The sequence below is a fragment of the Entelurus aequoreus genome, linkage group LG08 (assembly GCF_033978785.1).
Source record: "Entelurus aequoreus isolate RoL-2023_Sb linkage group LG08, RoL_Eaeq_v1.1, whole genome shotgun sequence".
NCBI lineage: Eukaryota > Metazoa > Chordata > Actinopteri > Syngnathiformes > Syngnathidae > Entelurus > Entelurus aequoreus.
This window is the reverse complement of record NC_084738.1, coordinates 561501-704000: the sequence shown is the minus strand read 5'-3', so window position 1 is coordinate 704000 and position 142500 is coordinate 561501. Positions and strand designations below refer to the sequence as shown.

The 142500-nt window shown below is 38.8% G+C and overlaps 1 protein-coding gene across 10 annotated transcripts; it reads left to right on the top strand.

Annotated features, from left to right (window-relative positions):
• Window positions 1–41730: 41730 nt before the first annotated feature.
• On the top strand, window positions 41731–132282 carry LOC133655278 (zinc finger protein 618-like). Of its 10 annotated transcripts, none has more exons than XM_062055268.1 (17): window positions 41731–41818; window positions 41909–42040; window positions 56582–56660; window positions 62258–62326; window positions 94266–94675; window positions 99473–99550; window positions 99631–99672; window positions 104638–104727; window positions 104867–104947; window positions 106336–106425; window positions 109147–109236; window positions 113017–113094; window positions 113411–113455; window positions 120223–120300; window positions 120797–120958; window positions 125669–126768; window positions 126925–132282. In XM_062055268.1, coding segments are annotated over exons 4-17 (2880 nt in total). In that variant the 5' UTR covers window positions 41731–41818; window positions 41909–42040; window positions 56582–56660; window positions 62258–62324; the 3' UTR covers window positions 127459–132282. The 10 variants fall into 10 exon arrangements, with proteins under 10 accessions (XP_061911252.1, XP_061911257.1, XP_061911253.1 ...); XM_062055269.1 differs by having other exon boundaries at window positions 41806–41827; XM_062055270.1 differs by lacking the exons at window positions 41731–41818; window positions 41909–42040; window positions 62258–62326 and adding exons at window positions 52210–52335; window positions 52427–52543.
• Window positions 132283–142500: the final 10218 nt, after the last annotated feature.

The window sequence follows — 142500 nt, the reverse complement described above, 5'->3', positions numbered from 1 at the left end:
TGGTACTATACTTATACCGGTGTACCGTACAACACTAATATATATATATATATATATATATATATATATATATATATATATATATATATATATATATATATATATATATATATATATTTATTTTTTATTTTATTTTTTATTTTTTGGTATGGAATGTATTTTAATACTTTTTGATACTTTTCCCCCAAAAAAATAATTGGCTTTATTTTAACAGAAAATCTTGTAAAACATTTAACATACGTTTCTTATTGCGATAAAAGAAGAATTTGGGGATTTAATAAGCTAGTGAACATACGAGACAACTTCTCTTTTTGTCGTAAGTAAGCAAACTGATTACAAAGGCTCCTAATTTGGCTTCTGACGTATGCAGTAACATGTTGAGTCATTTCCCATATTATTAGTTTGTCAAAACTATGCGGGACAAGCGGTAGAAAATGGATAATTAATGTAGTTCTTTATTTACTGTTAATATCTGCTTACTTGAAATTTTTTTACATTCTATCTACACTTCTGTTCAATTGTAATAATCACTTATTCTTCTGTTGTTTGATACTTTACATTAGTTTTGGGTTATTGTACAAATGTTGGTATCTACCAATACCAAGTAGTCATACGTTGGTCATAAATAAAGTTCTCCTGTGTCCAGAAACTTATTTCATGGGTTAATAAACAATTGTGTGATAATAAAAAATATCAACGTAATCATTGTAGTATCGACTATGTACGGCTCTTGTATTTGCTATTGTAACAGTCGAAGTTTGCGTGCACCCACCCATGGCATTTGTTTACATTTAGGAGCGCTAGCTTGCTGTTAGCGGTTAGCTATTGTATCCTCTCACGGTGTGTAGTGAAGCATGTTAAGCTATTCCTCGTCCTGCAGGGATGATACGTGTAAGAAACATACTTTTTTTTGTCGCTATGGCGGCAAGGATTAGTTATTTAGAAGTAGCTAAAACACTAACAACTGCGGATGGACATTAGCCGTGGGGAAACCAGTTCTATTGGGCATTGTACTTGTTTTAAAATGTTTTTTTTTTAATGAAACATTGTAAGTAATTTGTACTTGTAACTGCTCCTGTTTTTGTTGTTGTCCTATGTACAAAACCCAAAACCAGTGAAGTTGGCACGTTGTGCAAATCGTAAATAAAAACAGGATACAATGATTTGCAGTACTGCATCAAAAAGCGACATCAATGTGTAAGGGATATCACCACATGGGCTCAGGAACACATCAGAAAAAAACACTGTTAGTAACTACAGTCCATCGCTACATCTGTAAGTGCAAGTTAAAACACTACTATGCCATTTATCAACAACACCCAGAAACTGGGTGTTGGGCCGAGTTTATCTAAGAAGGAAAAGTGTTGTGGAAAAGTGTTCTGTGGTCTGAAAAGTCCACATTTCAAATTGTTTTTGGAATCTGTGGACGTCGTGTCCTCCGGACCAAAGAGGAAAAGAACTATCCGGATTGTTATAGGCGCAAAGTTCAAAAGCCAGCATCTGTGATGGTATGGGGGTGTATTAGTGCCCAAGGCATGGGTAACTTACACATCTGTGAAGGCACCATTAATGCTGAAAGGTACATACAGGTTTTGGAGCAACATATGTTGCCATCCAAGCAACGTTATCATGGACGCCCCTGCTTATTTCAGCAAGACAATGCCAAGCCACGTGTTACAACAGCGTGGCTTCATAGTAAAAGAGTGCGGGTACTAGACTGGCCTGCCTGTAGTCCCGACCTGTCTCCCATTGAAAATGTGTGCAGCATTATGAAGCCTAAAATATGACAACTGTTGAACAACTTAAGCTGTACATCAAGCAAGAATGGGAAATAATTCCACCTGAAAAGCTTCAAAAATTAGTTTCCTCAGTTCCCAAACGTTTACTGAGTGTTTTTAAAAGGAAATGCCATGTAACACAGTGGTAAAAATGCCCCTGTGCCAACTTTTTTGCAATGTGTCGCTGCCATTAAATTCTAAGTTAATGATTATTTGCAAAAAAAATCATGTTTCTTAGTTCTAACATTACGTATCTTGTCTTTGCAGTCTATTCAATTGAATGTAGGTTGAAAGGGATTTGCAAATCATTGTATTCTGTTTTTATTTACGAATTACACAACGTGCCAACTTCACTGGTTGGGGGTTTTGTATTTATGAAACCGGTTTTTGCTACCCTCTTGGCCAGGTCAAAAAAAAAAAAAAAGCCTTACCGAATCCAGCACCACAAATGACATCACGCACAAGTCAAAACTACTCAAAGCTGTTTGGGTGTTAAGAGTGTTGATTTTGGTGTATGGCATCCATAGCCAAGTGACAACAAGGTCCTAACCAGAGACAGGATAAGAAGCCATCTGTCCTCTGCCTCACTTCTCCATCTGTAGTTTCTGGCAAAATCTTTTCTGTTTTTTCTCCTTCATACTTAGAATGCCTTGCGATCAGACTTGTTTCCTGGCTTTTGTCCCGACACGTCATCCTTCAAATAATTTCGGAGGTTTGAGACTTGAATGAGGCTCGACGCAGCCTGGGTGTCATTGAACTTACAGTATGGCCCTTTTGACAAAAGTGTCACAAACACATCCGTGCAAATCGAGCCTTCACCTGTGTTTCTCCAGAAAGGTTAACATTCTATTTATAACCGGAGGGAGGAGAGGAAAAGGGGAGGCCTGTGTCCAGATGAGTCTCATGTGACCCCAATGACCGAAAGAATGACAGCAAGGGGGAAAAAAACTCCTTGAAAACCGAAAGTCAGATAAATGAGATCATTGGAATAGATGTTGTACTCACAGTGAGTTGCTGATACTGACCGCCACATGTTGATAAGAAAGAGACTGTTCGGAACAAAACATCTTGTCTCCACATGACTTCTTTGCACAGCAGAGAATAGTTGGAATACATTTCATGATTCACAACAAACTCGTGAAATACAGTTGGTCTTATCAGATTTGGAAAGGGACAATTTCCAGAGTGGACAATTTTAGTCTAAATTAAGGCCATGTCCACACGAACTCGGATGCTTAAATGGTAAATGGTAGGGGTGTGGGAAAAAAACGATTCAGAATCGATTCTCTTTTTTTTTTTTAAATCTTTTTTTTTTTTTTTTTTTTTTTTTTTTTTTTTTTTTTTTTTTAAATTAATCAATCCAACAAAACAAGACACAGCAATACCATAACAATGCAATCCAATTCCGAAACCAAACCCGACCCAGCAACACTCAGAACTGCAATAAACAGAGCAATTGAGAGGAGACACAAACACGACACAGAACAAACCAAAAGTAGTGAAACAAAAATGAATATTATCAACAACAGTATCAATATTAGTTACAATTTCAACACAGCAGTGATTAAAAATCCCTCATTGACATTATCATTAGACATTTATAAAAAAAAAAAAAAAAGAACAATAGTTTCACAGTGGCTTACACTTGCATCGCATCTCATAAGCTTGACAACACACTGTGTCCAATAATTTCACAAAGATAAAATAAGGCATATTTTTGGTTCATTTAATAGTTAAAACAAATTTACATTATTGCAATCAGTTAATAAAACATTGTCCTTTACAATTATAAAAGCTTTTTACAAAAATCTACTACTCTGCTTGCATGTCAGCAGACTGGGGTAGATCCTGCTGAAATCCTATGAATTGAATGAATAGAGAATCCTTTTGAATCGGGAAAAAATAATTTTCAAACGAGAATGGTGTTGAATTGAAAAAAAAAAATCGATTTTGAATCGAATCGTGACCCCAAGAATCGATATTGAATCGAATCGTGAGACACCCAAAGATTCACAGCCCTAGTAAATGGGTTATACTTGTATAGCGCTTTTCTACCGTCAAGGTACTCAAAGCGCTTTGACACTATTTCCACATTCACCCATTCACACACACGTTCACACACTGATGGCGGGAGCTGCCATGCAAGGCCCTAACCCTAATCAGGAGCAAGGGTGAAGTGTCTTGCTCAAGGAAACAACGAACGTGACGAGGTTGGTAGTAGGCGGGGATCAAACCAGGAACCCTCAGGTTGCTGGCACGGACACTCTCCCAACCGCGCCACGCCGCCCCCACTTAATAAACGCATACCGTATTTTCCGGACCATAAGGCGCACTTTAAAATCTTTTTTTCTCCCTCAAAACTCAACAGTGCACCTTATAACCGCCTAATGCAGTGTTTTTCAACCTTTTTCGAGCCAAGGCACATTTTTTGCGCTGAAAAAATCCGGAGGCACGCCACCAGCAGAAATCATTAAAAAACTAAACTCAGTTGACAGTAAAAAGTCGTTGTCGAAATTGTTGGATACGACTTTAAACCATAACCAAGCATGCATCGATATAGCTCTTGTCTAAAAGTAGGTGTACTGTCACGACCTGTCACATCACACCGTGACTTATTTGGAGTTTTTTGCTGTTTTCCTGTGTGTAGTGTTTTAGTTTTTGTCTTGCGTTCCTATTTTGGTGTTTTTTTCTCTTTTTTTGGTATTTTCCTGTAGCAGTTTCATGTCTTATATTTCCCGCATCTACTTTGTTTTAGCAATCAAGAATATTTCAGTTGTTTTTCTTTTTCTTTGTGGGGACATTGTTGATTGTCACGTCATGTTCGGATGTACATTGTGGACGCCGTCTTTGCTCCACAGTAAGTCTTTGCTGTCGTCCAGCATTCTGTTTTTGTTTACTTTGAAGCCAGTTCAGTTTTAGTTTCGTTCTGCATAGCCTTCCCTAAGCTTCAATGCACTTTGTGTTTTGAGTATGTTAAACACTTCTTACCTGCTCTCCGGTCTCCTGGTTCCTGCATCTCGGGGTCACTAATCCGGCAGCCATGCGAGTTGATTGATTGATTGATTGATTGATTGAGACTTTTATTAGTAGATTGCACAGTACAGTACATATTCCGTACAATTGACCACTCAATGGTAACACCCGAATAAGTTTTTCAACTTGTTTAAGTCGGGGTCCACGTTAATCAATTCATGGTACAAATATATACTATCAGCATAATACAGTCATCACACAAGTTAATCATCAGAGTATATACATAGAATTATTTACATTATTTACAATCCGGGGGGTGTGATGTGGAGGGGGTTTGGGCGGGGGGGTTAGGTTTGTTGATATCACAGTGTTTCCCATAAACTGCCAAGAAACCTGTGGTGGTGGGGGCGTGGCTATGGGCGTGGTCACCATGACATCATCGAGTAATTTGCATAATTTACTACAATGATATGATTTTCTCTAAAAAGGCTAAAAAAATGTGGACTTACTAATTAATAATAACAGTTTTGTTTTAAACGTCCATCCATCCATCCATCCATCCATTTTACAATAATTACAACACTTTTATGTACATATTTATATACAGATTTGAACAATAAGTTACTAACTGAAATATATTTATTAATTGTGGTTCTTACAAAAAATATATCTTATAAAAGATAAAAGCTAAAATGTCTCTTAAAGCTCTGCCCCTTTAATTAGTGCATACTAAATAATTTAACTTTAGCCTACTGCTACAACCATATTATTTACCAGCAACATAAAGTGAAACAGAGGCAGAGGTGTCCTGCCACAGTCAGTAACAAATAAACAGAAAACAGTAGTGGTCAAATACAAATAAGGCAACAAGAGAAGTATCCTACACTTCTCTTTTGTAAAGTAAATCTGAACAGCCTATATGGGCATCTACATCAACTATATGATTTGCCTGAGAAGCTGGACAGGCCAAAAAATATATATATATATTTTTTTTAATTTTTTTATTATTTATTTGTGGCGGACGTAATTCTTTCGTGGCGGGCCGCCACAAATAAATGAATGTGTGGGAAACACTGTATCAACACTTCAGTCATCAACAATAATATAATCTGAGAAATGGACATTAAACAGTGTAGGTCTGACTTGGTAGGATACGTACAGCGAGCAGTGAACATAGTGAGCTCAGAAAGCACAAGAACAAGTATATACTGTACATTTGATTATTTACATTTGATTTATTACAATCCGGGGAGGTGGGATGTGGTGAGGGGAGGGTGTTAGTCTAGGGTTGTGGTTGCCTGAAGGTGTTCTTTTAGTGCGGTTTTGAAGGAGGATAGAGATGCACTTTCTTTTACACCTGTTAGGAATGCATTCCATATTGATGTGGCATAGAAGGAGAATGAGTTAAGAGTTCATCACAGGTTTGGCTACATTGTAACCTCAAATAGTACCGTTGTTTTAGAAATACGGTCGTAAAACGGTCACGACGGCAGCTTTCGAAGCAATGCTAAATTAGGAATTATCTCTATGGGCTTTTGAATGGATGCTGCTAAACTGAATTAAACTACTACAAAGGACATGTTGACTCACTGCTGAATAAAAGTGTATCAGAAAGAAAGTATAATTATATGTATGAGGCAATTCAGTCCATCAAAGTAGAACAAGCAAAAGCCTGCAGAGCCTGATGACTTTGGTGATGAGCAGCTACGGACTTGACCGATCGCCATGATCATTTGAGCCAACCCTAATGGCTCTAAACGACCACATTGAGTTTTTAAGACAGGGACCGGCCTTGTTTCCATTTAGTTAAAGCATAAAAACCTATATACAAACCTTTTAAATAAATGTTTGACAATTATTAGAGCTCTCTAGACATGAATCCACACCCATAGTTTACACTCGTTTTACCCAATTTAGTAGCCTTGTGTGCGTTCTATCCGCCAATGTCAATGTCGAGGCCTTCTTCGGGGAAATACTTTGTCACATTCTCTGTAATTCCTCTCAGTGGGAAACTGATCTTGGACTGTGCATGTCGAGACCACGGGCGTTAGTTGTTCTGCCAAAAGTCGGTCAACCTGATGGTGTTGACATTAGCCGTGTCGTTGCTGGTCTGTCAAGTAGGGGAAGCTCATTTCCAGCTAGTCTTTAAACATGAGCCTCCAATAATAGACAAAAGTTATATAAAGTTGCTAGATTTTAAAAATATAAAAATAACGTCAATTAAAGGATCGGACGATTCTCCATAGCAGCACGGAAAAACGGAATTACATTTGAAAAATGCTCTGGCAGAGGTTTATATTTCAAGACTGCTGATTTGCTCTCGTTGTTGTCAGTCAAAAAGGGATTCAGCCTCAGATAGATCATCCGATAATCATGCGGAAGCTCGGCGTCCAGGCCGAACATTTATCCAATGTCTGTTTAGTTTAGTTTAGTCCCCTATTGAAGTCAATGGACGCTCAGCTTCAACACTGTATAACGCACTGTGACGCTACCACAATGAATGAGAAGGAAGTACCGTATTTTCCGGACTATAAAGCGCACTTAAAATCATTTTATTTCCCTCAAAACTCAATAGTACGCCTTATAACCCGGTGCGCCTAATGTACGGAATAATTCTGGTTTTGCTTACCGACCTCGAAGCAATTTTATTTGGTACATGGTGTAATGACAAGTGTGGCCAGTAGATGGCAGTCAAACATAAGAGATACGTGTAGACGGCAATATGATGGCAATATGACTCAAGTAAACAACACCAACATTTTATATGTTCCATTGAAAATATAGAACATTACACACATCGCTCAAAAAATCTATCAAACTGTTTTAGTACGACTTTGGTAAGCTATGAAGCCGCACCGCTTGGTGGGTTGTCGGCGCATTAAACATACAAGTATTATTATGGTGTGTGTATAAGGTAAGACATATTATCTGGTGTTTTGTTTCGCAATATTATGCAAAAGCAACTTTTCTTACCTTCTGGTACCTGCTGATCTGTATTTGGGATCTGCATAAATCCTGAAAATTTGCATGCTTCCGCCTTTGTAGTCGGTGCCGACACCGTAGTCGATAAGCTTCTTCTTTTTCTCTATCTTCTTGTTTTGGGACATTCATCCTCCGCTGTTGCCTTTTCTAATATAAAGTAGTGTAAAGTTCTTACTTATATCTGTCAGTAAACTCGCCATGAAAGCGCTAAAACATACCGGTATAGTGAGTTTGAATTATTCACCCAAGGAACTTTAGTTATTAGAGAGTTCCGGTCGGAGGGTTTTTCACGGGACACATTTCCTGTTTCTGGATGAGGAGATGCTGCTCCGTTATTGATTTAAGTAAAGTCTGAATGTCATTAAAACAGTTAGCGCCATCTTTTGACGCTTCTTCCACTCCCGTCCTTGCACGCTACACCGCTACAACAAAGATGACGGGGAGAAGAGGGTGAGCCACGTAAATAAGACCGCCCACAAAACGGCGCATCCTGAAGCGACTGTCAGAAAGCGGCTTGAAGATGATCTGTAAAACATAATCTATGCAACATTTTGACCAAAGAACCACCATTACATGTTATGTAGACCACAAGGAAGTGTTTTCAATTTCGAAAAAATAATAATAATATGACTCCCATAATGTGCCCTATAATCCGGTGCGCCTTATATATGAAAAACGTTTTTTTTTTTAAATAGACCATTCATCGGCAGGGCGCCTTATGGTCCGGAAAATACGGTAGCTGGTCCAAAACAAAAGTTAAATTCTAGCGCATATTTAGTCAATGAAATGTAAACACAAAAGTAAATAGTTAACCACTTATTTAGTTTTATTTTTTGAAAACGATCGTTAGCATTAAGTGGCGCAAGTCCTGCCACGTTACTCCCACTGAGATGTGTTGTTGATGAGGCAAGTGTTGATAATGAAATGCAGCAACAGTTTTACTCTCCACTTAACATGAAAAACCGGCATGTAAACTATGGGTCCATCGTCATGGAAACAGTACTCCCTCTTAGTAAATATCTATTGTGATCACGACAAAATAATAAGAGGGATTAAGACAAATACTGTACTCTAAAACAGTGGTCCGTGGATAGATTGGTCGCACAAGAAAAAAAAAAAGAAAACAATTTATTTTTTATTTTTTATTAAATCAACATAAAAAACAAAAGACACACTTACAATTAGTGCACCTACATTATATATCAAAATACATCAATACAGTCTGCAGGGATACAGTCCATAAGCATACGTGATTGTATTTTTTTATGACAAAAAAATTAAGCGTTGACCAAAAAGGTTGGGGACCACTGCTCTAAAACATGTATCATATTTAAGCCATGATCATAACACATTACATGAAAACTATTGCATCATCGATGCTTGTCAATAGTTTATGTGGTTTACATTTTTATATAAAAACAGAAACCTAAATCAGTTTCAAAAGGGCAGTATTGCAATGAGGCTATTCTTAGAATAGAAAGCAAAATGTACTACTAATTACTTACGTGAGTCACAGCTTCCTCATTAAATGGGATGATAGCACAATTATTTGTTTCATAATTCGTTTTTTGTTTCGTATTGACTTGCGTTTGCGGCCTTAAATACCTCTGAACGTTTTCATAGTCAAACATTTGAAGAGCCGATGGTTGTGTGTCCATGCAAGTCGCAGAAGAAGTAGGAATAGAAGCATTGGGCCCCATTCAGCAATAAGTTCCAAACGTTTCCTCTTATCTTTCTTCCTAAGTGATTTCCTAAGAGGAGTCCATTCAAATTCATGACGTGTTCTTAAACAACCAAATTGTTCCCACCTGCTGTTCTTAATTTGCTGAATGCCAAATGATTAGCATGTGCGTGTCTATCATAATTTGCACATAAACACGCCCTTATTTCCACAATATGCATATGTAAACACCCTTAATTCCGTAATTTGCATAGGTGTGCCGATTGTTGTGTGTCCATGCAAGTCGCAGAAGAAGTAGGAATAGAAGCATTGGGCCCCATACAGCAATAAGTTCCAAACGTTTCCTCTTATCTTTCTTCCTAAGTGATTTCCTAAGAGGAGTCCATTCAAATTCATGACGTGTTCTTAAACGGCCAAATTGTTCCCACCTGCTGTTCTTAATTTGCTGAATGCCAAATGGTTAGCGTGTGCGTGTCTATCATAATTTGCACATGAACACGCCCTTATTTCCACAATATGCATATGTAAACACCCTTAATTCCGTAATTTGCATAGGTGTGCCGATTGTTGTGTGTCCATGCAAGTCGCAGAAGAAGTAGGAATAGAAGCATTGGGCCCCATTCAGCAATAAGTTCCAAACGTTTCCTCTTATCTTTCTTCCTAAGTGATTTCCTAAGAGGAGTCCATTCAAATTCATGACGTGTTCTTAAACGACCAAATTGTTCCCACCTGCTGTTCTTAATTTGCTGAATGCCAAATGATTAGCATGTGCGTGTCTATCATAATTTGCACATAAACACGCCCTTATTTCCACAATATGCATATGTAAACACCCTTAATTCCGTAATTTGCATAGGTGTGCCGATTGTTGTGTGTCCATGCAAGTCGCAGAAGAAGTAGGAATAGAAGCATTGGGCCCCATACAGCAATAAGTTCCAAACGTTTCCTCTTATCTTTCTTCCTAAGTGATTTCCTAAGAGGAGTCCATTCAAATTCATGACGTGTTCTTAAACGGCCAAATTGTTCCCACCTGCTGTTCTTAATTTGCTGAATGCCAAATGGTTAGCGTGTGCGTGTCTATCATAATTTGCACATGAACACGCCCTTATTTCCACAATATGCATATGTAAACACCCTTAATTCCGTAATTTGCATAGGTGTGCCGATTGTTGTGTGTCCATGCAAGTCGCAGAAGAAGTAGGAATAGAAGCATTGGGCCCCATTCAGCAATAAGTTCCAAACGTTTCCTCTTATCTTTCTTCCTAAGTGATTTCCTAAGAGGAGTCCATTCAAATTCATGACGTGTTCTTAAACGACCAAATTGTTCCCACCTGCTGTTCTTAATTTGCTGAATGCCAAATGATTAGCGTGTGCGTGTCTATCATAATTTGCACATAAACACGCCCTTATTTCCACAATATGCATGTGTAAACACCCTTAATTCCGTAATTTGCATAGGTGAACGTCCTTAATTCCCCAATTAAGGCGGAAAAGCCGAACATCAAACACACGGAGAAAACACAAACAGATTACAGAAGAGAAATTCGTATTATCACGCGGGGGGAATACAACAATGTCAAAACGTAAGTTTAAGAAAGGGGGGAAAGCTGAGGTAGCCTAAAGCGTTCAGATATTCAATATTCGTCACTTCAAGCAAATAGGTCTACATGGTCGGGAAATATGCGCTCCCTCCCCAGCGTAGGATCTGCGGCATCTTGCAGCAGCAGCAAAAGCATTGCCATTGTGTGAGTTGAGTTGCAACAGGGTGTGAGAGCCCTGTTGGTCTTTTAAAGAGTCACCAATCACTAAATCAACGCCCCGGTAATTGACGATTGTGTGTGTGTGTACGGTATTTACGAAATGTCTATATATTGCTCATTTTGCTATATGTCTGTCTGTCTGTCTTTCTTATCTATATCTAACCATCCATCTATCCAGCCATCCATCTATCCATCTATCCATCTATCCATCCATCTATCTATCTATGATATTCATTTAACATTAGACAATAGAAGTAAGGGAACTTGTCACACTTAAGAACAAATAGGCCACACTAAGAGTGCTCTGGAGCACTCGTAGATTTTGTTCTTACCTACGAACAAATCCCAGCTAAGAAAACATTGGTGAATAAAAAAATCTCCTTAAAAACTTCGTAAGTGGGCCTAAGAACAAAATGTTTTCTGAAGAACGGTTGCTGAATGGGGCCCATTGTTGTTTGGCCTTCCCACTCGGTTATTTTGCCTCTTGACGCACTCGTAGTTTGCAAGCGGGTCATAGCAACCTTGGCTTGTAAAACATGAATAATGCATTTGTGGCACAGAGGACACTGGGTTTGACACGGACAAAAGTAATGCGACATCTCTCGTGTAGTATTTTTGCTGTCAGCCTCATCAGAGATTATCAGTGTATTGTGTTCTTTATGAATTAGTACATCCAGGGGATTCATGTCTATCTTTCAATAACTACAATGCATGCTTATTGCAAGTTTTCCTTAAATGTTTCTGGGACTAACAGTCACGCTGCTAAATATTATATATTGCCTTTTGTGGAAAATAAGTGCATTGGGTCTTAACAAGGCTTTATTTGAGTCAAAATTGGGTATTTTGAACATGGTTTATGTAGAGTGTATTTCATTTGATTTACAGTAATTTACACATTAGTCAGTGTGCAAAACTGACTGCCTATTCCTAAGTGTTTGGTTCCCTCTGCTGGTTAAACAAAATAAATGCAACAAAGGTGGACAGAAGTATTCAGTACCATTTTCCTTTTAATATTAATAGATTCCAATCATCAATTGATATTTCTATTACACACATTGGATGTTAAATATAACACAAAAATAAGACAAATTGAACATCATGCATTCACCTGTATTTTATCTCATTGGGAACCACTCAGTTATTTTCAATTTGAGTGAAATGCTTTTATGTTTGCTCATATTGAAATTGAACTCAAATGAAATGTACAGTGGTATCACATATTTCCTTCCAAAGGGTCTTACAATGAGTTGACATCTGAACCTTTTGTGTGTAAAGTGCTCACCATTGCCGGAACTTGCGACTTGCCTGCTAAAGCATTGGTCCTTAATTCAGTGCAATACAATGGGAAATTTGGATGTCATAAATGCGAACAGCCGGGAAAGACTGTGAAAACCGGGGAAAGAGGACACACCCATGTATTTCTATTCCAACATAGAGATCCAAAGGGGCCACTGCGCACCAATGAAAAGTTTGTACTGGATATGAAAATCGCAAATGAAACCAAAACCATTGTCAAAGGGGTAAAGGGTCCCTGGTGCCTGAGCAAACTTAAAATGTATAACCTTATCAAAGGCACTGCCGTAGATTACATGCACTCAGTCCTCCTCGGAGTATTGCGCCTTTTGATGGTGTTGTGGTTTTCTACAGAGTTTTCCCGTTAGCCCTTCAAACGTGGCAAAGAATCCCAAAGAAATTGACAGGCGATTTCAGGAAGTCTGTCCTCCATCCTCAACTAGATATCCTCGATCAGTGGCATCTCACAGAATGTGTTTTAAAGCATCAGAATACCGGGTTCTTTTGCTGTTCCATGGACCGGTTATTTTCCGTGGAATTCTTGCAACAATGCACTACAACCACTTCCTTCTACTAAGTGAAGCCATTTTCATTTTGTTAATGGAATCTATATCGGTTGAACAGACCCATCATGCGGAAAAACCATTGTGGAATTTTTGTTCTCAAATGGCTACACTCTATGGTGAGCAGTACGAAACTGCAAATGTACACCTTCTCGTGCACCTGGCAGACAGTGTCAGGGCCCTTGGTCCATTATGGACTCATTCATGTTTCCACTTTGAAGACAAAAATGGATATTTGTTAAGGCTCATACATGATACTCAGAATATACCTATGCAGATGGTAAATTTAGTCAAACTTGTGCAGTCTATTCCTGTTATCTCACAAACTATTAAACCAGGGAATGTCATAGCTGAATTTTACAGACATATGACTAAAGATGATAGTTTCTGTCAGGAAAACAAAAATTTGTCTAGGATTAAACTATATGGAGCATCTAGTGAACTTCTATTGGACACAGTTCACCTCTCTGCATTGCAAATACATGCTGGTCACTGCATCAATTCTGGAACAGTAAGCATCTTTCACAGGGCACAAGTTACGAGAAATTATCTCACATCAAAACACTATGGTAAAGATAATAGAAAAAACAATTTTACATTTTTTTTTTTTTCAAATGGCGGACAAACAAAGTATGGACAGATTGATTTCTTCTTTACAATAGCACAATCACGGGCCAAATGGGCCCTCATTCGTGAATGTAAACATGCAGGTTTTTCTTTGCTGCAAGATAGTGTAACAAAGGGTACATGGAGTCATGTTATTCCCCTATTGGAAACCTCTGCCAGTACAGTGGTATCTTTGGATGACATATTTATTTATTTATTTTTCCTAAGATAGAAAAGAGGCATATCTGACAACTCAAATAGTGAGCAGTGAGACACAAAACCAAGTATATCTCTCACTGAGACATCATTGAGACATATTGAAACCAAAACTCATCAATTTTCTTTTTGCCGAAATAGAAAAGAGACATCTGAGAACTCAAACAGTGAGTAATGAGAAACAAAACCATGTATATCTCTCACTGAGACATATTGGAGATCAGCTCATTCATCTCTCATTTTGGTCTTAGTTGAAATCGGGAAAAGAGATAACTGTTGGACAACTTTGAGATCTCTCACTGAGTCTTATTTCTCAGGAGATACATTTGAGAAGAATGAGAAAACTACTTTTGTCTCGATTAGTGCTCTTTTATGTCTAGGAGATATGTATAAGACATACATGAGATCTCATCTTCAATTTTGCTTTGCTATGGGTACTTTCAATTCATTGGAACGTTTTACTGACAAAAACATTATTATGCCATGAGATCACCTGTATCGCATTCACCAATAGTAGCAAATCTTTACATGAAGGACATAGAGAAGAGAGTTCTAAGCTCTTTTAAAGGCCTACTGAAACCCACTACTACAGACCACGCAGTCTGATAGTTTATATATCAATGATGAAATCTTAACATTGCAACACATGCCAATACGGCCGGTTTAACTTATAAAGTGCAATTTTAAATTTCCCGGGAAACTACCGGCTGAAAACGTCTAGGTATGATGACGTTTGCACGTGACGTCAAGGGTTGAAGGAGACATTTTGGAATAGCACGGTCGCCAGCTTAAATCGTCTGTTTTCATCGCTAAATTCCACAGTATTCTGGACATCTGTGTTGGTGAATCTTTTGCAATTTGTTCAATTAACAATGGAGACTGCAAAGAAGAAAGCTGTAGGTGGGATCGGTGTATTAGCGGCTGGCTACAGCAACACAACCAGGAGGACTTTGAGTTGGATAGCAGACACGCTACCGTGAGTACAGCTTTGGCTTCCAAACATTTGATCCTTTGCCCGTACGTGCGTGGCGCTATGTGCATGTCACGTACGTAACTTTGGGGAAATATATGTTTCTTGCCGACTCTGATGGCGGCCGGGGTGTCGTCTACGGGCCGCTGACCGCATCGATGATCGGGTGAAGTCCTTCGTCGCGCCGTCGATCGCTGGAACGCAGGTGAGCACGGGTCGTGATGAGCAGATGAGAGCTGGCGTAGGTGGAGAGCTAATGTTTTTAGCATAGCTCTGTCGAGGTCCTGTAGCTAAGTTAGCTTCAATGGCGTCGTTAGCAACAGCATTGCTAGGCTTCACCAGGCGGTACAGCATTAACCGTGTGGTTACAGGTCCAGGGTTTAATAGTAATAGTAGTATATTTGATCTTCTGTCTATCCTTCCAGTCAGGGGCTTATTTCGTCTGTTTGAATGAATGAATTATCTTTATTGTCATTGTGAATGTACAGGTACAGGTCCAACGAAATTTAGGTTGCTTCCCTAAGGTGCTTTACATTTTTTTTAAAAAAAGAAGAAACCACACAATATACAAAAACAACACAATATACACAATATGCAATATGGCCTAAGACCACTCTAAGAGGCAATGTAAAAAAAACGAGACAGTAAAAAGTATAAAGTGACTAGTGAACTGACTAGAGAGGAGTAATGCTGGTTCCCAGTGTGCTGAGGGGGTGGGAGTAAGCATTTCCTACCTCCTATGCTGTGCAGGCATTTTATTTTGGATTAAAATATGTAAATAAATATGATAAATATTGTCCAGTTGGCGTGTAATCGCTGATTGCACAGTCCCGGATCGTGATTGACCGGTGGCATGAGTTTTTTATTTTTATTTATTTTTTTAATTTTTAATTTTTTTTACATTCCAGCTGCGTTTAGTGCAGTTATGGCCCGGGGGTAGAAACTGTTCTTGAGTCTATTTGTGCGGGTTCGCATGGTTCTGAAACGTCTGCCGGAAGGCAGCCGATCGAAGTGGCTGTTGCTGGGGTGGGATGGGTCCTTGAGTATGTTGGCTGCCTTCTTCAGGCAGTGGGAGTTGTACAGTTCTTCCAGGGAGGGGAGGGGGCACCCGATGATTTTTTGGGCCGATTTGCCGACCCTCTGGAGAGCTTTCCTCTCTGCTGCTGTGCAGCTGCAGAACCTTTCGCAGATGCAGTATGTGAGGATGCTCTCCACAGAACAGCGGTAGAAGGACACCAGTAGATCCTGTCTCAGGTGGAGATTCCTGAGTACTCTCAAGAAGAAGAGCCTCTGCTGTGCCCTCTTGACGATAGCCGTGGTGTTGGTCCTCCAGGACAGGTCCTCCTCCAGGTGAACTCCCAGGAAGCGTAGGGATAAGACTCTTTCCACACAGCCCCCGTCGATGTACAGGGTATGGTAGTTTTTCTCCTCCTGCTGTCCAAGATCACTTCCTGGGTCTTGAGCTGGTTCAGCTTCAGGTTGTTCGCCCTGCTCAACACTGGCAGCTGCTCCACCTCGTCCCGGTATGCCGTCTCGTCGACCCCAGAGATGCAGCCCACCACCGTTGTGTCATCGGCAAACTTTATGATGCGATTGCCGGGGTGGGTGGCTGTGAAGTCGTGGGTGTAGAGTGAGTAGAGCAGGGGGCTCAGCACGCAGCCCTGAGATGAGCCGGTGCTGAGGCTGAGGGCTGTGGAGGTGTGGGTACCCATCCTCACCCTCTGACGGCGGTCAGTCAGGAAGTCTTTAATCCAGAGACAGGTGGGGTTGGATATTCCGAGGTCTGCTAGCTTGGTCACCAGTCTGTCAGGTAAGATGGTATTAAATGCAGAGCTGAAGTCTGAGCAGCCGTACATAGCTCCCCCCCCCTCTATGTGGGACATGGCGGAGTGGAGAGCCGTAGCGATGGCGTCCTCCGTAGACCTGTTGGCTCGGTAGGCAAACTGATGGGGGTCCAATGCGGACGGTAGGGATGAGAGGATGTGGGTCCGGACCAGTTTCTCGAAACACTTCATTGTGATAGAAGTGAGTGCCACTGGCCGGTAGTCGTTCAGACAGCTGACAGTGTTTTTCTTTTTGGGGACCGGGATGATGGTGGAGGTTTCCAGGCAGGACGGGACGGTGGCCTGGGACAGGGACTGGTTGAAGATGTCGGTGAGGACACCAGCCAGCTGATCAGCGCAGTCTCTCAGCACCTGTCCGGAGACGCCGTCCGGTCCCGCAGCCTTCCTCGGGTTCACGGCTTTCAGTGTGCGTCTGACCTTGTGCTCCGTCACTGAAAGGGTGAGGCTGCTGTGGTCTGTCGAGTGAGGTGTGACTGCTGATTGAGGTGTGGCTGTTGGGTGAGGTGTTGCTCCTGAGTGAGGTGTGACTGCTTCCGATGGTGTTACCTCAAAGCGGGCGTAGAAGGAGTTCAGCTCCTCTGCCAGCCGGGGGTCTCCCCTGCCGGCCGGGGGGTTGCTGGGTCTGTAGTTGGTCATGTGCTGGACCCCCTGCCATACCCTCCTGGAGTCGTTGCTTTGGAAGCAGTCCTCAATCTTTGTTTGGAAGCAGTTCTCAATCTTTTAGCCTCCCTGATACCACGCTTCAGGCTGGCTCTGGCAGTGCTGTAGAGCTCCCCGTCGCCAGATCTGAACGCGGTGTCCCTCTCCCTCAGCAGCCTCTGCACCTCTCTCGTCATCCACGGCTTTGTGTTGGAATAGACTCGGACGCGCTTATCCACAGTAACAGAGTCTGTGCAGTGTTTTATGTTTCTATATGTAGTTAAGCACAATGCTCTCACATTAGCTCCGTAGCTAAAGTGCTTCGCCGATGTATTGTCGTGGAGATAAAAGTCACTGTGAATGTCCATTTCGCGTTCTCGACTCTCATTTTCAAGAGGATATGGTATCCGAGGTGGTTTAAAATACAAATCCGTGATCCACAATAGAAAAAGGAGAGAGTGTGGAATCCAATGAGCCCTTGTACCTAAGTTACGGTCAGAGCGAAAAAAGATACGTCCTGCACTGCACTCTAATCCTTCACTCTCACTTACCTCATCCACAAATCTTTCATCCTGGCTCAAATTAATGGGGTAATCGTCGCTTTCTTGGTCCGAATCGCTCTCGCTGCTGGTGTAAACAATGTGCAAATGTTAGGAGCCCTTCAACCTGTGACGTCACGCTACTTCCGGTACAGGCAAGGCTATTTTATCAGCGACCAAAACTTTATTGTCGATGTTCTGTACTAAATCCTTTCAGCAAAAATATGGCAATATCGCGAAATGATCAAGTATGACACATAGAATGGATCTGCTATCCCCGTTTGTATAAGAACATTTCATTTCAGTAGGCCTTTAAGGGAACAGCACCAAGTCATTGGTACAGATATGTGGATGACACATGAGTGAAAAACAGAAACCAAGAAGTACAAGCCTTCATCGAGCACATTAACTCAGTGGACAAAAACATCAAGTTCACATGTAAGGATTTCAAAGACAGTAAGTTGCCTTTTTGGACTCTGATGTCCACATTGGAGAAAACAGGGGCCTTCATGTCGGGGTTTACCGAAAACCCACACATACCGATTAATACGTAGTTTTTGACTCATACCACCCACTGGAACACACAGTGGGAGTTATCAGAACCCTACAACACAGAGCTGATAATGCTCCTACCAACCCACAGGCCAAAGAGAAAAAACAAAGGCATTTGAGGGAAGCTCTCAAAGCCTGTGGTTACCCTAGCTGGTCGTTTGTGAAAAGTACATCCAGTTCCAGAAATAACAAGAACAGAGTGGATGAGGAGGAAAAAGGTAAAAAATATATAGTCATTCCATATTTTTCAGGGCTATCTGAGAAACTCAGAAGAATTTTTAACCAACACAACATCCCAGTACACTTCAAACCAGGTGACACCCTGAGACAGAGACTGGTGCATCCTGAAGACCGGACACTCCACACCCACAAAAACAATCTGGTGTGTGCTATCCAGTGTAATGATGAATGCACTGATTCATATGTTGGGGAAACAAAACAACCACTAAGCCGATGATTAGCACAGCATAGACGGGCAAACTCTTCAGGCCAAGACTTAGCTGTCTACCTGCACCTCAGGGAGAAACAGCACTCCTTTGAGAACAAAAATGTACAGATTCTGGACAGGGAGGACGATCGTACGAAAGAGGAGTGAGGGAAGCCATCTATGTAAAGGTTGACAAATCATCCCTGAACAGAGGAGCTGGTCTGTGACACCACCCGTCTCCCACTTACAACACTGTCCTTTCAACCATTCCTAAAAGACTCAGCAATTTAGCCTCCAACAAATAACAGGAGCTAGAAACATTCTTGTCACAGAATGTTGGCACAATAAATCTTCTAGCTAATAAAGTAGTAAATGCTACAAATTCTTTTTGGATTTGTTGGAAGAAGATGACAGAGGGGCTATCCCAAAAAGTCCGCTTTGAGGATTCGGTTCGATCTTTTTGCCAATTACCAAGGACAAAGTATTACAAATTTCAATCCAATAACTGCATGGATGGGCAGAGCCAAACCATATGTATTAAGTTAGCTGGAGACTGTTGACACTGATCACATATTACCTTACCATAATACATTTTAACCAGTCGTGGCAGACTTTTCAGAGGCGGTATAGTACCAAATATGATTCATTAGTATCGCGGTACTATACTAATACCGATATACCGTACAACCTTACTCCAAAGTGACATAATTGAATTCAGGGACACACGGTGTGAACAATTTGATTGTAAATACGTGTAGTTGATCATTTTAAAGTTGGAAGTGGTGTCAAACGCATTTAAATCTGTGTCAGTCTGTAAATTTGGGAACCCGGGGAAGGAATTACGTGCAAAACTGCGGATATGTAGATATCTAAAAAAACATGTTGCTTAGGGAGTGACCATTTATTGCAAAAATGGTGTCAATGTATAAATCTTTAATGTTGTTGATTCCCAGACTTGGCCACCTTAAAAAGGCACTATCGACAAGAGAGGGAGAGAAAGCATGATTAGCAGTGATGGTTGCAATACTAGAAATAGTCTGTAGACTTAAATAGCCCTTAAACTGAACCCAAATCCTGAATAATGTCTTTACAGTTGAGTTTTTCAATTGGAGGAGGTAGATGAGTGAATAGGAGAGTAAACTAAAGCTCTAAGAGGAACTGGTTTGGTTGAGTTTACTTCCATAATCAGCCATAACGGAGGAGGATCAAATGCTTCATATTGAAGCCAATACCTAAGAATTCTAATGTAGGTGGCCCATTAATAAAACCCAAAGTTTGGTAGTGCTAATCCTCCCAACAATTTGGGTTTTTGCAAATACTTTTTACATTACCTGTGAGTCTTTTTAATCCAAATGAAATCCAAAATTTTAATCTAATTTACGAAAGAAGGACTGAGGGAGGAAAAAAACGTTATGCACTGGAACAGATTATAAAAACGTGGTTGTATATTCATTTTAATAGAGTTGACACGTGCAACTGTGGATAAGTTAAGTAGGGACCAACAATCAAAGTCTCCCTAGATTCTGGACAGCAGTGATTTTTGATTGATTGATTGAGACTTTTATTAGTAGGTTGCACAGTGAAGTACATATTCCGTACAATTGACCACTAAATGGTAACACCCGAATAAGTTTTTCAACTTGTTTAAGTCGGGGTCCACTTAAATTGACTCATGATACAGATATATACTATCAGATATATACTATCATCATAATACAGTCATCACACAAGATAATCACATTGAATTATTTACATTATTTACAATCCGGGGTGTGGAGGGGGGGAGGGGGGGGTGGGTAGGTTTGGTTGTTATCATCAGTCATCAACAATTGAGAACAGAGAAATGGATATTGGAACAGTGTAGGTCTGACTTGGTAGGATATGGACAGCAAGTAGTGGGCATAGAGAGAGAGAGAGAGAGAGAGAGAGAGAGAGAGAGAGAGAGAGAGAGAGAGAGAGAGAGAGAGAGAGAGAGAGAGAGAGAGAGAGAGAGAGAGAGAGAGAGAGATCAGAAGGCATAAGAAAAAGTATCTGTATTTGATTGTTTACATTTGATTATTAACAATCCGGGGAGGGTGTTAGTTTAGGGTTGTAGCTGCCTGGAGGTGAACTTTTATTGCGGTTTTGAAGGAGGACAAAGTTAGCTTCGTAAAGTTCTGCAAACATGGGACCTGGATGCCCAAGCATGTGAAATTTTGCGAGGCAACTTTAAAGGGGAAACTGTCAAGAGGATATTTCTTAGCAGCAGAATTTATAGGCAATATTTAACTTTTACCCAAGGTTAATTTGTAACCGGACACATGTCTAAATACTTGGAGAGTACTCAAGGCAGCTGGGACCGAAACAGAGACGTCTAGGACATACAGAAGGAGTTCATCCACATAGAGACATACTTTTACCTGCACATTGTGTCTACATATGCCCGTAATAAGCGGATTAGTACGAAACACTTTTGGCAGAGGCTCAATGGCAAGCGCAAAAAGCAATGGACTCAGAGGACAACCTTGCCGTGTAGAGAAATAGGGGTGAAAATATTCGGATTGAATATAATTTGTCCTGACCAACACCTCAGGAGATGAATAAAAGAGCTTAATTCATGAAATAAAACAGTTACCAAACTGAATCTCTCCAGGACATAAAATAGATAATCCCACTCCACTCTGCATCCATGGATATCCCTGCTTCTTCAGTGTACACTGTACAATATATTGAAAAGACATGAACAATTCGAAAAGGAGTGCCTATTCCGAATGAACCCTGTTTGATTAGTAATAGAATGATGAATAGTGTCCAGAAATAAAGCCAGAAAAACAGTTTGAAGTCCACATTTAAAAGGCTATTAGGACGATACGAGGTGCATTATTAGGGATCTTTGCCTTTTTTCAAGAGGAGAGAAAATTAAGCTAGGTTAAGTGCTTGCGGAAGGCGGACGGATTTAAACGATTCATTGTACATGTTAATAATATGGGTGCTAGCTTATGCCAAAATGTTTTGAACATTTTGAGAGGATATCCATCTGATCCCAGGGATTCACCATTTTGTAATGATGACGTTGCAACATTTAATTCAGTAATACAGTAACTGGTCTCTGTAATTCTACTGCAGCAGACTGGTCAACCGAGGAGATGTCTAGATCGGCAAAAAAAGTTATTAAAGGCCTACTGAAATGAATTTTTTTTATTTAAACGGGGATAGCAGATCCATTCTATGTGTCATATTTGATCATTTTGCGATATTGCCATATTTTTGCTGAAAGGATTTAGTAGAGAACAACGACGATAAAGGTCGCAACTTTTGGTCGCTGATAAAAAAAAGCCTTGCCTATACCGGAAGTAGCGTGACGTCACCGGAGGAAGAACTCCTCACATTTTCCCATTGTTTACAATGCAGCGAGAGAGATTCGGACCGAGAAAGCGACGATTACCCCATTAATTTGAGCGAGGATGAAAGATTCGTGGATGAGGAAAGTTAGAGTGAAGGACTACAGTGCAGTGCAGGACGTATCTTTTTTCGCTCTGACCGTAACTTAGGTACAAGGGTTCATTGGATTCCACACTTTCTCCTTTTTCTATTGTGGATCACGGATTTCTATTTTAAACCACCTCGGATACTATATCCTCTTGAAAATGAGAGTCGAGAACGCGAAATGGACATTCACAGTGACTTTTATCTCCACGACAATACATCGGCGAAGCTCTTTAGCTACTGAGCTAACGTGATAGCATCGGGCTCAAATGCAGATAGAAACAAAATAAATAAATCCCTGACTGGAAGGATGGACAGAAGATCAACAATACTATTAAACCATGGATATGTAAATACACGGTTAATAATTCCCAGCTTGGCAAAGCTTAACAATGCTGTTGCTAACGACGCCATTGAAGTTAACTTAGCAACGGGACGCGCGGTCGCCGGCTAGCGTCGGCTAGCGCGTCTGCTATCCAAGTCAAAGTCCTCCTGGTTGTGTTGCTACAGCCAGCCGCTAATACACCGATCCCACCTACAACTTTCTTCTTTGCAGTCTTCATTGTTCATTAAACAAATTGCAAAAGATTCACCAACACAGATGTCCAGAATACTGTGGAATTTTGAGATGAAAACCGAGCTTTTTGTAATTGGATACAATGTGTCCGAATACTTCCGTTTCAACGATTGACGTCATGCGCATACGTCATCATACATAGACGTTTTCAACCGGAAGTTTAGCGGGAAATTTAAAATTGCATGTGTTGGCATGTGTTGCAATGTTAAGATTTCATCATTGATATATAAACTATCAGACTGCGTGGTCGGTAGTAGTGGGTTTCAGTAGGCCTTTAAGCTAAGAAGTAGTACATTAAGCAGATGAGTAGAGGGACACATAGAAATTCTTAAATACATTATTAAAATAAAATCGAGACCATCAGTGGTTATACCTTAATCAGTTTGAATCTTTATCGCCATGTTCAAAGAACTTGAACAGAGCATTTCTTCAGTAGAATGGTCTGTCGTAAGAACATCAAGCGCTGCCTGTAGAGAGCGCCTTTCCTTATAAACATCTGGATTTGGGGAGCTAGAGTACAATTTGTCCAGAAACAATATGTGTTGTGTCAGCCTAGTCCATTTATTCTTCCTGAGTTTTTTCTCATAATTTGTATAGGAGATTATCTTCCCCCCAATGTCTGCCTTCAGCGCCTCCCAGAGTACAGAGGCCAACACCCCGGAGGTCTTGTTTAAGAGTGCAAAGAAATCTACTTGACGTGAGACCAAATCCACAAGGTCCTCATTTAAAAATAATTGTGTGTTAAAACGCCACGGCGCATATGTAGTTGTTAGGTTTCCATTGAAATTTGAGCATGATCAGAGATAACAATTGCGTCGTTTATAGAGGAAAGTAATTTGTTGTCCACTAAAAAGTAATCAATACGGGTGAAAGTGTGAGAGAAGAAAGAATATTGCCTTTTGGAGGGATTCAAAAAGTGTCAGACATCTGACACCAACAATTCCGCCATAAAAAACTGGACTACCTTGGCAGACCTTAATGGTGCACAAGTTTTGGTCGATGAGCAGTCAAGCTGAGGATCAAGCCAACAGTCCAAGTCCCCTCCTAATATCAAATAGTACCGTGAAAAATTGGGGAGATTCAGAAAAAGACGTTTGAAGACAGTGTCCTCATCATAGTTGGGAGAGTAAACATTAACAAGGGCTACTGGAGTGTCGGAAATCTGACCAGTAACGACAATAAACCTCCCATTGGGATCAGAAATACTGTCTGAGTGCCCAAAACCCATTGGGTTGAGTTTTTTCTTGCCCTGATGTGGGATCTGAGCCGAGGATGTCGTTGTGGCTTGTGCAGCCCCTTGAGACACTTGTGATTAAGGGCTATATTAATAAACTTTGATTGTAAAGGAACAGATGTATGTATCAGAATAGCAGCAACCCTCGATTTACCCGAAAATGAAGAATGAAAAATCTGTCCTACCCGTCCTCTCTTCAATTTCAAGTGATCAGTCGGTTTAAGATGAGTCTCCTGCAGAAAGAGGATATGGGCGCTCAAATGACAAAGATGGTGTAGTTACTCGTTTTGTTTTATAGAATTATTAAGCCCTTTACAGTTAAAACTAGTAAACCTATTACCACACCCACCGGGTGTTGCTGTTAGATTAAGATGGGTCACTGCAAAATGCGAGCATCAAATAAACAGTTCACACACATGCAAATCTGTGGCAGAACTAAAAAAAATGATAAACTTGACTGATGCAAGGAAAAGAAAAACATACAGATAAACCCCAACCCCCCCAAAACTCTTGCAGAAGCATCCTTCTGAACAGTTTGCATGCATCATCCCCGCATTACAAAAACAAACCTTCACGCCTCTTCTGCTCTACAACTGTGACGAAACAAACTGCACAGTCGGCGCCGAAAATGTGACATCTCGTTAACATATAAAATGCACTAAGGTAAATCCATCCATCCATCCATTTTCTACCGCTTGTCATGTTAAAAAAAAATGTATACAAATCAATCCTAAATAGAAAAGAGAATAAAAGGCTGTATAGTTACAGCTTACTAACAGAGAGAAAAAACACTATATTAAAGTGCAAAAAAAGATACAAAGCAGACCGATTAAAAACTACTGTACATCTATGGTATTTAAAGGCCTACTGAAATGAATTTTTTTTATGTAAACGGGTATAGCAGATCCATTCTATGTGTCATACTTGATCATTTCGCGATATTGCCATATTTTTGCTGAAAGGATTTAGTAGAGAACATCGACGATAAAGTTCGCAACTTTTGGTCGCTGATAAAAAAAAAGCCTTGCCTGTACCGGAAGTAGCGTGACGTCGCAGGTTGAAAGGCTCCTCGCATTTCCCCATTGTTTACACCAGCAGCGAGAGCGATTCAGACCGAGAAAGTGACGATTACCCCATTAATTTGAGCCAGGATGAAAGATTCGTGGATGAGGAACGTAAGAGTGAAGGACTAGAGTGCAGTGCAGGACGCATCTTTTTTCGCTCTGAGCGTCACTTAGGTACAAGCTGGCTCATTGGATTCCACACTCTCTCCTTTTTCTATTGTGGATCACGGATTTGTATTTTAAACCACCTCGGATACTATATCCTCTTGAAAATGAGAGTCGAGAACGCAAAATGGACATTCACAGTGACTTTTATCCCCACGACAATACATCGGCGAACCACTTTAGCTTCGGAGCTAACGTGATAGCATCGGGCTTAAATGCAGATAGAAACAAAAGAAATAAGCCCCTGACTGGAAGGATAGACAGAAGATCAACAATACTATTAAACCATGGACCTGTAAATACACGGTTAATGCTTTCCAGCCTGGCGAAGCTTAACAATGCTGTTGCTAACGACGCCATTGAAGCTAACTTAGCAATGGGACATCACTGAGCTATGATAAAAACATTAGCGCTCCACCTACGCCAGCCAGCTCTCATCTGCTCATCAACACCCGTGCTCACCTGCGTTCCAGCGATCGACGGAAGGACGAAGGACATCACCCGATCATCCGTGCCGTAGGCGGCTAGCGTCGGATAGCGCGTTTGCTATCCAAGTCAAAGTCCTCCTGGTTGTGTTGCTGCAGCCAGCCGCTAATACACCGATCCCACCTACAGCTTTCTTCTTTGCAGTCTCCATTGTTCATTAAACAAATTGCAAAAGATTCACCAACACAGATGTCCAGAATACTGTGGAATTTTGAGATGAAAACAGAGCTTTTTTGTATTGGATTCAATGGTGTCCGAATACTTCCGTTTAACTAGTGATGTCACGCGCATACGTCATCATACATAGACTTTTCAACTGGAGGTTTAGCGGGAAATTTAAAATTGCACTTTATAAGTTAACCCGGCCGTATTGGCATGTGTTGCAATGTTAAGATTTCGTCATTGATATATAAACTATCAGACTGCGTGGTCGGTAGTAGTGGGTTTCAGTAGAACTTTTTTATATACATATATCAACATAAGTTGTATTGTCTATGTGTGACGATGTAAATGAGGTGTGGTTGTAGTGTATAAGTATGTGTCAATGAAAGGGCATTTCATGAATTTTCTTAATTTGATTACATAAGCGGTAGAAAATGGATGGATGGATGGATTACATGCTATAGTATAATTTTATTGTTATAATTGTATTGCATGTTTTTTATCTCTTTAATTTAGGTAACCAGGGTGGAAATAAGCTATTTAGCTATAATCTGGTGCAGAACATACACTATATTGCCAAAAGTATTTGGCCACCTGCCTTGACTCACATATGAACTTGAAGTGCCATCCCATTCCTAACTCATAGGGTTTAATATGATGCCGGTCCCTCTTTTGCAGCTATTACAGCTTCATCTCTTCTGGGAAGGCTGTCCACAAGGTTGTGAAGTGTGTTTATAGGAATTTTCGACCATTCTTCCAAAAGCGCATTGGTGAGGTTCGAGAAGGCCTGGCTCTCAGTCTCCGTTCTAATTAATTCCAAAGGTGTTCTATCGGGTTCAGGTCAGGACTCTGTGCAGGCCAGTCAAGTTCATCCACACCAGACTCCGTCATCCATGTCTTTATGGACCTTGCTTTGTGCACTGGTGCACAGTCAAGTTGGAAGAGGAAGGGGCCCGCTCCGAACTGTTCCCACAAGGTTGGGAGCATGGAATTGTCCAAAATGTTTTGGTATCCCGGAGCATTGAAAGTTCCTTTCACTGGAACTAAGGGGCCAAGCCCAACTCCTGAAAAATAAAGACTAAACTAAACTAAACTAAAATATATATACACATAAATACACTCAAATAGTAGTCGTTCTAAACAAACAGCATTAAAAAAACGCAAATCATATTTAAGTTAGTCTTGCGCCTGAGATCCCACACTCAGAAAACACAAAGATAATGAGCAAGACAGCGAAAAGGGTTCACCGACCAGCAGTTGGAGGTGCTTCTTGCTGAAGGGCAGCTGCTCCAAAATATACGTTTTGGCACGCTGTCCTCTGGCCTTTCCAGCAAACGAAAGAGGGTAAAGTGTGTGAAGCTGTCAAAGCTGTGAAGTCAGAGAACCACACACAGAAACAAATAAGAAATAATTGGTACTACACAAGAAATAAGGTGAAGAAAAATATGGATGTGGCCAAAACAAGCGTGTGGACTGGATATAAATGGTAAATGGGTCGTACTTGTATAGCGCTTTTCTACCTTTTTAAGGAACTCAAAGTGCTTTGACACTATTTTCCACATTCACCCATTCACACACACACATTCACACACTGATATAAGTGCTCCCCCCCATTTGAAAAGGTAGTCTCTGCTTCCCGGGCGCGGCCACCGCTGCTGCCCACTGCTCCCCTCACCTCCCAAGGGGTGAACAAGGGGATGGGTCAAATGCAGAGGACACATTTCACCACACCGAGTGTGTGTGACAATCATTGGTACTTTAACTTTAACTTTTCACTTTTAACTTCATCCATCCATCCATCTTCTTCCGCTTATCCGAGGTCGGGTCGCGGGGGCAGCAGCCTAAGCAGGGAAGCCCAGACTTTCCTCTCCCCAGCCACTTCGTCCAGCTCTTCCCGGGGGATCCCGAGGCGTTCCCAGGCCAGCCGGGAGACATAGTCTTCCCAACGTGTCCTGGGTCTTCCCTGTGGCCTCCTACCGGTCCAACGTGCCCTAAACACCTCCCTAGGGAGGCGTTCGGGTGGCATCCTGACCAGATGCCCGAACCACCTCATCTGGCTCCTCTCGATGTGGAGGAGCAGCGGCTTTACTTTGAGCTCCCCCCGGATGAGGTGGCGACCTGTCCAGGGTGCAAAGTCAAATTGTGAAACAAAAATTAAAGTTGAATCAAGTGGAAATTGACAGAGTATATGAACTACATTCTTGAGAATAGTAATTGATCATTAATATGTTGGAAGCCGCATATTGAACATATTAAAGAAAAATATCCAAATTCATTGCTATTCGGTATAAAGTTAAACACATGCTGAATAAGAAATGTCTGCACATGTTATATTATTCATTTATTTTTCCATATGTAATATTGTTTTGAAGTTTGGGGAAATGTTTATAGAAGAAATATAGACCCAATACTTAAAATTAAAAGGCTCATTTCAATATTACATAAAGCATTATTATTATGATCATACCAATCCATTTTTATAAGTCATAATGTGTTAAATGTTCAGATAATTTAATTTTAAAACAATGGCAATTATGTTTCCGAGTAAAGAACAACAGCCTTCCAGTTTGTATTCTTAGCTTATTTACATTATGAGGAGAAAACTATCATTTACGGGGGATATTGATTTTTGAAATAGGTCAAGTAAAATAAAATAAAAACACAAATGTATTTCAGTTTTAGGAGTTAAATGATGTACCATCCTCAGTGATGAGCTGAACACATGTAGTTTTTTGCTATGGTTTTGGAGACCCTTGAAAAGTAAAGTTTTTTGAACATTATAAAATATAGTAACAATGACTTTCATCTTTTAACGTTGATGTTCCAGGTAATTTAATGTTCAGTAATTGTATATCATAGGCCAATATAAGCTTTGGCTTCCGCCTATTCTTTTTTCGGTCATTCTTTTTTCTTTTCTTTTCTGTGTGTAAATGTGTATGATTGTTAATATGTCTAATTTACTGTTAAACTGCTCACACAAATTGGTTGATGGTTGATTATATGACCAAAATAAACTTATTTCATTTATTCATTCATTATCTATCGCACTCATAGTTTTATTCAATTTTGCATGTAATTATTACTATTGATTTCTTACCCTTTCACTCAAACAACTAAACAAACAAACAAATAAACAAACTTGCAGCTAACCACAATCAACAGCATACCATTTACGAATACCTTCATTTGTCACTTTCTCATCTTTTCTTCACTTTCGTTTTCCTTTACAAACAACATCCTGTATCCATCTCTTCCTTACACTTCACACAATGTTTCTATTTTCTGTTCTCCTAGAAACCATTCACATAACGTAAGGTTATAAACATCCTTTTCCCATATTTTCTCAAACCATCCTCTTCACCCTCATTCTGTTTTTTCACCTGCTCTCTCTTCCTCTCTCTCTCTCACTTTCTCTCCTTCTCTCACAATACAAACACAATAATCCAAAATAATCAGTCTTATAAAATAATTTTAGCTTTAGATATGATTTAGGGCAGTGGTTTTCAACCTTTTTTTCCCAGTAAAATAAAGAAATAAAATACAGCATAATGTCATCGTTTTCTGATTTATTAAATTGTATAACAGTGCACCATATTGCTCATTTGTTGTGGTTTTACTTGACTTATTTGGACAAAAAATTTAAGAATAACTAAAACGTTTTAAAAATTAAACAAGTGATTCAATTATAATAAAGATTTCTATACATATAATCAATCATCAACCTTCTTTGGATATTGTAATAAAGATCCATCTGGGCTCGTGAACTTAATTCTAAATATTTATTTTGTTGAAGAATTATTCTGCTATAATTATATTTATAAAGGATTTTGAATTGTTGCTATTTTAAAATATTTAAAATCTCAGGTACCCCTTGGCATACCTTCAAGTACCCCCCTTTTTTTGTCCGGGCGGAAACACCATACCCTCCTTTGAGAACTACTGGTTTAGCCTATAAAAAATCCTTTGTCTCATACATCATTACACTGTACAACTCCTCTTTGGGGGGGCTAGGATGACAGGGAATGCAAAACAATAACAGTGCAATACTTTTTTATATCATGGTCGTTAATGCCTAGTTTCTCTTATTTTACTGTTCTATTTTTATTCTCCTTGTAATATTTTTCTATTCTGTTTCCATTTATACCCTTATTAGTTACTTTTTACTTTTTACTTCTTCTTCCTGAGGGAACTCTCCTGAAGGAATCAATAACGTTTTATCTGTCTATCTATCTATCTATTACTAACCCGAGCACAATTCATGACGTCATGCTCATCTTGCAGACAGTTATTTCCATTTAGTTTTATTCTCTATTTGTAATTCTACATGCACCAATGTCACATAGAAGTTTGCTTTCTTTGTTATTTATTTACATTATTATTTCTGGTTTACTTGCTGTCTGTTTACTTAAGTTCCCATATTTTGGTCTGTCTTCCTTCTGATTAGAATTTGTTTAACGCTTCTCTACGTTTTGTTTTGACAATGGCGCTGAGTGGCTCTTATCTGTACTTCTTCAGACTCTATGTTTCACAGATGCCTTTAGATGTATTAGAATATAAATTTAACTTTTATTTTATTGTGTGTTTATTCCTAAAAAAATTAAAATGTCAATGTATGATCAATTTATCTTTATCAAATTTAAATTCAATATTATTAATTTATTTGTTGTATAAGTATTAATTCAAAGTTACAATGTGTCCTAATCTATGATGTTCGTGCGTGTGTGTTTGTCTCAACTTCCACACAGAAACTGGATGGATCAGATAAGCAACAAGGCTGTACCAAAAAAAGTATACTAGACATATAAATGAATGATGAATTAAACAATGTTTCAATGTCCCACAATCCGTATTTATTTATTGATATTTAAACGTGTAATTTTCCATATATCTATTATTTTACTGGACTTAGCAAGCACCTACTACTAGCACACTCTACAGACCGAGAATAACTGTTCAACCACACTTAGTAATGCCAAGCTAGATGCTAACTTAGCCTTACTATGCCTCAGTAAGCAAACTTTTGCTAACCTAGCCCAATGCTATGCTAACACAATGCTAACCTAGCTCAATGCTATCCTAGCTCAATGCTATCCTAACATTGTCACACCTCTTCGGCCCACGCCTCGTACAGCTGACACTCACACAGCCTCGCCACACGCACACAATCTTATCTCAAAATGTCTTCCAGCTTAGACTCCTTTTTTTTTTTTTTTTCTTTATATGCGTCACACAGTCACTCACACAGAGAATTTACCAGCACAGTTAAAAGTAAATGCAATAGACAACTATTTTTCTCATCCAGAAGCACAGCTGTATCATATCAGAACCTTAATAATAAGAACAACATTTATCATTCACTCTTAGATGGACAAATAGTCAAGTTTAAGGAGGGTATTCTGGACTTCCCTGCTTAGGCTGCTGCCCCCGCGATCCAACCTCCGAGAGCGGAATAAGATAATTAAATGGATAGATCATACACTCATATGTTTTCTGTACATAAACTTTGTCTACTTTCTCACACGCACACACATTTTAGACAATTTCCAAACTTTTACAGATAGCGGGGCTGTGAGAAAAAGCGTGAAGGGGGGAGGTTGCGAGAGGGGGGGAGGAAAAGGAAGGGGGGAATTAAACCAGATAAGAAACCAGGTGCTACACAAATGTTATTACAATACGCAGATTTATATATATATACATTTAAAAAACACACATTTTTATCCCACAACCCACGCCCCCCTGGTCCGGACCAATATAAACAACTAATACACGCGTGCTTTTGTGGAATCGGCCGTCTCATAACACAAAAACCAGGTTCCATCATTGCTCATAAAACGGCGATTAACCCGTTTCATTGGAACAACACCTGCGTTATCCCTGACCAACACGGAAAAACCTGGCCTAACGCCCAATAGGACCACTGGAAATCACCCAGCATCCTACAGACTCGTGTCTGGTCAGTCCATACAGTTTCACCAAGTTTCACCAAAGCTCTACCATATGCAGCCCGATCAATACCTGTCTATTTGCAGCAAATTTCCAAATTTGTCGTGACAGCTATACGCTCAGTTGATCTCCTTTACCGGAGTCAATGAGCGATCACCTATAAGAGGCTTTTCCCACCGCTGCAGTTTCCACATAAACAGATATGTCGCACCTTCATAGACGTCATCAATTTGTATGGGCCAAATGTCACACCAGTTTAGCAACTCTTGCCTATCATTTAGCTGTATCCAACTCCGGCTAACCTAATGTACTTGCAGAAAGAAGCATCCTCTGCCAACAGCGACAGAGGATGAAGAGGTTAAAAGAAATTTTTCGTCTATGCTTCTACACTCCAAACCACCAAAATTCTATCAACAATCCCCTTATGTTAAAAACAAGAAATCACAAGTTTTCAACAAACACACAGACAAATGATCACATATAAAACAACTCAATCCAACCATAATTTACCCCAGTCCAGGTTGTTTTTGGAGAACCTGACTAAACCTATCTTTTATCAAAAATAGATTCAGCAATTAGTCTTATCGATCCGGCTCTCTCCCGGCAGAAAATGTTTACACTTTAAGCAAAACGCTTACCTTGTTATGCGCGCGTGCAGCACATTGTCTGCCTGACTGAGAGAGCGGAGCGGCTGTCGACCTGTAGCTTCTAAACCATCCTGTTCGTGACGCCAATTTGTGTAGTGGATTGTCCGAAGCTTAAGCAGGCAACAAAAGTAGTTTAGTACAACAAATGTATTTACCCATTATCAGAAGTGCAGGTTGAATTGAGTTGGCCGTGCAGACAAACCACAAGTTACTCCGGAGCAAACAAGACACACACAAGCCAAAATCACCCTCGAGTTCCGGTCTTCTGCCATTTTTTATATGTCTGTTGTGCGTCATCGTTCCTTATCGAGTGCGTCAATGTCTTGTTTTGCTTTTCCTATCTGTTCCATAACAACTCGAATCCTTTAGACAGTCAACACATTCTGTAGACAGGTTGGCACGACTTAATATTCACTTTTGTCCCACAACTGGTCCATTCAATGGCACAAAAATACAAGAGTATTGAAAATGAGCGGACATTCTTAAAAGACAAGAAATATAGGTCAAAAGGTCAGAAATTCTACTACAGCTTCTCACCCTATCTCTAAGGGAGAGCCCCGCCACCCGGCGGAGGAAACTCCTTTCGGCCGCTTGTCCTTTCGGTCACAACCCAAAGCTCATGACCATAGGTGAGGACGGGAACGTAGATCGACCGGTAAATTGAGAGCTTTGCCTTCTGGCTCAGCTCCTTCTTCACCACAACGGATCGATACAGCGTCCGCATTACTGAAGACGCCACACCGATCCACCTGTCGATCTCACGATCCACTTTTCCCTCACTCGTGAACAAAACTCCGAGGTACTTGAACTCCTCCACTTGGAGCAGGGTCTCCTCCGCAACCCGGAGATGGCACTCCACCCTTTTCCGAGCGAGAACCATGGACTCGGACTTGGAGGTGCTGATTCTCATCCCAGTCGCTTCACACTCAGCTGCGAACCGATCCAGTGAGAGCTGAAGATCCTGGCCAGATGAAGCCATCAGGACCACATCATCTGCAAAAAGCAGAGACCTAATCCTGCAGCCACCAAACCGGATCCCCTCAACGCCTTGACTGCGCCTAGAAATTCTTTCCATAAAAGTTATGAACAGAATCGGTGACAAAGGGCAGCCTTGGCGGAGTCCAACCCTCACTGGAAACGGGTCCGACTTACTGCCGGCAATGCGGACCAAGCTCTGACACTGATCGTACATGGAGCGGACCGCCACAATCAGACAGTACGATTTTTAACTTAAGTCTAAAAAAACATTTAAATAAATGTCGTGTTAAAAACTATCATTAGCATAAAAAACACATTCATAGTCCAGTTGCATGAATTTGAACGTGAAAATAATGTAAACAACACCCAACAAAAGCATCCAACACTGGCACATCGCCTCATTCACAACTTGGGTTACCTTTTCCACTGTGTTCCTGTTAACAATATACATTATCTCAAATAACCGAAGTATCAAAAGTATTGATCTTTTGATTTGAGGGTCAATGTTACATCATTAATATCTGGTCTCGGCGGTATCAATATTTCAGTGTCGGTACACATCACTAATTATTACTCGACAGCAAAGTCAGGATATTCCTCCACCGTCTCCGGTGCCATTATTGTGCCGCAACCACCGGCTGTTGCAGCTGTCAGCCCAACTGGCCACAAGCTGTGCTGGAGTCACAGGAACACATTGTGACAGCAATAGGTGGCAAAAAGATTGCCTAGACAAATTATTAGGCCTCCTCCCTAATATGAATATGAAGCATTAAAGGCCTACTGAAATGAAATTTTGTTATTTAAACGGGGATAGCAGGTCCATTCTATGTGTCATACTTGATCATTTCGCGATATTGTCATATTTTTGCTGAAAGGATTTAGTAGAGAACATCGACGATAAAGTTTGCAACTTTTGCTCGCTGATAAAAAAAGCCTTGCCTGTACCGGAAGTAGCGTGACGTCACCGGTTGTGGAGCGCCTCACATCTGTATTGTTTACAATCATTCCCACCAGCAGCGAGAGCGATTCGGACCGAGAAAGCGACGATTACCCCATTAATTTGAGCGAGGATGAAAGATTTGTGGATGAGGAAAGTGAGAGTGAAGGATTAGAGTGCAGTGCAGGACGCCAGGATGTATCTTTTTTCGCTCTGACCGTAACTTAGGTACAAGCTGGCTCATTGGATTCCACACTCTCTCCTTTTTCTATTGTGGATCACGGATTTGTATTTTAAACCACCTCGGATACTATATCCTCTTGAAAATGAAGTGAAGTGAAGTGAATTATATTTATATAGCGCTTTTTCTCTAGTGACTCAAAGCGCTTTACATAGTGAAACCCAATATCTAAGTTCCATTTAAACCAGTGTGGGTGGCACTGGGAGCAGGTGGGTAAAGTGTCTTGCCCAAGGACACAACAGCAGTGACTAGGATGGCGGAAGCGGGGATCGAACCTGCAACCCTCAAGTTGCTGGCACGGCCACTCTACCAACCGAGCTATACCGCCCCAAAATGAGAGTCGAGAACGCGAAATGGACATTCACAGTGACTTTTATCTCCACGACAATACATCGGCGAAGCACTTTAGCTTCGGAGCTAACGTGATAGCGTCGTGCTTAACTGCGGATAGAAACAGAAGAAATAAGCCCCTGACAGGAAGGATAGACCGAAGATCAACAATACTACTATTACTTCTACTATCAGGAGACACTGAACTAAACACTGGACCTGTAACCACACGGTTAATGCTGTCCCGCCTGGCGAAGCCTAGCAATGCTGTTGCTAACGACGCCATTGAAGCTAACTTAGCTACGGGACCTCGACAGACCTATGCTAAAAACATTAGCTCTCCACCTACGCCAGCCCTCATCTGCTCATCACCACCCGTGCTCACCTGCGTTCCAGCGATCGACGGCGCGACGGAGGACTTCACCACGATCATCGGTGCGGTCGGCGGCCCGGAGTCGGAGGAAGTCAACCAGGACACTGGTGAGGACAGCGGCGCGGTGGCGGACGGCGTTGTGTTGCTGTAGCCAGCCGCTAATACACCGATCCCACCTACAGCTTTCTTCTTTGCAGTCTTCATTGTTCATTAAACAAATTGGAAAAGATTCACCAACACAGATGTCCAGAATACTGTGGAATTTTGCGATGAAAACAGACGACTTAAGCTGGCCACCGTGCTGTTCCAAAATGTCTGCTACAATCCGTGACGTCACTCGCAAACGTCATCATACCGAGACGTTTTCAGCCGGATATTTCCCGGGAAATTTAAAATTGCACTTTATAAGTTAACCCGGCCGTATTGGCATGTGTTGCAATGTTAAGATTTCATCATTGATATATAAACTATCAGACTGGGTGGTTGGTAGTAGTGGGTTTCAGTAGGCCTTTAAATGCATGTTATGTCCAGTCTTTTTTTGCATGTAGAAATGTGGGTACGCCAGTCATGAAGTCGGTGTGAGGCACCGCACTTTTCCGAGTTCAGTTCACTCTCGATCAATTTGGGACTAATGCGTTACAAAGTAACGCGTTACTGTAACGCCGTTAGTTTCGGCGGTAACTAGTAATCTAACGCGTTATTTTTTTATATTCAGTAACTCAGTTACTGTTACTACATGATGCGTTACTGCGTTATTTTACGTTATTTTTTATGTAGTATCGGCTAGAAACAGATGCGCTGCGGTGTCGTTCTTCTAAATCTTCCCCTGTCACAAGGTGGAGAGAAGAAAAGAGCCGTGTGTGTGTGTCTGGGTGTGGGTGTGGGAAGGGGAGGCACACACGTGATCCGCGGTTTGATATATAAAACAAAACAAAAAGGTTGTTCGCATGCACGTTCAGTCCACACACAGCGTGGTCATGGCGAGCGGAGTAACGGAGGAGCTTGAACACCCCGCGCCATTTAATCGGTGTGTTTATAGATGCAGACTCCGTTGTGCAAAACGAGGGTTTTAAACACATGCTGAACGTGCTTGAGCCACGTTACGACATCCCGTCGCGCACCCACTTCAGCGATAAGATTGTGCCAGATCTTTATGAACAGGAGAAGAAAAAAGTTGTGGATGAACTATCCCGAGCATCATCTGTTGCGCTCATGACAGACTGGTGCACGTCCAGGGAAACAATGTGACGATAAGCGCTCACTTCATCACAGCAGGCTGGCAGATGAGAAGACACGCCCCCTCTACGAGAGTCACCTTGCGCAGGTACTGACACAAGCAGTGGAGGAATGGAAGATAAAGATATCCCAGTCACAAGTGATAATGCCAAAAATCAAATAATTGCAGTGAATGAGGCAGGACTGGGACCACAGATAGGTGCTTTGCACATGTAGTGAATTTGGCATCACAGAAGGGAATCTCAGTCAATAGGATGGATCAGGAAGGAGGTTTCCTAGCACAACAGCTGCTCATGTACTTAAGACAAAGCAAAAACTAACGGCGTTAAAGTAACGCCGTTAGTTTCGGCGGTAACTAGTAATCTAACGCGTTATTTTTTTATATTCTGTAACTCAGTTACCGTTACTACATGATGCGTTACTGCAAGAAATGCTAAAGCTGCCTACTCATAAAACTCATACATGATGTCCCAACGAAGTGGAACTCCACTTATGATATGTTGGAGCAGCAGGCAGCTATATACTCTGCATTGACCCACAAGACCCTGAAGAAAAATGTCAAAGACATCCTCAACCTGTCTGATGATGATGTGAGAGTGGCAGAGGAGGTCCTCCAGGTGCTTAAACCCCTCAAAAGTGTTACATCTCCACTGAGCACTGAAACTTCACCATCTGTGTCAATGATCCTGCCACTGAAAACAAGGATTCTACAACCCATGACTCCAAGTGTGGAAGACAGCAGCATCACTCGAGATGTCAGGCTTTATTTCACTACCTATGTTTCAAGGAAGATGATGTGCCTTCTTATGTTGCACTTTAAGTTGTTTTTTATTAATGGTCATTGGTCCAAGTTTAAAGAAAGGAGAAATGCCTTTTTATGTTGCACTGTTTTTCATTAATTATGTTAAAATTAAAATTAAAATGCATGTCAAGTTGATCAACAGATTGTATTATTCTCCAGTGCAATAACAGTACTGAAATGAAGGCTAAAAGGGCATTAATGGGAGCTTTAAAAAAAAGAAGAAAAAAAGAAGTAACTAAATAGTTACTTTTCACAGTAACGTATTACTTTTTGATGTAAGTAACTGAGTTACTTTTGAAATTAAGTAACTAGTAATTGTAACTAGTTACTGGTTTTCAGTAACTAACCCAACACTGCTCTCGATACATCTCAACTTTGCTGTGAAAAAGGGTTTTTTTGTGCGGTGAGGTCCCCGGTGAACAAGATAGAGGAGCCAGTGTGGTCAACGGCCCAGATTACAGCGGAAGCACAGTGGGTGGCACACTCGAGCATTGTCTTGGCAAGAAAAAGACAATTGGTCGAGCATCTCAAAAAGGACAGGGACCCTACTGGGTGATTTCCCACAGCTAGTCATGAGTGTAAGCAGGAAAGCATTGAGTAGAAAGAACCATGCTGGGCCCCTTTGCAGCAAAGTCCTCTGTCAATAGCATCAGGGCGAGGGACTTCCAGGTGGGAAGAGTTCTAATGATACTAGAGGAAACAGACCAGCATTGGAAACCATGATGTAACTCATCTGAATACCAGGGGGGAAATATTTCAGGTTGGAACCCTGGAATGTAAGAACATTACATGAACCTGGAAAATAAATCTAATAAAACAATTGCCGGACTGAACATTGACTCAATGGGAATAAGTGAATAAAGATAGAAGTAGAATGTAAGTTATGTTGGAATTATGATGAACGAGTTCAGTTCAGTTCATTTATTTATCTCATCTATAAAGAATCAAACAAGGGAATACAAATCAAAGAATCAACATAACATTAAAGTAAATTATGAATGAAAAGGAGCAGAAAGAAGTTAAAAACGTATAATATATGCACCCTATTTTCACAAATACAACAACTGATTTTCAATGTTGGCGACTAAAACGCCATATTTTCATTTTAGAAATAATTGTACGTAATCATATCTTTTCATCATCATCATGATTTTTACATTGTTTTAAACATAAATAGATTTACATTGTTTTATTCCACTATCAAGTTTGTTCCATAAACTAATACCTCTGATTGAAATAATTATTACCGTTATCACTGTTCTAAAAGTAGATTTATTAAAGATCTCAGTGACTTCCGTGACTCTTGGACTTGGTCTTTTTGTTTTCTGGGGACATCTGGAAACTGTCCTTAAGGGGGGAGGTATTGTCATGATCCGCTGCCCGGATCATGTTAGTTTAGTTTTTGACTCCCTCAGCACCCCTGGGTTTGTGTTTTTAGTTGCCATGACTGCAGATTGTTTTCACCTGCCTCTGATTAGTGTTCGGGATGCTCACTTGCTCATGGGCACTAATCAGAGAGATACATATTGCCGTTTTTCGCCACACTCAGTCTGGTTTGTTTTTTTATTTGCTTCCATGCAATTACTTCTGGATTCCTGAGCTACACTTAGCCATTTGTTTTCTTGTTAGCTATTCCATTAGCTCCCCGTGCTATAGTGCTTGGCACTCAGCATCAAGGGTTGGAATTGGGGGTTAAATCACCAAAAATGATTCCAGCGCGGCTACCGCTGCTGCTCACTGCTCCCCTCACCAACCAAGGGGGTGATCAAGGGTGATGGGTCAAATGCAGAGAATAATTTCGGCACACCTAGTGTGTGTGTGACAATCATTGGTACTTAACTATGGTCCGAAAAATACGGTACTTGTAGATGATGCAAGTTTACATGACAACTACAGACCATAGTGAGGATAAAGTAGGACAAATCGATGAAGACAAACAAATGCCTACAACATGCAAAGAAAAAAAAAATGTGTCAGTGTCCGCCCTGAGTTTGGTAGGTCGTGAGTTCAAACCCCGGCCGAGTCATACCAAAGACTATAAAAACGGGACTCGTTGCCTCCTTGCTTGGCACTCAGCATCAAGAGTTGGAATTGGGGGTTAAATCACCAAAAATGATTCCCGAGCGCAGCCACCGCTGCTGCTCACTGCTCCTCTCACCTTCCAGGGGGTGGAACAAGGGGATGGGTCAAATGCAGAGTGAGACTTTAACTGAAATCATAACCAAGGTGACTTCATTGTGTAGATGCCCAGAAGCATTCACCCTAATGTTATTCTGTTATTCTGATTGCAGACATTATTTTTGGCTGGCTTCTCCTCGCATATTTGTCCACCGATTTGCACCGATCAAAGACCAAAATGTTCAGCTCGTTCGGGACACGTGAGAAACAAAAAAATTATTTTCGAAAAATGCCCGCGTTTTTTCGCAAATTGCCATTTTCTGCTATTAATTTCCCCATAGAATTGAATGATGATCTCTTCACAGCCTCTTCAAAGCTCCTCACTCGCTCCCTCCCTCGGGAAAACATTAGCTTGTCATTTGTTGATTGGATACACTCTGACCCACCCCTAGGGAAGAATTTTGCAGAGGTGATTGGTTTCTTTTGCCTCTTTGATCTCCTCTTGACCAATGACTATGAGCTAATTATAAGGCTTTTCAAAGGGGCAGCTGAGTAGGCTGCTTTCAAGCTAGCGAGGGTCCTTCAGGCATTAGCAGGGAAGCTCATCGTGGTGGTCATCTTGGGTGGAGGCAACATGCCTGAATTAAATTAATTTCTCATAGGGGCAGCCTTTCTATTAAAGGCAATGCATGTAGTTAACACGTGCTAACATTTTTTGTTGTTGCTTTTTTTTGCTACCGTACACCTCAGAGTTGTTTACCTGGGTACCTGAGGCATACTAACTGTTAAAATGCTATCATTAACATGTTTTTTTGGTACCTGCTACCTGTTAGCATGCTAACATTAGCGCCAATGTTGCCCTCCATACACTTCAGTCGTATGACTTGGCACATGGCACATGCTAAATGTAAACATGCTAACGTTAGCATGCTATTTTTTCCTACTTGTTTTTCCGCTGTATACATCTGTGTCATAAAACATGGCACTTGACAGATGCTGCCTGTTAGCATGTTAACTTTTTTATCTGATTCCACACACGTACACCTCAGAGTGTCACGGTGCATGCGCAATCCCTCATGCCTTCTGCTGCAAGCCCGGCTGGCACCTCCGCTGGAAGCGCGCCGGAACACGCCGCTGTTCGCTCTGGCCGCATCACTGCCACGCGCCGGCAAAGCTGCAGGCAATCAGTAATCAGCGCACCTGGGACTAATGAAGACAGACAGCATAAAGACCAGCGGACCCGAAGATCCAGTGCCGGAACGTAGTTCACTCCTCCTCGTAAGCATCCCGTCTCTGGCTTCCCTCCTGCGTACATGCTCTCTCTCTGTGATTTATCCTCCTTCAAAACTGCAATAAAAGTTCACCTCCAGGCAGCTACAACCCTAAACTAACACCCTCCTCGGATTGCTAATAATCAAATGTAAACAATCAAATGCAGATACTTTTTCTTTTTCTTATGCCTTCTGATCTCTCTCTCTCTATGTCCACTACTTGATGTCCATATCCTCCCCCCCCTCCACACCCCTGATTGTAAATAATGTAAATAATTCAATGTGATTATCTTATGTGATGACTGTATTATGATGATAGTATATACGATAGTATATATCTGTATCATGAATCAATTTAAGTGGACCCCGACTTAAACAAGTTGAAAAACTTATTCGGGTGTTACCATTTAGTGGTCAATTGTACGGAATATGTACTTCACTGTGCAACCTACTTATAAAAGTCTCAATCAATCAATTCCCCGTTCCCGTGTCTTATGCCCTTCGTGTTCCCCGCAGTGCTTCTCCTGTTTCCCGTGATCGAGCTGTATGCCTCGATTTCCTTCTGGATTCCGGACTGCGTCCCTCGATCCTCGAACCCCTGTCTCAGAATAATTGTATCTAAGTTATCACAAAACTTTGTGTTTCACTGTGAGTTCCCGGCTAGCAGACAAAAGCTGTCTTTGATCTTACCAATCAAAAGGCTTGTAAAACTCCACTGTGTACGATGGGAAGCGACATGAAGGTGTCGGTTTCTTTGATCTATTGTAATCCACAGGAAGATTTTGTCTTGACCTGGGATCTACAAAGCGGAGAGGAAGCAGGACCTGACCCCCCTCCAGGGACCTTTTCTTTGAACTGTTTTGCAACCAAAGGCGACGGCTGTTTACCCTTCCTGCCATGTAATCAGGGAAAGTCCCAAATAAAAGAGGATGCGTGCAACCTTTCGTCAGAGCGTGGTGGAAGACGGTACAAAGAGTACAGCCCAGATGTTTCTCCTCAATAAGCTAAATTGAATTATGTCTCTGTTTAATTCCTTGCTTCTTGTCTGTTTAATAGATGTCATCAGTGTTTGAACCTGACACCCTGTTTGAACACGGACCTCATTGCTTCTCTCCACGGACTTTCTTCTCGCCTTGCCCCTTCGGTCGGACGAAGGATTCATCCAACACGCACATACAACAAACTCTGGTAACATTTACATGTGTCGTCTCCTTCCCCCGCCGCACGTAACACAGAGTAATATACCTTGGTTAACACATACTACCTGTTAGCATGTTAGCATGCAGCATTTCAGTTCGGCTTCAGCAGGCGTATAGGCTCAGCGTCATATAAGTTGGTACTCGACGCGTGCTGACGCAAGCTATTTCGTCGGCATTTCGGTTCGGGTTCGCCCCGTGCTCTGGGCGCTTGACTTGACGCCATTGCAGTTCGGCCTCAGCGTTGACAGCATTCACACGTAGTTTCCTCAGGAATTGTCATATCTATTTGTTAATATCGTGCTTTTGTGCTTTGCTATAGTTTTTTGATTAAGAGATGACTCTTAAAAGCTGACAGTTTATATTGTCTTCACACAAGAATTGTTTTACCTTTATTTAAAGAAAGCATGAAGGCAATCTCTAACACTTACTTTCAACACCCAAAACAACACATCAATCAATCATCAATAAATCAATGTTGCTCTTTCAAGTTAGAGCTTTTATCCAATCAGAATTCAGCTAGCTTGTTGCCAGCACTGTATGAATTCTGCCGAGGCCTTCTGAACTGTGCTATGCAGTTTAACGAACAGAGGACATTCAGTTAACAGACAGTTGTGATAGCTGATCAGATCACAAGTTGTTGACAGTAGCCTTACGTTGAACGTGACTGTGATTGGATACTCATTTGTCATTCCCAAGTATCCAATCACAAGTTGTGATTTACGAAATCAGAAAGTAGCACTGTAGCCGTACCCGGCCAGCGGAGAAATCAGCAGTACTCACTTTTTTAACCAACAAAGACTTACTTACTTACTTACTTAATCCTCTTCTTCCCGGATGGGAAATAAGGCTTCGACGACTCGACGCCATTCATCTCGCTGCTGTGCTAGTCTATGTGCCTCGCCCCATGTAAGCTTCATCTCTTTCAGCTCCCCTTCAACTGTTCTTCGCCAGGTGTTCTTTGGCCGCCCTGTCTTACGTTTTCCCGGTGGTGTCCATCTTAACGCTGCCTTTGGTATCCTCTCGTTGTCCATTCTTAGAACATGGCCTAGCCATCTGAGTCGCCTAAGTTTTATTTCACGGACCACATCTCTGCATCCTGTTTTGGTGTACAGCTCCTTGTTTGTTATTTTGTTGGGCCAGAAGATTCGGCAGATTTTTCTAAGGCTCCCATTGTGGAAGGCACTGATTTTATTCATGTCTCCTTTAACCACTCGCCAGCATTCTGAGCCGTGCATGAGGACTGATTTCACACAGCTGTTGTAGAGTTGAATCTTTGTCCTAAGATGGTACTGTCGGGACTTCCAGATTGGCTGCAATCTTGCGAAAGCCCCACGATCTTTGGAGAGCCTTGCTTGGATATCTTTTTTCGCTCCATTGTCCTTGCTGATGAGGCTCCCCAGGTATGTGAAGTCCTCTGCAAAATCAAGTGGCACGCCATTGATGGTGATAGGTGTAGGGTTGGTGGTGTTTATGCACATGACTTGTGTCTTTGCGGTGTTGATATTCAGAAGCAGAGCAAAACGTTGATTAGGTGGCAGATATATATTTGCAAGGGCATTTTCAAGAAGGATATTTCAAGAAAGACTAGATCTTGTGAGACGAGGTCGGCCGATCCTGGAAACGAGTTAAGCTGTCCTGGTGGTGAAATGGTTTGCCTGCCAATTCCACTCGAATCAACCAACTACGAGCGATACCAATGGCTATACAAATTGTGAGTTGAAATATATGTTTGCATATTCAATATGTTTTTTACAATTATTTTAATTCTGACAGTACCACATCCGATTCGGGTTTATTGATTTTTAAATGCGCCGAAAAATAGCCCGTTTTGTACACTGGTGACAAATTGAGGTGATTCAATGCCCAGTCATGCGCAAGTGTGTTTCTGCATAGTATTTTTCAAGCCGTGGTCATGCGGCGACATAAATTATGGTATTTTGAGAGGTAATCGGACATCACTGAAGGCCTAGATGGGAAACGCACGACCCGCCGCTGACAAAAATCAGATTAGTCACGTTAATCATAAATCACATGATGGTGAATGAACATGTTAAAAACATTGTACAGTAGGTACAGTAATATTGTATCCAGGGGCAGACATTGGATCGCAGTCCAGTAATTTGTAACATTAAATAGAAAGAAGGTCAGTAGAGCCAGGGCCGGGTACCGCAACTCGGTTCCATAATGGTACTGGTGATATTGTGCAAGTAACGTCTTGTAAATAGAAGGCACACTGAGTCTGGTGCTCTTTTGAAACTTTATTGCCGACCTTAACACCAGCACTTGGATACAACAACTATAGTGCTGTAGCGCTGGCTACAATATCAACAACAACACCTACTCAATGGCCTAGTGGTTAGAGTGTCCGCCCTGAGATCGGTACGTTGTGAGTTCAAACACCGGCCGAATCATACCAAAGACTTAGCATCAGGGGTTGGAATTGGGGGTTAAGTCACCAAAAATGATTCCCGGGCGCAGAACAGCTGCTGCCCACTGCTCCCCTCACCTCCCAGGGGGTGAACAAGGGAATGGGTCAAATGCAGAGGACACATTTCACCACACCCAGTGTGTGTGTGACAATCATGAGTACTTTAACTTTAACTTAACACACCACTTCCTGGTTACGCACCAATCAACCAAGGTGCGTTCACATATTCCAGAATTATGATCACCAACATTACATTTCATTACAAGCAAGTCGTTTTTTTGGTTTTTTGCATTGCTGTTGTTTTTTCTACCATAATTGGGATTATGACAAATTGATGTGGGTTTTATTTCTCGTTTTTCAATGCATTATTTATTTATCATTTCATTTACATTATTGAAATATTAAAGTTACAATAGTAAACCCTTGTTAACCGCTATTCCTTGTTTATGGGTTCTAGGCCTAGCCGTGCTAAAAGAATATCCGCGAAGTAGGAATTATTAATTATGAATCGCATATTTTCATAGCTAGAGCATCAAAAACCTGCTCACTACCATCTAAATGCGTGTTTTAACATTCTGAGAGCCCTCCAGATATAAAATAACACCATGTAGTCACCTTTACACTATTTTTACCCAATATAGTTAAGCTACCTGAGGCTGAACCAATCAGTGGCAACGATACTGAACAGCATGCTCTGATTGGTTTGGTCTCATTTGGTGGCCAATACTACTGTAGTATTGTTATTTTTAAGTTATGGAGGAAAATCTGTGCACACGCGGGCCGGAATATTAAAATCATGGCATTAAAACTAAAAAATAAAGACAACTTCAGATTGTTTTCTTTGTCTTACTTTGGCCAAAAATAGAACAAACACATTCTGAAAATTACAATAAAGATATAGGAAAAAATACCGGCAGCGGTAAAGTTTAGATCTATGAAGGAAAGAAGAAAGTGAATGAAGGTTTATAACTGAATAAATGTACATACAGTCGCGATCAAAAGTTTACATACACTTGTACAGAACATAATGTCATGGCTGTCTTGAGTTTCCAATAATTTCTACAACTCTTATTTTTTTGTGGTAGAGTGATTGGAGCACATACTTGTTGGTCACAAAAAACATTCATGAAGTTTGGTTCTTTTATGAATTTATTATGGGTCTACTGAAAATGTGACCAAATCTGCTGGGTCAAAAGTATACATACAGCAATGTTAATATTTGGTTACATGTCCCTTGGCAAGTTTCACTGCAATAAGGCGCTTTTGGTAGCCATCCACATGCTTCTGGTTGAATTTTTGACCACTCCTCTTGACAAAATTGGTGCAGTTCAGCTAAATTTGTTGGTTTTCTGACATGGACTTGTTTCTTCAGCATTGTCCACACGTTTAAGTCAGGACTTTGGGAAGGACATTTTAAAACCTTAATTCTAGCCTGATTTAGCCATTCCTATACCACTTTTGACGTGTGTTTGGGGTCATTGTCCTGTTGGAACACCCAACTGCGCCCAAGACCCAACCTCCGGGCTGATGATTTTAGGTTGTCCTGAAGAATTTGGAGGTAATCCTCATTTTTCATTGTCCCATTTACTCTCTGTAAAGCACCAGTTCTATTGGCCGCAAAACAGGCCAAGAGCATAATACTACCACCACCATGATTGACGGTAGGTGTGGTGTTCCTGGGATTAAAGGCCTCACCTTTTCTCCTCCAAACATATTGCTGGGTATTGTGGCTCAAAAATACATAAAATATGTTTAAAAAAAAAAAATCTATGACAGATTGAAGCTGTAAACGTCAGAGCGCATCAACTTGACTGTAACAAAATTTGTAAAAATAAAAGGAGCATCATTTTTTTTAACAGAAATGTGGATGTTTTAAATACACCATTTAAGCATTGGCCCTGTTTCAAAAGTAATGAGTTTGTACTATCCATCCATCCATTTTCTACCGCTTGTTCCTTTCGGGGTGGCGAGGGGTACTGTTGGTTAAAATGTAAACAATACCCCTTCCTAGCGAGAAACAATGAAACATTGAATACAGGTAGGAATGAAGAATTGATAAAAGATCTGCAGTTGACTGTTAAAAATACCATTCAAACTAGAAGATGAAATTGTGCAAAAATGGAATCAAATCAATAAATGTATTTGACTGATGGAAGACAGGAAAAATATAATCAACTCAACACATAAATAAAAAAAATATCGTAAAGAAGCCAAAGACAAATAGTGGGCAAGGCAAGGCAAGGCAAGGCAACTTTATTTGTATAGCGCTTTTCATACACAAGGCAGACTCAAAGTGCTTCACAGACAACAAAGTGAAATGAAAGAAAATAAAAGCAAAATTAAAATGCAGACAATAAAAATAAAAACAGTGCAGACGTTAAAAGTTAAAAGATTAAAAGATTTAGCTGAAAGCTAAGGTGAACATAAAAGTCTTCAGTCTAGTTTTAAAAGTAGTGAGAGTTGGGGAGAGTCTGACATCTTCAGGAAGTTTATTCCAGCTATGTGTTGCATAGTGACTGAATGATGCTCTCCCTTGATTTGAGTTTACTCTTGGAACCGCTAACAGATTGGTCTCAGAAGATCTTAGTGATCTAGAGGGCGTATATAGTGGGATGAGAAGAAGTGCGTTTGAGAAACTCTATAAACATGGCAGCAAAGAATTGCAACAGAAAGTCAAAGCTGTGACAGATAATATAAAAAATGAAAATACCCAAATGGCAAAATGCCCTTTGAAGATGAATATAATGCAGAAAGTTGGATGCAATAGATCCAGGATCTGTATGATGATCAAAGAGGATTATTTAAATATGCAGTCAAGAGAATGAAACATGGCTTGACATGACTATACAACAAAAATGCTGAAAGCTTTAAGCATTCCTCATATCTTAAATCTAATTAACTTAATATCGAATAAAGGTTACATACACCCAGTGGTATGCCATCAGGGTCAGCAAGGCTTTCTCTGCTGGTCTAACATAACCAGAAATCATGATCATAATTAAAGATACAATATTTTTTAATTTACTTTCCCTAAATATCAAAAAGTATTCATATTCTCTTCATGTCATATTATGCTCCTTCCAGTGCTGTTGTTTTTAGTTTTAGTTTGTATCCCATCAGAATTCAGCTAGCTTATGTTGCCATGCTGTACGAAATCTGCCAGAGGCGATACCTAGATACCTAGAAGAGTTTACATGTTGTGTTTTGGTTCAATCCAAGAAAGACTGTGACTTAAAGTTTAATCCTGGCTTTGTAGATACACTGAGACGAAGTCTAAGCTCATTGTGTTTTTGAAGCTGCACCAATTTCCTCAGAACTTTCAACAAACTTGAAGTGTTTTGTCCAGAGGATTATTTGTGATTTGTACGTTTTCAGAATGTGCTTGTTCTATTTTTGGCCAAAGTAAAACAAAGTAAACAACCTGGAGTTGTCTTTATTTTTAAGTTATCATGCCATGATTTTACAATTCCGGCCCACTTGGGAATAGATTTTCCTCCACACGGTGTTATGTTTACTGGATGGAGTTGACGGCACAGACACAAGGGGGCAGTAAAGCTCTATGGTTTATTATATATATATATAATAATCAAACAATGCTAACAAATAAACTATAGAATGGTGTGTGTGACAGAACCCAAGAGTGTGTGTGTGAGGCTATGTGTGTGGTTATCTGTAGTGTGTCTTACCAAGTGTTGTGTTGAGCGAGAGGAGGGACAAAGCAGTCAAGCGAGAGGTCGAGATCCAAGGGAGGCAGTCCAGAATCCAGAGGGGAACGACAGGGGATCACAACAGGTGAACTCGGGAAAGCACTACGTTTTTTCTGGCGCTGGTTGAGTAAATTCACTAGAACACGTGTCAAATTCAAGGTCCGGTGACCAGATCTGGTTGCCACATCAATTTATGTGGCCAGCGAAAGCCTGGAAATAGTGTGCATCAATAAAGTACTTAATCTTTCTTACTAAACTTATTAATTGTTTCAGTTTTGACAGAACAATTGCATGTACTGCATACATGTATTTCACGCTTGAGAATTATCTGACAATGTAAAAAACATTACGTTAACACGGTAATGTCCAGCAACTCCAGTTTTGTTGGACCGAAGCATATTTTTGGATAAGAAAACAAAAGTCAGAATTTAAAAAAAAGAGTAAAAACTTGTGATGTGCTAAGAAAAAGCTAACAATTTAATACTAACAACTCAGTGGGGTCCAAACTTGTTTTTTATATTATTCACATGTGAATAATGCTGTATAATAGACTGTATTTACTGTATTTATTTTTTTCACATGTGAATAATGCTGTATAATAGACTGTATTTATATTATTCACATGTAAATAATGCTGTATAATAGACTGTATTTATACTATTCACATGTGAATACTGCTGTATAATAGACTGTATTTATACTATTCACATGTGAATAATGCTGTATAATAGACTGTATTTATATTATTTACATGTGAATAATGCTGTATTATAGACTGTATTTATATTATTCACATGTAAAAAATACCTAAGTGTTTATTGTTTATTGTGAGCGAACTGTGGTGCTGAATTTCCCCCCAGGGATCAATAAAGTACTTTCTATTCTGTTATATTCTATTCTATATTCAACAAGGGTTGCATACTGAAAAGTCAAATTATGTGGGGGCCATTTTGAAAAAGGTTGTTTTTGTAAAATCCAAATAAAAACTGACATAAAAAGACAAAAGTTAGTGTTAGCTTTATAACATGTAGTATTATGATTTATTAGAATCCAAATGTAAGCTTTTTCTCCTTAGATTCATTATTTTTACACATTTTTTTTACATTTTTCTCGGTTGGAAGAGTGGCCGTGCCAGCAACTTGAAGGTTGCAGGTTCGATTCCTGCTTCCGCCGTCCTAGTCACTGTCGTTGTGTCCTTGGGCCAGACACTTTACCCACCTGCTACCAGTGCCACCCACACTGGTTTAAATGTAACTTAGATATTGGGTTTCACTATGTAAAGTGCTTTGAGTCACTAGAGAAAAAGCGCTACGGTATATATAAATATAATTCACTGTTAGCTTTCTAACATGTTGTATTATTATTTATTAGAATCCAAATTTCAGCTTTTTTTCATTCCCTTCATTCTTTTTACAATTTTTTTTTTTTTTTACTGTTATTTTTTTACCACTGTTATAAGTAATAATAGTACACTTTGCCACCTTTAACACTACGCTAACACTACGTTTTGTCTTTAAATATTTAATATAATAATAGTATTTTTTTTACAAAAAAAAAAAAATCAAAATGATCCGTGCATACTTTGACTTTTTGGTAAAAGGCCTTAAGTAAAGTATTAACCAATAATACCGGCATTTTTTTTATTTGAAAAAAATACTTATACTTATACTGACTTATAATTTTAAAAACAAAGTACATTATCGACCAATTTGTACGTTAAAAAAACCCTAATATTCAAATGCATAGGGAATTGTGTACTACTGTAATATCATGAGGAGATTATACATCAAAACTCATAAATATTTAACTGTAACAAGAGCAGCCAACAATATGATGTGGCCCTCAATGAAAACGAGTTTGACCAGGTAAGATCCTTAGAAACGGCCCAAATTCTTCCATGCAAAGCAAAAACGGCCGACGGGATCTGCATTTTACAGCATGAGTTCTGCATTGTTTTTTGTGTGGTGTAAATTATTTACAACAAGGGACACACTCAGGCTGTATTTCTACCAGGAATATTTTGAATATGTCAAAGCTCTCAAAAATGAGATTTGGTCAAAAATAATAGGAATAAACAAAGCCATTTGTCAGATCTCAGAATTTTAAGAGGTTTCTTTGACCATAACGCGCAGGCCCTAAAATGTCGGAATTGGGCTTTTTGAAATGAAAATGTTGGCCAACTAAAACGTTACCTTCGAAAAGCGTGCAAAGTATATCGGACGCGGCCATAGTTTGTGCTTGGTATCGCAAACCGTTAATATTCAGTCAATCATTTTTAAATGTGACGTAAAACTGAACATGCCTCGAAGACAAAACGCCAGGTGAGATCCTTAGAAATGGTCCACTGCAAAAACTGAAATCTAAGTAAGATTAAATATCTCAAATAAGGGTGATATTTGCTTATTTTCTGTCTGATAAGATAATTCTTCTCACTAAGCAAATGTTATGTTATAGTGTTTTACATGTTTTAAGTCAGTGGTTCTTAACCTTGTTGGAGGTACCAAACCCCACCAGTTTCATATGAAAAATAAAATGTTTTTTTTTTTTTCAAATTCAAGACAAAGTTATATGTTTTTGGTAACACTTTAGTATGGGGAACATATTCTAAGTAACAAAGACTTAATTTAGAGTTATTTGGACACTAGGGGAACATATTCTAAGTAATAAAGACTTAATTTAGAGTTATTTGATTAGGGTTAGGGTCAGGGTTAGAGGGTTAGGGTTGTAATAAGGCCATGCCGAATAAGGCATTAGTAAGTACTTAATAATGACTAGTTAAGAGCCAATATGTTACTAATTTGCATGTTAATAAGCAACTAATTAATGGTGAATATGTTCCCCATACTAAAGTGTTACCATGTTTTTTTACTGGTGCATAAAATGAACCGTGCATGAACATCACCTTGTTCAAACAACAAAACCAACACAGTGCATAAACTCACAACAAACTACACACCTGCAAATCAGTCAGCTGTTGCCGTATCCGTAATATGCAGATAGGGAGAAGTTTGTATTTACACGATGAGTTGGGTGTGTTTTGACCTCTGCCGAACCCCTGAGGCCGACTCACCGAACCCCTAGGGTTCAATCGAACCCAGGTTAAGAACCACTGTTTTAAGTGTTTTGGTCCTAAATTATCTCAGTAAGATATTACAGCTTGTTGCTGAGATTTTATGACCTATATTGAGTAAAACATGCTTGAAACTAGAATATCAACTGTTGCAAAGCTGTCATCAACACTCACAAGTATAAAACTACTTTTTTAAAGTAATCATTTCTTACTTCAAGCATGTAAAAATAATCATGATGCCGAGCGCATATCATTATGTAAAGATAATGGCACTAGCATTTACTTAATTTAAGAATATTTTTCAACATATTGCGCAAAAAAGTCTTTTTTTTCCTACCAAGAAAAGTGCACTTGTTATTAGTGAGAATATACTTATTTTAAGGTATTTTTGGGTTCATTAAGGTTAGCTAATTTGACTTGTTTTGGAAAGTCTTGACAAGCCGAATTTTCTTGTTCTATTGGCAGATAATTTTGCTTAGTTCAAAGAAAATACCCCTAATTTTTGTAATTTTTTTGTTCTTCTTTTTGAACACTGACTTTTTGCAGTGTCCAAATTCTTACATGCAAAACAAAACAAAGAAAGAAGAACTACGAGAAATACTTTCAACCTTATTAAAAATAAGATATTCTTCATCTCAGTATGTTTATAATGACTGACTTAAAGGCCTACTGAAAGCCACTACTACCGACCACGCAGTCTGATACAGTAGTTTATATATCAATGATGAAATCTTAACATTGCAACACATGCCAATACGGCCGGGTTAACTTATAAAGTGCAATTTTAAATTTCCCGGGAAACTTCCGGTTGAAAACGTCTATGTATGATGACGTTTGCGCGTGACGTCAAGGGTTGAAGCGGAAGTATTCGGACACCATTGTATCCCAATGCAAACAGCTCTGTTTTCATCTCAAAATTTCACAGTATTCTGGACATCTGTGTTGGTGAATCTTTTGCAATTTGTTCAATTAACAATGGAGACTGCAAAGAAGAAAGCTGTAGGTGGGATCGGTGTATTAGCGGCTGGCTGCAGCAACACAACCAGGAGGACTTTGAGTTGGATAGCAGACGCGCTACCGTGAGTACAGCTTTCTTCCAAACATTTGATCGCTTGCCCGTACGTAACTTTGGGGAAATATATGTTTCTTGCCGACTCTGATCGTCGAAAGCTACAACGCCCGCCGCCGCACCGCTGTCCTCACCTTAACTTCCTCCGTCTCCGGGCCGCCGACTGCATCGATGATCGGGTGAAGTCCTTCATCGCGCCGTCGATCGCTGGAACGCAGGTGAGCACGGGTCGTGATGAGCAGATGAGAGCTGGCGTAGGTGGAGAGCTAATGTTTTTAGCATAGCTCTGTCGAGGTCCCGTAGCTAAATTAGCTTCAATGGCGTCGTTAGCAACAGCATTGCTAGGCTTCGCCAGGCGGTACAGCATTAACCGTGTGGTTACAGGTCCAGAGTTTGGTAGTATTGTTGATCTTCTGTCTATCCTTCCAGTCAGGGGCTTATTTATTTTGTTTCTATCTGCATTTAAGCACGATGCTATCACGTTAGCTCCGTAGCTAAAGTGCTTCGCCGATGTATTGTCGTGGAAATAAAAGTCACTGTGAATGTCCATGTCGCATTCTCGACTCTGATTTTCAAGAGGATATAGTATCTGAGGTGGTTTAAAATACAAATCCGTGATCCACAATAGAAAAAGGAGAGAGCGTGGAATCCAATGAGCCCTTGTACCTAAGTTACGGTCAGAGCGAAAAAAGATACGTCCTGCACTGCACTCTAGTCCTTCACTCTGACGTTCCTCATCCACAAATCTTTCATCCTGGCTCAAATTAATGGGGAAAACGTCGCTTTCTCGGTCCGAATCGCTCTCGCTGCTGGTCTAAACAATGTGCAAATGTGAGGAGCCCTTCAACCTGCGAGGTCACGCTACTTCCGGTACAGGCAAGGCTTTTTTTATCAGCGACCAAAACTTTATCGTCGATGTTCTCTACTAAATCCTTTCAGCAAAAATATGGCAATATCGCGAAATGATCAAGTATGACACATAGAATGGATCTGCTATCCCCGTTTAAATAAGAAAATTTCATTTTAGTACGCTTTTAACTACTTACATATTACAAAACTGTTGTATTGCTTATTCACGGGTGTCATTTTACTATGAAAACGTCAGTAAATGAATGAATATATTTGTAAACGCTCTGAAGTGGGAAAGGGGTAGGATTAAACAAGCTTTGCTTCTTCCTACTCCTTTTCGGACCTGATGTAAACAGAAATGATAAGAAATTATGTGATGTATTATGCTGTAAGTGTGTTCATGTTGGAAATAAGCCAAAAGAAAAAAAAAAAAAAAAAAAAAAAAAAAAATGGCCGACGGGATCTGCATTTTGCAGCATGAGTTCTGCATTGATTTTTGTGTGGTGTTAATTATTAACAACAAGGGACACGCTCAGGCTGTATTTCTACCAGGAATATTTTTAACATGTCAAAGCTCTCAAAAATGAGATTTGGTCAAAAATAATAGGAATAAACAAAGCCATTTGTCAGATCTCAGAATTTTTTAAGAGGTTTCTTTGACCATAACGTGCAGGCCCCAAAATGTCAGAATTGGGCTTTTTGAAATTAAAATGTTGGCCAACTAAAACGTTACCTTCGAAAAGCGTGCAAAGTACATCAAACGCTGCCATAGTGCGTGCTTGGTATCGCAAACCGTTAATATTCAGTCAATCCTTTTTAAATGTGACGTAAAACTGAACATACCTCGAAAACAAAACATCAGTTGAGATCCTTAGAAATGGTCCAAATTCTTACATGCAAAACAAAACAAAGAAAGAACTATGAGAAATACTTTCAACCTTATTAAAAATAAGATATTCTTCATCTCAGTATGTTTATAATGACTGACTTAACTAATTACATATTACAAAACTGTTGTATTGCTCATTCACGGATGTCATTTTACTATGAAAAGGTCAGTAAATGAATGTACTGTATTTTCCACACTATAAGGCGCACCTAAAAACCTCCAATTTTCTCAAAAGCTGACAGTGCGCCTTATAATCTGGTGCGACTTATATATGGACCAATATTGAGCCACAACAGGTCTCGCAACTACGGGATGCATAACGTAACCCCGGCCTCTACTGTAGCGTCTATTCTATGCGCCTTATATATGAACAAAGTTTTAAAATAGGCCATTCATTGAAGGTGCGCCTTACAATCCGGTGCGCCTTATAGTGCGGAAAATACGGTATATATTTGTAAACGCTCTGAAGTGGGAAAAGGGTTGGATTAAATAAGCTTTGCTTCTTCCTACTCCTTTTCGGACCTGATGTAAACAGAAATGATATGAAATTGTGTGATGTATTATGCTGTAAGTGTGTTCATGTTCGAAATAAGCTAAAAGAAAAAAAAAAGAAAAAAAAAGAAAACAAATGGCCGACGGGATATGCATTTTGCAGCATGAGTTCTGCATTGTTTTTTGTGTGGTGTTAATTATTAACAACAAGGGACACGCTCAGGCTGTATTTCCACCAGGAATATTTTTAACATGTCAAAGCTCTCAAAAATGAGATTTAGTTAAAAAAGAATAGGAATAAACAAAGCCATTTGTCAGATCTCAGAATTTTAAGAGGTTTCTCTGACCATAACGTGTAGGCCCCAAAATGTCAGAATTGGGCTTTTTGAAATTAAAATGTTGGCCAACTAAAACGTTACCTTCGAAAAGCGTGCAAAGTACATCAAACGCTGCCATAGTGCGTGCTTGGTATCGCAAACCGTTAATATTCAGTCAATCCTTTTTAAATGTGACGTAAAACTGAACATACCTCGAAAACAAAACATCAGTTGAGATCCTTAGAAATGGTCCAAATTCTTACATGCAAAACAAAAGAAAGAAAGAAGAACTATGAGAAATACTTTCAACCTTATTAAAAATAAGATATTCTTCATCTCAGTATGTTTATAATGACTGACTTAACTAATTACGTATTGCAAAACTGTTATATTGCTCATTCACGGATGTCATTTTACTATGAAAAGGTCAGTAAATGAATCTACTGTATTTTCCACACTATAAGGCGCACCTAAAAACCTCCAATTTTCTCAAAAGCTGACAGTGCGCCTTATAATCTGGTGCGACTTATATATGGACCAATATTGAGCCACAACAGGTCTCGCAACTACGGGATGCATAACGTAACCCCAGCCTCTACTGTAGCGTCTATTCTATGCGCCTTATATATGAACAAAGTTTTAAAATAGGCCATTCATTGAAGTTGCGCCTTATAATCCGGTGCGCCTTATAGTGCGGAAAATACGGTATATATTTGTAAACGCTCTGAAGTGGGAAAAGGGTTGGATTAAATAAGCTTTGCTTCTTCCTACTCCTTTTCGGACCTGATGTAAACAGAAATGATATGAAATTGTGTGATGTATTATGCTGTAAGTGTGTTCATGTTCGAAATAAGCTAAAAGAAAAAAAAAGAAAAAAAAAAGAAAACAAATGGCCGACGGGATATGCATTTTGCAGCATGAGTTCTGCATTGTTTTTTGTGTGGTGTTAATTATTAACAACAAGGGACACGCTCAGGCTGTATTTCCACCAGGAATATTTTTAACATGTCAAAGCTCTCAAAAATGAGATTTAGTTAAAAAAGAATAGGAATAAACAAAGCCATTTGTCAGATCTCAGAATTTTAAGAGGTTTCTCTGACCATAACGTGTAGGCCCCAAAATGTCAGAATTGGGCTTTTTGAAATTAAAATGTTGGCCAACTAAAACGTTACCTTCGAAAAGCGTGCAAAGTACATCAAACGCTGCCATAGTGCGTGCTTGGTATCGCAAACCGTTAATATTCAGTCAATCCTTTTTAAATGTGACGTAAAACTGAACATGCCTCGAAAACAAAACACCCGGTACTTGAAATGTGACAAGTAAATCTTTGCCGTGTACGTTTTTAGTCGGCCAACCTATTCTAACCCCCCCCCGCCTCACTCCTCTTCTTCCCAGAGTTTTTTTTTTTCCCACCATTTTTTTCCTTTTTTAATGTAGGCTATTGCAGGCCGGCGCTGTAATTTTGGAATCTGCCCTTGTGCATGGCGGACGAAAAAATTCCGCACAGAGTGCAGCGACATAGCCCCCTTTTTTTTTATTACGAGGCCCGATCGGACTTCTCTATTTGGCGCTATTTGCTAGGAAATGTAATGTAAGGTAGAAGAAGCGTTGGAGGGGGGAAACAAAAAAAAACACTGGAGGGAAATTTCTCACATTTTGGAATTTCCTCATAACTAATTCACATTTTTTTTCTTCCTCCGGGGAGGAAGCCGTTGTTGCAGTCACCTCTGGCCGGGGAGGGAGGATTTTCCTTGGACTGTTTTCGCATGAGCTACATCGCTTTTGGAGGTATGTCAAATCGCAAATATTTCTCTTTTTGGTTGGAGAAAAATAACAAAATGATCGCTAAGTTGTGTCTTTTTCCCCCCCCGCTTGCTAAATGAGCGCAGCGGCAGTCGGTGTCTGCCTTGCTAACCAAGTGCAGCCATCATGAGCGAACACAATTTAGCTTCCCCTTCATGTTTGAAATTTATTTAGGATTTTTTGTAAATGTTTTGTATGGATTAGGCGGGTGAACGCAACACTCGTAGGGCAAGCAAACCGAGCTACGGTGACGGCGAGGAGGAACACAATCTAAACACAAAAACCTCTTGCAGCCATGTTTTTTGGGCAATTTTCTTTCAAATTTGTGCAGAGTTGCCCCCCTCCTACTTCAATAGTCAGGCTACAATAAGGTCGTTTTTCGTGTTTTTGACCGTCTAACAAGCTACAGAGGTGAATACAAACACCGCCTAAGTGCCCCAATATCTTTAAAATACATGTTCAGTGTTACTTTTAGGAAAGCTATATGGTTTTTAAGTCTGCATCTCAACAGCGCCTCCTATGGGCAGCCACGAGAAATCAGAATTCTAGTAAATATCAACGTTACTCCTACCATTAAATGTATTATTTAAAAAATAAAATACTTCACGGGTGGATGTAAACACTGCCATAGTGTACTGATGCCCAAAACATGCATGTTGACTTGTATTATTTCAGAAAAAAATAATACAATAATTAGTAAGTCAGGCGTTTATGATAAGTCCAAATATTACTAAATACACTCCTATAAGTCATTTGGTGCACAAACTACGGTTAAGTCAGAATTAGAAAAATAATAGATATAAATAGGTTTTCGGGCTTGAGAAGCAGGAGTTCTCTGCATCGGTACAACATATTGTAAGTCATGACTGTAATGTCAAATGAAAGCCAGTTGTAAGTGTTGATACACAATAATCTAAACACAAACATTTTCTTTCAAATTTGTGCAGGGTTGCCCCCCTCCTACTTCAATAGTCAGGCTACAATAAGGTCGTTTTTCGTGTTTTTGACCGTCTAACAAGCTACAGAGGTGAATACAAACACCGCCTAAGTGCCCCAATATCTTTAAAATACATGTTCAGTGTTACTTTTAGGAAAGCTATATGGTTTTTAAGTCTGCATCTCAACAGCGCCTCCTATGGGCAGCCAGGAGAAATCAGAATTCTAGTAAATATCAACGTTACTCCTACCATTAAATGTATTATTTAAAAAATAAAATACTTCACTGGTGGATGTAAACACTGCCATAGTGTACTGATGCCCAAAACATGCATGTTGACTTGTATTATTTCAGAAAAAAATAATACAATAATTAGTAAGTCAGGCGTTTATGATAAGTCCAAATATTACTAAATACACTCCTATAAGTCATTTGGTGCACAAACTACGGTTAAGTCAGAATTAGAAAAATAATAGATATAAATAGGTTTTCGGGCTTGAGAAGCAGGAGTTCTCTGCATCGGTACAACATATTGTAAGTCATGACTGTAATGTCAAATGAAAGCCAGTTCTAAGTGTTGATACACAATAATCTAAACACAAACATTTTCTTTCAAATTTGGGCAGTTGCCCCACTCCTACTTCAATATTCAGGCTACAATAAGGTCGTTTTTCGTGTTTTTGACCGTCTAACAAGCTTCAGAGGTGAATACAAACACGGCCTAACTGCCCCTATATCTTTAAAATACATGTTCAGTGTTACTTTTAGGAAAGCTATATGGTTTTTAAGTCTGCATCTCAACAGCGCCTCCTATGGGCAGCCACGAGAAATCAGAATTCTAGTAAATATCAACGTTACTCCTACCATTAAATGTATATATTTTAAAAAAATATGACTTCACGGGTGGATGTAAACACTGCTAAAGTGCACTGATGCCCAAAACATGCATGTTGACTTGTTTTATTTCAGAATTTATTTTTATTTTTAGTAAGTCATGTGTTTATGATAAGTCCAAATATTACTAAATACACTCCTGAACAACAACTGGAATAAAGTGACGCCAGTGGATCGCATAAATCATTGAAATGCAAAAAGGAGGAAACAATATATTTTTTTAAAGTGTGTTGACTCTTAAAAGTTTAAGACCATATCCTTAAAATTGCAAAAATCTTCTGTATTTTCGTTGATTAGTCTCACTGTAATGAGTCCTCCTGATGACAAAGGTAAACAAGCGTTCTGTCTTTGCAAGTGATACAATTGTTTAACTATACAATAAATAATAATAAATAAAAATAAAAAAAATATATATATTAAGGACTAAAAGTCAATTGGTGCACAAACTACGGTTAAGTCAGAATTAGAAAAATAATAGATATAAATAGGTTTTCAGGCTTGAGAAGCAGGAGTTCTCTGCATCGGTACAACATATTGTAGGTCATGACTGTAATGTCAAATGAAAGCCAGTTCTAAGTGTTGATACACAATCTAAACACAAAAACCTCTTGCAGCCATGTTTTTTGGGCAGAGTTGCCCCTCCTCCTACGCCGATAGTCAGGCTATAAGGTGGTTTCTCCATGTTTTTGACCGTCTAACAAGCTTCAGAGGTGAATACAAACACCGCCTAAGTGCCCCTATATCTTTAAAATACATGTTCAGTGTTACTTTTAGGAAAACTATATGGTTTTTAAAGACCTACTGAAACCCACTACTACCGACCACGCAGTCTGATAGTTTATACATCAATGATGAAATCTTAACATTGCAACACATGCCAATACGGCCGGGTTAACTTTAAAGTGCAATTTTAAATTTCCCGCTAAACTTCCGGTTGAAAACGCCTTTGGATGTTGACGTATGCACGTGACGTAGCCAGTGAAACAGAAGTATCGGTACCCCATTGAATCCAATACAAAATAGCTTTGTTTTCATCTCATAATTCCACAGTATTCTGGACATCTGTGTTGGTGAATCTTTTGCAATTTGTTTAATGCACAATCGAGACTGCAAAGAAGAAAGTTGTAGGTGGGATCGGTGTATTAGCGGCAGACTACAGCAACACAACCAGGAAGACAGAGATTGATAGCAGACGCGTTAGCCGCCGAACTCACCTTAACTTCCTCCGTCTCGCCGACCGCATCTGTGATCGGGTGAAGTCCTTCGTCGCACCGTCGATCGCTGGAACGCAGGTGAGAATGGGTGTTGATGAGCAGATGAGGGCTGGCTGGCGTAGGTGGATAGCTAATGTTTTTAGCATAGCTCTGTGAGGTACGGTTGCTAAGTTAGCTTCAATGGCGTCGTTAGCAACAACATTGTTAACCTTCGCCAGGCTGGAAAGCATTAACCGTGTATTTACATGTCCCTGGTTTAATAGTATTGTTGATCTTCTGTCTATCCTTCCAGTGAGGGATTTATTTATTTTGTTTCTATATGCAGTTAAGCACGATGCTATCACGTTAGCTCCGTAGCTAAAGTGTTTCGTCGATGTATTGTCGTGGAGATAAAAGTCACTGTGAATGTCCATTTCGAGTTCTCGACTCTCATTTTCAAGAGGATCCGAGGTGGTTTAAAATACAAATCCGTGATCCACAATAGAAAAAGGAGAGAGTGTGGAATCCAATGAGCCAGCTTGTACCTAAGTTATGGTCAGAGCGAAAAAAGATATGTCTTGCACTGCATTCTAGTCATTCACTCTAACGTTCCTCATCCACAAATCTTTCATCCTCGCTCAAATTAATGGGGTAATCGTTGCTTTCTCGGTCCGAATCGCTCTAGCTGCATTGTAAACAATAGGAAAATGTGAGGAGGTGTTCAATTGACTACGTCACGCTACTTCCGGTAGGGGCAAGGCTTTTTTTTATCAGATACCAAAAGTTGCGATCTTTATCGTCGTTGTTCTCTACTAAATCCTTTCAGCAAAAATATGGCAATATCGCGAAATGATCAAGTATGACACATAGAATGGATCTGCTATCCCCGTTTAAATAAAAAAAATTCATTTCAGTAGGCCTTTAAGTCTGCGTCTCAACAGCGCCCCCATGGGTAGCCACGAGAAATCAGAAATCTAGTAAATATCAACGTTACTCCTACCATTAAATGTATATATTTTTATTAAAATATGACTTCACGGGTGGATGTAAACACTGCTAAAGTGCACTGATGCCCAAAACATGCATGTTGACTTGTATTATTTCAGAAAAATAAAAATTTTTAGTAAGGCGTTTATGATAAGTCCAAATATTAATAAATACACTCCTGAACAAGAACTTAAACTCGAAAAAATGACAAATATTTGGAGTATGCGCCAGTGGATCGCAAATGCATGAATCATTGAAATGTAAAAAGGAGGAAGCAATATTTTTAAAAAGTGTGCTGAAACTAAAAATTTTAAGACCATCCGAATAACAAATTGCAAAAATCTTCTGTATTTTCGTTAATTAGTCCCCCTGTAATGAGTCCTCATGATGACAAAGGCAAACATGAAATCTGTCTTTGCAAGTGGTAAAATTGTTGAACTATACAATAAATATATTAAGGACTAAAAGTCAATTGGTGCACAAACTGCGGTTAATTCTGAATTAGAAAAATATTAGATATAAATAGGTTTTTGGGCTTGAGAAGCAGGAGTTCTCTGCATCGGTACAACATATTGTGCATCCCAGTCGTAGGTCATGACTATAATGTCAAAAGAAAGCCGGTTCTAAGTGTTTTTTGCCTTTGTAAACCAAGTTCTCACATATCTTTGGAAAGCTCAGCATGTCCTCTTCAGACAACAGTCGTCATTTTTCTTGTTGAATGTTTTGCATTCGAAATAAGAATGTGAAACACACACAGAAAGGACACAAGTACATTGCTAGGTTTCAGGAGGTTAAATTCCCATAGTTTATTTTGAATACACTTTGGATTTGAACAATGTCCGAATTTGTATTTTCATTTTTCTTACAAAAAATGATAAAAGTACTTCTCACAGTAATGAATTCAAAATGACCTTAAAAACTGCATCCATCAGCAGGCTCTAAGTCAGCCTTTTCCCTTCGGCCTCGAATGCTTTTGCTTACGAGTGAATTTTTGTGAATCTTGTAAACTGAAGAATGTTTAAAAAAAAAATAGTCTACTAACCCTGCCTTTGGACAGTGCAATCATGGCATTTGGTATTTTCAGATTTCTGGTCTCCTTGTTTTTTGTTTTGTACTGGATTCATTACTTCTTCCCAGATTTTTGATCAAAAATGTTGTTTGCACAAAACAGCAAACTGGAGAGAACTGAAGAAAAAAAGAACATGCCAGCAAAAAAATGCAGTGCAGGAAAAAACAATCCCATGCAGCGTTTATTTTATTAATCCTGCGGACGGCAAACACTTTTCCTATTTTCCTCGGATTGCTTTTATTTGGGTCCGAGGCAAAGCGGTTGCCATTTTGCTGTGAGGGTGTAATTTGAATGCTGACCTTCAAGTCCTCATAATAAATTCAGTGAGCTGCTGAAAAATTATGATAATAAATCTTGCTGGACAATTCTACCTTTTGTTTGTTGAGTTGAAATTTCATCTCCTCTAAGGTAATTGTTGCATGGGAGACCTCCCCCAAGGCTTCTTAAACATTTGTCATCTGCAAAAATCAATGATTGATTGAGGGGCTACTATCTTCTCCAGATCTTGACAGCTGAAAAGGAGATAGCGTTTCATCAAAAGGATTTTCTTCCGGATCTGAAAGAAGAAAATGTAAGAACGTCCGACTAGAGCACAACAAATTACAAGGCGATCTGATGAGATCTGACAGAGGTAGAGGCCTCTGAACATGTTAAGTAGGATTTTGCATGTTGTTTCAATTGCTTCCATGTGTTTTTTTTGTGCAGTCCGGATCAAATCTACACACAGCAAATGTTGTAATTTAAATTGTATGAGAAATTATTCATAATATATTTGCCGAAATGATTTATTTTCAAGTAAAATGTGTGTCTTGAAAAGCCAAAGAATTAGCAAAACATTCAAGATTCTTTGATACCCGCTGAATTTAGCTCTTATTTTATCTTGCAAAGCGGTGTGTTGAATAGGAACGAGTACTTAATTCTGTACTTTTTTGTAGATACCAACCGAAGTCCGTCGTAAAATCAAATTATGCCATATTTCTATACTTTGCGTCCGGTTGCAGCTAAATCACCGCCTTAAGCACTTGGCTCGGAAACAAGCAATCACTTAGATAATGTTACGGTTTTTCATCCCAACAAAGAAAGAATAAGGTGTACAAAAGTAAAGTAAAGCTCCACTTTTCAAAATGCACAAGCTCAATGCTGCTTTAAAATGGATTTGCCGTAGACATGCTTCCAGTTTGCATTTGTGATTTTCCTGGGGATAGGTTGATTGGCAACACTAAATTGGCCCTAGTGTGTGAATGTGAGTGTGAATGTTGTCTGTCTATCTGTGTTGGCCCTGCGATGAGGTGGCGACTTGTCCAGGGTGTACCCCGCCTTCCGCCCGTTTGTAGCTGAGATAGGCTCCAGCGCCCCCCGCGACCCCGAAGGGAATAAGCGGTTGAAAATGGATGGATGGATGGATTTTAACACTTCTAAATTTTGTAATACCAACTACAACAAAGATGTACGTTCTAATCAAAAAGCTGGTGTGTGATAAGTAAAATATTTACCGGTGCACTTCTTAATGCTCCACAAAAGAAAAGACTAGCATATTCAACTCAATGGCAAAGACTACCTCCTGGCTCAGGCAACACACTGTAGTCTATACACTGCTGCCAACTAACATCTTGGAATTGAAACTCCTATACAGATGTAACTCTAAAAATTTGAGGATCGTGCAAAGGTTTGTTTCTTCGAACTTATACATAAGATGCAACTCAAGATATTTCAAGCCTCTTATATCATTTTGACGATTATGGCTTACAGGTTTCGAAAACCTCAAATTGAAAATCTCATTCAACATTTTGGGTTTGATTTAATATATTTATCATCAAAATGATAACAAAAGCTTGACATATCTCACTTTGCTTGTAATGAGTTTATATCACATATTAATTAGACATTTGCACGGTATTCAAATGTTTTGAGTTTCCTCTGAATAATGCAGTAGAATACAGCACTTGCAAATGGGCCTCAGAAGTGTAAGAAAACAAGATTACTTGACAGCACAGTTAGTCTGTGTTAAATGTTAAATAAAATGAATTGAGATTTCTTTAAAAAACAATTAACATTTATTAACACATTTGAACGTACTCAAAATTATCAGTACCGGTATCAATTTCCAGGTCTTGAGAATTGGTACCATACTGATTCAAATGTAAAAGGTACCCTGTAGAATGTGGACGTTTTGTGTGACTTAAGCAAAATACAGTACCAGTCAAAATAATGGAGACACTTGATCATGCAATATAATGCAAACGTCTGTTCAAACCTTTCACTGGTACTGTAACTTTCACTAAAATGCCTGTGCTAATTATACATTTTGGCAGTTTGGACTAAAGACACCATCAATTTCTATAACATTTTGGTCGTATTCCGATTTGGATTTCCTACCGGGCATTTGACTTTAGAAATTAATCTTTTAGAGCATCGCAAAAAGCAACAACTGTTAACCATTTGATGCTCCGAAGGTCATGACAGTTCAAGCTCTAAATTTTCATGCGACATCAGAGGAATATTTTTCCCTGGAAATGTTTGCCCATTGTGTCGATTGCGGAGGGTATGTCGCTTGATCGCCAGGCATTAAAAAACAGACCTAAAAATTACTTATCACATTTGTCACTTGATTGACATACACAACAAGCAAGGGTCTTAAGAGGGGATGCTAGCTGGTGTGAGTTCAGTATGAAGAAACAATGACTGGCAGGAACGTGAGAAACCCATTTTATTTCAACACATATATGTGTACATGTGTGTGTGTGTATATATATATATATATATATATACATGTATATATGTATGTGTGTATATATATGTATGTATGTGCAAATGTGTATATGGATATACAGTATATATATATATATGTGTATGTATATATATATGAGGTAGATCAACTTGACTTGGTCATTTAGTAAGTAGCTTGCCTGCTGAAAAAGTGTGGTCACCCCTGGTTTAGAATAAGTGTGGCAGAAACGCCAAAGAAAAATCATAAAGCTGTTTATCCTTTGGTGTTGCTAAGGGAGGTTAATTTGTGATGATTTATTATGAAATGTATTTTTTTGACACTGAATTTATGCAACTGATTTTTTTACATCAAATTTAGCTGACAATTTCATTAATATTCAGTTTGTTAAAATACAGTGTTAAAAAAATTCAGTGTGAAAAAATTCTGCGTAAAAAATTCAGTGCAAAAAAATTCAGTGCAGAAATATTCGTTGCTTCAAGACTCAATACCCGCTTCTGGTAAATTAAGACTGAAGCAATCCATCCTGTCTCAGAACCAGCCAATGATGTGTCAAGTTTGCAGTCACGTGACACAGGTCTTACAAGGAGGCAGGTTATGCAGCACTATATGCTACAGGCCATGCAATCTGTTGTATGTGCTTGGATCTTCTTTATATAAACACAAAAAAACTGTCAGTGTAGTTGATACTGTTACGTGATTGGCTGGTAGCGTGTCCCTCCCATTGCTCAGTGACACTTTCTGTTTCCTGTATTCCCAAAGCGCGAGTGACTTCATGAAACAAATCTTGCTTCATAATTTCTGGTTTCTTCCGACCAAAAAATATAAATATATATCGAATGTTTTATCGAACACATTTTATATTGATATCGATTAAGTGTCTGTCGCGATATACATTCTTATCGTATTATCGGCCATGCCCTACATACATTTAAAAACAAATCTGTTTCAAATATATATATTTTTTTATCATTTTGCCATATTTTCAATTGTTGCTGCTTATTGTACAATGTACTTGGTGAGATTTTTTCAAGTGTCGAGAGACTTTTTAATAACTTTTTTCATCAAAAACAACTAGAAATAAACAGAGCATCTTCTTCTGGTGTTATTATAGAATGTACTCGTGTTTTAGAGACTCTACTTCTGTCCCTCGACGCCCCTGACGAAAGAGGCTAGCTGCGGCGAGCATGACGTCACACTTGCTCAGGTTTGACTTTCGCTCTTTAAAAGTCGCCACTGTCCTCTTAATATTTGCACACTTTGTAGATGCTTGTATATCTGGGATATATTAAAATTATGTCCACATTGCAGACATGCTGACAACGCTTCAGACAATGGTGTGCGTTTTGTTTACATCCGGTTTCGGCAGCACGGTTTTCAGTAATCAAAAGTCTTTTTTCAGTGGTCGAGTTTTCGGTACAGCACTTGTCAGTAGTGCGCAAATAATAGGCTATATATATCAATTTATGCTGTAACGACCAGTTGGTGTTAATGTTTTATGGTGGTTTGGATTTGATGGCAGTTTTTCCCATGTTTGCAAACACACCATCCGTGCCTGAAAGTGTTTTCACTAGAGGTAACACCTGTCGGAATTGTGCCGTTTGTTATCATAAGATTGGCAATAGACTTTGCGTAATTTCTTCTGGGGCTGCAATATATTATATTATTTTAATTTGTTTTCAATTAAAAAAAAAACACCTATATTTTCATGGTGTGGCAGTAATGAAAATGCCATGGGGGCGCGCCACATTCAATGACATTAAGGGGAAACCCTGGTTACATCCCATCTCTGAACAAAACAGCAGTTCAAGCTCTGCGGTTTGTGTGGTTAAAATATGATTTGTACACCCCCAGGGTATTAAATTTTTTTAAATGGATGAAGGCAGTCCATTAAAATAAAAACCGCAAAAAAATCCTTACAAAAAGCAAAACATCAGAGTTCACCCAATTGATGCTCCGGTCTTACGTCTCGGGCAATACACTATCTTGCATCATGGCTGTTCAAGTTTTGTGCAACTTTAGAGGCATGCTTTTCGCGAAATATGGTTTTAACTTTAGAATTTCCTGACAGTGGTCCACAGGGACGTTCCAATCAGGGTTTTATGCTGCCATTTCTGATGCATGATTCATCGGCTGATACTGGTCACATGTATTAACTGTATATGTTAGTAGTCAAGGAGGCTGGTAACAGATATTTGGAGCCGATATTCATTTACAGTTTAAGTTATTTAAATAAGAATAGTATGTGCCAGTTAACAGCTGGACAAAGCTTTAAAGTACCAGTAGAATGGAAAAACAAGTTGACTTTATATGCATATTCGTGTTGGCCATGCGATAAGGTGGAGACTTGTCCAAGGTGTACCCCGCCTTCCGCCCGAATGCAGCTGGAATAGGCTCCAGCAAAGTATGTGAAAATATCATCTAAACATCACAAAATACCACAAATTCAGTCAGCCATTTTGAATATTCTGCAATTTCCTTACATTCTACGTCACTGTAGTAACGCTTCTGCACCCTGACCATATTATCAGATCAGTAATACTGGAAATACGCAAACATTGGAAAGAGATGTGCTTTTTATCATTCACAATCCTTATGTAAGACAAGATCACATATGTTAAGCTATTTTTATGCATTCAAAATCATAAATAAATAGCTAACAATTGAGTCAACAACTCGAGGGTGCTCTATTGTGCCCTATATACCCTCTAAAAACATCCAGAAAGCTCTAACAATACTCCATTTACATGTCATGACCTAAAAATTAACCAAGTATGAGTGATATTATTATAAGCGCCAACGCAGACGGCTTATTTTAACGGCACATTGATAGCAGTGAGCTAATGCTATCTTACGCTGCTAAGCCGGCAGCTGTTTCTGCTTTGTTTCATACTTGCTAAAAGTAAATTGTAGATTATAATTAATGCATCTCTCACCTGGTAGTAGACAAATGTGGTCGTAGACCGAGAAGCTGGTCGACTCTAATATCCCCCGAGATGGCAAAAAAGACACACAAAGACGCTATTTGCAGCAACATTTTTTTTTACCCTTCGTGAGGATTGTGATTGAATCTTCGTCTAAACGGAAATATGTGAGCTTCCCATCGGTTGGCATCCCAGCGAGAGTGAAAATAATATAGTAAGTAGGGCTGGGCGATATGGCGCTTTTATTAATATCTCAATATTTTTAGGCCATGTCACGATACACGATATATATCTCGATATTTTGCCTTAGCCTTGAATTAACACTTGCTGCATACAATCACAGCAGTATGATGATTCTATGTGTCTACATTACAACATTCTTGTTCATACTGCATTGATATATGCTCATTTAAAACTTTCATGCAGAGAGGGAAAGCACAACTAAGTCAATTTACCAAAACTGTATTTATTAAACAGTTATTATGCAGTGGCACAAACATTCCGGTAATTTCAAAACAGACAGTGCAAGATTGTCAGAGACATTTTAAAACAAACTATTAGTGCACTTTTGTGCATGATGTCACTAAGATGACATATCAAAACCACACTAAATTAAAGTGCACTTTTTGTACAGAACGCCACGACAGTAGTTTAAAACAAATAAAGTGCAATTTTGTGCATGATGTCACACAAGATATTTCAAAAACTGTCAAATAAAAATTAGCTGCATAATAGGAAATCAAATAGTGTATGTCCTTCGCTATGTGGTAGTTTACTGCGGTCGTTATCTCCTTCTGTTGTTGACTATTTTTTTCATACGGTGTTGATCTGGAAATGGTTGCTTCGGCATTTTGTGGGTGTGGCACCGAACGGAGATGTTGACATGCAGAGTTTCAAGCACTCTTCATTCTCTAGCGGGTGACTTTTCAAATGATGCTACAAATTAGTAGAGCTGCTACTTTTTGTAGCAACACTTTTGCCGCATACTTGACATATTACAACATCAGGGGATTTCACAAACACCTTTACTATGTGTTTAAGAGGAGCATCAACATTTGCATTTGAAAATATGGTAAATCTCCTGGGAAAATTTGTGAAAATATGGGATTTTTCTACATCACAAAAAATAGACATCTCCATTTTATACATCGTAAGATTTTCTCGTGAGGAACCCTGAAATATTGGTTGGTTGGTTGATGTTTATTCAGAACAAGAATACCGTTTCAATATGATACATCACATATTTTACATATTTCCATTGCTCTATTCAACATGTTGGGGGAAAAAAGTAGGAAGAAGCAAAGCTGATCTAATCCACCCTTTTTCCATTTCATCGCAATTACTAACATATGTTAACTTTCTGTTCTGAATTTGTAAAACAATGATTTCTCAACATGGTGTTATCGATATGAAATATATGATTTGTAAATATGGCACATATTTAATAGTATGTAATAGTATTGTAGATACCGCGGTATTGCGGTTTCAAAATGTTATCAATAATGCCACGACGGGTGGCGGTATCAAACGAAAACGAGGTGAGTGTAGTTGTTTTCTGGCACTTTTGTTTTGTCGGGTGTGAAAATAATCTGCATCTCCCAGAATTGTCTGCGCAGCGCGGGACTGCAACGTGAGGGTGTGGGAGGCAGTAAAGGAGAGAGAAAACAGGAAGTGAAGTGTGTTCCAATTCGTAGTACCGAAGATAAGAGGAGTGGTTTCTTTTCAAAATCCTAATAACTGTTTGAGTTATGTTGCTGACAAACAAACCCTGGCGAAAACATAATGAAGCACGCCATGGTCGTCTCAAGTGTTCCAAGCTAAAATAACTCGGTCAAGGTGCCAACGTGGCGAGAGAAAGCATCTGCTGCACACCGAAGCTACTGGATAAGCTACCATCACCCGGAAAAAATTAAACTAGCGAAGCTAAACCAGGGCTGTACACTGCGAGCATTTAAAAAATAGGTGGTGCGATTTATTGAAAAAAAACGAGTAGCACTACTGCGAATACAGATTTGACCCTTTAATTAGCATTTTGCATCTAAAAAAATGCATTCAAATTTGATCAAACGAGAGTAACCTTTTCGCCCATCTGTATAACATCTTTGCAAGCCATATTGGAAATTATAACCAAATGGAAAAGTGATTGACTTGGAAGTGTCACTGATCACTCTGTGCATGCTGACAGCTGTGTGTCCCCCCCCCCCCCCTCCTTCTCTTCCACGCACAGAGGGGAGCGGGGTTTTAAAAGTTATGGTTAAAGTCCCAGCAATAGTCACACACACACACTAGGTGTGGTGAAATTATCCTCTGCATTTGACCCACCCCCATGATCACCCCCTGGGAGGTGAGGGGAGCAGTGAGCAGCAGCAGTGACCAGTTCCAACCCTTGATGATGAGTGCCAAGCAGGAAGGCAATAGGTCCCATTTTTTAGTCTTTGGTATGACTCGGCCGGGGATTGAACTCACAACCTTCCAGTCTTAGGGTGGACACTCTAACCACAAGGCCACTGAGCAGTAACAGGGCTGCGTGTGAGCTCCAAGTAGACTTCCAACACGGAAGAAACAAGGTCAACAAAGACAACATTAAGTACTTTTTTGGTAAAGTAACAAGAAACTATAATTAATTACTTTTGAAAAGTAATTTTCAGAAGACGGCCTGTCACACAGCATCATAAAGCAGTTGGCGGGTTGGTGTTTTTGGCTCACATCTTTGTGTGTATGTCCTATAATAATGTTTACCTATAAAAACACCATTGTTAAAGGTCAATTATTTTCATGTTGCTGCTGACGTTTAAACATGTCCTTTTAAACCAGGGCACTTTGTTTTACATTTAGTTATTTTGTGTTTTTGTTTGCTGAAGAATTCAGCATAGCTAACTATTTTTTTAAAGAAGATTGGAGATGGTTGGCTGTTAGTTGGCTGGCTCTCTGTGTGTAACATTTCTAGCCTCGTCCTCCAGTAATAATGATACTTGATAATTATACTTAAAATACTAAGAAATGCAGTTAATTTGCGGTAATGGAGGTGATTTATTATTAGCTCAGGTGAGCGGCTATGAAGTCACATAATTAGCTGTTAACCGCTTGTCAGCTGGGGGACTAAAAATAAATAGTGTCAGCCAGAGGGGATTGGCATTTGTAATCAGAAATAAAAGGCAATTAATCAACACTTAATACTTTATCACAAAAAACATTCAATCCCATTTGGTCCCTTGTTTTTAAATAAATACAGTGTTTCCCCTTGATTGCCACTATATATGTGGTGGTGAGGGTGTGGCTTGGTGTCCAAACAGATGTTCAAAGACGCACACGGCGTAAAGTTAGACACTGTTGTCGGTACTAATGTCAAAAGACTGGCTTGAACAAGAAATGCATTAATTAGCTTAAAATACCTTTCTCCTCAACTTTTTCCCTCACTTTTGCTGGCTGTCAAGTGTCAACTCGTTTAGGTGCGCGACCAGCTGACACGCTTCTGACAGCCGATTTAGATGCACTTTTTTTTAATTTCAAATTAAAGCAATGAGGAACGTTTATGAAATTTGAGCTGTTTTTCAAACTAATTATGGCCAATAGTACGTAAATAATATACTATATACGGTGTATTCAGTCATATAATACATCACTTAAATATGTTTTCATGTTAAAAAAAAAAATTTAATGAGGGAAAAAAAGAAAGAAACATTTTGTTTTTAAGGTGTGGCGGCAGTAATCTTGCCTTGGCGTTGCGCCATGATCCTTTACATGTAGGGGAAACCTGAAATAGCACAATGAAGTGAAAGAAAACGTGAAACAACTGGTTGACTTCCGATTTATACAATCTTAGGGACATTAGACTTCAAAGGTTGTGCTGCCATATTTTAATTAGAAAAACACTTCACTGGTGCCAGACATAGTGAGGAATATTTTTTAGCTATTATCATCTTAGTATTCTTGGTTTTCTTTCTATTTTGTAAAATGAAGCGATTTGCTTTTTGGATTTTTTGCCATTTATTGTGCACCATTCTTCTTGGTGAGTTGTGTGGGGTTAAAATGCAGCTTTTAGAATCCATTTTGGGCGTAGCAAGCATCCACTGTTCTACTCTTTTTTTTTTTCTTTTTTTTTTACTGGCTGTGCTGAAAATGTCCGAAAATTGCTTAATTTATATTAGTCCCAGGAAACTTGCTTTTCAGGGGTTAGAGCCGCCGCATAAAATCGTGTGATTTTGCTCCTATTTCTTCCTCTCCCTTCCCTTGTAAAACTGAACCTTATTGGTTTGATGAATAATGCATAGGGACATTCATTTGCTGCAGTAGTGAAAATTAGGCCTGTTTACATGCAGTGGTTATGTATACAAAATGGTCTTTTTTGTGTCCATTTTGTGCAGGTAGAGCCTGTGTAGCTTTTCCTGGGGGGTGAAAAATTCTGCAAAGCAAATCTAATTTCCGCGAGTGGAAAAAAAAGGGTTTGGTGGGGGGAAGTCCTGAAACCCGCGGGGGTTTAATGAATCCATAAATCACAATAGTGCATGGTTTGCCGCACCCGTGTGTGTTTGCAGTGTAATTTTGATTTCCATCAAAAATTTAATCTTCCAGTCTACGAGGGTTTTAGCCGCAGCTCGTATGCCGTCTTGAATTTCTAATTTTAGGGCCCTGATCTTTCTGGATTTATTTCCGCATGATTCAGATCTGCTGTTATTAAAATTTAATTCACAGCATTAACATATAGATGGAAAATGTTTTTATGGGGGGGATTGTGGAGTATACAGTATACTGCTGGAATTTTACTAGACCGTCAGTTTGTAGCAGTCTCTGGTGTGTACACAGTATATATTCGGGTGGGGATGCGGCGCTGTGGGTGGGGTGAGGGGGGATTTATGTATTTCTTTGCGTTATTACTTTTTGAAATTATTGGTCAAGCCCCTTACTGGAAGACGTTTATTACGAGACGACAGGAAAATGTGCATTTGATTAAGGAAAAGATTACTTTCCGGTCTCGGCTCAGCATAATACAAACCAGTGCAGTGATTGAAGTGACCCGTCCGTCCTCCATTTTTAACTGGCTCCTATTTTTACTCCCCTCCCTCTCTCTCTCCGTCCTCTCCAGAGAGCAAACATTTTCCACAGCCTTAAGCAAATTTGGATTTTATATTTGGATTTTCTTTTCCAGTGTATTTGAATTGCAAAGCAGAGGTTTCTTTCCCTCATTTTTGGCAAAGTAAAAACCTCAACCTCTGTTAGTGCTGAATTAAAATGGTTTAGCGTGAAGAGTGATTATGTCCTTTATTTTTGTGTACATGTACTGTAGCTGCATTATGATCTAATACAGGGCAATTATTTCTGGAGTCTAAAAAAAGTGGTAGACTCTTGACAGAGGAAGTAAAATGTCTCAAAACAAATGAAGTACAATTCAAATAGTGCATTTAGAAAGTCACTACTGATTTAAAAAAACATATTTTGGCCTCAGCAAAGAACATTCCATAAATTAGCTGCATCATCTTATAAACCGTAGGGTTCAAATTGTAGAAACAATTTAGTAGCTTATCGTCTGGAATTCACGGTACATATGTAATGTAAAAATTGACGACACATACAGTTTTATAATTAAAAAAAATAAAACATGGGCTTTTTATTTTTTGGGAGTTGTTACATTCAAGTTGAACAGACTAGTAATTTAAATACTTAAGATATGCAAATTCAATGTTGACGAAGTAAAACATTAAAAAATAAGAAGTACAATCGACAACATATTATTGCAGCAATACAGAACATAGAGAACGTGCAAAAAAGGACTTGCTTGAGTTTTAATATTTGATGCTCAAAATTCTGTTTTTTCCTGAATGCAACTTCGTTCGTGGAAGTAGTGTGTTTTTGTGGCTACTAGCTAGGCTAACGCTGCGATGCTAACGTTTAACGAGGGCCGCAAATAGTGTTGAAGTCGCAAATGAAGTTAAATAAAGAGCGTTGACTGTGTGTTTCTGCCAGGATGTTACAGGTGAATGCAATTTTACCGGTTTTTACCGGTTTGCATTGCACTCGCACCGGAATAAGGCACTGATACAGTCTTTAATTGTACGGCGTGGATACTAACTAATAGAGGTAGGGAAAATTATCTATTTATAGATGCATCGCAATTCGGACATGGACCGGTATAGAATCGATTAGTTAACGTTAATATCCGATAATCGATTTATTTAAATTTAAATAATGCAATGCGGACAGTTCTAAAATTCGACCAGCTCCTTTATAATCGGGCCTCCTTGGTCCAGTTTTGCACACATTTTCATTAATTTAATAAATGTGGGAATTAATTGAACTGTTTCTCATTACAAATTAATTTTTTTTTTTTAGAGTTGCAAGTGATAAACGCGTATTAAGTGAAACAAAAAAAAATGGAAAACTGCATCCATATACATAAATTAAAGATGCATCAAAATCGATTTTTAATCGATTCATAGCTCCTGAATCGTAATTGAATCGTGAGGTGCCCAAAGATTCCCACCTCTACTGGGTGGTTGTTGAGGTTTGATGTGTCAAACCCAGGTGTTTTTTTTTCCTTTAATCGCAGAGTTTGGTTTGGACAACACGCGGGAAGTCTTCTTCTGATAAGTAAAGAAGTCCGACCAAAGCCATGTTTGTACAACCCCTATCAAAAATAATGAAATCATCAAACTTTGGGGCTGTTCATTAATGCTTTTGTAGGAAACCGCAAATAACAGATAATGCAAATTTATAGTCATGTCAAGTCAGTCAAAAAATGTTTAAATAGGGATTTTTGTTTTTGATAAAATGATGCATTTAAAATATTTTCTGTTACAGACTAAATGTTAAAGTTATTTGTAGTAAGGTGATCTATATTTCATTGGTCCTTTTTTTCTTTAATGTTAAGGGTCCAATGTTATTCAGACGTATGCTTCTAACAATTTCTTTGACAAATGATGCTATTCATGGTCGCTGCGGAGAGTGGGGGTCGGGGGGATGCAAAATGTATTCTTAATTAAGAGGCACAGATAGGCTCCAGCAGCCCCCGCGACCCAGAAACGGACAAGCGGTAGAAAATGGATGGATGGATGGATGGATGTATTATATGAAGGATAAAAAGTGTACTGTAAGTACCTTGGATATAGTCATTGCGTCTACTCTGTCAACAAATACTGTACAGTACAGCGTCGTCTTTTGTGTTTTATGTTGCACGATTGCACCAGGTAAAATTCCTAGTTTGTGAACCCGTTCTCAAACAATGGCAATAAAAACTCTTCTGAATTCTGAGTCTTTAGCTAGCTATAATGTCGAGGAGAAGCTGGACCGATGAACTGAAGCTTTGTACTGAACCAGGATTATAACTTACGATTACAGTTTTATTCACTCTCTATGCATATCGACTGTTTACTGTTGTGAAGGCAGTGAGGTTTTCTAACATACTTGGCGTAAAATTGTTTTGAAAAATGTCTCACAATTGGACATAAATCCTAATGTTATTCATCTGTGCTTACCAATTACTGTCACTCTTATCTTATTTTCGCCTCCTTGATATGCAAAGCCCATTTAATTCCAAACCATTTGGTGTTCTTGTGGGCTCATTACCTTCACTTTTATCTATTTGTGTTGGGGTTGTACCTTTTTTCAATTCTGCTTTGTTGTATCTTGCTTGTTTTCAAATACATAACAGATGGTCAAAGAACGACAGGACACAATAGGTATTAAATTATATGGATAAGTAGGAATGTAGGTTTGCTTTCTTTATTCAAGGGCCAGTTGCTGATATTATGTACTGATGTTGTCAGAGGGGGATGCAAATAGTGTGTCTGCTGGACGGACACCAGTCATGTGACCACTGTGTTAAAAGGGTTTTTCCAATGGCCCAAAAAATACAGCTAAAATACACCCTGCTGAGTCTGCGTTTTTTCCCTTCTAAACAATGGGTGTGCAATATCAATAGGTGTGTTTCAGTCTCTAGGCATAAAATGAAATACGAAATAATGTTTTGCTTTCAGTCTTGGGAAATTGATACTTGTAAACATTTAATATTTCCATATTCCATATTTCTTTACAGCCAACATGTAAAAAAAAAAAAATACAGACGGAGATAATTTATTGTGTAATATATCAATGTAAATTCTGTTTTTTTACACGGACGCCTTGCTTTTATGTGTGAGAGACCGACGTAACCCTTAGACTCTTAATTGTCTCATGTTGTCATGGAAAGAAAACCTCAGCGATGAAACTGAAATAAAAAAAAAATGGTATGCACATTCTGGCATTTAGAAGTAGAAAGAAAATAAAAAGAGATTATAAATGAAAATGTTGCAGTGGGTATGGTTAAATTTACCTAAATAGGAATCTCTCCCAGCCCCCTTTGCATTCAACCTTAACTATTTGGCATTTCAAGTTGTATATTCTCCATTTGACATTTAAATGTCATGGTTTCCATTTTCCCTTTAAAGCCGCATGTAAACGAGCATATGCTGCCCAAATTGCCTAAAAAAGGGATTCTAGAACGGCTCAGGTTGTTGTTCTTGTTCTTTGTTAGTGTTGACTGAGCTATATTGTTCTGAACAGCCATGGTAACAATGCATAGCTTTCATTGCTAGGCTATTGCCACATTGTATTCTATGGTCATCATCACACTTCTTTCTCCTTTTCGCTATGGTACCTCCCTGTAGTGACAGTAAACAAAGCCAAACAAAAAGCAAAACACACTATGGAGTAAGGATGTAAACATTACTGGTATTAATGATAAACAGTGGTAAAACTCGCCAACCGTTAGTTTTACCGTTTCAAATTCAAATCCTCGTGAAATTATGATTAACCTCTCTGACAATCTCACAGACCGGTGACATTGCCCATTTCATGGAGAAGCAAGCCAGCCTGCTAAGCGCTAGTTTTTTTAAATGCTAACATGAATACAATACACGTCAAAATCTTTCCCTGTTACAAACGTCATACTTATATATACACATTTCTGTCTGAACTACTAAGCTATTTAATTGTGCACATTGCTTTGTTAGTACTGAGAATCTAAGGATTAACTCTATTAATAATAAACGACAAACAGCATTACTGTTTCAGATTAAGATTAACGTAAAGTTGTGATTGATAACCAAACATAGTAAAACTCACAGACTGGTGACGCTGCTCATTTCCTGGAGAATTAAGCCAGCTAGTGCGCAGCGCGACAGCTGCTAGAGCTAATGCAGCTAATCACTAGCTATCAGATAGCGAGTTAATCGCTAGCTTTTATAGAAGCTAATTTGAGTTCAAAACAAATTGTCTTTCCCCGTTTCAAACGTCCCCGATCTAAACTTGTATAAACACATTGCTGTCTGAGCAACTAAACTGTTCAATCGTGCACATCGAACCCACTGACTGCACTTTTATTTTTGTGTTCTTCAATATGTATACGTACTTTTTGGGCACATTCAACAATATTGTGATAATAATGATAACGTCATATAAAATGTTTTTATCAATACATCCCTACCAAGATAGATTGATAGCTGTGAAGACCCATTAAATACAGTCGTGTCTAAAACAGGAAGTGAACCCGGTTGGACTTGCAACAAGAAACACTCTAAATACTTTTGGACAGGTTGGAAAACTGGGTGGGGATCTCAGGCACAGTTTTAAGCTGGTTCAAGTCATATCTACAAGATAGGAACTATTTTGTTTCCATTGGTGACTTTGTATCAGAACCAACCAACGTAACGTGTGGAGTCCCCCAAGGTTCAATCTTGGGGCCGACTTTATTTAACATCTATATGCTCCCACTAGGACAAATCATGCAAAATAATAACATTGACCATCATTGCTATGCCGATGACACCCAAATCTATGTAGCGCTATCACCAAATGACTATCGCCCCATAGATCTTCTGTGCCAGTGCATTGAGCAAGTCAAACACTGGATGTGCCAAAATTTCCTACAACTAAATGAAGATAAAACTGAGATAATTGTTTTTGGTGCTAAAAAAGAAAGGTTTAAAGTCATCCAACACCTTCAATCACTGTCCCTGAAAACCTCAAATAAAGCCAGAAATCTTGGGGTTATTTTAGATTCTGATTTACATTTCGACAGTCACATCAAATCAGTAACAAAATCGGCCTACTATCACCTCAAAAATGTAAAAAGACTTAGAGGGCTCATGTCAGCTCAAGACTTAGAAAAACTTGTACATGCCTTTATTACCAGTAGGCTAGACTATTGTAATGGTCTCCTTGCAGGTCTTCCCAAAAAAACTGTCAGGCAGCTACAGCTTGTTCAGAACGCTGCTGCTAGAGTTCTAACAAAGACCAAAAAATGTGAGCACATTACACCAATTCTTAAATCCTTACATTGGCTCCCTGTACATCAGAGAATAGATTTCAAAATCCTCCTGCTCACATATAAATCACTACATGGTCTAGGGCCCAAGTATATCACTGATATGCTCCCACTATATACGCCCTCTAGATCACTAAGATCTTCTGAGACCAATCTGTTAGCGGTTCCAAGAGTAAACTCAAATCAAGGGAGATCATCATTCAGTCACTATGCAACACATAGCTGGAATAAACTTCCTGAAGATGTCAGACTCTCCCCAACTCTCACTACTTTTAAAACTAGACTGAAGACTTTTATGTTCACCTTAGCTTTCAGCTAAATCTTTTAATCTTTTAACTTTTAACGTCTGCACTGTTTTTATTTTTATTGTCTGCATTTTAATTTTGCTTTTATTTTCTTTCATTTCACTTTGTTGTCTGTGAAGCACTTTGAGTCTGCCTTGTGTATGAAAAGCGCTATACAAATAAAGTTGCCTTGCCTTGCCTTGCCTTGCCTAAAATCTTAAAAAATTAAAATGGAAGAACGTAAACATTTAAACACCTAGGTAACAATAATATGCCCAAGCAGTATTTAATGTTTGTTCTGCCAAGGAAAGTATCTTGTGTTTATTTATTTGAAAAACAACAATTGGTTAAAAGATTCCAATGTTTATATAAGTACTTTTTTTTTTTTTTAGCACATTCAGCAATACTGTGATAATAATGGTAACCAAGATCATTTTGATCACAATAAGTATGATATAACATTTTCATATAATCACATCCCTTTGAGTGACGCACAAAGGCCATCCCTAGGTACATTTTAAGCAATTGAACTCTTAATTTGGTAAGTCATGATGAAGCTTGTCTCTTCAAAGTATTGTCTTAGGTATTTGCGTGACTCTTTCATACTCTTCCTGATATCTTCCCTTTATTCAGATTTAATTATATTCAGAATTTTATTTAGAAACCCCTCTAATATTCCCCAAAAATAATAAGGCCCATAATTATGTACTATTATTACAAGACCTATTTTCCACTCCTTCCATGTTATCAGTCATACAGGTTTCTTCCAGTTTTGCTTGGTTGCATTCTGAGCACATTCTCCTTGCAGTACCTTTTATAGTCGTGTGCTGAAGTATCAAGCTATGTAAATTTGTGATCGTTCTGAGAATTTCCTGAGAAGGTCCTGTAAGAACAAGTCAAGTCAACCTTTTCATTATGGCTATCTGCTATTTTTGTCAGTGTTTTTGTAGACTGACTCATTCTATTAGGGATATGACCAAAGTCTTAATGTTCTGAACTCATGCTTGTGTTGTTTTGCATAGAAAAATTCTGCCCCAAGGAGTTGTACCTTTTAATAGAGGTCTTAAAGGCCTACTGAAATGAATTTTTTTTATTTAAACGGGGATAGCAGATCTATTCTATGTGTCATACTTGATCATTTCGCGATATTGCCATATTTTTGCTGAAAGGATTTAGTATAGAACAACGACGATAAAGATTGCAACTTTTGGTATCTGATAAAAAAAAGGCTTGCACCTACCGGAAGTAGCGTGACGTAGTCAGTTGAACATATACGCAAAGTTCCCTATTGTTTACAATGATGGCCGCATGAAGTGAGAGAGATTCGGACCGAGAAAGCGACAATTTCCCCATTAATTTGAGCGAGGATGAAAGATTTGTGGATGAGTAAAGTGCAAGTGAAGGACTAGTGGGGAGTTGAAGCTATTCAGATAGGGAAGATGCTGTGAGAGCCGGGGGTGACCTGATATTCAGCTGGGAATGACTACAACAGTAAATAAACACAAGACATATATATACTCTATTAGCCACAACACAACCAGGCTTATATTTAATATGCCACAAATTAATCCTGCATAAAAACACCTGCGTGTTTGTTATGCTAGCTCCTAGCTCCTCTGCTAGCTCCTAGCTCCATAGAACACGCCAATACAATTCAAACACCTGATCAACACACACAATCACTCAGCCCAAAAGACCGTTTACCTAACCCAAGGTTCATAAAGCTTATATATTTTTAAAAAGTTACGTACGTGACGCGCACATACGGTCAAGTTATCGAATGTTTAGCAGCCAAGGCTGCATACTCACGGTACCTGATATTCAGCTGGGAATGACTACAACAGTAAATAAACACAAGACATATATATACTCTATTAGCCACAACACAACCAGGCTTATATTTAATATGCCACAAATTAATCCTGCATAATAACACCTGCGTGTTTGTTATGCTAGCTCCTAGCTCCTCTGCTAGCTCCTAGCTCCATAGAACACGCCAATACAATTCAAACACCTGATCAACACACACAATCACTCAGCCCAAAAGACCGTTCACCTAACCCAAGGTTCATAAAGCTTATATATTTTTAAAAAGTTACGTACGTGACGCGCACTTACGGTACGGTACGTGTTATGCTAGCTCCTAGCTCCTCTGCTAGCTCCTAGCTCCATAGAACACGCCAATACAATTCAAACACATGATCAACACACACAATCACTCAGCCCAAAAGACCGTTCACCTAACCCAAGGTTCATAAAGCTTATATATTTTAAAAAAGTTACGTACATACGCAAAAAAAAGCCAAAGCTGCATACTCACAGTAGCACGTCTGCGTCTTTGTCATCCAAATCAAAGTAATCCCGGTAAGAGTCTGTGTTGTCCCAGTTCTCTACAGGCGTCTGTGTATCCAAATCAAAAGTCCTCCTGGTTAGAGTCTCTGTTATCCGAGTTCTTCCATCTTGACTGCATCTTTCGGGAATGTAAACAAAGAAGCGCCGGCTGTGTACTGTTGTGGCTGACTACGTTCGAAAAATACGTCCATTTCGCACCGACAACTTTCTTCTTTGCTTGCTTGGCTTCCTTCTCCATAATGCAATGAACATGATTGAAACAGATTCACGAACACAGATGTCCAGAATACTGTGGAATTATGAAATGAAAAAGAGCTTTTTCGTATCGGCTTCAATGTGGAAGGCATACCCGTGTTCGCCGGGCTACGTCACGCGCATACGTCATCCGCAGAGGCGTTTCGAACCGGAAGTTTAGCGGCAAATTTAAAATGTCACTTTATAAGTTAACCCGGCCGTATTGGCATGTGTTATAATGTTAAGATTTCATCATTGATATATAAACTATCAGACTGCGTGGTCGGTAGTAGTGGGTTTCAGTAGGCCTTTAATGGTTGTATCTCAGCTTTTTGTAGCTGATGTGATGGCGTCTTTCTTTTGAGAGCAAATTAGTTGGGACTGAAACAACAGTCCCCGTGACCCCAAAAGGGACAAGCGATAGAAAATGGATGGATGGATGGATGGATGAATCAACAGTGCCTCGGCTGGTTGGAGCCAAGTGGTACCTCTTTTGCCTTGATTAGATGTCACATGTCCCCAGAAGCAAGTTGATGTGGGCAGTTTAAATTTGCAACTAATATAACTCATGTTACTCTGCCAGCACATAGGTTTATTTTTGGAAATATTAGTTTTAAACACACAGATAATGACGAGAGCACTTTGTGTCAACATGTTTGAATATGGCTGCTACAGATTCCCGTCCCCCCCTTTTAAATGTTATAATCCATCGTATTTTCACACAATAAACCAGGCATTGGAATCTTGTCTGCATTTTTTTTGTTTTAATAGTTTAGCACTAGTTTGAGCCAAATTAGGAAATAATGACTCTGCAGTCATGGGCAAAACTATTAATTGAATTAGCTGTCAATCTGTGATTTGGGACATAACTTTTCCGTTTTTTGTAATTGTAAGTTGTTTCGCCTTTTGTTAATGTGTTTTCAGAAATTGTGAATTGTTTTGTATTTTGTTATTTTGGTTTGTGAAATTTTTAATTGGTTTGGCTTTTGTTAATTTGGTTTAGGGCTGCACAATTAATTGACTTTGAGGTTTTAATTAGTGCAATGACGTAACCACCAGAGGCTAAGTGATTTTTTTTTCCCTTCGGCGTCCCTGGCATTTGATTGACAGACATGTTCGCCAATCAGAATTGTTGAGCCTCGGGTTTGTTCGTCTTTTGCTTTAAACAGGTAAAAAGAAATACATTTCACTCTGTGCACCGCTCTCATCACCTTAACGCGTTTATTTAACAATAGAATTAAGTGAACGCAGTGAGCCCTCTTTTTAGTCATTCACATTTTTGTCCGAGGGGGCAGAGAGCGTGGCGCCAGCTTTACACAAAAGCAAGCACAGACAGCCTCCCAGCTCTCAACTTGCTAGTAAGAAGTGCTGTAAAGCAACCCAAATTAGGGCAGGGAAATCGGATTACAAAGCCAAATGTCCCGTTTTGGTAATAATTTAGCTTCAGATCGAATGGGCAATATGAGCCCATCAACATGGACAAATGAGCAAGAATGCTGTGATCACGTGATGGCAATAAACAAAAAGACAAAGTCCTACCGACTGGGAAAAATGCACTTTAAGATGTTCAGTATTTATTTAAGTTACATTTTTGCTTACATAAATTATTCCATTTAATTTTTTAAATTTTTATTTAGGATAAGAATTATTTATCTTCCAGTACAATGGTAAATAATTCTACAGTTATGAGAAATAATCCAATCCAATCCACTTTATTTATATAGCACATTTAAACAACAAAAATGTTTCCAAAGTGCTTCACAAAAATATTAAAAACAAGATCCAAACAAAATAAATAAATATAAAAACAATATAAAAATTAAATATCATATAACAGATTTTAAAGGGTGAAACCAATTAAAACAATAAATAGAAATAGAAATGTAAAAACACAGAGGACCACACAACTCACGTAGTATTAAAAGCCAGAGAATAAAAGTGGGTCTTAAGATGAGACTTAAAACACTCCACTGTGGGAGCAGTTTGAACATGGAGGGACAGAGTGTTCCAGAGCTTAGGGCCGACCACAGAGAAGGCCCTGTCTCCCCTGGTTTTAAGTCTTGTCTTGGGCACCATGAGCTGGAGCTGGATCTCGGACCTCAAAGCTGCCGCAGGAGTGTAAATTTGGATGAGGTCCGAGATATAATGAGGTGCCAGTCCATGCAAAGCTTTAAAACCAAACAGCAACATTTTAAAATCAATTCTAAAATGAACAGGGAGCCAGTGCAAAGTCTCAAGAATTGGGGTTAAATGCTCGTGTTTCCTGGCCCCTGTTAAAAGTCGTGCTGCCGCGTTCTGGACTAACCGCAACCGGGAGAGAGCTTTTTGGCTAATGCCAGCATAAAGTGCATTGCAGTAGTCCAGGCGACTTGAAATAAAAGCATGCACGACTTGTTCATAAAGGTTCAAAGATAAAAACGGTTTTAATTTTGCTAAAAGATAAATATGATAAAAACACGATTTTAAAACGCCATTGACTTGTTTATCAAGTTTAAAATCACTGTCTATAGCAGGGGTGGGCAATTAATTTTTACCGGGGGCCGAATGAGCAACCCGAGCACTGCTGGAGGGCCACACCGACAATATTTCAATTAAATTTTGCTGAAATTATTTTTGATATACCGTAAGATAGATAATAATAATAATAATATTTTCATTTAACCTAACTTATCTTTATACAAAAGCAGATGGCTTTTGATGGTTTTATTTTTAACACTTTCTTACACAACACTTCCTGATGTATAATACAATACAAACATTTAAATTTCTGTCACTTTATCCTGCATCCTCTTTGTTGTGAACGTAGCACGCCTGTCAGGTGATTGGCGAAGAAGGAGGAAGCGTTGCTGTTGCGGAAATGAGGAGTGAGGATTGGTTTTCCTTTTGGAAAGAACGAGATAAGTTGAGCTGTGTTAGTATAGCATGCTCAATAAAAGTTTAAAAAGTGCATCAGACTTGGTGTGCACTTCTTCTGGACGCTACAATTGATGTCAGAAGTGGGATGAAATGCCTCCCAGTTCGCCTTGCCATCAAACCTGGGAGTCTTCATTGAGGGCGGAATTCCCCCCGTGGCAAGCAGTGTGGCTGCACCTGTAAACGCTCTCTCTCTCTCTCTCTCTCTCTCTCTCTCTCTCTCTCTCTCTCTTTGCGGCGAGCTCCTCACGTGGCACGCACCTCCCGATGACGTAGCACACAAACAGTGCAGTATGCGCAAAGTTTTACTTCTGCCACCAATTGTAGCGTCCAGAAGAAGTGCACATCAAGTCTGACGCTCTTTTTAAACTTTTATTGAGCAAGCTATACTAACACAGCTCAACTTATCTCGTTCCTTCCACACGCACGTCTCCTCACTCCTCATTTACGCAACTCAAGAAGACAACATCTACTTCAGCAGGTCGTTACACTATATTCTTTAAACACAGCAACATGTGTACCACAAATAAACACACGGCTTTACCTTTTTGTTGAAAACACGCCATTCGTCATCAACTTTTCTCTTTTTAGCGTCTCGGGGATAACCGGGCATCACTTGTCACTGTGCGCCTTCCCTCACAGGACATACGCACATATAACACTTTTCAAAATAAAAGCAGCACAGTTGTATTGCACGCACGACAAAGATGTTTTTTTTTAATTTATTTTGTAATTTGAGATTGCCGCTGCGCGCACGAGCATACGTCCACACGGAAGTAATACAAATAACGCTTTTCAAAACAAAAGCAGCACCGTTGTATTGCACACTCGAAATAGATGCTTTTTTAAATTTATTTTGTAATTTATAATTGGCCTCACGCGGGCCGGACAGGGACGTACAAAGTGCCGGATGCGGCCCGCGGGCCGCACAATACCCAGGTCTGGTCTATAGTGACGCCAAAGCTGGTGACTTTGGGACACACATCATTTTGCAATGGTCCCAAGTCAAAAACTAAAATTTCCGTTTTTCCCTCATTCATTATTAAAAGTCTCTTGAGAAGGGGTGTCAGGGGGCCGTGGCCTTTTGAAATCGGCATATGAATTTGGCAGTCGTCTGCATAAAAATGATAAGACACTCCATGCCTCTTAAAAATCTCTCCAAGAGGGAGGAGATAAAGAGCAAACAGGATGGGGCCCAGAATAGATCCCTGGGGGACACCACAGTATAGCAGAGCAGAAGAAGAGGTGGCGTCCCCAAGTGTATATCCCTTTAAATGGTTACTTGCAATATTATTATGTATTATGATTACATTACATTATAAACAATTATTTGTTATGGTTATTTCTTAAGTTTAATGCTGTAGATAAAAGCTGTGGTTCTGTCTGCATAAAGCCAAATATTTGTAAAAGTAAATTATTGCATATTGTTCTGTGTAGCACATTGAGACAATAATAGGTTGATTGACAGTCTAAAAGTGACATGTCTTCCTTTACTTGTTACTTTCTCGGTTTTATGCACGTATGTCTAAAATATAAAAATCGCCAATATAATCACAATCACAATTAGGTTTTTTTCCTCAAAATCATGCTGTCCTAAGTGGTTTGTGCAATTGTAAGTTTTATATTTTGCTATATTGGTTTGTGTAACTGTCATTTTTTTTTCTTTCGTTAATTTGGTTTGTGTAATTTTTATTTTTTATATCGTTATTTTGGTTTCTGTAATTGTAAGTTGTTTTGTCTTCTATTAATTTGGTTAGTGTAATTTTTTTGTTATTTTGTCTTTTGTTAGTTTGTTAAAACCCAATCAGTTCAGCGTCAACAAACAGCAAAAGGTACTCCTGTCAAGGGCTTCATTAAGTGACCACTTAACGTTGGAAAATGCTTCTTCCTGTGTGTTGAATAAACTTTAGGCATTGTAAGTTAATATAGCAAGTGTCCTTGGCAGAACAAACATTAAATACTGCTTGGGCATATTATTGTTACCTAGGTGTTTAAATGTTTACGTTCTTCCATTTTAATTTTTTAAGATTTTAGGCAAGGCAAGGCAAGGCAAGGCAACTTTATTTGTATAGCGCTTTTCATACACAAGGCAGACTCAAAGTGCTTCACAGACAACAAAGTGAAATGAAAGAAAATAAAAGCAAAATTAAAATGCAGACAATAAAAATAAAAACAGTGCAGACGTTAAAAGTTAAAAGATTAAAAGATTTAGCTGAAAGCTAAGGTGAACATAAAAGTCTTCAGTCTAGTTTTAAAAGTAGTGAGAGTTGGGGAGAGTCTGACATCTTCAGGAAGTTTATTCCAGCTATGTGTTGCATAGTGACTGAATGATGATCTCCCTTGATTTGAGTTTACTCTTGGAACCGCTAACAGATTGGTCTCAGAAGATCTTAGTGATCTAGAGGGCGTATATAGTGGGAGCATATCAGTGATATACTTGGGCCCTAGACCATGTAGTGATTTATATGTGAGCAGGAGGATTTTGAAATCTATTCTCTGATGTACAGGGAGCCAATGTAAGGATTTAAGAATTGGTGTAATGTGCTCACATTTTTTGGTCTTTGTTAGAACTCTAGCAGCAGCGTTCTGAACAAGCTGTAGCTGCCTGACAGTTTTTTTGGGAAGACCTGCAAGGAGACCATTACAATAGTCTAGCCTACTGGTAATAAAGGCATGTACAAGTTTTTCTAAGTCTTGAGCTGACATTTCGCGATATTGCCATATTTTTGCTGAAAGGATTTAGTATAGAACAACGACGATAAAGATTGCAACTTTTGGTATCTGATAAAAAAAAGGCTTGCACCTACCGGAAGTAGCGTGACGTAGTCAGTTGAACATATACGCAAAGTTCCCTATTGTTTACAATGATGGCCGCATGAAGTGAGAGAGATTCGGACCGAGAAAGCGACAATTTCCCCATTAATTTGAGCGAGGATGAAAGATTTGTGGATGAGTAAAGTGCAAGTGAAGGACTAGTGGGGAGTTGAAGCTATTCAGATAGGGAAGATGCTGTGAGAGCCGGGGGTGACCTGATATTCAGCTGGGAATGACTACAACAGTAAATAAACACAAGACATATATATACTCTATTAGCCACAACACAACCAGGCTTATATTTAATATGCCACAAATTAATCCTGCATAAAAACACCTGCGTGTTTGTTATGCTAGCTCCTAGCTCCTCTGCTAGCTCCTAGCTCCATAGAACACGCCAATACAATTCAAACACCTGATCAACACACACAATCACTCAGCCCAAAAGACCGTTTACCTAACCCAAGGTTCATAAAGCTTATATATTTTTAAAAAGTTACGTACGTGACGCGCACATACGGTCAAGTTATCGAATGTTTAGCAGCCAAGGCTGCATACTCACGGTACCTGATATTCAGCTGGGAATGACTACAACAGTAAATAAACACAAGACATATATATACTCTATTAGCCACAACACAACCAGGCTTATATTTAATATGCCACAAATTAATCCTGCATAATAACACCTGCGTGTTTGTTATGCTAGCTCCTAGCTCCTCTGCTAGCTCCTAGCTCCATAGAACACGCCAATACAATTCAAACACCTGATCAACACACACAATCACTCAGCCCAAAAGACCGTTCACCTAACCCAAGGTTCATAAAGCTTATATATTTTTAAAAAGTTACGTACGTGACGCGCACTTACGGTACGGTACGTGTTATGCTAGCTCCTAGCTCCTCTGCTAGCTCCTAGCTCCATAGAACACGCCAATACAATTCAAACACATGATCAACACACACAATCACTCAGCCCAAAAGACCGTTCACCTAACCCAAGGTTCATAAAGCTTATATATTTTAAAAAAGTTACGTACATACGCAAAAAAAAGCCAAAGCTGCATACTCACAGTAGCACGTCTGCGTCTTTGTCATCCAAATCAAAGTAATCCCGGTAAGAGTCTGTGTTGTCCCAGTTCTCTACAGGCGTCTGTGTATCCAAATCAAAAGTCCTCCTGGTTAGAGTCTCTGTTATCCGAGTTCTTCCATCTTGACTGCATCTTTCGGGAATGTAAACAAAGAAGCGCCGGCTGTGTACTGTTGTGGCTGACTACGTTCGAAAAATACGTCCATTTCGCACCGACAACTTTCTTCTTTGCTTGCTTGGCTTCCTTCTCCATAATGCAATGAACATGATTGAAACAGATTCACGAACACAGATGTCCAGAATACTGTGGAATTATGAAATGAAAAAGAGCTTTTTCGTATCGGCTTCAATGTGGAAGGCATACCCGTGTTCGCCGGGCTACGTCACGCGCATACGTCATCCGCAGAGGCGTTTCGAACCGGAAGTTTAGCGGCAAATTTAAAATGTCACTTTATAAGTTAACCCGGCCGTATTGGCATGTGTTATAATGTTAAGATTTCATCATTGATATATAAACTATCAGACTGCGTGGTCGGTAGTAGTGGGTTTCAGTAGGCCTTTAATGGTTGTATCTCAGCTTTTTGTAGCTGATGTGATGGCGTCTTTCTTTTGAGAGCAAATTAGTTGGGACTGAAACAACAGTCCCCGTGACCCCAAAAGGGACAAGCGATAGAAAATGGATGGATGGATGGATGGATGAATCAACAGTGCCTCGGCTGGTTGGAGCCAAGTGGTACCTCTTTTGCCTTGATTAGATGTCACATGTCCCCAGAAGCAAGTTGATGTGGGCAGTTTAAATTTGCAACTAATATAACTCATGTTACTCTGCCAGCACATAGGTTTATTTTTGGAAATATTAGTTTTAAACACACAGATAATGACGAGAGCACTTTGTGTCAACATGTTTGAATATGGCTGCTACAGATTCCCGTCCCCCCCTTTTAAATGTTATAATCCATCGTATTTTCACACAATAAACCAGGCATTGGAATCTTGTCTGCATTTTTTTTGTTTTAATAGTTTAGCACTAGTTTGAGCCAAATTAGGAAATAATGACTCTGCAGTCATGGGCAAAACTATTAATTGAATTAGCTGTCAATCTGTGATTTGGGACATAACTTTTCCGTTTTTTGTAATTGTAAGTTGTTTCGCCTTTTGTTAATGTGTTTTCAGAAATTGTGAATTGTTTTGTATTTTGTTATTTTGGTTTGTGAAATTTTTAATTGGTTTGGCTTTTGTTAATTTGGTTTAGGGCTGCACAATTAATTGACTTTGAGGTTTTAATTAGTGCAATGACGTAACCACCAGAGGCTAAGTGATTTTTTTTTCCCTTCGGCGTCCCTGGCATTTGATTGACAGACATGTTCGCCAATCAGAATTGTTGAGCCTCGGGTTTGTTCGTCTTTTGCTTTAAACAGGTAAAAAGAAATACATTTCACTCTGTGCACCGCTCTCATCACCTTAACGCGTTTATTTAACAATAGAATTAAGTGAACGCAGTGAGCCCTCTTTTTAGTCATTCACATTTTTGTCCGAGGGGGCAGAGAGCGTGGCGCCAGCTTTACACAAAAGCAAGCACAGACAGCCTCCCAGCTCTCAACTTGCTAGTAAGAAGTGCTGTAAAGCAACCCAAATTAGGGCAGGGAAATCGGATTACAAAGCCAAATGTCCCGTTTTGGTAATAATTTAGCTTCAGATCGAATGGGCAATATGAGCCCATCAACATGGACAAATGAGCAAGAATGCTGTGATCACGTGATGGCAATAAACAAAAAGACAAAGTCCTACCGACTGGGAAAAATGCACTTTAAGATGTTCAGTATTTATTTAAGTTACATTTTTGCTTACATAAATTATTCCATTTAATTTTTTAAATTTTTATTTAGGATAAGAATTATTTATCTTCCAGTACAATGGTAAATAATTCTACAGTTATGAGAAATAATCCAATCCAATCCACTTTATTTATATAGCACATTTAAACAACAAAAATGTTTCCAAAGTGCTTCACAAAAATATTAAAAACAAGATCCAAACAAAATAAATAAATATAAAAACAATATAAAAATTAAATATCATATAACAGATTTTAAAGGGTGAAACCAATTAAAACAATAAATAGAAATAGAAATGTAAAAACACAGAGGACCACACAACTCACGTAGTATTAAAAGCCAGAGAATAAAAGTGGGTCTTAAGATGAGACTTAAAACACTCCACTGTGGGAGCAGTTTGAACATGGAGGGACAGAGTGTTCCAGAGCTTAGGGCCGACCACAGAGAAGGCCCTGTCTCCCCTGGTTTTAAGTCTTGTCTTGGGCACCATGAGCTGGAGCTGGATCTCGGACCTCAAAGCTGCCGCAGGAGTGTAAATTTGGATGAGGTCCGAGATATAATGAGGTGCCAGTCCATGCAAAGCTTTAAAACCAAACAGCAACATTTTAAAATCAATTCTAAAATGAACAGGGAGCCAGTGCAAAGTCTCAAGAATTGGGGTTAAATGCTCGTGTTTCCTGGCCCCTGTTAAAAGTCGTGCTGCCGCGTTCTGGACTAACCGCAACCGGGAGAGAGCTTTTTGGCTAATGCCAGCATAAAGTGCATTGCAGTAGTCCAGGCGACTTGAAATAAAAGCATGCACGACTTGTTCATAAAGGTTCAAAGATAAAAACGGTTTTAATTTTGCTAAAAGATAAATATGATAAAAACACGATTTTAAAACGCCATTGACTTGTTTATCAAGTTTAAAATCACTGTCTATAGCAGGGGTGGGCAATTAATTTTTACCGGGGGCCGAATGAGCAACCCGAGCACTGCTGGAGGGCCACACCGACAATATTTCAATTAAATTTTGCTGAAATTATTTTTGATATACCGTAAGATAGATAATAATAATAATAATATTTTCATTTAACCTAACTTATCTTTATACAAAAGCAGATGGCTTTTGATGGTTTTATTTTTAACACTTTCTTACACAACACTTCCTGATGTATAATACAATACAAACATTTAAATTTCTGTCACTTTATCCTGCATCCTCTTTGTTGTGAACGTAGCACGCCTGTCAGGTGATTGGCGAAGAAGGAGGAAGCGTTGCTGTTGCGGAAATGAGGAGTGAGGATTGGTTTTCCTTTTGGAAAGAACGAGATAAGTTGAGCTGTGTTAGTATAGCATGCTCAATAAAAGTTTAAAAAGTGCATCAGACTTGGTGTGCACTTCTTCTGGACGCTACAATTGATGTCAGAAGTGGGATGAAATGCCTCCCAGTTCGCCTTGCCATCAAACCTGGGAGTCTTCATTGAGGGCGGAATTCCCCCCGTGGCAAGCAGTGTGGCTGCACCTGTAAACGCTCTCTCTCTCTCTCTCTCTCTCTCTCTCTCTCTCTCTCTCTCTCTCTTTGCGGCGAGCTCCTCACGTGGCACGCACCTCCCGATGACGTAGCACACAAACAGTGCAGTATGCGCAAAGTTTTACTTCTGCCACCAATTGTAGCGTCCAGAAGAAGTGCACATCAAGTCTGACGCTCTTTTTAAACTTTTATTGAGCAAGCTATACTAACACAGCTCAACTTATCTCGTTCCTTCCACACGCACGTCTCCTCACTCCTCATTTACGCAACTCAAGAAGACAACATCTACTTCAGCAGGTCGTTACACTATATTCTTTAAACACAGCAACATGTGTACCACAAATAAACACACGGCTTTACCTTTTTGTTGAAAACACGCCATTCGTCATCAACTTTTCTCTTTTTAGCGTCTCGGGGATAACCGGGCATCACTTGTCACTGTGCGCCTTCCCTCACAGGACATACGCACATATAACACTTTTCAAAATAAAAGCAGCACAGTTGTATTGCACGCACGACAAAGATGTTTTTTTTAATTTATTTTGTAATTTGAGATTGCCGCTGCGCGCACGAGCATACGTCCACACGGAAGTAATACAAATAACGCTTTTCAAAACAAAAGCAGCACCGTTGTATTGCACACTCGAAATAGATGCTTTTTTAAATTTATTTTGTAATTTATAATTGGCCTCACGCGGGCCGGACAGGGACGTACAAAGTGCCGGATGCGGCCCGCGGGCCGCACAATACCCAGGTCTGGTCTATAGTGACGCCAAAGCTGGTGACTTTGGGACACACATCATTTTGCAATGGTCCCAAGTCAAAAACTAAAATTTCCGTTTTTCCCTCATTCATTATTAAAAGTCTCTTGAGAAGGGGTGTCAGGGGGCCGTGGCCTTTTGAAATCGGCATATGAATTTGGCAGTCGTCTGCATAAAAATGATAAGACACTCCATGCCTCTTAAAAATCTCTCCAAGAGGGAGGAGATAAAGAGCAAACAGGATGGGGCCCAGAATAGATCCCTGGGGGACACCACAGTATAGCAGAGCAGAAGAAGAGGTGGCGTCCCCAAGTGTATATCCCTTTAAATGGTTACTTGCAATATTATTATGTATTATGATTACATTACATTATAAACAATTATTTGTTATGGTTATTTCTTAAGTTTAATGCTGTAGATAAAAGCTGTGGTTCTGTCTGCATAAAGCCAAATATTTGTAAAAGTAAATTATTGCATATTGTTCTGTGTAGCACATTGAGACAATAATAGGTTGATTGACAGTCTAAAAGTGACATGTCTTCCTTTACTTGTTACTTTCTCGGTTTTATGCACGTATGTCTAAAATATAAAAATCGCCAATATAATCACAATCACAATTAGGTTTTTTTCCTCAAAATCATGCTGTCCTAAGTGGTTTGTGCAATTGTAAGTTTTATATTTTGCTATATTGGTTTGTGTAACTGTCATTTTTTTTTCTTTCGTTAATTTGGTTTGTGTAATTTTTATTTTTTATATCGTTATTTTGGTTTCTGTAATTGTAAGTTGTTTTGTCTTCTATTAATTTGGTTAGTGTAATTTTTTTGTTATTTTGTCTTTTGTTAGTTTGTTAAAACCCAATCAGTTCAGCGTCAACAAACAGCAAAAGGTACTCCTGTCAAGGGCTTCATTAAGTGACCACTTAACGTTGGAAAATGCTTCTTCCTGTGTGTTGAATAAACTTTAGGCATTGTAAGTTAATATAGCAAGTGTGCAAGACTTACATAACATCAGGAGCTTAGAAAATAACACTACTTTAGGATATAATTGTGTGCATTTCAGTTAATAACACAGCATAAAATATATTATTAAAATGAATGTATAGGCATGGATGGCAGTTCATGACAGTAGCACTTGAGTTCATTGCCTACTTGAGTAACATTTTTCCCTGGGTGATCAATAAATTTAATCTTAGTCTTATATTGATAATACCTTTATTATTTAATTTATTTCTAGCAATAATACTTTTTGTTTATATTTATTATTTTGTACTTGAATTATCTGTTATTTCTATGTTATCAAAATCTCTAAATAATGTCTGATTTTATACATGTTTTATAATTGTTTCTTGTGAAATTTGATTATTTATTAGTTTATTACTACTCAGTAGGACTGGGCGATATGGCCTTTTATTAATATCTCGATATTTTTGGGCCATGTCACGATACACGATATATATCGCGATATTTTGCCTTAGCCTTGAATGAACACTTGATGCATATAATCACACCAGTAGGATGATTCTATGTGTCTACATTAAAACATTCTTGTTCATGCTGCGTTAATATATGCTCATTTTAAACTTTCATGCAGAGAGGGAAATCACAACTAAGTCAATTTACCAAAACTGTATTTATTAAACAGTTATTAAGCAGTGGCACAAACATTCATGTCATTTCCAAAACAGAAAGTGCAAGATTGTCAGAGACATTTGAAAACAAGCTATTAGTGTACTTTTGTGAATGATGTCACTTATATGACATTTCAAAACAACACTAAATTAAAGTGTACTTTTTCTACAGAACGCCACTACAATAGTTAAAAACAAATAAAGTGCACTTTTGTGCATGATGTCACAAAAGATGTCACACAAGATATTTCAATAAGTGTCAAATAAAAATGAGCTGCATAATAAGAAATCAAATAGTATATGTCCTTCGTTCTATGGTAGGTTCCTGCGGACGTTATCTCCTTCTGTTGTTGACTATTTTTTTCATACGGTGTTGATCTGGAAATTGTTGCTTCGGCATTTTGTTGGTGTGGCACCGAACGGAGACGTTGAGATGCGGAGTTTCAAGCACTCTTCATTCTCTAGCGGGTGACTTTTCAAATGATGCTACAAATTAGCAGTCCTGCTACTTTTTGTAGCAACGCTTTTGCCGCATAATTGTTCAACATATTCCCACTTGAAGCCAAACCACCGCCAGACGATGGACCCCGTGCTTTTTTTCTTGGGAATTAATTCTTCCTACATTTGTTACCAGATTTGCACCTTCTCTCTCTCGTATTACCACTCGCACCACTCCGTTAGCATCACAGCTAATTTTACCTTGTCGCTCCCTCTCTGCTCGGGGAGGGCGTGTGACGTTGCACATGTGACGTATGTAAGAAGGTGCGCTTGGTATTTATGTCTGTGAGAAGGAGAGACAAGAAAGAGTGGGAAACGCATGTAGTGTAATGCCCGCAGCTAAAAGCAACTTTGTGAGAACATATACTCGAATATCACGATATAGCCATTTTCTATATCGCACAGAGACAAACCCGCGATATATCGAGTATATCGATATATCGCCCAGCCCTACTACTCAGACTATAATCGTACAGTCAAAATCTATAATTGTTGCATCCCAACCTTCAGCAGAGGTAGCAAAAACTTTGGCACTTGCAAAGCAAACTATTCGTGGTGGAACCTAATGGTAAAAAGTTTAACAACAACGACTTTTATACATTAAATCCTTTTTCTGCTTTTCTGTTACTCATCGCCCATCAAGGAGTCCAGGGTCAGAGGAGGCGGGAGTCATGAGTGCACCAGAGGCGGGAGTCATGAGTGCACCAGAGGCGGGAGTCATGAGTGCACCAGAGGCGGGAGTTATGAGTGCACCAGAGGCACCCAATCCCGGCAAGGAGCAAGGGAGTGACGGGAGCAACGGAACACCCTCGACATCCACTGCCACAGACAACAGGGGTGCCAGTTCGCCTCCGGTCACGATAAAGAAGGAGCCCGAGACCGCGGAGACGAGCAATGGCAGCATCGGAGACGCTCTCAACCCGGCAGAGATCTGCGTCGTCATCGGGGGGAGCGACCCTAAAGCCAGCGGAGGCGGATCACGTAGAGCTCAGTCGGAGGGTATGTTTGCCCTTGGTACACCTCCTCCAACGAAGAGCACAGATTCGTGCATAGGTGTGTTAAATATGTACTATACACACTAACTTTACCAGCTTTAACCTTTCCTCGCTCATACTAACAAATTAAAAGTAGCAGTGTTGCCCGCAGGACTGCAATCTATCTGTGGTGTTGGGTTTCCGGGGGGGCGCTAGATGATGCCATCGTCTAATTTGCATTGAGGATGTAATGAAATGAATATAATGATATATACCGGATTTTCCGGATTATAAATTGCTCCGGAGTATAAATCGCACTGGCCGAAAATGCATAATAAAGAAGGAAAAAAACATATATAAGTCGCTCTAGAGCAGCGGTCAGCAACCTTTTTGAAACCAAGGGCTACTTCTTGGGTACTGATTAATGCGAAGGGCTACCAGTTAGATACACACTTAAATAAATTGCCAGAAGTAGCCAATTTGCTCAATTTACCTTTAACTCTGTTATTATTAATAATTAATTATATTTATCTTTGTGGAAACACTGATCATCTTAATGATTTCTCACAATAAATATATATAGAAACAGATAAATATCAATATGCAACACTTTATTTTTTATATTTTCTCTAAGTGCACATTTTTCAAATTGAACATTTTCAAATGATCACTTCTAAGACAGTCTTGTGAAATCACAATATCCCATTTTAACTAGCTAGCCACTAACATTTTTGAACAAATCATGAATTACTTTGCACCCTGTTTGTACAAATAATAACTCATGTAAAATACAAAAGTCAACTCTCAAATTTTTAAATAAATCATGTCACACTTTGAACTGGACACCAAATCTGTTATCTGTTTCTTTGTCAGTTAGTGGGAAGCCTGGCATTGCATGCTGTTAACTAGTGTGTTGTACTCTGGTGTGTAACTTGACACTGCAACTCAGAGTGAGTCTTGCAGATGTGCATCAGTGAGGCGTGTTCTGTGTTTGTTCTTGATGAAGTTCATGTCAGAAAAGGCTGATTCACAAAGATAAGATTTTTCCTCATTGTTTGCGGAACCTTCTTAATCTTTTGGACATATTTTCACAGCAATCTGGCCTTAAGCTTAATTATGATAAATGTAAAATGTTAAGGATCGGAAATCTAAAGGGAACGTCCTTTCGAATGGAATGCAAAGTGCCTGTTTTGTGGACAGATGGACCAGTTAACATACTTGGTGTTGTTGTCCCAGAGAATCTGGAAGATCTAGGCTCAGTAAATTATGATAATCGACTAAGAAAGCTGGACAAAATTATGCAATTATGGAAATGGTAATCCCTAACCTTGTATGGTAAAATGTCTATTGCCAACTCGTTAATTATTCCTCAATTTATTTATTTGTTTTTGTCATTACCAGCTCCATCACAAAACTTTTTTAAGATTTATGAGCGGAGGGTCTTCGATTTTGTCTGGAACGGCAAACCGGAAAAGATTAAAAGAAAGGTTTTATACAATGAGTATGAATATGGGGGCCTGAAACTTCTCAACCTTGAAGCTATGTGTCTGTCTTTAAAAGCATCAATTGTTCCAGAGATGTATTTAAACATTGAGTGGTACACAAATGTCCTGTTGGACAAAAAACATGTACTGTATCAAAAGAAATTGTATCCTTTTTTACAAGTGATCCCCTCCCAGAGAGTCTGCTGGGAAACATAAAGGAAACAATCCACTCATAGTGGTGTTTTCAATTTTATGTGCCAGAAAAAAGAGACGATATTTTGCAGCAGTTAATATGGATGAACTCCAATATTGTAATAGATGGAAAGCCTTTCTTTTGGAAAAATATGTTTGAAAGAGGAATCATTTTTGTCAATGATATTATCAATGAGAATGGTAAAATTATGAAGTATGATGAATTTAGAGCTATGTATGGTGATGCTTGCTCAAGCTTTTCATTTTATCAACTAACTGGAGTAACTGGGAAAAGATGGAAACAAATAATTAATTATGGAACTACTAAATTATTAGTTTGTAAACCTCTAATAAGAAATTCTAGTTGGCAAAAAGGAACTAAAATAAATAGAAAAATATATAATTTTTATTTAATAAAGAAATCTTTGAAGGCTGCCTCATACAACACAAATGGAAAATAGGAGGACTTTTTTGACTGCCCGTTGCCATGGGATGCCATATTCAAACTAACCTATAAAACCACTATCGATGTGCAAAATCGTTATTTTCAAATTAAAATTATTTATAACTTCTTACCCACAGGGAAAATGTTAAAATTATGGAATATGGCAGAGTCAGATGATTGCCGATTTTGTTGTCAGGAGCCTGAATCCACCCTGCATTTGTTTTGGTATTGTCATATTGTGTCTTTGTTTTGGGTGGAAGTTGAAAAAATGTGTTTAAGGATTGGTTTGTTTATGAAGCTTAATGTGGTTTCTGTTATTTTAGGAGAGTTCATTGACAATCATGATTTAGTCAATTTAATTATAGTACTCGGTAAAATGTTTATTTTTTAGGCCAAAAACAGAAATTCACTTACTATTACTTTCTTTAAAACATTTATTCAGTTTTTTCTAACTTTAGAAAGTTACATGGTTGAAAACGATAATGATGCCAAAAAACATTTAAAAAAAGATGAGAAGTCCTCAAAGGCTTATTTTGAAAGTATAATTATGTTTATAGATTATATGATATCTGTTGTTGTGTTCCCTAATTTGAGTGACCTGGACATAATCTGGACTGTACATTTTGAAAATGTAATTTTGTTTATAAATTATATGCAATCTGTTGTGTTCCCTAATTTTTTTCTGTGTACATGAATGAAGGTGTGTGTTGCTGAGTCCGACTTGGACATTATCTGGACTGGGCCTGGTTTAAAAAACCCTTTAAAAAAATCTAATTTCATTGACAACCTGGTCTGTTGAAGATAAGGCCCTTTTTTAAAAAAATAAAATAAAATAAGATAAATAAATAAAAAACATTTTCTTGGATAAAAAAGAAAGTAAAACAATATAAAAATAATTACATATAAAATAGTAATTAATGAAAATGTTAGTGGACCAGCAGCCTATACAATCATGTGTGCTTCAGGGACTGTGTCCCTTGCAGATGTGTTGTCTATGTTGTGGGAACCAAAATATTGGTAGCAGAAAGAAATAACCCCTTTTGTGTGAGTGGGTGTGGATGAGTGTGCATGGGGGAGGTTGTTTGGGTTGATGCACTGATTGAAAGAGTATCTTGTGTTTATTCTATGTAGATTTAATTTAAAAAAATATATATATATTATTTATTTATTTATTTTTTATTTATTTTTTTAAAAACAATTTTTTAGAACAGGCCCGCGGGCGTCTCATCTGGTCCTTACGGGCGACCTGGTGCCCGCGGGCACCGCGTTGGTGACCCCTGCTCTAGAGTATAAGTCACATTTTTGGGGGAAATTTATTGGATAAAATCCAACACCAATAATAGACATTTGAAAGGCAATTTCAAATAAATAAAGAATAGTGAACAACAGGCATATTTCACTACTTCCAGCTTGTAACCTGCAGTATAGGATTTCCTTTTCGGTGCCATTTTTGTTCAGCCCTTCTCAGTTTTTATAAGTTACCGCCAATGTTGAAATGATCAATTTGCATGGGTACGGAAGTAGTAGCAGGTAAATTCTTTTTTTTCAAAATACACTTGTTTTTGGTTGACGTGTGTGTGTGACGATTGCTGATATACGCCTAGTCTCTTACGTGAATGAGATAAATAATATTATTTGATATTTTACGGTAATGTGTTAAGAATTTCACACATAAGTCACTCCAGAGTATAACTCGCACCCCCGGCCAAACTATGAAAAAAACTGCGACTTAAAATCAGAAAAATACGGTATGTTGAATGTGCTCAAAAAGTACTTGTACACACACTGAAATCGTTTACCTAAGTTAAAAAAAATAAATAAATAAATAAATAGACACATAACTTTCTTGTATTTATTGTGGCTACCCAAAAGCCCTTTTATTTTCATTTGAGTGTTTGAATATGCTTATCTTCTACTGTTTTAATTTGTTACTTCCAATTTCTGAATTATGACTGTTGCCATTATTCCTTTGGATATAAATCGATCTTTCTAAGAGAGCACAGCCTGTAGGATCAATGTGCTCCTTTGAATAGTTTAGTTGTTAATACAGTAATGTGTTTGCTCAAATTTAGATTAGGGCATGCCCTTTCTTAATGGGGAAAAAAGACATTAATGTCTCTTGTATTTATGTTAGCAAAGCTGTGCTAGCGCAAAAAATGAGCAGTGTCAGCCGTCTGTGACTTTTATCAAAGTGCAATTATCAATAACAGTTTTACGATAATTCTAATTTTAAACCACTAATACCGACCGTTTTACCGTGGTTGATCATTATACTTTTTATAATTACATCCTTCATTTGAATAATTGGCAGTGGAGCATGTGGGTAAAGTATTAAAAGTAAAACAAATATGTTTGGAAATACAAATTAACTTTCCTAATTTCTGCTTCTTTAAAATGGTGGGAGAGGGGGATTAATAAAAGCTAAATTAAACAGCTTTTATTAAATCCACTACCAAAATAGGATTTAACAGTCATTAAACCACATTATTATCATGTTCTCTCTGCGAAACAAACTCCCGGCATGGCTGTTGGCATTTATTTACAGTGTTTTGTACAGTATTTCAATTTGATATTTTGTTTTGTACCTACTGTATACGACAGTAGCATGAGACCTGGACCACTGGTTTAAATAATCTGATCTCGTACTTCTTCAATGCAAATGTGTCTTTTTACATTTAATTTTGTTGGACTATAAGTTTGGTTCAATTAATTTTCAGTGACATCATGAACTGATTCAACTTCTTCCCCCATGTAGGTTCCTATGTATGTGGAGTCTGTGGGAAGAAGTACAAGTACTACAACTGCTTTCAGACCCATGTCAGGGCACACAGAGGTAGGAGACTACAGTGCATCAGTGTTGTTTGTGTTTAAACATGCTCTAAGAAAGCTGCTTTTTCCCTCAACCCATTATAGAATCTGAGAGCATGGTTGCAGATCTACAACCAACACCTAACAGTGAGTATACTTGTACATCTACTTTGCTATTGTTTATTTTTTTAATAAACTGAAATAAAGGCTGATGTGGGAAAGTCCAACCTTAGCATAAGGCTAAGACCCACTGTGCCGGGGCCATTTTATTCCACAGGCACCTTAAAATCCTTCCAAGGATTCATGCTGGAGGTTTGATTAGGACTAAAAATACTCCTATGTCGGAGTTCTGGAGTTATTTTTAAATCTTCTTTCATGCACAAAGACTAGGATAACATTAAAAAGCCCAGTCTGTGTTATGCCCACAGATACAATCTGTTGTTGTATGTATAAAATTACAAACATCTGGAACCAAAGCTTTGTTTGAATAAGTAGGCCAGAGAGGATGCCTGACAAAAAATATGATACAGTTGATTCTTGAGGGTAGCATTTTTGTCAACTTGATAATATATCAATATAATGTGTGTATTATGAAAGTGCAATGGTTTTATTGCTTCCTAAATTAAATGGATCTGTTTTTTGGGATGTTTTGTTTGAATAGTGTTATGGTTTTCCCACACTTGCTTGCTGAAATAGCCTATTCATCAAAACCAGCAAGAAGTATCTAAAATCCAGATGGTCAATTTTCATGCCAGCATGTTCACGATTGGTCTATCTTTAACCTTGTTTTTTTTACAGGGCTTGTAAAAAAAAAGAAAATAGAACAATATCAAGAAGTGAATGTTTGTGTTCAATGATTTTAATAGAAAATGTTTTTACACGGATTAAAGGGAACACAATACAGTGCTTCCGGAAAGTATTTACAGTGCTTCACTCCTTCTACATTTTGTTTTTACAGCCTTATTTCAAAATTAAATTGAGTACTTTTTGACCTCAAAATTCTACAGACAATACCCCATCATTACAATGTAAAAAAGTTAACTGTACATACGTATTTGCATCCTTTGCTCAATACTTTGTTGATGTAGCTTTGGCAGGAATTACAGCCTCAAGTCTTTTTGAGTATGATGCCACAAGCTTGGCACACCTGTCTTTGGGAAGTTTCGCCCATTCCTCGTTAAAGCACCTCTCAAACTCCATCGGTTTGGATGGGAAGCGTTGATTTTATGCAGGATGTCCATGTACATTGCTGAATTAATTTTAGTCTAGTCAGGGAGGTGACCAAGAACATTCCAGAAGGACAACCATCTCTGCAGCAATCCACCAAACCGGCCTGTATAGTGTAGCATAGTGGACAGATGGAAGCCATTTCTTAGCAAAAACTTTTCCAAAATGCACCTGGAATACTCTGAGATGATGAGGAACAAGAGACAAAGATTAAACTATTTAGCGTGGATGTCAGGTGTCATGTTTGAAGGAAACCAGGCACCGCTCATCACCAGGCCAATACCATTCTTAGAGTGAAGCATGGTGGTGGCAGCATCACGCTGTGGGGATGCTTTTCAGCGGCAGGAACTGGGAGACTAGTCAGGATAGAGGCAAAGATGAACGCAGCAATGACATTTTGGGTGAAAACCAACGCTTCCCATCCAACCAGATGGTGCTGCAAAGAGGAATGGACGAAAGTGCCCAAAGATAGGTGTGCGGAGCTTGTGGCATCGTATTCAAAAAGACTTGAGGCTGTAATTGCTGCCAAAAGTGCATCAGTGATTTTTTTAGTGTTTTATTTTTAATAAATTATCAAAAAAAACATTGTTATTATGGGGTATTGTCTGTAGAATTTTTAGGACAACAATGAATTTATTCCATTTTGGAACACGGCTGTAACATAACAATATGTGGAAAAAGTAAAGCGCTGTGAATACTTTCCGAATGCACTGTATAATACGATGCCACATGTAAGCACAACCATTTATGTTTTAATCCTATAAGGTTTAATGGGCAGTTGACCTTCAGAACATGATTGAGATTTCCCATGTTGGAATCAATGACATTGCTGCCAAATGTAACATTTTGATGCTTTGCTAGTATAGTTCATGACCCTGCATACACATACACAAATATTGCAATAGCATTTGATAGGATTTTAGATAAAAAACTATTTAAAAAAAAACAAAGTGAAATTTGCCTTAATTCCCCTATAAAGTCTTCAGTTATTTAGTTTCTTACAGACACAGTGGTACCTTAGTTTTCTTACACCACTTTTTCTATAATTTGGTTTTTGGCAAGAATGTTTGCCAAAAGTTTTCCGTCTAGGTAATCGTGCGGATGACAAATGAGTCCATTTGCCTGTGTATTATTCCGCGGAAACTGAAAACTGAAGCACTTTGCCAAACCCAAGAATCCCAGGCTTTGGCGACTCAGTTTCTCTGCTTTTTTATCGTTCACTGCGACTTCAAAATAAAGAAAGCTAAACGATAACTACAAATTTAATTAAAAACAAACTTGTAGCGTAGTCTTATGTTGTTTCATTACTTCACAATCAAGCTGGCTTAGGGTTAGCATGGCTTCTCCTCTCCTCCCGCCATGTTTTGCTCTGTGTGTCTCTGCCAGTTCCACTTTTTAAAACCATCTGTATTACTTTATTTAACACACTTAAGAGGACTGTTTGCAAAATTTCTACAGATGCCTACAGGCCACCAAATTTCCAATGTATTTTACACAGTATATCCTGCCCTCTTAACGGATTCTCGTACATACTGACGTACGTAACACATGAATGCGCATTAGCTTTAGGTGTTGTTAGCTAAAAATAGCAATTTGGATAGCTAGCATTAGCTGTCATTGAATGTGTATTCTATCATAATAACAACACGACTGCAAATTTTTTGTTGCTTCTCTTGGGTTGCTTTTGTATGTGTGCAACTGCCCCCTGCGCGTATGTGTTGACGACACCGGGCGATTGACCGCCGTAAACACCAGTTTTATTTGGGTCGGTAACATTTTTTATTACATTTGTGTTTGTGAAAAATATAGTCAATTGTCAAACAAATGTATTCTGGTAAACCTGGTACTGTACTTGTTATATTGTTTGCTCTGAAAAAAGTTACTGTGATGAAGTAGCAAACAGCACCTTTAAATAATCAATATTTGGACGTTTTTCCGTCGATTCAGATTCGTACATGTCCCAATCGTGATGCATCTAAAATGTATTATTTCCCTCTGTTGTGAAAGATAAACCGATGCGACCGGTTTGTAAAGTGAGCAATCCGGATGCGTCGGTAGCAGCCAGCTCAATCCATAAGAATCAGCAGTGAATCTTTTATATTAATGGAGTGTAGAAACAGGCTGGGTATTGCACGAAACTAGCAGTCAGTTGACAGTTCATCTTTAAAACAATGCAAGTGCCAGTGCTTCCCACAAAATAATTACCCCGGATTTGCGGTTGCTGAACTGCAATACCGCGGAATGTTGCCGAGCTTTGCCATCCGTCAATACCCACAGGCCTGGCATATCATTCAACTCCAGCTAACCACTCCCTTGCTTCCCCCACCCCGGTGAGGTCCCCAAATAGCTGTCCAAGATATGCCTGTAATATGATTATTTGATTTTGGACCTCTGGAATCAGCATGTTCTTATCCATTATGTCAATAGGGTGAAATTACATCTGAAAACCTTTGACAAGTGGACTTAATTTGTAGATATTCAGAGAAGCTCTGAAGTACCCTGGATTTTATTTTTATTGATTGGACTCAAGGTTAAGACTTTTTTTATTTATACATTTTATTTGATCATTTTTGTGTCATCCCATCAAACAAAAATATGTTCATTCAGCGAGTCTTTTTTTTGCTCCATGCCTAAAAATAAATTTTAATTGACATGTGATTTTGTTGTCATTTTATTTTATGATTAAAGCATTAAAGATGCCTTACAGCATATTTGGGGATATATGATATTTTTTTACAAATGTGAAAATACTCTAAGCATGTGACTTTAATAGAATGTGCTTTTTTTATATATTTGAAGATGAATGTACCTTTGAGTGTTCTCATTCATCCACATTATTGTTATTCCCAGGGCACTCAACTGATGAGTTGACTGTTCAGTTTGTCTTAAAAGATGTTTGACCCCTCATCCGAGTAGTTTTCATCACTTCATGCTCATAGACTGAAATTGCTCAGATCTAGTCTGAGCGCTTGGTGCCAAGGTCCTAACTATTTCTCCTCTGGATAAGTAGTAAAAGGAGTGTGTGCACAGGAAGGAATGGTTTTGTTCTTTAGTGGCGCAAAAGAAGATTGTGTCCATCAACCTATGTTAACCACAGAATCGTTCATTCACTTTATCATCCTATCGAATCATTCTGTTTTTAAAATATATCGTTTTTTTATCTTACTGTAACCCATGTATCTAGATGCGTAACAAATGGTCCATCACAAAGAGATGTACAAATCTACTTTGCAGATACACTATCCATGTGTTATTCCATGTCACTGTTGGATTGTTGGTGGAAATGCATGCTTTACAACTATTGAATTTGATATTCAGTGTAAGAATACCCAAGTAATGTGGGTTACAGAAAATCAAGAAGTTACTGCTTTGCTGTCAACCATTTGTCACGTAAATTCGCGCCATGGTGGCTCCTCGGCATCAGACCCGAGTAGTGGAAATAAGATTGAAATTGATTTTTACCTTCCACCAGCTCTTTTTGGCACGCTGTTAATGCAACAGATGGCCCACGGAGAGGATTTCACCGGGCCAAGAGGCGCATTGAGTGTTCTGTTGTTAACAGCCACCTGGCTGAACTGTCTTCCCTAATGCAGCCAAATTAGCATCCTTAATTTAATGTCCTTTTAGCCTGCACACCTGACGTGATATTCCTAGCAAGTGAATAACATAAACAAAACGAAATCCTATTATTGCAGCAAGATCTTGTTTTTAAAACTCATGCGCCTGTGTCGTTTTTGTATTCTCTATTACTATTATTACCCTTCTTCAAATTACAGTTTGGGTTCAGTCGTCCACCAAATACTGCCTGCCAGGGCGAGGATGTTATTGTCTGTGTGGCCTTGAATCAACAAATGCTCATTTCTCTCCTATCTGTTCATCTGTAAGGTGGCTTCCGTTACTCCTGTGACATCTGCGGCAAGAAGTATAAATACTACAGCTGCTTCCAGGAACACCGTGACCTGCACGCAGTGGATGGTAAAACTCGGGCTTCTTTCTGCATGTTTTGCATGGCAAATTGCAGGGGCGGGACATCCGGACAAAATAGATTTTATAAGCTACATGCTGGCATTTTGCATCAAATTCTAACATGTAGCTCTTTGCCCCGCCTCCTTAGATCCATATGAGCAGGTTGTGCTACCTATCGACGGCCTTAAAGAAGAGGAGCCAATTGAACCCTACCATAAAATTGGACCAAGTAAGACCATTTTATGTTCTTTAGTCTGCAGTTTTCATAGCCTGTAATGTGCATCGATTTGTCGACAAAAATCAATAATAAAATTTATTGTCAGTGACCTCATCGCTTGTGTTTTTCCGGACGGAAACGAACATGTTCGTATCGGGTGATTGCTAAGCAACAAGAAGAGAAAAATGGCACATCTGTTCACTTCATGTTTTCAATATGTAGCACAATTACATCAATGATTTCTATGTATAAAAGTTCTCTTCATAAATAGTTAAGTTAGTTATAATTCCCTTAATGAGATTATGAATCTTATTTTCAATAAGTATCATAATTGTTCTTTTTTTATTCTTTGTAATCACTTTGAGTTTGAACAACCTCTTAAACTGCATCAAGTTAGTACATCAGTTGACTTCTTCGCCTAATCCATTTCATAATATAATTGTATACACCGATATGCTAAAGGTCTTAAGTGTTGTACGTGCATACACATGTTTTAAGTTAGATTTTTCTTAGGTTATATTTCTCCTCTTTTGTTGAGAAGAATTGTTCTACATTCTTGGATGGCAGGTTATAGTTTGCTTTGTACATAATTATAGCTGTTTGCAAATGCACCAAGCATTAGCTGAAGTCTGCCAGCTAAACTTTGTATATATACCTCCTGTGTACATCTTCCAAAACACATCATTCAAAAAATGCTTTTTTTCCTTATTTGAGAAGCTAGCTAGATGTTGTGTTGTTTGTTGTTATTGCAGATAAGTGTGACCCACAAAAAAGAAACCATACGAATTTTGTTGAATCTTACAAATGTCCAGCGACCCCAAACTTAAGTCTGGGTGTGATAATTTCCCAAAGTTTTAGTTATCTTGGTCGCTTGTCATAGAAGTAATTTTCTTTCCAAAATTTGCTCCAAATGGGCTGCGTGTCGTAGGAAGGCAAATTTCCATAGATCGTGCACAATTGTCAATTACGGTACTCGTGCACATTCCTCTTTAGGAATTTAGAGTTACACATTTTTACAGTGCCATACTCTCTCAACTTCAGAACTTAGTCAACAATTCTGCTTTTTGATGTAGCATAATTACGAAGAATCTTTCTACCCCAGTTTTTCTTGCTGCTTATCATCATGGTTTAGCTTTGAATATGTGGCATGTACTTGAACTAGTTATTAGCATCAACTTGTCAGCTTTTTCTCTTTACATTGTGTCTTTTTGCTCTATTTTACAAGTTTTTTGCTGTTTTTTTTTTTTTTTTTAATTGTGCCGCATGCTCATAAAAAACACAAACGAGCCTTCGGGCACCCGGCTTAAATAGATAACCACACATGTAATAAAAGCATCTTGAATATTAACTGTCTGGCGCATAGTCTTTTATTTATTACAGTTGTCTTTTGTCTTCTAAAGAAACGGGGAGCTTTGTTTGCGAGTTCTGTGGGAAGCAGTACAAATATTTCAACCCATACCAGGAGCACGTTGCCCTTCACACACCAATGAGTAAGCCCATATTTTGTGTTTTACTATTATGTGCAACAATGTTTGTGGGTCTCAGTAAAATTTAATAACTTGAACTTTTTATGTCTTTTAAAGGCCTACTGAAATGATTTTTTTTTATTTAAACGGGGATAGCAGATCCATTCTATGTGTCATACGTGATCATTTTGCGATATTGCCATATTTTTGCTGAAAGGATTTAGTAGAGAACGACGATAAAGTTTGCAACTTTTGGTCGCTGATAAAAAAAAAGCCTTGCCTATACCGGAAGTAGCGTGACTTCACCGGAGGAAGGACTCCTCACATTTTCCCATTGTTTACAATGCAGCGAGAGAGATTCGGACCGAGAAAGCGACGATTACCCCATTAATTTGAGCGAGGATGAAAGATTTATGGATGAGGAACGTGAGAGTGAAGGACTAGCGTGCAGTGCAGGACGTATCTTTTTTCGCTCTGACCGTAACTTAGGTACAAGGGTTCTTTGGATTCCACACTTTCTCCTTTTTCTATTGTGAATCACGGATTTGTATTTTAAATCACCTCGGATACTATATCCTCTTGAAAATGAGAGTCGAGAACGCGAAATGGACATTCACAGTGACTTTTATCTCCACGACAATACATCGGCGAAGCTCTTTAGCTACTGAGCTACCGTGATAGTATCGGGCTCAAATGCAGATAGAAACAAAATAAATAAACCCCTGACTGGAAGGATAGACAGAAGATCAACAATACTATTAAACCATGGACATGTAAATACACGGTTAATAATTTCCAGCTTGGCGAAGCTTAACAATGCTGTTGCTAACGACGCCATTGAAGCTAACTTAGCTAAGGGACGGCGGCGGCGGCGGGCGTTGTAGCTTTCGACGACACCCCGGCCGCCATCAGAGTCGGCAAGAAACATATATTTCCCCAAAGTTACGTACGTGACATGCACATAGCGACACGCACGTACGGGCAAGCAATCAAATGTACTCACGGTAGCGCGTCTGCTATTCATCTCAAAGTCGTCCTGGTTGTGTTGCTGTAGTCCGCCGCTAATACACCGATCGCACCTACAGCTTTCTTCTTTGCAGTCTCCATTGTTCATTAAACAAATTGCAAAAGATTCACCAACACAGATGTCCAGAATACTGTGGAATTTTGGGATGAAAACAGAGCTTTTTGTATTGGATTCAATGGGTCCGAATACTTCCATATCAACCATTGACGTCACACGCATACGTCATCATATCTAGACGTTTTCAACCGGAAGTGTGGCGGGAAATTTAAAATTGCACTTTATAAGTTAACCCGGCCGTATTGGCATGTGTTGCAATGTTAAGATTTCATCATTGATATATAAACTATCAGACTGCGTGGTCGGTAGTAGTGGGTTTCAGTAGGCCTTTAAGGCTCTTGATTGGCTTATGAAGTTGATTTGTTCCTCTGCAGAGCTAAAACTTATAATGGAAGACATAATTAAACGTAGCGACCTTGTGTTGTGTCGTGTGTGCTGACAAATTTAGAAAATGACTAACAAAACAAACAAATTAAAATAAATAGTAATGAGTAGCTTACACGTAGCACAGATATTCTACAAGTTTGAGCCCTGGCTTGAGTTAGTCCCAAAGCATTCAATTTATGACACTTGTCAAAATAATATGTACATACAGCATCTCAGTCAAATCCATGCTTTATGAATACCCGGTATACAGCATTTTCCATATAATCAATCCATTACAAATACATTTGGTTCACTACGAATAGATTCTGTGAAACCTGTTCGCCCTCCCTCAAACACATCATAATTGGAGTGTCTGTGAAGTTAGCTTGTCATTACAACTCTGTACAGTTGTTGGCGGTATGCATCATAACTTCTTTTTGACACACCTCAGGAGCACCTGGTCTGCCTGAGAATATGAAAACAAGCTATAGCTAGCGAGTATTCACACACTTCTATATACTCCTTTTCAACAGCTAAAAAATCTGACTTTTTCTGGTCTTATTGGACACCTTTGAAGACTTTAACATGTATGGCTCTTCTCAACGAGCAATGGTTCCTGCTGTTTGCCTCTCCCAAAGCACTCACAGGCATCTCTGTCCTGTTTGTGACATAGACAAAAAGAAGTGACCAAAAAAGTTTACATGTACAGTACAGGCCAAAAGTTTGGACACACCTTCTCATTCACAACACAACTTATGGTCCCAACCCCATTGATAAAGCAAGAAATTCCACTAATCAACCCTGATAAGGCACACCTGTGAAGTGAAAACCATTGCAGGTGACTACCCCTTGAAGCTCATTGAGAGAATGCCAAGAGTGTGCAAAGAAGTAATCTGAACAAAGGGTGGGTATTTTGAAGAAACTAGAATATAAAACATGTTTTCAGTTATTTCACCTTTTTTTGTTAAGTACATAACTCCACATGTGTTCATTTATAGTTTTGATGCCTTCAGTGACAATCTACAATGTAAATAGTCATGAATATAAAGAAAACACATTGAATGAGAAGGTGTGTCCAAACTTTTGGCCTGTACTGTATTCTAAACATATTTGTTTTTTGTTTTTTCCTCATTTTGCCCCACAGTGTCCATAAAAATTACATCCACATGCGTCATGCCCAATTATGCAAACCAAAACAAATAGATTGCAATCCTGTGGGAAACACTGATGTGCTTTATTTATGTACTTTATGATGTTTGTCTGTTTTAATATGTGCTTAATACCTCCCGACTTAGGTTCCTTTGATCTGAAGACATCGCGGGTGCAGGAGTGTGGCAGCCTGGACATGAGTAAATTTGGCCACAGCCAAACCGACAGGATAAAAAGTAAGCACGCATTGTTTATTCAAAAAACATTTTAAAAGAACAATATCGATAGCTTGTGAAGCAACATTCATCATCCATGTAATTAGAGAACGTGAATGCTTTTGTAATTGTCTGAGCTTGTCAGCATGACACATGATGTTATTAGCAAAAAGACAGATGAAATTAAACAAAGATCAATGCAAATGGAGGGAACCGAGTGAAATGTGAACTGTTGAATGATGTGCGCGTTTCTGGCTATCTGATCCTCTGCTCCAGATTTTTGCGTGATTTGAACATTTGGGTGGAAATGTGCCTCTGAAGTCGCACACCATCATGTAAAACTCAGTAAACTGGAAACTATAAATTCAGCAACGCCAATCTAACACAATGTGCCGTGTCTTTTAACGTTGCTACTTTTACACTTGTATGCTTATTGAAAGGACTGTTTGCATTTTTCACAACCAAAAAATAAAACATGAACGCCACCAGCTAGCTTACAGTATGTTACCATTAGTACTTGGAGAAAACAGATTTAATAAATAATTGTCTATTTGTCACAATTAGAAGTTACATTTTGTAAAACTCCTCCGCATGGACCGAATGAAATTTTGGCTTTGATTGGCTTTAATTTTCCGTGTCCGGATGCGGGCATGCAGAAAAGATCTTGATGATTATTAAAAAAATGGATGCAATAGCCGCCACGCAGAGTTTGAACAGGTGAGCAAGACCATAAATCACTCAAAACACCGCCCTTGCTCTGTGGCGTTGGTTTTTACATTTTACACTGTGCACCAAATCAAATTTTTTGCCCTTAAGTGACACAGTTCAGATTTTTTTTGCCAGTCAAAACGCTCCAAAGTGCTTTAAATATGATATTTTCACATCAAATTAAGGCCACATCAAGAGGTAGTCCAAATCCAATTGGAATTTGATCTTTTCAAATGTGACTTCAGTCTAAACGACAATGCGACCTGAAAACGACCCGGACGGGATGTTTTCGTCAACTTTTGGCAAGGTACGTCATTTGGTGTGCAGGGAAAGACGCGGCCCGACAGCGGAAGTGGATACTTCATCATAACATCCGGTTTTGGCAACCAAAGTCTATTTTCAATGGCCGAATTTTCGATGCATTACTACTAGGAGTGTGGGAAAAAATTGATTCGAATTCAAATCGCGATTCTCACGTTGTACGATTCAGTATCGATTCTCATTTTTCAAAAATCGATTTTTTAAAATTATTTATTTTATTTTTTTTATTTATTTATTTTTTATTAATCAATCCAACAAAATAATACAAAGCAATACCATAACAATGCAATCAAATTCCAAAACCAAACCCTACCCATCGACACTCAGAACAGCAATAAACAGAGCAATTGAGAGGAGACACTAACACGACACAGAACAATCCAAAAGTAGTGAAACAAAAATGAATATTATCAACAACAGTATCAATATTAGAAACAATTTGAACATAGCAGTGATTAAAAATCCCTCATTGACATTATCATTAGACATTTATAAAAAAAAATAATAAAGAAACAATAGTGTCACAGTGGCTTACACTTGCATCGCATCTCATAAGCTTGACAACACACTGTCCAAAATTTTCACAAAGATAAAATAAGTCATATTTTTGGTTCATTTAATAGATAAAACAAATTTACATTATTGCAATCAGTTGATAAAACATTGTCCTTTACAATTATAAAAGGTTTTTACAAAAATGTACTACTCTGCTTGCATGTCAGCAGACTGGGGTAGATCCTGCTGAAATCCTATGTATTGAATGAATATAGAATTGTTTTGAATCGGAAAAATATAGTTTTTGAATCGATTATTGCGTTGAATCGAAAAAATCGATTTATAATCGAATCGTGACCCCAAGAATCAATATTGAATCGAATCGTGGGACACCCAAAGATTTGCAGCCCTAATTACTAGTCAATAGCGCGCAAATAATGGGCTATGTGTAATATATGAAAATATATTTTGATTCCGAAGAAATAGCAATTGTTGAAGGACTGTAATTGATGCTGTGGCGTATTTGCTTACATGTGAGTTGAAAAATAAAGCTAATGTTGATCCACGCTGGTGTCCGTGGCTCTTCTACTTAACAGCCATAAAAAGATTAGAACCCTCCCAGATATATTACAGTATATATATCCATTAGTACTCCTAACAGTAGCTCCTTTGAATTCCTTCTAAGTCTATAAGAAGATCTGATAGCTCAGATACAGCTCTTGTTATTACCAAATCTGTGTTACATGTGTTTTATGTTGCACGATTGCACCAAGAAAAATTCCTAGTTTGTGAACCCGTTCTCAAACAGTGGCAATAAAACTATTCTGATTCATTAATACATTACATAACTATAATTTATTTTCACGTAAAACAACACTGATTTGTAGATGTGGTGACCATTATCTATTGTGGCGACTTTTATTTTATTTTGTAGTAGTAGTAGCAGGGACTTCCTTGTTCATTTACGGAATCCGGTCATTTTCCTTTGTTTTCACTTTATCAAACTGCACATGCAAGTGACGTCGAGGCCACATTGGGGCCTGTGCGCGTTTACACTGGAGTCTAATAAAGATCACATTTACTTACAGACTGCTACATTACAGTCAGCTGGAAAAAAAATCAGATTTCGAAAACATTCTGATTTGGGACAATTTGGCCTGCAGTGTTAACATAGTCAATGATAGAACGCGAGCTCCCTCTGAGCATCTACTGAACTGTGACATACAGCAGCTTTAAATAGTTTCAAGTGTCTCTTCAAACACAAGTGTAAAGGTAACGATTGTAACAGTTTGACACAGGAACAGATTATTTATTTTTTATTATTTCCATTAGTAGTTATTACTATGTAAATCACAAACTAAAATCAAAACGGTCAAACTGATCCCCCCCCAAAAAACGGAACTCACAAATGTTTGAATAAATCTGTCAATTTATTTATTTTTTTGTCTGTAAGTTGACTTTGTGCATAACATATTGGAACAATAGCTATCACAAAATTCCTTAGCTTGAAGTCAACCAAGGAAAATACATTTTGCATGGAGTCCTCTTTCTCCAAAAAATGTGCAAGCACATTTTCTTAGAAAGTTTCTGTGTCGTCATGCTCCATCAATAAGCATAATTTTTGACTCGGTTCGGAAGTTCAGAGATTATTGGACTGCAAAATTTTCTAAAGTTTGAGTAATTGGAAATTTTGCGTGTTGTATGCAAGTTTGCCTCCAACACTGTGGAGCCCATTTTGGAAAGAACATGGCTTTTATGCAGAGACCAAGATAATGGAAACTTTAGGAAATGATCGTACACAGACTAAAGTTTAAGGTCAGCAAATGTCTTGAAAGTTGCTGGACCATTTTTGGGATTTAATAACATTTTTATAGGTTATGTTATTTTTTGTGTCACTCTGTACAACATATATTACATTGTTTTATGATACATGACAAGTCCCAAGCTTCCAAAACTCTTTTTCCAGATGAGCACTTTGCCATAAAGAGCTATTTAAAGCATGCACACGTCTTGTTAAAAGTGGGTCAAAAAAGACGAGGAGTGAGGAGCAGCAATTTAAGCTCGTGTGAGGAGCTTAAATGTTCACATTTGATGAGACGGTTGGCGCGATTGATTCGCAGCCTCTATTGATTGACATGTGTAAAAGATTACAATTGCACATTTTACCTCATCCTGACAGTCATGGTGGCATATAAAATGTAGCAATCCTTGAATTAGCCACAAGATACCTCATGCTGATTACTGTAGTGTCTCTCCTGTTTTTTGCACTTTACACAGACGTTCACTTCAGACGGAAATTGGAGAACGCATTACAATCGAGTCTGGTGGACACAAACAGTTCGCAGAACTCAAGTGGTGAGTCCTTTTAGGCTTGTGTTTGTTGCCCGTAATTTTCATTTTGTCTTTGTCAAAAAGACTTTGAAGAGGTTTATTTTTTTCAACCTGCCTCCCTGCATTCTATTGTGTATGTACTGCTTTGTTCATATTACAAAGATGCCACTCCCCTTATCCTAATGCTTACATTGTTGTATGCAATTTGCATAACATTGATGGCCAATTGTTTCTTGTAACAAGACACATTTTTTTTCCACGAGGAAGTCATCAAACTGCTATTGTAGTATTTCTGTGCATCTACCAGTATATACTGTAACTCACATCCTCCTGTTCACAGGAACTCCGAGCCCTCTGGTGGCTACTTCCTTCTCTACACCTCAGAGTAAGTCACACCCCCATCCCCTGTACACACACACACACACACACAAACACACACACGCATACACGCACACAAACACACACACGACCCCACCTTTCGGCTATAAACAAATTACATTATGCGCACGCAGCAGCTCTCTCTCCATTTCATGTCACTTTTATTTCTGTGCGAGCCATTGTGCTTCTCATCATGCTGCATTCACTTTCATCACCATTCTATTTAAAAGGATGCACATTAGGTGTATTATACATTTGGAGAACGCTTCGATCAGAGCTTTTTTAAGTGTGAGCCTCAGAGAACATAAAAAGGGGGGCCTCTTTTTACTCCCTGATATAAATACACTAAATCAGGGGGTCTCAATTGCCCTCCCCTTGGGACCCATATTTTCCATAAGTCATTAAGTTGCCACTCATTTTAATAGATTTTACCCTTTGCAAAAGGCATGTTAAAAAAGGACAAAGTGCTGTTCAGAGCACATAAAAAAATAGGTGGGCATTTTGTAAATCAACCACCAAAATGCGCTACACCAGCGAGGGCTGCATACTGCAAAAATTAATAATGCAGAGGGTCGTATTTATACATTTTCTGCATTAAATCTAGTTTATATTTTATTAAGTGACAAAGCAAATTGGTAGGATATTTAATAATCTCATTAATAATTAATTTTAGTTTTTAGAATATGCCCATGTGCCATACATGGGCTGAATGTTATGTTTTAGCTATTAGTGGTATTGTTGTTTTAGCTATTAGTGGTATTGTTGTTTGGGGTGTCCCGATTCGATAATGATATCGGATATCGGTCCGATATCAACAACAACAACAAAAAAACAACAAGTATTGCTTGTATTCCGACACTTGACTTCTTCCCGGAAGTAAAAACCACTGGTGGTCAACCAAGCCAAGATGGCTGTTGTACAGCCAGCAAAGCGCAAACTATCGAAGTACAAAAGAAGCTTAAATGTTCCTGCAAAAAGCAGATACGAGCAAATTAATCAAACTATGCAATGGAATAGAGCCCTACACATTATGAAAAAAAAAAATTTGGCGAGTGATATTAAGGATTATACGTCGTTCGCGTTCCCAGACATATGGAACTATAACTCCAGACATCATCTACACAGCAAAACAGATGAAAACTTGGAAAAGCATGGAGGTCTACAACTTCTTTGTGTGTGGCTGGGTCAAGGAAATTGGTATCAAGACTCTCCTGGATAAATATGCATCATTTTTGCTCAGGTAAAGTTGCATTTCATGATATAACTTTGCGTCTACTTGTTGCTGTTGCACGCGCCGTTTACGAGTAATGTGTTTTTGAGTAACGTGACATTTTGATCTTTATCAAAAAATAACTGTAGATGTCAACATTGTATATGTGCTGAATACTTCGTTTATGATTGCTGCCTTTGGTAAAAGCTTAACTCGTTTAGGTTTTTGCTGACATTTGCTTTATTTTCTTTAGACTCGTCGAGTTGGTGCTTTTCGAAAACACTTATCAATCATGTGTTAAAGAAATACAAGTAATATTAAGATAATACTTAAATGAGAAATAATAAGCATTACAAGTATATCAAACAAACCTTTTAACGAAGTGATCACTGCAAACTCATGTATTTTTCGACTGTACTCCCTTGGACTGGAGTGTTGTTTCTTAAAATCTTGCAGTCTTCCGTCCTTTTGGATTACCTCTCAATAAACTCTGAAGAAATGTTTATCCTTTTTGCGATTTGAACGAGAAAAAAACACAAGCAATTTGCTGGCGCCTAATATCCATTGAGAACTGAGTTAGCTTGATCACAACACATAATGAATGGGAGGGACATGACGTCAGTAAAATCCAAGAAATTGGATGACATCAGCTTGCATGTGAAATCTCCTATATTAGCTCCAATAGAAGTAGTCTTGCACCGTGTTGACTTGTGTAAAGCGGGACAATTAACAGCTACCGTATTTTCCGGACTATAGAGTGCACCGATATATAAGCCATAAACATATATAAGCCGTATACATATACTGTATATACATATATATATATATATATTAGGGCTGCAACAACTAATCGATTAAAATCGATTATAAAAATAGTTGGCGATTAATTTAGTCATCGATTCGTTGTATTTATGCTATGCGCATGCGCAGAGGCAATTTTTTATTTTTTTTTGTAATTTTTAAATTTTTTAAAAATTTTTTATAAACCTTTATTTATAAACTGCAACATGGACAAACAGCTGAGAAACAATAATGAAAATAAGTATGGTGCCAGTATGCTATTTTTTTTCAATAAAATACGGGAAAGGATATAAATGTAGTTTGTCTCTTTTATGTGATTATTAATCGAAGTAATAATCGACAGATTAATCGATTATCAAATTAATCGTTAGTTGCAGCCCTAATATATATATATATATATATATATATATATATATATATATATATATATATATATATATATATATATATATATATATATATATATACAGTACGTTGCGAAATGACTATTTGCATAGAAAGATTCTGTAAATGTTTATTTACATACCTTAATGGTTTCCAAACGGTGCCTATAACACGGCAGTAAAATGGCTGATCAAACAAAATGGAGGTCATTGTCATGGACCCACTAGCTGCGGAAGCTAGCTCTCCAATCAGCTAAACAGACTTAATCACTCCAGGGTGACGTCTTGGCGAGTACACTGAGGATTTTACAAAACTGAAACAATATAAAAATAATGTCGTTGTTAGCAAATTAGCTAATGCTAAAGACGCTAGCATCGTTACTTTAGGATAGCACGTACAAATATGCATGAAAACCCTCCTACAGACATCACACATGGGACGATTTAGTAAGTATAAACAGTTTTAGTTATACTGCAAAACTTACAAACGTTGCTAGGAGTTTTAAATGAAGAATCCATACGAACAGAACGCTAAGGACGGCTAAAACACTGAACGGCACTCTTACTTTCGGTTGAAAGCACTAAATGGAAGGACTCCGCTGCACCTGCAGTGAGCAAACTTGTCCAAAAGATGGCGCCATTGCACTAACAACAAAACACATTCTCATTGTATTTTCTTGTTTTTCTTTATTTTTCAAACGTTGTATTATGGCCGTCTGCGAAGAAAAATCCATGAATTAATTAAGGGTTCAATGTGTGGGGAAAAAAATAGGGGCTTATAATCTGGAATTTACGGTAAATGTCCTTCATTAAGCACATATGTTTGATATTTTCTTTTATTTTAGTTAATTCATTTACAAAAGGTAAACATTGCAAGCTATACTGTGAGATACTAGAAGCTGGTAGCTGCCCAACAGCTAAGTACAGTACACAACAGCAAACAAGATACGACATTGGTCTATATAAACACATATAAACTGGATATAATTGCATATTACTTATGTAAACAAAGTCAGACATTTACTAGAAAGTATCCTCTTGTGTGGATCATTCAAGTGTGTCATGAGAGTCATGTGCTAAACTTAATTATTGTGACCACTAGTTATTGCCAAAACAAATTACCACTCTACTTCAATTTAATTAAAGACACCATAAGTCCATTCAATGTAATAACAGGTTAGTTTTTTTTCATACCAGTACAAGTGTTATGTTTGAGTAATTTGACTTGATCAAGCCTTTTTGTAACATTCCACACTACAAAATAATAGCAGTATGTACTATAATTCCTGCTTATACAGAGCATCCAGAAAGTGTTCACATCGCTTCACTTTTTCCACATTTTGTTATGTTACAGCAAGACGTGAGAATCTTTGGGCACCTCACGATTCGATTACGATACAGGACCTACGATTCGATAAAAAATGTATTATTGATGCAGCTTTAATTTATGTATATTAATGCAGTTTTACATTTCTGTTCGTTTCACAAAATAAGCATTTATCACTTGCAACTTTAAAAAACAGTGCATTTGTAATAGGAAACAGTTCAAATAATTCCCACATTTTTAAATCAATGAAAATGTGTGCAAAACTGGAACATAAAGTGCCCGATAATAAAGGAGGTGGTCGGATCTCTCGGTGAGGTGGCTCACTGCAGTCAGTCAAATTTTAGAACCGTCCGCATTACTTTATTTACAATAAATATATGGATTATTGACGTTTACTAATGGATTCTATAATCGTCCATGTCCGAATTGCGATACACCTAAAATCGATCATTTTCCCCACTTCTAGTTACAGCCTTATTCCAAAATGGAATATTATGTTAGATCCACTATGGGCTGGACTTTCACAATATTATGCTAGACCCACTCGACGTCCATTGCATCCGGTCTCCCCTAGAGGGATGGGGTCACCCACATCTGCGGTCCTCTCCAAGGTTTCTCATAGTCATTCACATCGACGTCCCACTGGGTTGTGAGTTTTTCCTTGCCCTTATGTGGGCTCTGAACCGAGGAGATCGTTGTGGCTTGTGCAGCCCTTTGAGACACTTGTGATTTAGGGCTATATAAATAAACATTGATTGATTGATTGACATTCATTTGTGTCCTCAAAATTACACACACAATACCCCATAATGACAATGTGAAAAAAATTATTATTTTTGTTTACAAATTTTTGCAAATGTATAAAATAAAAAAAACTAAGAACTCACATGTACATAAGTATTCACAGATTTTGCCATGAAGCTCAAAAGTTAACTCAGGGGTATCCTGTTTCAACTGATCATCCTTGAGATGTCTACCTGCAAATTCAGTTGGTTGGACATGATTTGGAAAGGCACACACCTGTCTATATACTTTATAAGGTCTCACACATGACAGTGCATGGCAGAGCACATACCAAGAATTAAGTTAAATACATTTTCTGTAGGCCTCCAAGACTAGATTCTCTCGTAGCACAAATTTGGGAAAAGGTACAGAAAAATATCTGCTGCCAATGAGCACAAAGGCTTCCATCACCCGGAAATGGAAGACATTTGGAACCACCAGGACTCTTCCTAGAGCTGGCCAGCAACCTAAACAGAGCGATCGGGGGGAGAAGGGCCCTAGTCAGGGAGGTGACAAAAACCTGATGGTCACTCTGTCAGAGCTACAGCTTTCCTCAGTGGAGAGAGGAAACGCTTCCAGAAGTACAACCATCTCTGCAGCAATCCACCAATCAGGCCTGTATGGTAGAGTGGCCAGACGGAAGCACCTGAAAGACTCTCAGACCATGTGAAACAGAGTTATCTGGTCTGATGAGACACAGATTGAACTCTTCGGCGTGAATGCCAGGCATCATGTTTGGAGGAAGCCAGGCACCGCTCATCACCAGACCAATACCATCCCTACAGTGAAGCATGGTGGTGGCAGCATCATGCTGTGGGGATGGTTTTCAGCGGCAGGAACTTGGAGTCTAGTCAGGATAGAGGGAAAGATGAATGCAGCAATGTACAGAGACATCCTGGATGAAAACCTGCTCCAGAGTGCTCTTGAGCTTAGACTGCTGCAACGGTTCATCTTTCAGCAGGACAACTACCCGAAGCACACAGCCAATGTATCAAAGGAAAAGGCTTCAGGACAACCCTGTACATGTCCTTGAGTGGCCCAGCCAGATCCCAGACTTAAATCCGATCATCTCTGGTGAAATCTGAAAATGTGTGTGCTAGCCACATCCCATCCAACCTGATGGAGCTTTAGAGGTGCTGAAAAGAGGAATGGGCAAAACTGCCCAAAGATAGGTGTGCCAAGCTTGTGGCATCGTATTCAAAAAGACTTGAGGCTGTAATTGCTGCCAAAGATGCATCAACAAAGTATTAAGGAAAGGCTGCGAATACTTATGTACATGTATTTCTTTATTATTTTTTATTTTTAATACATTTGCCACAAAAAATATTTTCACGTTATCACTGTAGGATATTGTGTGTATAATTTTGAGGACAAAAACACATTTTTGTCCACTACTCAAGGCTCTAAAATCAGGATATCGTGTCGGGAGAGAAAATGTTGTATCGGGACACCCCTTGTTGTTGAAGTTACACTTCAAAAGAACTTTTGATTTCAATAAATGAAATCACTTAAAAATTGAATATTAAAATATTTGAAATATTATCTCCATCTTTGAAAACACGGTATTATACTTAAACCTGCAATGTACATGCTTCACTCCTCCTGAAGGTTACTTAAAGTCTCATTTTACAAACCTAAAAATAGTAAATAATAATGATCTACTGTAAATAGTTTAAAAATACATAAAACTTACTGCCGGGCCTTTTTTGTTTTTGCAAAGCAAGCAGATTATAATTTTTTTTTTTTAACTTAAAAGTTCCTTAAAAAATCTAAATTTGATGCTACTTTTTGTCTTTACAATGTTCCATACAAATGTTTTAGGAAATCAAGAATAGTCAATGTAGCTAAAGATACATTAGCAGATTTTTCTTTATTTTTTTTAAGCTGCTGCGTATCTCCTGAAGTCTTTTGGTGCTCCTCTTCTGTGTTTTTGTTATGTTGTGGTTATTAGTCTGTTTAAACCAGAGTTAGGATAGAGGGTATACTGAGGTTGCAATGATAGTGCCTGTACTGTATATGTATGGCCCCAGCCTGAATTAACTCAACCTTTATACTCTACAAAGTATTTAAAATCTTGCCAGCTACATCTCCCATTCAGGTGCTTTTGTCCCTCGATAAGTAACGACAAAAGCAATTAGTGAGACCTTGGTAGTATTGATATTCTTTGGCCTACATGCGGCTCAGAGCCACAATGGAGGCAGCTGGATGGACTAAGATGCATTAGCGCCAGCGTTTTTGTCACTGCTCTTCTGGGCCTTGTGATTTTTTAGAACCCTACACTTGTGGTGCCTGTGGCATCCAGTTCCAGTTCTACAACAACCTGCTGGAGCACATGCAGTCCCACGCTGGTGAGTCCACAACCACAAATGCATGTTGAGCTCGACAGCGAAAACAAATAGTCAATTTGGTAAGTCTGTACGACCAAGCATGTTGTAGGCGTCGAATTGATTGACTTGAGTGTCGTAATGGGGGTTGTTGCAGATCTGGTTCTGGGGCAGCTGTTAGGGTTCTAAAAAGGGTAGCTGTGCATTTTAAATGTAGTATACGGTATTGATGTTTTTACTTGTCGCAGCTGTATGTGCAGTTTAGATTGGGAATCTCTAAAACATCAAGGCTTCATGATTACCACTAAGTTTTCAAATATGAGTGCAATAATTGATTTTGAAATACAGTTTAAATATTCATGTTTTTCTATGAGTTAAGTTTTTTTCATGTTTATCCTTAGCTTTTTATTTCTACCACCACACTCATACTGTACACTTCTTCCTTGCTTTTTAAAATGTGTTTTATCAATAAGAAATTGTCACAGCTGATCTTTTCCCTCCTTACTTGTGTCAACTCCAGCCGACATCGAGAACCACACCAAAGGCAACTCTCCAAAAACCTCCTTAGCTTCGGGTCCTCAGGAGCAGCTGTGGAGAGCATCTCCGGCTCAGGCCGCCCACCCCTCAGTCAAACTACAGATCCAACCTCAAATCGTGCCCCAGAGAAACCACAGTGTCAGCCGTACGTTCTTGAAATGTTTGTTCTTACTTACTGCATTGTGATACTGATCTATTAATACAAGGGTACTTTTAGAAACACAGACCAAATTCTGCCGGTACTACCGGGTATCAATTCACGTAAAATCAAACAGTGGCATATTTCGGTGCTTTTGTTGCTTGTGACGTCGCAGACTTGGTGACGAAACAAGCACTCAAGCAGCACTTAGTCGACTCAGACAAACTGCCTTGAGTAATATTACAATTTTTAATGCCAACAACCAACGTTCCCTCTAAGGTGCGCGCCTGCGCAATTGCGCACTGCTCAAGCGTCCTCTGCGCACAGCAAATATATGCCGCGCACCAAATCAAATCCCACTTGAAATTTAAACAAAATAAACACATTTATTCTGTATAATTTTGCAATGCAACTCTGAGTGACAGTGACAACAAGCGGCACTAACAGTGTTCGTCAACACCGTTCAATTGAACACCGTTCAATTATTGCAACGTCTATCGAGATGCTTCGGGGACAGGAATTATATCGATCACTTTATTGAGCAAAACTGTTTATATTCGGCCATAACCGCACAAAAACATGAGTAAAAAACTTCTATCTCGAAAAACTAGTCATTTTATGCCGTACAAACCAGGCCAAAACCAACTTGTCACCAACACGCATAGCACTAAGCCACTGGTGCGTTTATGGCCACACAAAAAGTCGGACAACTCAAACACCACATAAAGTTACACTATGACTCCTCAGTCATATGTGTGCTTATTCTACTGTCATTTATTATTAATGTTATTTTATTGATATTAATCATGGAATGATGTTACCAGAGAAAGTTACAGGAATGCACACTTCATCCTATGCTTACATTTCATTGTGCACAATGAGGATGTTTAAGGGTAACTAAACGTGATCTCTGAAAGGGGTACAAATGATTTCCAAAGCAGGACCCCCACCCAGACATACTGAACAATACTAATCCATAGTTTATGAAAAACAAGATTTCTTTTATTTTCATTACAAGTGGGCCAAATCACTAATATTACTAAATAATCTCATGAAAATGACTCCTGTCATTTGAGTGTTATAATAAAAGATTGGTTTGAGACAGGTGTGCTGCTGGTATTGCCACATGTGCTCTACTGAATGATCAGGGAGTTTTTGTGTTTGCTCACACACATGAACAATTAAGGGGAACATTGCCAACAACGCAAGTATGCCTCATACAAAAAGGTTTGATTGTAAAGGAAGTCTCCAATTTTCCAAAATGCGCTAGTTTGATGCCAATTTTAATTGGTTTTGCCTTATACATGCCACTGATTAGCGATAGCAATTTTACATGGCGATTTCAACGCTTCCAAATTTGGTAATGAAAACTACAACTAAGATTTACGTTACAATTAAACAGCAGGTACTAACAAGTATAATACTTACGGTAGAGTTGGACAATTAATAAAAAATTTATTTTCGTGCTTGCAAATTTTGGAGCTTTTGACGATGAAACCGATGAGGAGCGAATTAATAAAAACAAAACACGTCTATTAAAAGTTTGGGATCACACTATGGTTGTTATTTATTTGACAAAGCGCTAGTATGCCTAATTAATAATCTCTAAACTCAACAAAAAAAGTAAAGTCAATTTATTTCCGCATTTACGTAGCCGCGGACGGAGTCACATAATTGCCCAATGAAACCAAATCCGCTGTTAAATGCAGAATATCAGGGAAACTGAGATACATATAAGTGGAATGTTCTCGTTGTTAGGAGAAGTAACAATTGTTTGGGACAATAATGTTTCTGATTGTGCTCATTTGTCCCCGACACACTCAACCGTTCTGTCCTGAATTAAACAATGTGGAGACGGCCCCTTAAAACAGCGACTAAACTACAAAGCTAAAGCTAGTAAGAACAATCCATACACCCAGAATACATTTCATCTGCTTCTGTTGTGATCGACATCATCAATGTAACATTAATGTACAAACAGAACAGCAGTCGCAACTTGGGGGCTCTCTTTTTTTAATCCAGCCTCAATTTGTCTCTTTACTCAACAAGTTGAGAAGAACAGCACAACACACTTCCTCCCTTCAAAATAAAAGCGTGGTGCGCCACATCCGGTCTGACAGTGCTAACAAAATAGAACTTTAAAAAAAAGTACATTGCACAGGCATAATGTACTCAAAGCACTTATTGATACAGTTACACAATTATTATGTTTTGACCTAAAATACTGGTCAAAAATGTCCAAAGATGTATTGATTCAATAAATGTGAGGATTTTAGCATTTAAATTTTTTTTAAATTAAATTTCATTTTTAACAAATCTCATACTCTATTGTGGTAAAATAAGTGTAAAAAGTAAAAGAAAACTAAAAACAATTACAATGGAAAAACAGAATTTGATTATTATATTGGTGTTGTTATTTAATTGTACTGTTACTACTATTATTCATATTTTACTTGTTAAGGTTTATTCATTATTAATTGATATCCTTTTTGTTAACTATATTTAAAGTTGAGTTTTGGTGGTATAATAAATACTCATGTTTTCAAATTAATGATTAATCGTGTTCGTAGTCTTGATTACAATATCAATCAAATTAATCGTGATTATTATGTTGGCGTAATTGTGCAGCCTTAACTTACAGTATAAACACTTTTAGGGTGCAACACAAAACAGATTCAACTTAATTGGCAAAGACTACTACTACCTGACTTGGCAACACACCTCAGCTTATACACTACTGCCATCAACATATTGGAATTGCAACTGCATGCAAAGTCTACTGTATAAAACTTGCAATTGAGACTTAGAAATGTAATAAGAAAACAAGATATAACAGCTGGACATGTTACATTAAAAACAATTTTATTATTTAGCAATTAACATTTTTTAACACAGTCTAAAGCAGTGGTGGCCAAACACCAGTCTTTGACGCATTTACTACCGAGCCACAGAAACATAACATTTATAAGCGACCGCATTTTCTCTGAATTAACTTTCGCCTGTCCCAATAGACACATTAAAAAGCTTGTTCATAGATGTATTATAAAACTCCTGATAGAAAGTCGCCATTTGTTAAATTTGTTTTATCTTTGTATATGGGATAAATAACTCACATTATTAAACATTTAAAATGTACATATGGCAGATTGTAGCCAAAGGCTAATTTCTGTCTGCTGTCCCCAGCAGGTTGATGGTATATATTATAAATTATTAAAATTTATTTTATCAATAAGAATTTGATATCGTACATCGTGATGTATAATATATACCATTAACCTGCTGGGGACCATCTCATTGCAAAGAAATAAGTCCAGTGCTCCCACTAATTCAGAGTTGGCATGTGTTGTAGTTTTCATACACTTATTTTTGCGGTATTTATTTGTCACACGTGTAAGGCCAGTCCGTGACAATGTTGTCTAAATGAAACCGGTGCCTGGTGCAAAAAAGGTTGGGGACCCCTGCTGTAAAGAACAGAAAATTGGTACCAGTATCGATTCCCGCATACCGGAGTTAGTACCGTACTGTTCAAATACAAAAGGTACCCACTCCTAAATGTCTTACATTTTTTTGGACACAAATTAAAAAGTTGGGTTGTACCTGTCCCCTAACAAACACAAGTGTTGAGTTATGATAGCCAAGTATGCAAATAAATCGCTGATATCGTTTAGCACCAACCCAAGACCACAAATGCATTTCTATCTTGTGTTACTGTATACCAACTAGGGGTGTAACGGTACGTGTATTTGTATTTTGAACCGTTTCGGTACAGGGGTTCCGGTTCGGTTCGGAGGTATACCGAACGAGTTTCCACACGGACATATTAAGTAGCGTAACGCACGTTGTGTAAACAATGCACACCGAGGCACAACACACGGCATGCTAGCAGCTAACGGTCTACGATAGACTGACCATACGTCCTCTTTTCACCGGACATGTCCTCTTTTGCGGAGCTGTTAGGGCGGAGTTTCTTAAATGCCTCAAATGTCCGGCATTTTGAGTTAGGGTTGCGTGTATTTTCAACGTACGTTCAGGGTTAAGAAGGGGTTAAAAACAAAACAAATTGTGCGGGCAGCAGCATTCGTGAGGGAGGGGCATAGACAGAGAGCGAGAGAGTTATGATAAACGCGCATGCGTCGCCAGGCTCTGCTTTTTATCCATAGATTTATCAGATTTAATTTTTTACGATCAGTAGCAGGGGTGTCAAAAGTGTGCCCCGGAGGCCATTTGCGGCCCACAGCTAATGTTTTAAAGGCCCACTGCACATTCTAAAAATAATATTAAAATAAACAAAAACATAACAAAAGTGAATTAAAAAAGCTTAAAGGTTAAATGTCATTTAGAAAAAGTTGCAATGTTGACTAATAAAACAAAGCTGTTTTTTTTCTTTCAAATTGTCATTGCTCAAAACATAATATTGAATCAAAATCAACGTTATTATGAATTATTGACCTATCCAAGGTTCCGATTACTTCACATCAAATATTCCACCAAGAAAAATATTTTTGGTGGAAGATTTTGCAAATTTGGTAAATAAATAACCAAAAAATTAATATTTTGTTGTTTTCTTACTGTACTGAAAATGAACCGAACCGTGACCTCTAAACCGAGGTACGTACCGAACCGAAATTTTTGTGTACCGTTACACCCCCTAATACCTAACACATGGCGCCAAACAACCTTTTCCAAGCATTTACATGTTTCTTTTCTCCCATCCAGAGAACAACGGCCTACCTGAGAAGGAGCGCCTACAAGTGGCCGAGCGTCTCTTACGGGTAATGTGCTCCGATCTCAACATGCTCAATGTGCTCAACAGCAAGGACTTCCTCAAGCTGGCACAAACGCTGGTGGACACGGGGGCTCGTCATGGAGCCTACTCCACCCGCGACGCCCTGGGCAATATGAGTGCCTTGGCGCTGCGCCAGCTGCCTCGCATGTACAACCAAGTGAAAGTGAAGGTCACGTGCGCCCTCGGCTCCAACGCCTCACTGGGCATCGCCGTGACGTGCCACTCTCAGACGTCGGGCCCAGATGCCTGCTATGTTCTCACAGCCTATCAGGTGGAGGGCTCGAGACTGAAACGTTACGTTCTTGGCGTAAGGGAGGCGGAGCTGAGGGAGGGGCCGGAGCAGATCCACCACTGGGTCCAGAATGTGCTATCCGAGTTTGTCATGTCAGATATTCGCACTGTGTACGTGGCAGAGCCCCGCGTGTGGGCCGCCGGATTCGGGGCTTCCTCGCTTGGAGGCGGCGGACGCGGGAGGATCTGCTTGCGCTGCGCAGGGTGCTCGCTTGGTGCCGTTGTCCAGGCCGTCTTGGGGAAGCGTAGCCTCCAGGCTCGAGGGCTCCACGAGCTGGCCGAGCTGCTGGCCACGTGCAGAGACATCTCCTCCACCGCCACACTGGGCCTCAGCGAGGAGCAGGGCACCAACACCTCCACAAGCTCCACAGAGGACGCAGCACAGGGCGGCCCCAGCCAGTGCCCCACCCCTCCCTGCTGGGATCGTTCGGCTGAGGCTCTCCTGCAGGTCCACTCCCACTTCGAACAGATCTGCGAGACGTACGGGCGCAACAAGTCTACGGCTCCTCTCCTCCAGGGCCTCAACAAGCACTTGTTAGGAACGCTCACTTGTCTGCTGGCTCCTCTGCGCCTGGCAGCCCTGGAGCTCAGCAGTCAAAGGAGGCCGACATTGCAGCAGGTACTTCCTGTCTACCTTCGCCTGGAAAAGTTTTTCACATCCAAAGCTGGAGAAGCTGGAACGGGCGTGGCTAGCAAACTCTGTCACTACTTCCTGGAAGCACTCAAGGAGAACTTCAAGGTAATGTATTTTCGTGTATACCTAATAATATTCCTCTTTTTTTTGTCAGTTTTCCTCTTTTTTTTTTTCTCTCAAAGGGTGTTCATATGCTTGTAGTTGAGAATTACTCAATCGTGCCTCTGCTGTCGCATAATGATGACCATGTCCTACTTCCAGGTTGAGCGAGCCCACCAAGTGGCAATGGTCTTGGATCCTCAGCTCAAGCTCCGTTTGGTCCCGACTTATCAACACGAGGATATCATCTCTCGAGCGTGCGAACTTGCTGCTGAATCCAGGGACGGGTGTATAACCAGCACCAGCGGCTCGTGCGGCGAGGAACGGGACACTGACGGCCCACCGATGCCTAAAATAACCCGCGTGGAGGGCGCCGGCAACAACGGCGGCACCGCCATGGCGTCAGTGTCAGCTAACGACGAGAGTCAAAGCAAAGTCCGGCAGGAGATCTTCCAGTACCTGGCGGAGCCTCTGCTCCAGGGGACCACCGATCTCTTCCAGTACTGGAGCTCCATTGTGGGCGACAAGTTCCCCAGGCTGTCCCGCCTGGCGCTGTGGCTCCTAGCTGTGCCCGCCGTGGGCATACGCAGCGAATGCGTGATGGTGTGCGAGCAAAGCCTGGCCATGAAAAGGAGGCAGCAGGTAACCGCTGAAGAAATGAACAAACTCATTTTCCTTCGCTCTAACATGGGCTAACCAACCAAACCTTGACCCCCTCCAACCCTGAGCTAGGGACTTTTATTTAATTAGGCTTAGATCGGGTGTAAAGGTATAGATGTGTACGTGCTAGGTTGCAAGCAGCTGTAACAACACGGCTTTTCACGTTCTGTATTTCACACGGAGATGTTCAGCATATCGGTAACTCCAATCATTGTCTAGCCTAAAAACGAAACCGCTTTAAAGGCTACATGCTGTTATGGGACGGCGGGGAAGGTCAGTAAACCTCAACAATACTGTAGAAGAAAATAGTCTGAATATTCACTGCCTTTCGCGAGATCTGTTTGGAATTCTCTTCAACCTCAACGAAACCTGCTAAACCTTTTTTTCCTTCAAAAGGGTTAAAAGCACACATTACAAGCTAGTCTGGATTTACACTGCAGTTTGAAGTCAACACTTTTTTTGTTTGTTTTAAACAAACCACGTTAAACAGATTCAAAGTTTTATGTTTACTTTGCTTGGGCTGCATTTGGTTAAAAAAAATCATAATATGATTTTTTTCTACATTTAAAACACGTTCTTGTGTAATGGTGGTTCTTTGGTCAAAATGTTGCATTTGATTATGTTTTACAGACCATCTTCAAGCCGCTTTTTGGTCGTCTCTTCAGAATGCGCCTTTTTGTGGGGGGTCTTATTTACGTACTTCCACTTTGACAACGTCTTCTCCCCGATAGCCATGTTGCAGTTTTTAGTGCTTTCAAAGGGAGTCTACTGGCAGATCTAAGTTAGAACTATACACTACTTTAAATTACAAATGGCAACAGGAGTGGATGAACGACTCACAACAAGAGGATTGAGGAAAAAAAAGCGCTTATTGACTACAACTTTGGACTAAAATGACGGACTCGCGCAAAGCTCTTCGGGCAAATCTCCACCATATATGGAGATTTTAGCTGACTTTACAATTGGTAAAAAAGGCCCAAATTGGGAAAATTCCAAATGGGTAGTTTAAAAATCTCCGCCATGCCTCCATGGTTTGATTTCAAATGTTCGAGATAGTCAGATCCCGAATACACAAAATCAGATTCCGTTGCGTAAGAAAAGTTGGTTTTGCGTAATAGGTCCTCTTTAAATCTGGGGTGTCCAAACATTTTCTTACTTATACTGACAAATTGAAGGGTTATTTTGATGAAACGTTTAAATCAATCCTAGGTTATGCTATCTTTTATTCCTGTGTTTTTTTTATTTGATCTTTTTAGATAGGATGCGTTTCAGAAATGGCATGCCGCCCTTTGAACGCCGATGATTTAAACAAAGTCAGTCATTACAGTCGTGCTTCAAATATTGTGGCTCACTACAGCTTGCAAGTGTTTTGTATTTTTGAATTTTTCAAACATAAAAACGGCTAGATAAACTTAAGAATATCGATATTGCACTAGTATTGGCCACTAGAGGAGACTGAACCAATCAAAGTGCGCTGTTCCATATCATGACCACTGATTGGCTCAGCTTCAGGCAGCATGACTATATTGGATTCAAAGAGTTTAAAGATGACCAAAGGGTGTTATTTACTGTCTGGAGCTCTCATGATGTTGAAAACCGTATTTAGAAGGCCGCAAACAAGTTTTTTATGCTATACCTATGAAAATATTGGCTTTATATTAAATAATTCGTACTTAAACGGAAATTAATTAATCGCGGTCATGTCTGCAACCAATCAACCGCATTTAATGAGAGACAACTATACAACGTTTTCACCTAATTTATAGTCTGTAATGTACGGTATTTAGACTGAATTGAATGGCTTATGCTTTTGCAGCAGTTTTAATTTACCCCAGGTGTTTTTTTCTTTATATTCATGGGTGTTTTTTGTTGCTTTACCGTATTCCGATGATGTCCGGTTTACATTGACAGGTTCAATCAGACAATGCGTATACATCTTATTCCTGCAAAGACAATTTGTTTTCCAGACCCGTACTGGAAATATACCAGAAATCGGGATTGTGTGACTTGAACCATGTAGTGTAAATCCAGCCTTACACTTTTATAAAAACCTATCCAATTATCTTTTTTCCCCCCGTTACCTCGTCACATGTGCACGTCACACACAAGCTTGGCTTGCACAGAAAAGAAACACTTTGCGTGTCATTTTCGCGTCAAAACTTGTAATATATTAAAACCACACTGCAGTTTTAGCAAGCTAATAATTGTTAATTTGAACTCGAACCAGTAACATTACTTGAGCTACCGTAACTTTCTTTTCACCTACTCTACTCGTAGAAACCTTGTAGTTGTTTGTCCTCAAACATAGTCTTCCTTAAGTAAGCCTCACATGTTGATATATCACTGCAATAAGCTACATTGTGTCACACACGGCACGCGACCGAATCTTCTAAAACTCGACTGTTGGCCGTCACGCTGCTACTGCTGACTATCGCGTTATTTTTTGGAAATCAAAACGCGGAAATCTTTCTCAGGAACGAGTTTTTCGCCAGCTCTTTGGTCCCCTGACTTTCATTACTGGACATTTGTGACAAACACAAATGGTGGTTCCAGCATGAGACAGAAGTTAGGTCAACACGAATGAAGTCAAGTTAAATAGATTCTAACGTACATGTCTTGCAGGCTCATACCTCCTTAAATGGCTCGGAAGAAGGGTTAATTTGGTTCCTAATGGCTTTAAATCCTTTATTTCCTCATGTTTAACCCAACAAGTAACCACAAAAACATGCCTTGATGTTGGTAATTCATTGCCTTTTCAGCAGCATCCATTTATTTTTTGCTAAAAGCAGGTTGCCACTGACTGGGAAACAGCCCCCTCTAGTGGTCAAATGTAGGCCTGCAACATGAACACCTGTATTTACTTGATAAGTGTTTTTTTTAATGCCTGTGGTGTTACTTAATAAGACACACATCTGGATTTATTTTATGTTTAAATATTGGAACAATCTCAAAAATATTTGGGTGTATCCCGCTGACAATACACATCCATTTTTGTTTTACTATTAATATTCATGAATGTTTTATTTAGATTGTAGGTTACTAAAATGTACACTGATTTTTTACCATTCAATATTTGAATATGTATTTTTCAATCATGTCATGTTAAACTTTTGCCATTTAATATGAGCACGATTTTGTGGTTAGGGATGGGCATTTGACTTAAGTTCCTTGATTAGACAACTAGAAAATGAGTAAATAAAAAACAAAAAAATATTATGTTTGATAATTTTAGATAGGAAAACAATACTGAGGTTGGTATTTTTCGCCACACAAATACCTTTTTTTTTAGGTGTATTACCACATAAAACACGAGTTAAAACTGAACCAACAGCGCCCCGGCTGGTTGCAGCCAAGCAGTGCACTCAAATTATGACACTTCCTTGAATTAATCGACACAATCGATTATTTTTTTTTGTGATTATTTGCATTCTGAAGATCACTGATCTTTTGAGTCGTTTCAAATATTTTGTAGATATTATGACAAGCGGTAGAAAATGGATGAATGGATAGTACAAAAAAAATTTGCCGATATAAAAAAAAAAAAAAGCTTTGGTTTGATCTAAAAGAAACCAAATCAAGTTAAAAACCTTTTTTTTTCTGCTTTGAAGAAATAGATGAAGGGATTTCTAATTGTGTTTTTAAATAATGTATTTTAAATAGGATATGCTCTGGGACAAAATGCCAGCGTCACCCAAGAATGAGCGTCCATCGCGTTGCTTCTACGAAAATTCTATCTTAAGCTAATTATGCATGCTTTTATTAATTAGAGTAATGATTCTATTATAAAGTTCAAAGCCAGTGTGTTTTTTTATTTTTTTTCATGTCTGACGACTGAATTCGAACCTCTCGGTGGAGGTAGGCGAGGTACTGCTGAGCACGTTGACATTATCCATTTTTTTTTCCGAGGATGTATTATTATGTACAGTACATACAGGAGAACTGCTGTTTTTATGCCACAAGGGGGCGCCGTCATTTCAGAGACACAGTAGGGAGCACCGGTGATAACATTATACCTCTTTTTTCTACAGTAGCATTTAAACAAAAATAAGGTTTTTGATATGATAGAAGAATAACACAACTTAAATACTGTTAGCCAATGGGAATCCTCTAAGTTTTATTCTTTGTCAGGATTTTAACTTATTTAAACTTCAACTGTACAAACAACTATAGTATGCTAACATGGAGATGTTTTCATCATGCATTATCGAATCAGGTTAAGAAACGTGTGTTGCTTTTTATTCTACTTTACAGGCATTTCTTCTTTAATCTACTGTTTAACGCCACATGATTTCTCTCTTTTCTTTGTTTTATTTTTGCCGACTCCTGTGTAGATTCCGATCTGAGTTGTCTTATTAGTAAGCCTAATTTATACTTTTGTAGCAACACTATTTTTATATAATGGCAAAGAAACGAGTTTCACTGTCGTCTTTTGTTGGTTTTGTGTCATTCTAATGGCAGCGCTGTTCAAAGGTTTCTGAACTACATTACCCACTGTAGTATTTAATGTGTGAATAAACTCCTAATCTGTGTCAACGTTGCGGTGTGCATCATGTTAGAGCAGGCCTGGGCAATTATTTTGACTCGGGGGGCCACATTTAGAGAAACAAATGTGTCTGGGGGCCGGTATATCTAATTTTAGGAACACTAATACAAAACCTCACAATAATGTCTGATTGAATGCTAAAAACGTTATGACAGACCGCCTTAAAAAACTTAATGGAATTTTAATTTTTTCTATGAACGATAAAACACTGAATATTGACAAAATAGGAACGTCACACCTCCTTTCGATCGACATATTTTACAATCAAGTGAAATGCAACAAACAGTGAAATATGAACGCGAAGGGTCCAAAATAAACCCACCTACAATCTGATATATCTGATATATCACTAAGCTTTAGAACTTTGTTGTGAAAATCTCCTTTCGCGTCTGTGGAAACGCTTCCCGCCCACACTGCTTGGTGCCTCGTCTGAGCTGCTGTGACATAGATTACCATAGTAACTGGTATATCATTCATAAGCGCAGATTACAGCCATTGAAATACTTTGTATAGTTCAAGACTTGCGGTCATTAGAAAACATCACTGCACATCGTAATGGCAGCTAGTTTCCATCTTAAAGATCTAAAAAAATGATTTGGGAATGTCCGGCGGGCCAGATTGAAAAGCTTAACGGGCCGCATGTGGCCCCCGGGCCTTAATTTGCCCAGGTCTGTGTTAGAGTGATGTGTGATCGAGAAACCTTAGGTTTTTTTTCACATTCACAAGGCTGATTGTTGGACTACTTGCAGAGGAAACATCATGTTTTCCTTACTGCCTTTTGGAAATGAGCAGAAAATATGGGGGAGGGGGGGTGCTGAAAAGATGCCCCTGCAACCTGACCAACTTGGAGCTCTCTTGTCAGGAAAATTGACTCCAAAAAGATGTATGCCGTCTTTAGGTTCGAGCAGCTGTCACAACACCTGGTGATGTGAGGGTCACCGGGAAATGTGAGCTACCTTTAACCCCTAGGTGTCACAGTCAAGGCCGGCAGGCTATATCCAGCCCACGAATGAATTATCTATGGCCCCCGGGATGGTATTTGATTAGTATTAGAGCCTGTGTGGAGAAAGTGTGGCTGTAATGAAATATTATAATCTAAGAAGGCACTATGAAACATCTAAGAAACACAAAGACAAGAATATAGACACGGAACAAAGGTAACTGACACCATGTTTGATTATAATAATGAATGATAAATGAATGTGTTGTGGCAGTATGCGGATTTCACCAATGTGGCGGTTTGTGGAAACAATAGGTTGCTTTTCCAAACATTTTCAATAAACTGCCAACGTTAAAATGCTCAACAGGAAGTGATACACGTTTAATGGCTTTGTAAAAACACTGAGACAAAGTCTTAAATTCACGGTGTTTTTGAAACTGCACCATTTTTTTCCTCAGAGTTTTCAACTTAAGTCAAGTGTTATGCCAAGAGGATTATTTGTAGTATCTACATTTTCAGAATGTACTTGTTCTATTTCTGACCCAAAGTGAGACAAAGAAAAGAAAATAACTGAAGTTGTTTTTATTTTTTAAGTTATTATGCCATGATTTTACCAGTCCGGCCCGCGTGGGAATAGATTTTCCTTCATGCAGCCCTTGAGCTAAAATTAGTTTGACACCCCTGCTTTAGCCAGACTTTGATTGATTGAAACTTTTGTTAGTAGATTGCACAGTTCAGTACATATTCCGTACAATTGACCACTAAATGGTAACACCGAGTAAGTTTTTCAACTTGTTTAAGTCGGGGTCCACGTTAATCAATTCATGGACTAACTCTGCTAATGGCTAAAAAGGCAGAGACCAAGCTTGCTTGCATACTTTTTTGCATAATTTTCATTTTAATAATAATGGAACGGGCTGAAGATATTGAAACAATCAAGAAGTCTCTGAGCTTTATGTCACAGGTAATAACTCATGTGGGAATCGGACAAAGAGGCCTACATTAATTGCTGGCGGAAATTAAACAACTGAAAAAGAGGGACAAGAAATTTGAACAACTGGAAAGAAGAATTGATGACTTGGAGCAGAATTCAAGGATGGATGACCCGTTGATATCAGGGCTTGATATACAATGCTCTTATGAACAGACAGTAGCCAGTGCTGTGGGGGAGGAACATCTACGAAATCCTGCTTCAACTCCTGAATGACCAACTCTTGAACAATGGGTATTCACGTTATTTGACAGTAAAGGCATTACAGTAGACGGTAAGAACATTGTTGCTTGCCATACATTGCCTCAGAAAGATCCCAAACAGACAAACATCCTGGAAGCACAAAATAGAGGTGCTTAGGAATGCGAAACAATTAAAGGGCACAGGTTTTTATGTGAATTAAGCACATAACCAAGATGAATGCTGTAATTGCAAGAATTCAGAGGAATGAAAAGAAGATTAAAGACACCTGGACAAGAAACTGCCGAGTTCTCATCAAGCTGAATGGACCCCCTGACCATTTACCAGTCTTTACAGTAATAAGTAGTGTTATCTGATCAGTAAAAGAAAACAAAAATCTAAAAGGCTAAAATCTCAAGTAGCTATTTATACACTTAGGAATCAATTAAACAAAATTGGGATACTGTTTATGTAGATGATGCATTTGATGCATTTCTTGAAATCTTTATCACATTGTATGAAAAACACTGCCCTCTAGTTAATAAAGTAGTCAACCATAAATGAGCAGAAACACCCTGGCTTACTAAGGGTATTCAAAAAGCTTGTAAGAGAAAGAATAAGCTGTACACAAACGTATTGAGAAAGAGGACAAAAGAGGCAGAATGTACCTACAAACTATATAAGAACAAATTAACTAGTATCATAAGATCAAGTGACATTCACCATTATGGTGCTCTTTTGGAGAATAGTAGAAGTAACATTAAAAATACTTGTGTTTTAGATAAATTCATCAAAAAGGGAAATCAAAATGTTGGCATTCTAACTGAATCCCTAACAAACCAAAGGAATTCATATATAAGTGGTATAGGTTATTGGTAAGTGTTATCACTATATATATATACGTGTGTGTGTATATATATATATATATATATATATATATATATATATATATATATATATATATATATATATATATACATACACACACATACATACTGTATATACACATATATATGATAAATATACATACAGTACATATATATTTACATACACATATATATATATATCTGTATACATACACATATATATACACACACTTAATTTTCCTGAAGGAATCAAAGTACTATCTATATATATACACATATACAGTATATATATATATGTGTGTATATATATATATATGTGTGTGTATGTATATATATATATATAGACCTACTCAGTGGCCTAGTGGTTAGAGTGTCTGCCCTGAAATCGGTAGGTCGTGAGTTGAAACCCCGGCCGAGTCATACCAAAGACTATAAAAATGGGACCCATTACCTCCCTGCTTGGCACTCAGCATCAAGGGTTGGAAATGGGGGTTACATTACCAAAATAATTCCCGAGCGCGGCCACCGCTGCTGCCCACTGCTCCCCTCACCTCCCAGGGGGTGAACAAGGGGATGAGTCAAATGCAGAGGACGTGTGTGACAATCATTGGTACTTTAACTTTATATATATATATATACAGGTATATATATATATATATATATATATATATATATATATATATATACAGAACATATATATACACGTGCTGTATATATAGATATATATATACACATATATACTGTATATACACATATATGATAAATATACATACAGTACATATATACACACATATATATATATATACGTACATACACATATATATACATATATCTATATATATATACAGTATATATATACTGTATATACTCACATACTGTATATGATATATATACATATATAAACACGTGTGTATATGTATATATACAGTATATATATATATGTATGTGTATATATATATATAAATGTATATATATATATGTATGTATAAATAAATAATGATAAATGGGTTATACTTGTATAGCGCTTTTCTACCTTCAAGGTACTCAAAGCGCTTTGACCGTATTGCCACATTCACCCATTCACACACACATTCACACACTGATGGCGGGAGCTGCCATGCAAGGCGCTAACCAGCAGCCATCAGGAGCAAGGGTGAAGTGTCTTGCCCAAGGACACAACGGATGTGACTAGGATGGTAGAAGGTGGGTACCCCAGTAACCAGCAACACTCCGATTGCTGGCACGGCCACTCTACCATTTTCTCCACGCCATATGTGTGTGTATATGTACTGTATCTATATATATATATCAAATATATGTGTATATACAGTATATATATGTGTATATTTATATGTAAGTATATATATGTACTGTATGTATATAAGTACTGTATATATATATATATATGTATATATATATATATATATATTTGTATGTATATATATACATATATGTATGTGTGTGTGTGTATATATATATATTTGTGTATATACAGTATATGAGTGTATATACAGTATGTATGTATATACATAATGTATATGTATGTTGATAACTGTGTAACATTGCTGTATGTATACTTTTGACCCAGCAGATTTGGTCACATGTTCAGCAGACCCATAATACATTCATCAAAGAACTAAACTTCATGAATGTTTTTTTGTGACCAACAAGTATGTGCTCCAATCACTCTATCACAAAAAAATAAGAGTTGTAGAAATTATTGGAAACTCAAGACAGCCATGACATGTTCTTTACAAGTGTATGTAATCTGTTGACCACGACTGTATATACACATACAGTATATGTATATATACATACATACATACACATATATATATATATGGGAAAAAAAACACCAGAGTTAAAATGTTACAATTAATGCAAATATTTCTGTTGATTTTTCAATGAAAATTTCTTTAGAATTATTTTCTTTTATCACATTCAAGTTCAATTTTTGGTTCAATTTAGAATTAATTACACCGAATGAGACAGCATAATTGCGGTAGATTCTTTTTTCTAATTTATGAAAATAAACTGACTAAAGTTTGCATTTTCATTTCATTTTCATTCATCTCATAATAATTTCTTATCATTTTCAAATATATTAAAATAGTTTTAATCAAATGCACGGTTCAGCATTTAAAAAGGTGTGAGCAGCATACTAATTGTAACAACTGAGCCTGTACTCTGTACGACCGCTAGATGGCAATGTCTCCTCAAATCTAAACTGTGATGATTTCACACATAAGGTTTTGTAGTAGAAATGTGCACTTTATAGACACATAAATAGACATGAAAATGCTTTTATTGACCTTTTAATATGATTGTAATGTACCTAGCAGGTAATTTAAAGTACAAAGACTGTAAAAGTCTCACCGTGACTTATCTCGGCCCGTACACATAAAAAAATGATAACGTTTTCTCAGCCGGAGTCCCCGTGTTCCCCCTCTCGTCCTGACAAGGTGCCACCTGAGCAAAGACATGCAGGAAGGAAGTGTCCTCCTCCTCTTCTTCCTCCCCCCTTCCTGTATGGAGCATCTGACTCTTATCAAGAGTGACACCAACGTACAGGAGTGCCAGGGCCGCTGTCAGGTGTTGTTCCCGCCAACGCTCCACCTGGGCCGTGACCTCTCCCACTCGCCTCAGTACGTACTGAAACCTCATCAAATCAGCTTCAAGTGGAGCGAAATGTTCATATATTGCAATGTCATCGAAGGTTTCCCTTTAGGGCCGTAGAACTGTTTGACTTTTCCCAGGCAATCAGTGAAGAAAGGTCATATTTTTGCAATCAAGTACTTCAGAGGCCAACGTTAGATTACTTTGCCATCTATCAGAGTTAGTCATTACGGTCGTATTAAACGCTTGCTTGTTCTTTAAGCTCCACAGTGAAAAGCGGCTTTACAGATGCCACGTCTACTCTGCAGGCAAACGACGCCACGCAAGGTGTCTCCCGTCGTACTACAGGTAATTGCACCAACTTACATACTTTTCGGTACTTTTCGATACTTTTCTAAATAAAGGGGACCACAAAAAATGGCATTATTGCCTTTATTTTAACAACAAATCTCACAGTACATTAAACATATGTTTCTTACTGCAATTATGTCCTTAAATAAAATAGTGAACATACAAGACTGTGGAAGTTGTATGCCAAGCGTGCATTTTTTAACCAGGTTTTAATTGACATACAAACCCCGTTTCCATATGAGTTGGGAAATTGTGTTAGATGTAAATATAAACGGAATACAATGATTTGCAAATCATTTTCAACCCATATTCAGTTGAATATGCTACAAAGACAACATATTTGATGTTCAAACTGATAAACATTTTTTTTTGTGCAAATAATCATTAACTTTAGAATTTGATGCCAGCAACATATGACAAAGAAGTTGGGAAAGGTGGCAATAAATACTGATAAAGTTGAGGAATGCTCATCAAACACTTATTTGGAACATCCCACAGGTGAACAGGCAAATTGGGAACAGGTGGGTGCCATGATTGGGTATAAAAGTAGATTCCATGAAATGCTCAGTCATTCACAAACAAGGATGGGGCGAGGGTCACCACTTTGTCAACAAATGCGTGAGCAAAATGTTGAACAGTTTAAGAAAAACCTTTCTCAACCAGCTATTGCAAGGAATTTAGGGATTTCACCATCTACGCTCCGTAATATCATCAAAGGGTTCAGAGAATCTGGAGAAATCACTGCACGTAAGCAGCTAAGCCCGTGACCTTCGATCCCTCAGGCTGTACTGCATCAACAAGCGACATCAGTGTGTAAAGGATATCACCACATGGGCTCAGGAACACTTCAGAAACCCACTGTCAGTAACTACAGTTGGTCGCTACATCTGTAAGTGCAAGTTAAAACTCTCCCATGCAGGGCGAAAACTGTTTATCAACAACACCCAGAAACGCCGTCGGCTTCGCTGGGCCTGAGCTCATCTAAGATGGACTGATACAAAGTGGAAAAAGTGTTCTGTGGTCTGACGAGTCCACATTTCAAAATTTTTTTTGGAAACTGTGGACGTAGTGTCCTCCGGACCAAAGAGGGAAAGAACCATCCGGATTGTTGTAGGCGCAAAGTTGAAAAGCCAGCATCTGTGATGGTATGGGGGTGTATTAGTGCCCAAGACATGGGTAACTTACACATCTGTGAAGGCGCCATTAATGCTGAACGGTACATACAGGTTTTGGAGCAACACATGTTGCCATTTGAAAAGGATTTGCAAATCATTGTATTCCGTTTATATTTACATCTAACACAATTTCCCAACTCATATGGAAACGGGGTTTGTAGATTTTTATCAAAGTTTTCTCCAGTAGGATGTGACTTTTCAGTCACCTCCGTATCCTCTCTCCCCTCCTGTTCCCGGCCGCTTACTGTTAAAGACAACAGATGATTGGATAACTCGTACCACCTGGGAGATCTAATCCCCTGTTCAGCTGTGTCTCGCCGTCAGCACTGCCACGCCCCCATCTGAAGGCACTCTGTCCTCAGTACCATGGACAGAGGCGGTGACTTTCGCTCCTGCTAGCAGTGCTGGCCACACCTCCCTCCACAAAGACAACTTGTCTTTTAGTAGTAAGTAAGCAAACAAAGGCTCCTAATTTAGTCTGCTGACATATGCAGTAACATATTGTGTCATTTTCTATTCTATTGTTTTGTCAACATTATGAGGGACAAGCTGTAAAAATGAATTATTAATCGACTTGTTCATTTACTGTTAATATCTGCTTGCTTTCTGTTTTAACATGTTCTATCTACACTTATGTTAAAATGTAATAATCACTTATTCTTCTGTTGTTAGATACTCTACATTCGTTTTGGATGATACCACAAATTTAGGTATCAATCTGATACCATTGGTCATATGCAAAGTCCTCATGTGTCCAGGGACATATTTCCTGAGTTTATAAACATAATATAAATTTTAAAAAAAAACGAAAAAATGTGTTGTGATGCTAAAAAATATCGATGTTATCATCGTAGCATCGACTAGATACGCTCCTGTACTTGGTATCATTACAGTGGATGTCAGGTGTAGATCCACCCATGGCGTTTGTTTACATTTTGACGCCGGTGAGCTACGGTGTGTAGTGAAACATGTTTAGCTATTCCTCGTCCTGCGGGGATGATACTTGTAAGAAACATACTTTATTTGTCGCCATGGAGACCAGGATTAGTGATTTAGAAGTAGCTACAACACGGCAGACTGCGGATGAACTTTAGCCGCTAGCTAGCTAGCCATGCCTTAAAGCACCTCTTCCTGAGGGCGTTTCAGTGTTATAACTTCACCTTTATCATTCGTTTTTAAGCCAAAATGCGTCCGTTCTCCCTTTTCTGTGTACACGCCGTGTCTGTTTGTAAGTACTCCGTGATTGTGCGCTGCCGAACATGCTCCTCTGCTCGTAAACCAGCAATGACACGACGTGACGACAACGGGCGGACCGGTACTTTTTAGAGGCGGTATAGTACCCAATATGATTCATTAGTATCGCGGTACTTTACTAGTACCGGTATACCGTACAACCCTACACCAACATTACGGAAGTCGTCTATTTGAGGTGTGGCGTGTACATATTAAAGTTTATGATTTAATTGAAAACACACAATGTATAGTGTAAATGACGGAAGTATTATTGTAACAAAACTATTTGCAAATGCGTATCTCAATATGTGTCTGTAATCCGATTCATGTGGTCGTGCACTCATTTGTGTGTCCGTATTTCAATCTGTGTGTGTAAAAAAAAAAAAAAAATCTCACTGCCTGTATTTCAATCTGTGTGTGTGTCAAAAATGTGTCTGTTTATAAAAATTTGTGTGAAGCAGGAACCCTAAATTTATTTTTTTCCTTATTTTACACGTGACTTTTTGCGACACTTTTGCCGTGTAAGACTTGTGACTGTGCGAGCGATCTGAATGTGTAAAAGGACTTGTCTGTCTAAAATGTCACCTTTCCTTTGCCTGTACTCGCCACTAGTCGGCGCCTTGCACCCACTCGTGTTGTGCTGCGTTGTAAAGATTCGTGTTTTAGCAGTAAGTGAGTTGTCTTCTTCAAACAAGGTATCAGTACCGTATTTTCCGGACTATAAGGCGCACTTAAAATCCTTTCATTTTCTCAAAAATCGACAGTGCGCCTTATAACCCGGTGCGCCTAATGTACGGAATAATTTTGGTTGTGCTCACCGACCTCGAAGCAACATTTTTTTTTGGTACATGGTGAAATGATAATTGTGACCAGTAGATGGCAGTCATACATAAAAGATACATGTAGACTGCAATATGACTCAAGTAAACAACACAAAAATTGTATATGTTCCATTGAAAATATAGAACATTACACACGGCACTCAAAAATATATCAAAATGTTTTAGTACGACTTTGGTAAGCTATGAAGCCGCACCGCTTGATGGATTGTACTGTACTTCAACATACAAGTATTATTATGGTGTGTGTATAAGGTAAGACATATTATCTGGCGTTTTTGTTTCGCAATATTATGCAAAAGCAACTTTTTCTTACCTTCTGGTACCTGCTGATCTGTATTTGGGATCTGCATAAGTCCTGAAAAATTGCGCGCGTCTGCCTTTGTAGTCCGTGCCGAAACAGTAGTCGATAAGCGTCTTATTTTTCTTTATCTTCTCGTTACAAGACATTCATCCTCTGCTGTTGCCATTTCTAATATAAAGTAGTGTAAAGTTCTTACTTATATCTGTCAGTAAACTTGCCATGAAAGCGCTAAAACATACCGGTGTAGTGAGTTTACATTATTCACCCAAGGAACTTTAGTTATTAGAGAGTTCCGGTTGGACGTTTTTTCACGGGACACAGTATAAGTATAACACTTATGATACTTCAATTGCAGCTACCACAACTTGTGGGATTAATAAAGAAAACGGCAATCAGAGGTTGCCTACAGCCACATCTGTTAAAGCCCTGGTGGTTATTTACATTTGTGGACCACACGGTCGTCGTTTAGTGTTTTTTTTTGTTTTTTGTTTTTTAGTTTGAACAACATTGCATTTATTGCATGAAGGCACACAGGTGAAGGCCATGACGGGGAATTTCCGAGGCCTTTTTAAATATTTCATACCGACGTTGTGTGATGTGTGAAAAAGTGACTCAAAGAAGGGTGGTCACAATGCGGAAAGGAGGTCAAGGTTAAATTTGTGCTGCTATAAATAGCGAGCACACACACACACACACACACACACACACACACACACACGCACACCACACACACACACACACACACACACACACACACACACACACACACACACACACACACACACACACGCACACACACACACACACACAGTCCCACAAATCTCACTGTTATCATTTATTCATCACGGCTGTCATGATCCGGATGTTCCGTGCTGGCTGAAAAAGCGCTTGCATTGTAGACGGTTGGATTTAGGGCTTGTTTGCTCTTCACACACACACGCACACACACACACACACACACACACACACACACACACACACACACACACACACACACACACACACACACACACGCATCATTGCCAGCACTGTTGCTCTAT

What these genes read in the sequence shown, in the direction of transcription:
- LOC133655278 (XM_062055268.1), top strand. An exon ending in TCTACAACCAACACCTAACA is followed by an intron (nt 99,673 to 104,637) that starts GTGAGTATACTT and finishes TTCATCTGTAAG; the next exon opens with GTGGCTTCCGTTACTCCTGT. An exon ending in GCACATGCAGTCCCACGCTG is followed by an intron (nt 120,301 to 120,796) that starts GTGAGTCCACAA and finishes TGTCAACTCCAG; the next exon opens with CCGACATCGAGAACCACACC.